The sequence below is a fragment of the Castor canadensis genome, chromosome 11 (genome assembly GCF_047511655.1).
Source record: "Castor canadensis chromosome 11, mCasCan1.hap1v2, whole genome shotgun sequence".
Classification (NCBI taxonomy): Eukaryota; Metazoa; Chordata; class Mammalia; order Rodentia; family Castoridae; genus Castor; species Castor canadensis.
This window is the reverse complement of record NC_133396.1, coordinates 101538435-101682613: the sequence shown is the minus strand read 5'-3', so window position 1 is coordinate 101682613 and position 144179 is coordinate 101538435. Positions and strand designations below refer to the sequence as shown.

General features: G+C 37.2%; 1 protein-coding gene and 1 long non-coding RNA gene across 2 annotated transcripts; both read right to left on the bottom strand.

Moving 5' to 3' along the window:
* Positions 1-26908: 26908 nt before the first annotated feature.
* Positions 26909-117429, bottom strand: LOC141413887 (uncharacterized). The gene is made up of 3 exons (XR_012438881.1): positions 117369-117429; positions 28827-29029; positions 26909-28088 (listed from the first exon to the last, which is right to left on the bottom strand). It is a non-coding gene; the product is annotated as an uncharacterized lncRNA (long non-coding RNA).
* On the bottom strand, positions 115348-116275 carry LOC109701031 (C-reactive protein). The gene is given in 4 exon segments (XM_074048959.1): positions 115348-115496; positions 115852-115992; positions 116211-116223; positions 116225-116275. Coding segments are annotated over 4 exon segments (321 nt in total). The 3' UTR covers positions 115348-115380.
* Positions 117430-144179: the final 26750 nt, after the last annotated feature.

Here is a 144179-nt window from a genome sequence, read left to right as displayed (position 1 = left end):
CTCTGAAACCATGAGCAAAATAAACCTTCCCTCCTTTAAGTTGCTGCTTTTCTCAGGTATTTGGTCACAGTAACACAATGGACTGACTAATAATCCTAATGTTAAGGGAAAGAAGTCAAACACAAAACAATGCAAGTTGATTCCATTTTATATTTAGTTCAAAGACAAGTGCAACCAATCTATGATATTACAAGTTAGGGTAGTGATAACTTTTAGAGAGAAGAAAAAGGATACTAGTGACAGGAAGCATGAGGGATGCTTTTGAAGTCCCTAGAATGTTCTACTGTATTTCCTCACCTAACTAGCAGTTACATTGATATGTTCACTTTAAGATAATGCATCTTAAGACAATACACTTCTGCTTTGTGTACATTGCTATATGTATATAATATTTTCATTTTAAAACCTTACTTAGAAAATTATAATGTATGTAAAATAATAGGTATAGTGATTTGAAAAATGTTAGGCACTTAGCAAATATTTGCTATAGTGAAAAAATGATAGAAGCTGGGCAATATTCTTCTGTATTATCTGGATCTTTAATTTTCTTAACAATATCCTTCAGCCAAGGCTAAAACTGAGAAAATGTGTAGTAGGAGAGATCATGCAAAAGCTATTAAGCAATCACTACATTGGGAATAGTGAGGAATTTACCAGCTCCTACCATATATTTTCCTATAGAGAGGGAATTCAATCCTTAAATAGTTCTCTAATTTTCAGTCGTTTAGGACACACATATCCTTACAAAGAGACTTTTTCCTTTTCTCCAGTTCATATCAATTAACAGTTATCACCCTATACATAATTAAGACCCATTTAATTATAGACGTTAAAAGGAGTCTTGTTCCCATGAGAATGCTGCTTTTACTTTTTGACAAAGAAGAGAATCTCCACATATTATCTATCTCTATTCTACTTGGCATTAAGTTTTGGTGCTCCTGATTTAGAAATATTAGGCTACAACTCACACCTGATTTAATTTTGGGGGTTGTCCAAGGTCATTCTGCAGGAGAAATTCTCAAGGAGAATTTCCTTCTGTTCTATAGTTCTTCCCTTTTGCCTCTTGAGCCATCAGTTATTGTCAGCCTTAGCTATGCCCATTTCATTACAGTTTCTTCTTGGACAGTGAGCAAGGGTTTGTCTCCCAGTTACACAATTCTTCCTTTTTTTACATGGGGCGATTTTACAATCCAGCCAGGCATGTCTGCTTCATTTTACTAAATGCATTCCTTACTCAAGGGCACAATTAGCCACATTTATAATTGGTCTGTCCCTTTCAGCCCTAAATGGAAGATTCCTGCCAGGCAGTAGACTCCATGTTCCCTGGGCAGTAGTTCTTCAGTTGGATACCAATGCCCCCATTCCATCACAGCAGAAAAATTCTCTCTTTTGTCAACTGCTGTATCTCTAGCTTTGCACCATAATAAGCAATCAATTCATATTTGGTTTTGAATTAACATCCTGTGATTGGGACAGCAGATATCCCATAATGTCTTAGGCATAATATCACTGCATTATTTTACTTCCCTGGAGACACATTGGACAATAATCTCAGATGATAGGTCCCATAAGGACAAGACAAAAAGAAAGATTGATACTAGCCCAGTGCCCTTGTTCATAAGGCCAGAGGTGAATAGCAAAATCAGTTTTAAAGTATATAAGAGCAAGTCACTGTGTCAACAACTCATAGGTCAAAAACAGCTGTGCCAGAGGCAAGAAGGGAAGAGATGAAGAGTTCTAAGCTGTAGCCCAGATTAAGTATTTGTCATATAGATAAATGAATGAATGAAAATGGGATTTTCATGGGTAGTAAGGAAATTCAAGTCCCAAAGGTGCCAGTTACAGTGGGCAATTGTAAATCTCTATTATGTGATGAAGACTGTTATACTCCATTGCACAATGTTACTATTATAGTACAAAATTCGCATAAAAGTAGTATTGTGCTATGAGGTATAGACACAGAACTCTTACCTTCTTTATATCCTGAAATCTGGAATCCTCTCCAACCATCCTTTTGAAGTTGCAAGCACAAAATCCTAGCTACACACAAACCTCACACCCATAGAGAGTACAGTGCTATCCTCTCCTGCAGCAGCAAACAAGTGTCCCTTTCCCACATGCTTGCCAACCCATTATATTTTCAAACATTTTTGATCTTTGTCAATCTGACTGACAAAAATTAACATCACACAGTCAAGTTTTAGTTTGCATTTTTCCAATTATAAAGGAAGTTGCACATCTTTTCATGAGTTTTATGAGCTGCTGGTATGTCCTTTTCTCTGAACTATTTATTCATGCCTTTTGCCACTATTCCTAGTGGGCTATTGGACCATTCCCTGGCAACCTATAAAAGCCACTTACATGGTACAGAACTCAGTTCTTTGTAAGATGACTTTTCAAGATCATTTATCTTTTGTCTTTGCCTCTGCCATAAAGGATGCTTAACATAGTTGAATATTTCAATATTTTCATAACTATTATATTTCATGATGTTCAGATAAGCCTCTTCCTAACCAGAATTATTCATAAAGACTCTTGATTTTTCTAATCATTCATAGCCCTTTTGCCCTCTGTATTTAACTCTACTCCATTTGGAAACCATTTTTGCCTAAGATGTTAAGTATGCATAAGGCAACACTTCTTTTTTTTCCAGATGGCTTCCCAGATGCTTGAGTACTCTTCTTTTTAACTACAGTTTTGAAACGATGTCTTTATTGGAGCCTAAGTTCCCATATGCGTTTGTGTCCAAATCTGGATGATCTATTCTGATACACTGACCTATCTATTTATGCTCTAATATCCTGTTTTAATCTGTATAGCTTTATGCTTAATGGTAAAAATTTTCCTGTCCATTCTTGATTTTTAATTTTTCTACATGAACTTTAGAATCAGTCTGTCTTAATGCAGACAAACAGTTCTTCTGGTGATTTAATAAAATGAAACTTCACTCATAGATTATCTTGCATTATCCTATCCAAGAACATAATATTCTTCTCCATTTATTCAAATCTCCCTTTGTGTTCCCATGGAGATTGTAGTTTTCATCAACTAGATCTTACATATTTCTTTACAACTACTGATAAAAATTTCACCTGTGTTGTTGTGACTTATAAATATTTAGATAATATTTATGATCATCGGATTCCTTCATATCATTATCCTCTAACTGGTTGTTACTTGTGTGTATGAAGGCTATTGCTTCCTTTATATTAATTTTATAAGTAGCAAGTAACCATCTTTTAAAGTTTTCTCACCAATTGGATAAATTTTCAGTTGATTCTTGGACTTTCCCAAAGACCAATCCAGATCTTCTGGGCTGTTGATCTCTGTTATAGACTGTATACCGTGTTCACTCTAAATTCATATTTCAAACCTATTCCCCAATAAGATAGTGCATTGGTCGCTGGTAAATGGATGGAATTGGAGAACATCATTCTGAGTGAGGTTAGCCTGGCCCAAAAGACCAAAAATCGTATGTTCTCCCTCATATGTGGACATTAGATCAAGGGCAAACACAACAATGGGATTAGACTATGAGCACATGATAAAAGCGAGAGCACACAAGGGAGGGGTGAGGATAGGTAAGACACCTAATAAATTAGCTAGCATTTGTTGCCCTTAACGCAGAGAAACTAGAGCAGATACCTTAAAAGCAACTGAGACCAATAGGAAAAGGGGAACAGGTACTAGAGAAAAGGTTAGATCAAAAAGAATTAACCTAGAAGGTAACACCCACGCACAGGAAATCAATGTGAGTCAATGCCCTGTATAGCTATCCTTATCTCAACCAGCAAAAACCCTTGTTCCTTCCTATTATTGCTTATACTCTCTCTACAACAAAATTAGAAATAAGGGCAAAATAGTTTCTGCTGGGTATTGAGGGGGTGGGGGGGAGAGGGAGGGGGTGGAGTGGGTGGTAAGGGAGGGGGTGGGGGCAAGGGGGAGAAATGAACCAAGCCTTGTATGCAGATATGAATAATAAAAGAAAAAGAAAAAAAAACATAGTGCAATGGTGAGTTTGGGGTGTCAACTTGACTGAGTTGAGGAATACCTAGAGAATTGGTAAAGCATATCCTCTGGGTGTGTCTGTTAGAAGATGGACATTTGAGTCAGTGGACTAAGTGGGAAGACCCACCCCAACATGAGCAGCTCTATCCAATAGGCTGGGGTCCAAACAGCGAAAGGAAGAGACTCATTCTTTTTCCCTCTCTTTTTTTATTCATTTATTCATATGTGCATACATTGTTTAGGCTATTTCTTCCCCCTGCCCCCCATTCCTTCCCTGCACCCCACCCCTCTTTGCTTCCAGGCAGAATCTGTTCTGCCCTTATCTCTAATTTTCTTGAAGAGAAAACATAAGCAATAATAAGAAAGACAAAAGTAGTTTTGCTAGGTGAAATAAGGACAGCTATACAGAGGGATTCTTAGCACTGCTTCCATATATAAATGTGATACATCCCAAGTTGATTCATCTTTAACTGATCTTTACACTAGTTCCTGACCCCCTTCTCATATTGACCTCCGTTGCTTTAAGGTTTCTGTATTAGTACCTCTGCAGTGGGGATATCAAGTACCTTCATGTTTTGGGTTTCTTACCTTTCCCTATACCACCCATGTATGCTCTCCCCTTATCATGTGACCCAAGTCCAACCACATTTCTGCATTTTCCCTAGATCTGAAGTCCGCATATGAGGGAGAACATACGATTTTTGGTCTTCTGAGCCTGGCTGACCTCACTCAGAATGATGTTCTCCAGTTCCATCCGTATTTCTGAGAATAATAAGATTTCATTCTTCTTCATGGCTGAGTAAAATTCCATTGTGTATAAATACCACATGTTTTTTAATCCATTCATCAGTAGTGGGGCATCTTGGCTGTTTTCATAATTTGGTTATTGTGTTTTCCCTCTCTTGATCTTGATCTTCCTTCCTGAGCAGGTGCATTTTCTACTACTGTTACCCACGGACATCAGCCTTGTTGTTTTTGGATCTTTGAACTCAGGCTTGCATCAGAGACACTGGGTTAGATGTGATTCTCCCCTTTGGCCTCAGATTAGGGCTACATCCTTGGTCTCTCTTTCCAAGGCTTCCTGCTTCTCAGACTGAGCTGCTGCTGACTTCCCTGGCTCTCCAGCTTGCAGAGAGCCATTGTGGAAATTTTCTGTGATTGTGTGACCTAATCTAATAAGTTCTTTTTTTAATTTTTTTGCATTGCTGTTGATTGAACCTAACATTACTCTACCACTTGAACCTTGTCCCCAATTCTGCTTTTAGTTTGTTTTTCAAGATTACTTTGCCTGAGCTGGTCTCAAATCACAATCCTCCTCCTCTGCCTCCCAAGTAGTTGGGATTTCAGGCATGTGCTACCACCATACACAGCTCATTTTTGAAGGGAAGGAGGATGTTTTTGTTATTGTTTTGATGTTACTTGGGTTTGAAATCAGGGCTTCATGATTTCTACCACTTGAGCCACACCTCTAGCCCCCAGCTTATTTCTGAGATAGGGTCTCACTAACTTTCACCTGGGCTGGCCTCAAGCTGTGATCCTTCGCTTCTCTACCTTCTGAGAAGCTGGGACTATACAGGCATGCACCTGACCTAATAAATCCCTTCTTATATAATATAAATATATGTTATACTGATTGTGTTTCTCTGGAGGATTCTGACTAATACAGGTAGTGCTAAGAGATGAGGTTTAAGGAGGTAATTAGATCATGAACATGGAGCTCCATGATATGATAGGTGTCCATCTAAAAGGCAGAAGAGAGCTAGTCCTTTTCATCTCTACCACCTGAGGATACAATGCCGAGAAAGCTATCTGTAAGCCAGGAAGAGAACTTTGCCCGGAGCCCAGCATGCTGGTATCCTGATCTTGGACTTCTAATCTTCAGAACTGTAAGAAATAAGTATTTGCTGTTTAAGCTATCCAATCTATGCCATTCTGTTATAACAACCCCAACTGAAAAAGACAATCTCTTAATATGATGAATTATATCAACAAACCTCCTCTCTTTGAACCTATTTCTTTCTTTCTTTTATTTAAGGTGTTCGTATCAATTTTTATAAGTGACATTAGTCTGTGTAGATTTTTCATGTTCAATCATTTTTAGACTTACCAAATGTATGCTTACTTCATAAAAGAATTTGGAAGTTCTCCTTTTATATTCCTTAGAATTGCAATATTCAATTTAGCAACCAACAGAAGCATGTGGCTATTTAAATTAAATTAAAATTCAATCTCTCAATAGAACAAGCTGCATTCAAGAGTTCAGTGACTACAGGCCTGATGACCACAATGGTCAGGGTAGTTACAACATTTCTGTCATCACAGAAATTTCTACTGCAATGTTATAGAAGAATTTAAAAGGAAACCAAATAATCTGGTATTTAATGACATGATGCTTTGAAAGACTAGCATCTAGAAAAATGTTTATATCGTTGATATAAATTGATATTCTGATTTTTCTACTCTTTCTGGAATCAGTTTTGAAATTTATATATCCCTAGAAAATTATCCATTTATTTAATGTTTTTAATTTATTTGAATAGAGCTGAAAATTCATGTATTATGATTCTTCTAATTTTCTTTCACTCTGTAGTCATTTCCTCAATCATTTTATTATGTTAGGGATTTGTGTTACCTTCTTATTTTCTTGACCTGATGAGATGATAGTAAACTATGGTCCCTAGTTACTCAAACATTAACCTAGGTGTTGCTGTGAAGGTATCCTGGAGATATGGTTCAAGTCTATACTCAATATTCTTTAAGTAAGGAAGATTTTCCTAGACAATCTAAGTGTGGTTCAATATCTCACAAACTATTAGGAGCAGAACAGAGCAGCTCAGAAGAGGAAACTGTGTTGTGTACTGCAGCTTTAGCTCATGTGGGGCCTGGCCCTCCTGGTGCCCTCCCCCATCAGTTTCAAACAGGACTGGACAGCTCCTTAATCACATAACCCATTGTGCTTATCTAGTGGAATGCTGACTGATATAGATTAGCTATTAATTTTTCTGTTATTAATTTTTCAAAGAGACAGCTTTTCATTTACTTATTAATAATTTCTCATTTCCATGTTTTCTAAATCATTAATTTTTGCTTTTATCCTTCTTAATTCCTTTATTCTGCTCTCCACAGGATAATTTTATTGGGTTTTTAAATAACTTCCTGAGATACATGATTAATGCATTTATTTTCGTTCTTTCTTACTTATTAATATATTTTGACGTTATTAATATTTTTCTAAGCATGACGTAGAAGTACTCTGCAAGTTATAGTGGAGTTCTAATATTGCTATTAAATTTCTAAATATTCTCCAATGTAGGTTTTTCTGAGTCATCCCAGAATATTTCAGTATGTACTTTTAACTTTTAGAGGTGCACTTTGCTGGCAATTTCTGATTCCTTTTGGATACATCTCTAGTTGATTTTTTCTGCTTTTAGAAGACATATACTTTGTAATTTGACATTTTAGTTGTTTCCTAATTTTTCTAAATATAGAATTTACATTTTGATTTTCATTCCCTCTTTGGTTTTTACCCCCTTCCTAAGAAAAAGAAGGAAAATATCTACATTATCTTTAAACTGAAAATCTCTTTAAGGATGTCAAATATCTATGGAGGACATGCTCAGCATCCATGCCACAAAGCATTAGGAATGAAAAGGCATTTTCAAGACACCAAAGTATCACAAGACAACAATTGCTTTATTTATGTTGATGTCTTTGCATGGAAGTTATCTGGTCATGTGGATGATACAAATACAGATTCAAAACTGCTGTAATGTGTGAGCCTGGGGATTCCATTTTTAGGAGTGCTTTCCTTTACCTAAAACCCAAGCTGTTGTAATTTTCACTATCTTAAAGTCAAAAACTAGGCAAGGATCTCTGGTCTTAAACAGTGCAATCAAGCAAGAAAAAAATGTAAAGGCAACTGAAGTACTTCATATAGAATATTGAGCAATAACGGTGAGTCCCTTATCCTAATAATACACAACTGTTTGCGCTTTAGCATTAATCATGGGGTTGTAACCTGCAGATCTGCTCTCCAACCAAGTTAGGATCTATATAAAAAGGCTCTTATCTCAGGACTTTGAGTAAAGATTAAAGCAGGAATCAGCCTAAAATAACTCCAGACCTCTTCAATAGGCAAAATATTTTCTATAGGACAACCAGTCACATACAGGAATAAAATACACTATTTCCCATCACAAATGCAAATATTTCCTTACTTATTCAGCAATGTGGGACCTCAACTGACTTCCTCTCCTTCCCACTTAGGCTATAAGGAGTCCTACCTACTACACTCCTGGCCATAGTGAGACCTCCCACCAGGGAAAGGAGGCTGTGTGGAGAAAGGAACTTCAATGGGAATTCAAGTCAGAAAATTCTACAAAGCCTACAAATGATGAGAAAAACTTCAAACCTAGAATACCATACCCAAATAATTATCAATCAGATGTAAAGAATTTTTATATGCAGAGCTTTAAAACATATAATGCTTATGTACGAGTTCTTTAAAAAAATTGATTCTATATTTTTTAGCAAAACAAAGTATTCAAGAAATAATATACTTCTTGGTTCCACAAGAACCAAGCACACAGCTGCATTCAGAAAAACAGCTAAGTAGCTACATAAAGTAGCTACAATAAGTATCTATATTTTTTTCCTCAGAGAGAGAGAGATGCAGAGAGACAGAGAAGCAGGAAGGGAAAAGAAGGAAAGAAAGAAGAATAAGAAATAAATACAGCAATGTAATAATAATAAATATACAATGTCAAAACTGAGGTAAACTAGAAACCCAAAGAGATGATTGTAGAAGTTACTTTGACTGTGAGAGTACTTCCAAATCCTAGGCGACTTGAATATTCATTTTAGTAGTCTCAAAGGGCAAGAAAATCATAACCAATACCTTATAACCTGCACAAGATAAGGAATCTAATATAAAACTATCTCCCACTGTAAGCTGAGACCCTAATGAGTTACATCCTTAGGTAAAGGGCAGTACTGATTTAAACACTGCTTGCACAATCCTGCTGCCTGTGATTACATCACTGCATGTTAAGGGAATTTCAAATCTTGAATGTGAACCAAGCTTATCCTAGATTGATTACCCCCTACCACTGAAGCCTCTGGCTAAAGTAAATGCAAACAGTCTCTGGAAGAAGAAATATTCATTCTGTATATCAAATTATCCCTACAAAATGTTTTATTTATAGTAAAAGCAGAGTCAAATAAATCAGGCACATAAGGAAATCGATGCCAGAAAAACAATAAATATCAAAAAGTTAACTCCAAAGCATTGTACAAAGACATCATCAGACACAGATCAAAAAATTACTCTGTCTTCTATGTGCAAAAGAAATTTTAAAAACTTGAAAATACCTGCAGAAAACAAGAAAAACTGAGATTGTGCACTTGGAAAGGAGCCAAATGAAATTCTGGAACTGAAGAATAAGAAGGATGTATTTAAGAACTATAAAAATGTGTCAGAAAAGCCATAAGCTAGAATACAGCACAGATGAATTAAAAGTACAGAAAACATAAGAGAAATAGACAGAAAACAGAATAAGTCTGGATAACCAATGTTTAATCAGATATCCAGAAGAAAAAAGGCAATATAGGACAAACAATACTTTGAAGGATAATTGCTGAGAATGTTCCAGAACCAAAGACATTAGTCCAGGTATTTAAGAAAACCACAATGCTTTAGTATGAAAATAAGAAGCCCACACCTAGATATACCATTATGTAACTACAGAAAAAAATGAAAAGAAAAAATGCTTTAAAACAGCCAAGTAACAGTCTTCATCAATACAACAACATGAAGAAAATGCAAATAAAAACCACACTAAGATTCCACCTCACCCCTACTAGAATAGCCATCATTAGAAACACCACTAACAACAGGTGTTGGTGAGGATGCGGGGAAAAAGGAACCCTCTTACACTGCTGGTGGGAATGTAAACTAGTACAACCACTCTGGAAAAAAACTTGGAGGCTACTTAAAAAGCTAAACATTGATCTACCATATCCAGTGGTATCCAGCAATACCACTCTTGGGGATATACCCAAAAGAATGTAAAACAGATTACTCCAGAGGCACCTGCACACACATGTTTATTGCGGCACTATTCACAACAGTCAAGTTATGGAAACAGCCAAGATGCCCCACTACTGACGAATGGATTAAAAAAATGTGGTGTTTATACACAATGGAATTTTATGCACCCATAAAGAAGAACGAAATGTTATTATTCGCAAGTAAATGGATGGAATTGGAGAACATCATTCTGAGTGAGATTAGACTGGCCTAAAAGACCAAAAATCGTATGTTCTCCCTCATATGCAGACACTAGATCAAGGGCAAACACAACAAGGGGACTGGACTTTGAGCACATGATAAAAGCGAGAGCACACAAGGGAAGTATGAGGATAGGTAAGACACCTAAAAAACCAGACAGCATTTGTTGCCCTCAACACAGAGAAACTAAAGCAGATACTTTAAAGCAACTGAGGCCAATAGGAGAAGGGGACCAGGAACTAGAGAAAAGGTTAGATCAAGAAGAATTAATCTAGAAGGTAACACACATGCACAGGAAATCAATGTGAGTCAACTCCCTGTATAGCTATCCTTATCTCAGCTAGCAAAAACCCTTGTTCCTTCTTATTATTGCTTATACTCTCTCTTCAACAAAATTAGAGATAAGGGCAAAATAGTTTCTGCTGGGTAGCAAGGGGGTGGGGAAGAGAGGGAGGGGAGGTAAGGGAGGGGGTGGGGGGCGGGGGGGAGAAATGACCCAAACATTGTATGCACATATGAATAAAAATAAATTTTAAAAAATACAACAACATGAGAGAAATGCTTTTAAATATTCCTTTGAAGAAATATCTTTAAAGAAGCAAAAGAATTAAGAGATGATTTCATAACAGTAACAAGGAAACTAGAAGACAGTGGAATTGTGTTTCAATGCAGTAGAGTGAAAAATAACTGTCAACCTAAAAGTCTGAACTTTCAAGAATGAAGGAATAAAATTATTACAAGGAAAATGTGAGATACCATTACACACTTATCAACTTAACAAAATTTAACACTCTGATAATGCCAAATGTTGGCAAAGATGTGGAACAATTTGAGTTCTCAGAAACATTTACTAGTAAGAATATAAATTAATATCACCACCTTGTAAAACAGTTGGGCATTTCTAGCAGATTTAAAGATACAAATTCACTATGATCCAGCAATTCAACTCTTGGGTATATGCCATCAAAAATATTATTGTGATATAATAATTTTTAAATATCTTGTCTTTATCCCTAGCACAGAGCTTCAAACATCTTTGAATTTCCTGAGTGATAAGAGTGTCTTCATTAAGCTAATGAGTTGACTCATAGTGGGCCCTGGATAACATGAGAATAGCTGATCATCAGAAAAGTCAAGTTCATTATTAGAGGGTCAGAATTTTCAGCCTCCTGACCTCCAAGTAGAGAATCGTGGAACTGAAGAGTGCATTCAAACATATGGTCAGTGGTTCAATGAATTATGCCTATGTAATAAAGCACCAATAAAATTCCTGCATACAGAGGCTCAGTGGATCTTTCTAGTGCTTTCAGACTGATGTGACGGAAGGAAGAGGCACCCAGATTCCAAAGAAAACCAGACACAAGTCTTGTTAATCAACACAGAAACTTTGATCATTTATGCCCTCTTTAGATTGACTGGGCTACCTATGCGAACAAAATAAGACACTCATATTCCACACTCCAAAAGAGGCTACTCTTTGAAACACTGGACAGCTAAGGTGCCCATCTGTCTTGGAACCACAAATGTTACCTTGAAAAGTCATATAAAGGACTATCCCTTAGGGCAAGAGGTAAGATGGTCATTGAAAGATAACAGCCTACCATCACCCAACATTCTAGCTTATTAATAAAGCTCTTTCTTCCTCTGTCACACTGCCTCTCAATTCATTGACTCCATCCTGATGCAGCAGAGCCAACCTTTATGAAGTTAGAATAGCAGTGAATTATGTATTAATTTGGCAAAAAGAATGCCACTAAAATAGAAGTTTAATGTGAAATAAATAATGTGGAACTTAAATAAGCTTAAAAATAGAAGTTGAAGGGGAATGTAAAGGAATGTTTAAAAAAGAACTTGATTAGATACAGAATGTTATGAAAATAAGTAAATTCTTAACATGTATAAAATGTAAATTTAGATTATTTAAAATAATACTTTAAAGAACAGTAACATGAAGTTTGACTTCTGTACTAGAGCATTAATTTTTAATCCCTAATCTTAAAACCATCTTCTACAGAACCTCTGTGATTCAGCTTAAAGTACAAATACCCAGGCAAAAATGCCCTGAGATCTCTTTTGGAAGGGCTGATTCTACCTATGCATGTCAGTGTTCCAGAACCTGTGTTAAAGAGGAAATGGCAGTGGAGAAAAAAAAGCAAGATAAAAAAAATCCTTGATGGGTCTAACAAAAAGGAGAAATGTTACAGCAGTGATAAAATAGCATAACAACATAAATGAAATCACAAGACAAAGCACAAATATACTCATAATAAATATCACTGGGTTACATTTCCCTAGAAAATGATTAAGTCTTTAAAACTGGGTAAATAAAAACATTGCAGTCCAGATATATGCTATTTATAAAAGACAACCTTAAAAACATATGACAAAAATAGTTGGAAAAAAAGGACAAATAGTAATGTTGGATAAGCACTACCAAAAGAAAGCAAGACTGGCATTATAGAAATAAGACAAAACAAAATTTAATGCAAAAGGCATCCAATAAAATAAAAGTGATGTTTTATTTTGATGATTATAATCCCCAAATATTTAGCAGTTATGAACCTTTATGTAACAAACAGCATAGTGTTGACATATATTGGGACTATGAAGAGAAATTGTCGAGTGCACAATGATAGGGAAGCCTCTAACATTCTTCATGCAGAAAAACTTACAGATCAAGTAGACAAAAAGGTAAAAACAAACAGGATTTGGCAACATGATAATTAAAACTGAGTTACTGGATTTATAGTATTTTGTACCACACAGAGAATACATATTTTCTGAAATCCCACTGAAATATTCATAAAATTGACTAACTGGCCCCAATAAAGCTCTCAATATTTTAAGGCAGTGCTATTCAAAGTGTGGTCCCCAGACCAGTACTAATCAACCAACTTATCAAACTGGAGGAGGAAAGAGCTCACACCAGAATGTAAATCAATTCTATCATGCAGCACACAGTTTAGTTCAGTTGATTTTTTTTTCTTTTTTCTTTTTTTCCTTTCTTTCAATCAAGATATTCATTTTGAAGAAGAAGCATGGATTAATATCTTGGGGCAAATATCTTATCTCAGTGCTAATGGGTAATAAAAACTTCATGGCCCAGCTACTTACAATGGTTTCATGACCAACCAAAATACCACAAAGCTAGCATTTAATTTTTTAAAAAGCACTGGAAAAAATGTTGTCACAGAGAAATCTTAAAACCTTTTTTAAAGTCTTGGGTTTAAAATATATTAAATGTAAGTCAAATTACAGGCTTCTAAGAAATTAATAAGTGCAATAAGACTACTATATTTCAAAACCCATCAGAGATACCCAAAGGGAGTCAGAAAATATTGTAACCTTTGATGTATTTCAAATATGATTAATGTAAATGAATTAAAAATTAATTTCAAAAAGTTAAGAATATTATAAAATATCAAATGAAGTAAGTTAAACAGTAGAGAAATGCATAAAGATAAATGAAATTAATAAAATACACAGTAAACTTTGATCAATAAAACTTAGAGTTTGTTCTCTGAAATGTAAACAAGCTAAGGAAAATATAATTAAAGGAAAAGTAAAAATGCAGCCCTTGTTGAGGCTAGGAAAAGGTCTGGGCAGCTAAGAAACCTCTAGACTGAGGTCCTTGAGGACTGAGCTACAGCTGTGATATTAGAGATTTTTGATGATGGAAAAATTCAGAACTGCAGGCTGAGGTATTTGCTTCTAATGACATTGGATAATTTAGAGTGAGAGAAAGACAAATGAGATACCCCAGGGTTTGGCTCAAATATGGAGTGAAAGAATGACTATTTTATGACTATTGTAAATGATTCTGACTGCCAGTATTCACTAAGCTGAGACCACTGAAAGTCACTTTGAGAAATTCATTTTGCAGAGTGACAAATTAAAATACCTGTTGAGTTCATAACCTCTCCAGATTTCTTATATGAAAATTGGAGCATTGATGAAAGGTAGGCTCTTGATCCATAGGATGTGGATGATTTGAAACACCAAGAATTGGAGAATGATGACTGTACACCCAACAAAACAATTCCTATTCCACACACGTTGCTCTTCCTGCTGCATCTTTGAAGTAATATAGTAAGCCCTATCACACACTTTGCCCTTCATTATTATTCTACAATGTTTACAATTAGTAAACAAAAAGGTGATATACAGAATCAGATTAAAGAAGAAAGTAGCCCCAACTGGAAGGAATTACAGACATGTGCTAACTTCTAACGGTTGCATTCATCACCAATAATGCATTTAAAGTACTAGATTAGGCAGACATATACTTCTGAAAACACAGTACTGAAAATGCGCTGCTTTAATTAATGGGTCCATTCTTGACCCAGACAGCAATGAAGTCCAAAAATCCAAGGCCAAACACAGCAGAAGACAGTCAAAGACTTTAGAAATACGAATATTAGATTATATCTATCATGAATCATACTCATTTCGTTATCCTTTTATTGTGATATATATAATATAAAATTGCAATTATAATAATAAAATAATATACTTATGTATAGTTATTATATATTGTACATATACAATATAAAATAAACTTTTCTGATACATTTATGAATGGATTAGCAAGGAAAGGGCTGAATATTGAAAAGGAAATCTGAGTTTTAGTTTTTTATGATGGGAAGCAATTGAACAGCTAAAATCAAAATGAAATGGGGGCTGGGCACTGGTGGCTCACACCTGCAATCCCAGCTATTCAGGAGGCAGAAATCAAGAGGATCAGGTTTGAAATCAGCCTGGGAAGATAGTTCACAAGACTGTAGCTTGTAAATATTCAACACAAAAAAGGCTGGCAGAGTGGCTCAAGTGGTAGAGCATTCGCCTAGCAAGTGTGAGGCCCCTGAGTTCAAACCCTATTAGTGCCAAAAAGGAAAAAAAAATGGATTGATGTATTAGCTCCCGTACAGTGGGCACATCAAACACTTTCATGTTTGGGTTTCCTGACTTTCTCTATTACTCCTCTATGTGTCTTCCCCTGCGTGTGACCCATGTCTAATAATATTACTGTATTTGTTTTAGATCTAAAGTCCACATATGAGGGAGAACATACAATATTTGGCTTTCTGAGCCTGACTAACTTCGCTTAAGATGTTCTCCAGTTCCATCCATTTACTTGCAAATGATAAGATTTCACTTTTCTTCACAGCTGAGTAAAATTCCATTGTGTATAAATACCACATTTTCTTAATTCATTCGTCAATAGTGGGGCATCTCAGCTGTTTCCATAACTAGGCTATTGTGAATTGCGATGCAATAATCATGAGTGTGCAGGTGCCTCTGAAGTAACCTTAGTCACATTGCTTTGGATATATCCCTAGGAGTGGGATTGCTGGATCATATGGCAGATCTGTGTTTAGTTTTTTTAAGAAGCCTCCATATTGTTTTCCAGAGTGGTTGCACTAGTTTGCATTCCCACCAGCAGTGTATGAGAGTTCATTTTCCCCACATCCTCACCAACATTTGTTGTTAGTAGTGTTTTTGGTGATAGCTATTCTAACAGAGGTGAGATGGAGTCTTAATGTGGTTTTGATTTGCATTTCCTTTATGGCCAGAGATGGTGAGCATTTTTTCATGTGTCTTTTGGCCATGTGAATTTCTTCTTTTGAAAAAGTTCTATTTAATTCAGTTGCCCATTTCTTTATTGGTTCATTGATTTGGGGAGAGTTTAGTTTTTTGAGCTCCCTGTATATTCTGGTTATCAATCTTTTGTCTGATGTATAGCTAGCAAATATTTTCTCCCACTCTGTGGGTGGTCTTTTCAACAGCAACCTTAAAATGACAGAGGTCAATATGGGAAGGTGACCAGGAAGTACTGAAGAGGTCTGGTAGAGATGAATCAATTCCGGTTGTAATACACATATGCACGGAAGCAATACTAGGAATCTCTCTGTATAGCTATGCTCATCTCAAACTAGCAAAATGCTATGTCCTTCATATTATTGCTTATGTCTTCTCTTCAATAAAATTGGAGAAAAGGGCAGAACAGGTTTTGCCTGGAAGTGAGGTGGTGGGGGACAGAAATGGCCCAAACAATGTATGCACATATGAATAAATGAATTTTAAAAAAAGAAACAAATGGAATAGGAAAGATCCTGGGTATAAATTGGACCAGATGGCAGCACAGGACCATTTGAAATAAACTGCTCCTAAGGTTTGTAGTTATGAGAGGGTCTTTGAGAGTGCTTACACATAGAATTCTCTCTTTTTCTTATTCCATGAAGTTCTCAGAAATAAGTCAATCAATAAGATCCTAACTGATTCATATAATCCATAAGAACAAAGAGGGAAAAAAGAACTGTAGTACAAGTGGAGAGAAAACTGCCTCTAGCCAGTACATTGGAGTATTGTGAGTACATTGAACATCTCCTGCTTAATTGCCAAGCTCTAAATCCCAAGGCTTTGGAGTGAGAGGAAATGTCCACAATAGGGCTCTGACCCATGAAGAAGGTCATCCGTGGTAGGAAGTGCCAGACAAAAGTCAGTGGATCCTACTCTGCCTGTTATAGTAGTCAATTAATAGCCAAGTTGCATTCTAGGTGAAATTAAACAGGTTAGTATCACTGTCAAAGATCTCAAAGATAAAAATCTCTTGATTTCAGCTGATTTCTACTCAATGAATTCTTGTATTTTTTTTTCTTTTGGCCGTGCTTGGGGTCAAATCCAGGGCCTTGTGCATGCTAGGCAAGCATTCTACCACGGAGTTACATCCTTAGCCCCTAATTTCTACTAAATGCATTCTTTTCTGTTTTAGTGCATGGAGAACACAGAAGCATTTTTTTCACTTATTCCCACCTGGGAGATAAAATTACTTTCACATTAATAATACCACTTTACAACTTTTAACATAAAGGGGCCACAAGCATTTCATCTCTCAGGACCTCATACCAGTCCAACTGCATTTATAATGCCCTGCTGTAAGATCCTGTAAATAAGAAGTAGCGAGTGCTTTCCATATTATTGTAAAGTTTGCATAGTGAATTGCCCCAAAATAGAGAAAGATCTGTGGTTTCAGAGTGGCCCATTCAGAAAGAGCCTAAGGTTTGAAAATATCTGTGTCAGACAGAAGTTCCCTTAGAAATTCTTCATTGCAGACAAGATTTTTAAAAGTCAGAGGGTCAGAAGGTTGTTGTGCTGTTATCAGTCCCCCTCTTTCTCTGGACAAACCACTCCTTGCTAAATGAATAAAGCAAAAGGCCATAGTGGTCAAGCTACCGGGCACACGTGGACTCAATACCATGGATGTTAGCTCATGAAGTAGAACATGGTCAGTCCAACCTGAACTCCCAGTTCTCCCGTGGAAAATGACATTGTCTCTGCCATGCATGAGGTAACAATTTGTCCTCCAGAATTTTCACATTCGGATTTGTATTTTTTTCCCTGCACACATCACGTGTCTGCTGGCACCACCTTGGTGTCCTTTGTAATGGCACCTCTGACAAAAGAACACATTCCACAATGAAAGTGAAGCAATAATCTGATGCCTATGGGAGGAACTGGTCAAACCATTCTCTAATTATTTTTGACTTAGGAAAGGCTTTTTCTGTATAAAAGAAATCAATATAGGAAGTGTTAATGTTTTTCATTTTATATAAAATTTGATAAATGATTATATGTTAAAATGTTAATCACCAGATTATTAAATACTGCACTTAAAATTCATTCTATTATAGCTTTAATAATTCATAATATAAAAAGATATTTTCACATTTAGCAAGCAACATGCTAATTAGTTTCCTTTAATATGTATCAGTATCTAAGTATTATAAAAATGATAATATATCACATTTGATTTGGTACCCAAATGTAGCTCTCTGCAAATAATACAATTGTTGGATATCCTTATAACAAGTATTCTCTCTTAACTCAGAGAATGGTTACTGTGCTACACAGGGTTTTAATAAGCTGAAAGCTACTTAAAGATTTGGTAAGATATGTTGAGGCGAAGTTGTTAAATTATTGTCATTAACTTATACTTCAATATCAGACTTGATATTGAATACAAGAAACAAGACTTGTTTCTTGTATTTATCAATAATCCATCAAGGGTATAAATTAAATAATATACAGCTATGAATAAAATTATTTAATTTTATAAAGCAGGCTTTCTGAGCACATTCAGCTGACTGATATTAGCCTCAGAATATGCTCATTGGATATACTTAATGAAGCCAATACTGTTTGTTTCCAAAATAAAAACTAGAGAATGTTACATAATTTATTAGATACATAACCAAATGCTATTGCTACCTTTAAACACACAAATATCTTTGGATATAGCTGTGAACCACACACTGGATAGGAAAGGCTAGTGTGCTCTGTCACTATAGTTTCTGTCCTGGGACCAACTCTGAGGGTCACTAAACTCTGACCAGGGTCCAAGTGAACACTCTCTCACAGCTGACACATTGTCACATGTCTGACCACCAAGGCACTGAGGTGGGACAGGCACTTCTACTACTTATTCATGCTTACATTGACTGATTCTAGTAAGGATTTGAAGCAGCTTAAAAACTAAACAGAACTATAGCTCAATAATAAGTAAATAAGGCAATCAGAAAATAGGAAAAATAAGAGTAAATGATAGTTATGGAAATTGTAATACCTAAGAGGGGAATCCTTACTCAAGAAAACACAACAAAGATTTTCCTGATTTGGTGCAAAGACAACCACTAGTCCACCATGCAGTCTTCATACCCCTAAGAGAAGAATCAAAGGAGGAAGTTTTAGTGTCTTGGCTTGTGTGACTAACACTCAGAAGGAAATAGAGTTCCCACTCCGAAATATAAACTGAACATTTTAGTGAGTTTTTGGAAGCTGAAGAAGACATTCTGACGATGTTGCTCACTCCTTTTCTTAACTCTCCTATTAAAATTGCAAGCCATGGGGGACTATATTAAACCCACAACACCACAGAACATATTAGGATCAAATCAGATTTGTTTTAAAAACTGCCATGGTACCAAGATTCCAGGAAAATTCTTTATTCTATTGTCCAATTTTAAGTGCTAAAAGAAGATAACTCAGATCTTTAATAGCAACACCAGTTGCTTAGAGAGATGAGAATAGAAGATCAACCCACTAAAGGACAAAAGTCACATTTAGATCATGTCTAAGTCAAGGAGAACACGAAATTGCAAAGTCAGAAGTCAAACTTTAAGAAAGTCTTGTATGCACATGTGAATAAATGAATAAAAAAAAAAAAAGAAAATCTTATGACCAAAAACATAAGCGAGGACTCTGGCTGACTTGATTTTCCTGGATTACAATATGGATAAAATTATCATCCCCTTCTCTTTATCAGCCTAAAGAAGTATTTTTTCCTTCTTTTTCCCCGTTTCCATTGACCATTGTATACAAAATGTAGTGAATTTTGTGGCATTTACATTGTAATTTAATCTGTTGATTGCAGAATTTGAGATGAGCTCAACAATTTGGAGAAACAACAGGCATCAGCCTAACATTCAGGAAAAGTGGCAAAATGACAGCAAGTGGATTATCTCCAACACACAACTCCAGTAACAACACATACCATAAAAATCTGTACCTGATCCATGTGAAGATGCTACAGTTTGGATATTGTTCCCAACTATCCATGTGTTATAAAGACTTGATCCCTGGGGTAGAGCTATGACCAGGACCTGTGGACCTCTGGGTGGTAGGCCTGGCGGGAGGTCCTTAGGTTATTAGAAACATCCCCTTGAAGGGGATTATGGCACCCTTGACACACCTGTCTTTTTCCTATGTCTCCTGGATCATGAAATGGGAAGTTTTGTTCTGTCACACATTGCAACCATGATATGCCACCCCACCAGAGGCGCAAAGCAAATGGAGCTACTCAATCATGCACTGAAAGTTCCAAAATAGTAGGCCAAAATAAAACTTTTAACTTTCTTTTTTTTCCAGCAGTACTAGGTTTGAACTCAGAGCTTTGTGCTTCCAAAGCAAGTTGCTCTACTGCTTGAGCCATACCTCAAGCCCTTTTTGCTCTAGTTATTTTGGAGGTAGGGTCTGGCTTCTTGCCCAGATCAGCCTGAACCACAATCATCCTATTTTAGACTTCCCCAGTTGATGAGATGACAGGTGCTCACCACCACACCCAGCTTCTTTCCATTGAGATGGGATTTCACAAACGTTTTTGCCTAGGATGGCCTGGAACCACAACCGTCCAGAGCTTAGCCTCTCAAGTAGCTAGGATTGCAGGCACTAGCCACCAGTATCTGGTTAAAATTTTTATCTTTATAAGTTAATTTCCTCAGGTATTTTGCTATAGTAACAGGAAGCTGACTAATACAATAATGTAGGGACAGATAATAGTACCCAACCTGAGACAACAAAATTCCCCCTCTCAGGAATCTGGAATTTAGGCTGGAAAGCACAGAGAATAGAACCATGTCAATTGTTAACACCAAGTGACATACACAGTCTCAACTGCCAAGGGTACAAGAACAGTCTTGTCACTATCCTTCTAATCAATCAACAGTACTTTTAATTCTCTAACATACTCCAGTATCTTTTCACTTAATTCCTTTATTTTTAATGTCATTTGTATTTTATATGAGCCTAAGTTAATGTGACTTATAGGTTTACTACAAACATAATTACTAACTTGTGAAAAGATAATAAAATTCCAATCCACTTTTCAACATAACTTGCTTATGAGATGTACATGTTAATTCTAAAATTCACCAGAAAATTAAGTGCATAAGAATAATCAATAAAATATGAAAAAGGAAAAATGATTAGAGTATAACCCTGCCAAACATCAAAATATAATACAAAGCCACAGTTTTTTAAATGTTATTGATATGATAATATACCAGTAGATGAAAGAAAGGGAAGTTCCAGAAGTAAATCCCTTTATATGTGACCATTTTAAATAAGCAAAAAATATTCAATAGGTAATATTAAGACATTTTTCTTTATTATTATAACTATTATCACACATTAATTGTACAATGTGTTTCATGGTGACATTTCCACGCATGCATATATTGTGCATTGATTGGGTCTACCATCCCTCTTTTTCTGCCCTTTCCTACCCTTCCCTCTGAACCAGTCCCTAATCATCCCTTTTCTGCTTTCAGGTCATATTTTCTCCTTTCTTTCTTTTTTTTAGTTCCTGCATATGAGAGAAAATGTGGTATTTCACTTAATACGTCCTCCAGCTTCATCCATTTTACTGCAAATTACATGATTTCATTCTTCCTTATGACTGACTAATACTTTACTTTTGTATATATTCCATATTTTCTTTATTTATTCATCTTTTGATGGACACCTAGCCTTCCACATTACGGGTAGTATGAATGGTAGTTCTCCAGCAATGGGCATGTGGGTATTTCTTTTACACACTGACTTCATTTTGCCCAGATACACACCCAGAAGTGGGATAGGTGGACCACATGGTAGTTCTGTGCTTAGTTTCTTGAGGAACCTTAATACTTTTTTCCATAATGACTATACTAATTTACATTGCCACCAATGTTGTACTAAGGGTCCTTTTTCTCCACACCCTTGCCATCCCTTGTTGTTTTTAAAACAAAATTTAATTGTAATGTGGTTGGTTGGTTGGTTAGTTGGGTTTTTTTTTTTGGCAGTGCTGGGATTTGAACTCAGGGCCTCATGTTTGCTAGGCAGGTGCTCTACCACTTGAGTCACTCTACCTCAATGTAGTTTTGATCTCCATTTCCCTGATGGCTAAGAATATTGAGCTTTTTTTTCATGTATTTATTACCCATTTGTACTTCTTTTCAAAACTGTCTTTTCAGATCATTTGATCCATATTTTAATTAAATTGCTTGCTGTTTATTATTAATTTTTTTAGTTCTTTATGTATTCTGGATATTAATCCTGTATCAGATGAACAATTGGAAGGAATTTTCTCCCATTCTTTACGCTGCTTTTTTCCCTGTGTTGATTGCTTCCCTTGCTCTGCAGAAACTTTGTTTTTCATTTATTCATAGGTGCACACAATGTTTGGGTCATTTCTCCCCCTACTCCCTGTCCCTTCCCTTTCCTCCACCTTCTCCCTCTCCCCCCCACCCCCTCGCTTCCAGGCAGAAACTGTTTTGCCCTTATCTCTAATTTTATTGAAGAGAGAGTATAAACAATAATAAGGGACAAAGGGTTTTTGCTAGTTGAGATAAGGATAGTTATACAGGGAGGTTCCTAGCATTGCTTTCATGTACATATGTGTTACATTCTAAGTTGATTCTTCTCAAACTGACCTTTTCTCTAGTTCCTGTGCAGAAACTTTTTAAATTGATACTGCTCAATTTGTCAAATTTTGCTTTTGTATTCTGAGCTATAGGAATCCTATCCGGGAAATCGTTCCCTATACCAATATCTTCAGGTGTTTCCCCTATGCTTTCCTCTGATGATCTCAAATTTTCAGGATTTAAATTTACATCATTGATCCACTTTGAATTGATTTTTGCACACAAGGTGAGAGATAGGAGTCTAGTTTCTATCTTCTGTGTGTGGATATCCAGTATCCCCAGCGCCATGTGTTGAAAAGGCTATACCTTTCAACACATACTTTTGGTACCTTTGTCAGGGATCAGATGGCTGAAGATGTATGGATTTCCCTCTGGGTCCTCTATTCTATTCTATTAGTCTATGTGTCTGCTTTTGTTACTATAGCTTGGGAGTATATTTTGAAACCAAGTATTGTGATACCTCTAGCATTGCCCTCTTTGCTCAAGATTACTTTGGCTATTTGGAGTATTTTGTGCTTCCATATCAAAGTATTTTAGGATTGCATTTTCTAGTTCCATGAAGAATATCATTGGTATTTTAATAGGCATTGCATTGAACCTATAGACTGCTTTGAGTTATGCCATTTTAACAATATTATTTCCTGATATCTTTTTCAATGGGTTCATTATTGGTGGATAGAAAAGCCACTGATTTTTGTACGTTGATTTTTTATTCTGCTGTTTTAATGAATTTTTCAGTTTTTATACACATAAGAAAAAAGTTGATAGATTCCTTTCATAACATACATAATGTAGCACTCAAAACAATTAAGTTTGGAAAAAGTATTTTTGAAAATAATAAAGATTCTTTTAAAGACTATATAATCTTTGAGTGAATGAGGTCTCCTTAAAAAGACATGAAAAGACTGGGCAGCAGTGACCTATAATCCTAGCTACTCAGGAGGCAGAGATCAGGAGGATCGAGGTTCACAGCCAGGCTGGAAAAATAGTTTGCAACATCCTATCTCAAAAATATCAAACACAAAAAATGACTAGCAATGTGGCTCAAGTGGTAAAGCCTATGCCTAGCAAGTGTGAGGCCCTGAACTCAAATCCTAGTACCGACCCCCCAAAAAAATAATTCTAAGAATTTGAAATTTCTATATAGTAAAAAAATTAATTTAAAAAGTTTCATAGATATATAAAGTTAAGTTCCAACTGATAGACTGGGGAAAAATTTGGTATACATCAGACATAACAGATAAAAGTTAATTTCTTTAACATACAAAGAGTTCCCCAGAAATCACTGAGAAATAGATAATATAGTAAGAAGATAATTAAAATATTTGAGTCTCCTTATACCAGAAATATAAATGACCAATATGTTCAGCCTTTTGGGAACCAAGCAGATTCAAAAGGAAGCAATAATTACACGTACTTATTTATCCTTCATATTAACAAAATCTTTAAAGTTTGAAAATATCAGATGGGAAATATTGGAAATAAGAGAAAAAGAGCCCATTTGGTGGGAATGGCAATTGTTACAGCGTTTATGGGTGACAATTAAACAATAACTTGTAAACTCTAGCGATTCCACTTCTAGGCATTTGTCATTAAGAAATATACACACCTGAAATCTGGGTGTAGTAGTTCACTCCTATAATCCCAACAGCTGGAAGGTAGAAGCAAGAGAACTGCAAGTTTGAGGCCAGTCTGGGCTACATAGTGAGTTCTGGCCCAGCCTGGGCCATATAGAAAGACCCTGTGTCAAAGAACAAAAAACAAATGCACAAAAAAACTGTAGGTGTATTCTAAGAGACATGCTTAGAGCATTTGTCCCTCTATACCCAAAGGTTCTACATTTGTGGATTCAAAGAACTGAAGATCAAAATTATTTTTAATTATGTCTATATTAAACATTTACAGACTTTTTTCTTGTCACTAATCCTAAACAACACCATATAACAACTGTTTGAATATCGATTGCATTTTATATGTATTGCAAGTAATCTAGGGATGTTTTAAAGTCTATGTGAGGAGGCATATAGGTTACATGCAATTACTACACCATTCTATGTAAGGGGTTTGAACATTCATAGGTTTTGGTATCTCTGGGGTGGTCCTGTAACCAATCCCCTATAGACACCAAGGAGTAATTGTACTATAAGCAACAGCTAAAAGATAGATGGGGGCAGACCTAATACATACATTGGATATAATTAAGGCATCTTAAATACCAAGAGTGACAAACTGGAAACAGTGGAATGAAAGCAAGATTATAAAGTGCTGCTCAAGATCCCACAATGTCCATTCCAACTAATGAACTCTGAAAAGTCTCTGTTGATAGCAAAATTCAGGTCTGAGAGAGAATCTCGAAGAAGAAAAATGCATGAAAGTGGCACTCTTGAAGAGCTCATGTGAGACAGGCTGGCTGGAGCTTGGCAGCACAATGTTGACTATGGGAGCAGTAATATGGGTATGATAGAATTTGTGGGAGAAAACAAACCTGAAAAAGGAAATAAATAGTCTTCAAGTTCAGATGGAAGATCCATTAGCCAGCAAAACTGCTGTGACCATGAAAACAGGATGGCTACTTTAGGCAGCAAATCAAGACTAGAGAATAAAAATCTGAAAGAATTGGCAAAAGGCCACTAGAATGCTGAAAGGAAAGGCAGATAATGAACTTGACCTCTGTTTCAGTCTGCTAGGACTTCCATAACAAAGTGTTACAGACTCAGTAACTTCAACAGAAATTTATTTCCTCCCAGTTCTGGAAGTTGGAAGTCTGAGATCAAGGTGTCAGCAGGGTTTCCTTCTGTGACTTCTCTCCTTAGCTTGACAATGACCACCTTCTTCTTGTGTCCTTAGCATGGACTTAACGTTTGCAAGTCCATATCCTAATCTTCTTTCCTTATAAGGATACCAGTTATATTGAATTAGGGTCCACTCATATGACCTCATTTTATTTTCATTACCTCATAAAAGGCCCTATCTCCAAATAAAGTCATACAATGAGGTACTGATGGTTAAGAATTCAAATAAATTTAGGCAGGGTAGGCACACAATTCAGCCTATAGTATTCTCCTTATGGTTCTAGATCTTCTGTTGGAATGTACCATCTGTCCCTTCTCACTATACTCTTCCTTGATACCTCTGAGTAATCTGACAGAACACCATTTAGATGAAATTTCCTTAAGGATATCTCTCCTAAACCCCATAACCTAAATTTTGTTCTTCTGTTTTACTTTCTCGTATTACTTATAGTTTGCAAAAATTGATCATTCTTCATATCAGGCATGATAGTTTATAATAATATGGCCATAGAACTGCAGTATTATTTTGTCATTGTTCAGTTCTTTGTGACTGTAAGGCTTTTTAGTCCATTATCACCACAGCCAGTAACACAGTCCTTGATATAATCACATAATATTAATAGCTAACATTTATTGAGAGTATACTGTGCCATTTTACTAAGCACTTTGTATCAATCCTTTTCTCCTCTAACTGCCTCTACAACATAGATTATATTATTATCCTTATCTTATTGATGTAAAAAATGAGAGATTAACAATTATGCTCAATGCAAGTGTAATGCTGTATGCACAATAGGTATTTTGAACTATGAGTAAATAAACTCAAATGCCCATAAATATAGGGAAAAGAGAATAAATTTCGATTTACTTCTATTATGGAATTTTATATAGTCTTTAAAAGGATAAGATATATTTATATGTAGTAACATAGAAAGAAATAATATAATATTAAGTAAGGAAGCAACTCACAGATAAATTGTATCATCCCACTTAGTATGTATGTGTGTGTGCATGTTTGCTATACTTTATTTTTTTGGCAGTACTGGGGTTTGAACTCAGAGCCTTGCACTTACTAGGCAAGCACCTTGCCACCTGAGCCACACCCTTGTCCATTTTACTTTTAGTTATTTTTCAGATAGGGTCTTACTTTTGCCCAGGGCTAGCCTCAGACCACAGTCCTTTTACCTGTGTCTCCTACATACTGGAATTACAGGCATGTGCCACCATGTCCCACTTGTTTTGTTGAGATTGGGGCCTTGCTAAATATTTGCTAAGGCTGGCTTTGAACCTCTATCCTACTGATCTCTGTCTCTGCAGTAGTTGGGACTACAAGCATACTCCACCATGTCTGGCCTGTATGTTACACACTTTTTAAATGCTGAGAAAAAACCTAGATAGAAGGAACTCCCCCCCAGGTGATTTTGGAGAATGCAAAAAGAAAATTGAGAGGAGATTTAAAAAGAATTTCAGATCTTTACTATAAATACTTACACATATATATTTTTTACAAGATGTCTATACATAAAATTTTAAACTATTAAAAAAGAAAAAAATGAGTTATTAAACAATATTGCTGAGTTTATAGTGTACATTTTTTAGAGATACTCCCAGAACTATTTTCAAAGTGGTAGATTTTATAGTCTTTCCCTATTACCTTACCGCTTTGCAGTAACAAAAAAGAGACAACCACACACATGTTCCAGAATTTTTTAATTCCCATTTTTTAAAAAGGCAGCTAAAAGCAGACAAAATTGACTATAAGAAGCAAACCAGAAGCCAAAATACATACAAAATGACATTGTTCCCCAGAGTAAGGAGTGCATCAAAGTGCACCATGATTGGAGTGAGCAGAAGGGCATTCAAGGACAATTTAGGGGTCATTAGTTGAAGTACCAATGGGAGCTGTCACTCCTTCCTTCCTGAAATGGCAGGAAGCAGCAAGTATGAGGCCTTAAGAGTAGTAAGGCAGGGCAAATATTCCAGGCATTTTGAAAAGATGACAAATCTTCACTCCTAGAAGACTCCATGAAGTACCAGCAGCACTTAATGGCACCCCTCTCTCCCTCTTTCACAGAGCAGCATGTGCAAACTCTTCATAATAATATAGCAAAATAAATACAGCTAGCAACATAAAAGGGCATCTCAATTACAAAATGAGCAATCAATCAATAATCTTCGAACATTTTCAAAAGCCAGTACATAAAGGATGAACAACAAATTCTATAAATATTAGCAGTTATACACAGGAGCAGGGATAATAGTAAGCACAGAATAGATTTAATGAAAGGCTGTGACATCCTGAAATGGTGCAAGATTATACTTCATTCATTTAAAAAAATCACAAAGATATTGGACATTTAAACATTGCTGAATGAAATGTAATCCTCCAAAATATGTAGCTGAATAATAAAATGAATACAACCACAAATTCAAATAATAAACTTTAACATCAACCCTTAGAATTTACCCAGGAAAAAAGTGGGAAAGTACAGGGGAAGGATAAAAGAGATTTTGCAGAAGTTCAACATCCATCCATTAGGCCATGTCAAACAACAGAAATAGCAGCATCAACTGAAGAGCCTAGATTCGAAGAGACCATGGTAGACAGCATTACCTGGAGGTGCTGCAAATGGGTTTGACAGGGTTGTTTCCGACAAGTGGGCCCAGTAGTGACACTGCCACCTGATCTCAGCAGATGGTGTAGCAGCAGACCCAACACCCAAATCACGATGATAAAATTCTCTTTTCTGGGACCTAGAACTTGGAGTGGAAAGCAGAAATTGAGATTTCTGAGTCACATGAATGACAAAGTTCCACAGACTCAGCTGCTAAGGATACAAGACTAGTCAGTCACTAACCTTCCTCATTTTAACCAACCAACAATTCTTTCAATAATCTCAGATACTCAGGTATCCTTTCACTTAATTCCTTTGTTAATGTCATTTTTATTTTAGATGGACTTAAGTTTGTAAGCCACATGGAATTTATGAATTACAAATACAATAATACTGGTGCAAAGACAAAATTCCAGTTAAATTTTCAATCATTTTTTATAAATTATAACAATTCTAAAATTAAGCTGGAAAACAAAATATACAAGATAAACTAATAAAATATGGGAAATGGAAAGTGGTGAATGGAGAACTGACTGGTCAAATAACAAAATGTACTATAATGCTACATCAATTTAAGTGTTATTGGTATTAGAATAAACTAACAAAAAAAGAAGTCAGGAAACAAATGCACTTATATATGCATTCAGTAATTTCTTAGTGTATGTTTATCTAGAAAAGTCTTTGACCTTTAAATTTAAAGGATGGTTTTACGAATATAAAACTTCAGGTTGACACCTTTATTTTTTTCTTTCACTTTTACTATGTCATCCCACTGCTGTCTGTCTTCCACTATTTTCATGAGAAGTCAACTGTTAATCATATTGTGATTTCTACAATGTGGTAAGCTATTTTTCTCATACTTCTTTTAGGATTTTCTTTTTACCTTTGGTCTTCAACAATGTAGCTATATTGTATCTACATGGATATCCTTGGATGCATCCTACTCGGAATTTGTTGAGTTTCTTAGGTCTGTGGATTAATATTCTTGTCAAAGATGGGATATTTTGGCTCTGGCTTCATGCTGACGTGAAGCTGCTCAGGTCATCTTGCTTTTGGGAAGTGGCTGTGTTCCACACGAGGAGCAACCTAGGAAAGAGGAAACAAGGATGCAACCCAAACCCACAAATCTGAAATTGTTTCTGTACCCTGCAGCCTTTTTAGTTTCCACAGCCAGTTACCACCACACCAGTGACCCTGGGCAGTCACAAAGCATGTAAAGCCTGACCCAACCCCTGCCACCATCATAGGTCAGAGAAAGTGAGCCAAGAATGCAGAACAGAGGGATCCAAGATGGTGACTAGAGTACAGAATCAGACAGCATGAGCTCTGTAAATCAAGTATCTTGCTGGAATACTGGAGCAGTATTTTACTTGGCAGAAAAAAAGCACCAAGAAGAATCAAAACTTTGACACCCTGAACCCCCAGCCTGTACAAAGTTTCTCCACGCCACATTACACTGAGAAAACAGGAGGGCTCCTGTGCTGCCAGATGCTGGCTCCAAACCTGCTTGGGAGATGCACAGCAGACCAGCTGATGAGCAAATAAGCAGCATGTGGTATTCCCACAGCCACCCCTGAGATAAACCAGCATAGCCCCCTGGGCAGAATGACCCCCCCCCACCCCACCAAAAAAAATTGAATAAACAAGAAATTGAAAAGGAACACACAGCAGAGGAGGTGGGGTGTTGTAGGCACACCAGAGAAGAGGGAAGGGGCAAGGAGCTGATCTCCACATGAACTTTAAGTAAACAAAGACTAGAAAGGCAGAAGGACTGATGGCAGGCAGGTGATAAACCGCTGCCTGAAACAGGGCAGACAGCAGCCCACAAAGCTCATCTCCTGAGCCAGTGAGTAACATCCAAAGTCAAACAATCAGCAAACCAGCATAACACACTGACAGCAGGGAGCCAAGTGATGGATTTCTGACCTTGCCCCAGAGAATGGGAATGAGGCAAAGAAATAAGGCCCCAATAAACCAAAACAGTGAAAATCCAACTCCAAAGCAGGATGGCTGGTGGGCCACAGAGCTGATCTTCGGAACCTGAGGAAAATCACACCTCATGGAGGGAGGAACTGACTAAGCAGCTGCCTCTGAAAGACAGGAAAAAAAACTGCCAAGTCTCCCCAACCACCTGGAGAGTCTAAGACAGAGCTTCTGCTTAAATACCAAAGCAGGACTGGATACAAAAGGAGTAACACCAGAACTACTAAGACTGAAATTCTATTGTCGCTGAACCTGGAATTTTTTTATGTGTTTGTTTGTTTTGTTCCCTGTTTCTTTTTTCTTTCTTTCTTTGTTTTGTTAGTTTTACTATTGTGAGTTAGCTAATACTAAATTACACACAAACCAAGGACAGAAAAAGCATATGTACACTAACCTAAAACCCAACACACCCACTAAACAAAATTAAACCAAGGGAAAGAAAACAGGTGACTGAAACCACCAATAGCCTATCAAGAACATAGTTACACAGTACCAAGTGGAGCAATGGGAAGACAAAAAAAAAGGATAGAAACCATTCTCCACCAAAAATAAATTATACACAATTAAGAGGGAAATGAAAAAAATGGATACCCAGTTCCAGACTCCAACAAAAAAAGATAAACTATGCCAAGGAACCCTAAAAAACCCACAAGAACACCCTGAAAAAAGAAATCCTGCAAGTAATCACTGAGAACTTCATGGAGATGTTACTAGACATGGTCAACCAAAATGTACAAGAGGCACTCCAGAAATTCCAAGACAACAAAATAAAAAATATGAAAAGACACAAAAACAAATAAATTAACTCATAGGATCCCTAAATAAACACCAAAGTGAAACAGAGAACACTATAAGTAGAGAGATAAATGAATTAAAGACGAAAATTGACAATATTAAAGAGGAAGTGACCCATGACAGAAAACCTCAGAAAAAAGAATGAAACAGAAATACAAAATACAATGGAAGGCTGCTCCAGCAGACTAAACCAAGCAGAAGACAGAATCTCAGAACTTGAAGATGAAATAGAAATTAAAGGAAAAACTGAAGAGCTATTAGTCAAACTCAAGAACTGTGAAAGGAATATGCAAGAACTCACTGACTCCATCAAAAGACCAAAATGAGAATCATGGGCATTGAAGAAGGAGAAGAGGTGCAAGCAAAAGGAATTCATAATATATTCAAAAAAATAATAACAGAAAATTTCCCAAATCTAGAGAAAACTATGTCCATTCAGGTACAAGAAGCCTCCAGGACACTAAACAAACTTGACCAAAATAGAACTACCCCACGACATATTATCATTAAGACAACAAGCACAGAGAATAGAGAAAGAATATTGAAGGCTATAATAGAGAAAAAACAAATAACATACAAAGGTAAATCCATCAAAATCACAGCAGATTTCTCAACAGAAACCTTAAAAGCAAGAAGAGCACAGAGTGAGGTATTCTGGGCACTGAATGAAAATAACTTCAACTCTACAATACACTACCCAAAAAACAATCATTCAAAATAGATGGAGCAATAAAAGTCTTCTATGATAAGCAGAAACTAAAATAATATGACTACCAAGACACCACTACAAAAGATTCTTCAAGGAATTCTGCACACAGAAAATGAAAGCAAACAAAACCATTAGAGGACAGGCATTACCAAACCACAGGAGCAGAAAAGACAAGGAATCAGAGAGTAACATTGATTCAGCTGCACACAATCAAACCCTTAAACAACAAAAACAACTAAATGACAGGAATCACCACATACCTATCAATACTCACACTGAATGTTAGCAGACTTAATCCTCCATCAAAAGATACCATTTGGGAAACTTTATTAAAAAGGAAGATTCAACAATCTATTGCTTACAGGAGACACATGTCACTGACAGAAACAAGCACTGGCTTAGGGTAAAAGCTGGAAGATCTACCAAGCCAATGGCTTCTGAAAACAAGCAGGAGTAGCAATACTTATCTCAGACAAGGTAGACTTCAAACTTACATTGATCAAACGAGATAAAGAAGGACACTCCATACTAATAAAAGAGGAAATACACCAAAAGGAAATAACAATTATCAACCTAAATGCACCCAAAGTCAGTGCACCCAATTTCATCAAACATACTCAAAGGACCTAAAAGCATATATAAACTCCAACACAGTGGTAGTGGGAGACCTTAATACCCCCTATCACCAAGAGATAGGTCATCCAAACAAAAAAATCAATGAAGAAATTCTAGAACCAAAGCACACCATAGATCAAATGGACCTAGCTGATGTCTAGAATATAGAATATTTCATACAACTTCTGCACAATATACATTCTTCTCAGCAGCCCATGAAACCTTCTCCAAAATTGATCATATCTTAGGACACAAAGCAAGCCTCAGCAAATATAAGAAAACAGAAATAATCCCATGCATTCTATCTGATCACAATGCACTAAAACTAGAACTCAACAACAAAAACAACAGTAGAAAACATGCAAACAATTGGAAGCTGAACAACACATTGCTCAATGATCAGTGGGTCATTGATGAAATAAAAGAGGAAATTAAAAGGTTCCTGGAAGTTAATAAAAATGAAAACATGACCTACCGGAAATATGGGACACAGCAAAGTAGTCCTAAGAGGAAAGTTTGTAGCCATGAGTGCATATATTAAAAGATCATAAAGATCTCAAATCAATGACCAAATCTACATCTCAAATTCCTAGAAAAACAAGAACAAGCAAATCCCAAAACAAGCAGAAGGAGAGAAATAAAAATAAGGGCTGAAATTAATGAAATAGAAACAAAAAAAATGCAAAGAATCAATGAAACAAAAATCTGGTTCTTTAAAAAAATAAATAAGATTGACAGACCCCTGGCTAACCTGACTAAAATGAGGAAAGAAAAAACCCAAATCAGTAAAATCAGAAATGCAAAAGGGGAGAAAACAACAAACACCACAGAAAACCAGGAAATCATAAGAGACTACTTTGAGAACCTATATTCAAATAAATTTGAAAATCTTAAAGAAATGGACAAATTTCTAGATACTTATGACCATCCAAAATTGAACCAAGAGGATATTAATTACCTAAACAGAACTATAACACAATATGAAATTGAAGTGGCAATAAAGAGTCTCCGAAAAAAGAAAAGTCCAGGACCTGATGGATTCTTTCCTGAATTCTATCAGACTTTTAAAGAACTAATAGAAACCCTCCTTAAACTGTTCTACAAAATAGAAAGGGAAGGAACACTGCCTAGCTCATTTTATGAAGCCAGTGTTACACTCATCCCAAAATCAGACAAGGACACTTCCAAAAAGGAGAACTATAGACCAATCTCCATGATGAACATCAATGCAAAAATCCTCAATAAAATAATGGCAAACTGAATCCAACAACATATCAGGAAGATCATTCACCACGACCAAGTCAGCTTCATCCCAGGGATGCAGGGGTGGTTCAACATATGCAAATCTACAAATGTAATACAGCACATTAATAGAAACAAAGACAAAAACCATTTGATCATCTCAATAAACGCAGAAAAAGCCTTTGATAAGATCCAACACCATTTCATGATGATAAAAGTTCTAAGAAAACTAGGAATAGAAGGAAAGTACCTCAACATTGTAAAGGCTATATATGACAAACCTATAGCCAACATCATACTTAATGCAGAAAAACTGAAACCATTTCCCCTAAAATCAGGAATGACACAAGGGTGCACGCTACCCTCACTCCTATTCAATATAGTCCTGGGATTCCTAGCCAGAGCAATTAGGCAAGAAGAAAAAATAAAAGGAACACAAGATAGGTAAAGAAACTGTCAAAATATCCCTATTTGCAGACAATATGATCCCATACATTAAAGACCCAAAAAACTCTACCCAAAAACTCCTAGACACCATAAACAGCTATAGCTAGGTGGCAGAATACAAAATCAACTTACAAAAACCATTAGCTTTTCTATACACCAATAATGAACAAACTGAGAAGACTATATGGAAACAATTCCATTTACAATAGCCTCAAAAAAATCAAATACCTAGGAGTAAACTTAACAAAAGATGTGAATGACTTCTACAAGGAGAACTACAAGCCCCTGAAGAAGGAGATCAAGGAAGACTACAGAAGGTGGAGAGATCTCCCATGCTCATGGATTGGGAGAATCAACATAGTAAAAATAGCTGTACTACCAAAAGCAATGTACATGTTTATTGCAATTCCCATCAAAATTCCAATGACATTCATCACAGAGATTGCAAAATCTACCCTAAAGTTCATTTGGAAACACAAGAGACTGCAAATAGCCAAGGCAATACTCAGCAAAAAGAGCAATGCTGGAGGTATCACAATACCCAACTTCAAACTACATTACAAAGCAATAGCAATAAAAACAGCATGGTTCTGGCACAAAAACAGATATGAAGACCAGTGGAACAAAAGAGAGGACCCGGATATGAATCCACACAGCTATACCCACCTTATTTTTGACAAAGGCACCAAAAACATACAATGGAGAAAAGACAGCCTCTTCAACAAATGTTGCTGGGAAAAGTGGTTATCTGTCTGCAAAAAACTGAAACTAGATCCATGTTTATCACCTTACACTAGGATCAACTCAAAATGGATCAAGGACCTTAATATCACACCCGCAATCTGTAATTAATACAGGAAAAAGCATGGAATATTCTGGAAGTAATAGGTATAAGCAAGGACTTCCTCAATAGAACCCCAGCAGCTCAACAGCTAAGAGAAAAGATGGACAAATGGGACCTCATAAAATTAAAAAGCTTCTGCACAACAAAAGAAATGATCTTTAAACTGAAAAGACCACTCACAGAGTGGGAGAAAATATTTGCCAGCTGTATATCAGACAAAGGACTGATAACCAGAATATACAGGGAACTAAAAAAACTAAACTTTCTCAAAATCAATGAACCAATAAAGAACTAAACAGAACTTTCTCAAAAGAAGAAATTCAAATGGCCAAAAAACACATGAAAAATGCTCACTATTTCTGGCCATAAAGGAAATGCAAATCAAAACCACACTAAGATTCCACCTCACCCTTGTTAGAATAGCCATCATCATAAACACCAACAACAACAGGTTCTGGCGAGGATGTAGGGATAAAGGAACCCTCTTACACTGTTGGTGGGAATGTAAACTAGTACAACCACTCTGGAAAAAAATATGAAGGCTTCTTAAAAATCTAAACATAGATCTGCCATATGATCCATCAATCCAACTCCTGGGGATATACCCAAAGGAATGCAACACAGATTACTCCAGAGGCACCTGCACATCCATGTTTATTGCAGCACTATTCACAATAGCCAAGTTATGGAAACAGCCAAGATGCCCCACTAGGGATGAATGGATTAAGAAAATGTGGTACTTATACACAGTGGCGTTTTACTCAGCCATGAAGAAGAATTAAATCTTATCATTCGCAAGTAAATGGATGGAATTGGAGAACATCATTCTGAGTGAGGTTAGCCAGGCTCAGAAGACCAAAAATCATATGTTTTCCCTCATATGCTGACTTTAGATCTAGGGCAAATATAGCAATGTTGTTGGACTTGGGTCACACACTAAGGGGAGTGCTCACACAGGAGATATGGGGATAGGCAGGAAACCCAAAACATGAAAATGTTTGATGACCCCACTGCAAAGGAGCTAATACAGAAAACTTAAAGCCACAGAGGTCAATATGGGAAGGTGACCAGGAAGTATTGAAGAGGTCAGTTGGAGATGAATCAATTCGGGTTGTAACACACTTGTGCATAGAAGCAATACTAGGAATCTCTCTGTATAGCTATCCTTATCTCAACTAGCAAAAACTGTTTGTCTTATTTTTGCTTATGTCTTCTCTTCAAAAAAATTGGAGAAAAGGGCAGAACAGGTTCTGCCTAGAAGCAAGGAGGGTAGCAGGGAGAGGGTGGAAGTGGAGGATGGGGGGAGAAATGGCCCAAACAATGTATGCACATATGAATAAATGAAAAAAAAAAATATATATATATATATATAAGATGGGATATTTTCAGCTTGTTTTGTTTTGCTTTGCTTTGTTTTGGTTTGAGGTGCTGGGGATTGAACTAGGCAAGCACTCTACTACTTGAGACACACCTCCAACACTTAGACTATAAAAAAAAGAAATTCTCCATTCCTTGAGTCATTTTTAATTTTAAAGATGCTTTCCTTTTTTTCTTTGATCATCTACATTGACTGTTTTTGACTTATTATTTGTCTATAAAATCCAACTTCTGAGTATACCCAGGGGTAGTTTATTGACTACCTTTTTTCCTAAATATGGGTCACATTTTTTGTCAAACACTTAATGTTTTAAGTAACATGCTGAAGTAATATTGGATTCTAAGTTTTTCACCCATGTGTTGCCATTGTTTGTTTGGTAACATGTCTGAAATAAATCTGTGAAGTCTTTCTACCCAGCAATGTATGACTGCTTCCATATTTGCATATATTTTCCTTGATCTTATTTGTAAGCCTGAATTCCCAGGAGTTATCCCTATATCTGAATAACTTATCATTTAGACAAGTATTGTTCAGGGGTTGTGTTCAAATACCTTGAGCCATTAAAGCTGGCTGATGATTCTATGTGTGGCCTGGAGAGCACATCTAAACATCAGGCTATTTTCATGTTTCACTGGTTTTCACTTTCCACCAGATTCTCATATCTCCTTGGCATGGGGAGGCAGGCGTCACTGGCCAGAGATGTTTGGGAGATCTGGGGCCCTCCAGTCTCAGCCGCATATGCACACAGCCCCCATTCAACCCAAGGTGTATGAAGACTTCATCAAACCTTCCATGACAGTCTCACTTTCTAGAATTCCTCTTTAAATTCTTGACTCGTCTGCTAGTCTGTTTGTTGATCCAAACAGGAATAGGCCTCAGACGACTGGAGACATTGGTCCTCCCTGTTTGCTTGCCACTGAGATCACCACCATAATGGGCAGTCTCGTAATCAAATGAGTCTCTTCTGTGTGTCAAAGCTTCTGGTTTCATGGCCTGTCTGATGCTGTATTAGCAGACTTTGCAGGGAGGAGGGAAAAATCCCCAGGCAAGAATATCACAGCTCAGTATTTTGTCATGAATAAGTTTCCAAGTTTGGTCTGGGGCAAGACTGAAGTGGTAGAGTGCTTGTCTAGCAAGTGTGAAGCCCGGAGTTAAAACATCAGTATCACCAAAGGGAAAGAAAAGAAAGTTTCTAAGTTTGAGGGGATGTTTTTCTGAATTTTCAGAGAGCTGAAAAAAATTGTTCTTGACAATTTTGTCCCACTTTCTCATTGCTTTATAAGGAGAAGATATTTTAACTTCCAAACTCTATCACATTGGAGATTAAATTAGCTATAATTTATTTCAAACAAAATATTTTATCATGAAACATTTGCCAAATAATAATCTAGCCCTCAAGATTAAAATATTTTATTCCCACAAGGAATTTTTTAAATTAGTTAATTTGCTTGTGTTAAAAAACACATGTATTTTTAAACATGTTAGTATATAAGGATAAGCATTAGAGTACTTAAGTTCTGTGTTCTTTAAAGATAATTTTTAAAATAAGTAAAATTTTGTCAATTCAAAAAGTAGGTATGAGGGAAGAGAAGAAATTATAAAGAATTCTAAACAGAAAACCTAGAAATGGGCCCAAACTTAACAGTAATCACATTGCATGTGATCAGGTAAATCAAATCTACTAAAACTCAGCAGTGTTCTAATTGTGTTATTGAATAAAACCATATACCATTTATAAAAAACATTGAAAAAGAATGGCACAAAAAAATCAAGAAAGAAAAAATGCCAGAAAAATAATGAAGCAAAAGTAAACAAACATAACAATATTAAACTTAGACAAAATGAAGCTCCAAACGCATGAAAAGAAGCAAGCGTGCTTTGTGTCAACAATAGAGATAAGGTTAATAAGTGAATGCTCACGTTTGTGTTGATACTGGCAATATGACAGAAAATGACAAACATCCATAACAAAGCTGTTTGTAACAAGCGACATGGGATAAAGTTAAACAGAAAAGAAAGTCACAGCAAGAAATTCACAAATGCAATGCTTTCAGATAATCTTTAAAAAGAATAGAGAAAGATACAGAAGAGTTAGAAAAAATACTTGACAATAGTAATTATCTGTACACAGATACATGTTGGACTATGTACTAGCCACAAAGTAAATTTCAGCATAGTCCAGAAAGCTGGAGGAATGCGTGTCACATTCACTAACTATAATATAATTGCATTAGGAAATAAAAACTAAAAAATAACACTCCTCTCAGACCTCCTGAAAAAAACTCTAGTGACTTTCAAGTACACAATATTTATAACTTTTACTAGTATAAAAATTTTATTAACTATAGTCATCATTCTTGAACTTATTTTTATGGTCTAACTAAAATTTTGCAACCTCTGAGATAAAAATTTAGTTATAAAAGAATATTTTAAATGTTCCCATCCCCCAAAAATGAGGTAATGCATATGTTAATTAGCTAGAGTTAGCCATTTCAAAATGCATACATATTCCAAAACATCATATTATATACCATAAATGTATGTAATTTTTATGTAGTGATTAAAAATAAATTTAAAGACCAGGCACAGTGCATCATGCCCATAATCCCAGCTGCTCAGAAGAAGAGATCAAGAGGATCGTGATTCAAAGTCTTCCTGGGCAGAAAGTTAGCTAGGCCCCCGTCTCAACAAAAAAGCTGGGTATGATGGTGCAAACCTGTCAGTCCAACCATGTGGCAGGCATAAGGAAGAGAATTACATCCCAGACCAACCTGGGCAAAAACCATGAAATGCTATCTGAAAAATAAAGCAAAAAGAACTGGGGTCTTGGCTCAAGTGGTAAGGTACCTACTTATCAAGTGTGAGGCTCTGAGTTCAAAGCCCAATAACATACACACACACACACACACACACACACACACACACACACACAACTTGCAAGACAAGATACAGATAAGAAGGAAATACCTGTAAACTATAATTGATAATGAATTAGTACCTAATGTTTATTTTTATTTTATCTTATTGGTGTATATTAAGTTGCCCATAGTAAGGGGTTTCATCATGACATTTCTAAAATTTAATGCATATTTATAACAATCAGGAATAAAAGACAAACAAGCCAAAAGTGAAAAAAATGGAGAAAAGCTTAATATTTCTGTACAGAGTCATGTTCAAAGTCAGTTGCAGAATTGTGAGAAATTGGAACCAACAAAAATGTTGGAAAAGGAAAAAATGGTTCAGGAGGCAAATTTCTAAACAAGCTATCATTTATGCTACAGAATACTTACACTATGTTGCAATTTTTAATGAGACAGTGATGTTCACATTCACAGGAGATCACCAATATATATTACTGAGTCAAAAGAAAGTTTTTAACAAATACTTACACTATAACACTCATTTAACAAGGGGTGTAAGGGGAGAGAGATTCTGGTAGGATAGATACAAAACTACTAAAATAATCTACCTGTAGGGTGATAGGTGGTATTAGCAGGGATGATTAAGAATTTTTGTGCTTGTTTGATTTTTTTCTTCATCTATAGACTGAATTATTTACAACAGATGTATTCACATATCATTTTGTGCAGCCTTATTAATTAAATGCTTTGGGTTGAGCATAGTGACTGAAGCCTGTAATTCCAACATTCAGGATACTAAGACAGGAGGATCAGAGTTTGAGGCCAGCTGGAGTTACATATTGAGACTCTGTCTCAAAAAAAAAAAAAAAATAAGACTAGCATCCTCGTATAGCCCACCCCCAAAGCAAGCAACATAGTTAAGAGCCAACAGAGGTGCCTCTTTTGTCCTTGCTCTGCACCTCATCCTTTTAAGAATCTATACTTGTGGTCTAAAACTCTGCAGTAACCCCAAAGAAAAACTTCAGAGGACAACTGCTTTGTGTTCTCTAGCTTAGCAAATCGAGAAGATCAGAAAGTGAGGACAGCCAGAAGACTGTAATCCCTTCAAAGAGTTTCAGAAAGCCACTGAATTTTGGAAAAGATCACCCATTTGTTCCAGGACAAAACTCACTTGAAGGTCCTTTTAATTTTCTGATGTCTTTTGAGTTCTCCCATTGAACTTGGAAAAGATAATGAAATAATCAAATATAAAATGTTTCAGTTGAGCAGGTTGTGTTCTGTTAAGTGATATAAATTGCATGTGCCATTTAACATATCTTTATCTCTGCAGATTGTATTCTAATAGGTAAATTTATCTTTCCTGTATGAAACTATCTTGCTGATTCTGTGTATTACTATTCAACTCCTTACACACCAAAAGAGGAGAGTAGAAAGATGGCTATAAAAGATGTCCTTGCTTAACATTTCATGCAGCTGGACTGTGCCCCGTTGGACTGTTACTGACTCACATCTGATATTATTTGAGACAAAATAACCCAAATGATGTGAAAGGTACCTTTGTCTGTCTACTGTGCTCTGCTGCTTCTGGAAACCTAAGGATAAGACCCCACCTCCTAGGACGGGGCTGGATTTCAGCTTCCAAAGGGAAATAAGCAGTCATGCTGTGATCCTTGTAAATAGACAGGCTTTCACAAACAACAAAACTTGGGGCTTCACCTAAGAGTAGGAAAGTGTTCCATATCTGTACTTCTGCAAACTAAGGTTCAACATTTCAAAGAAGGTTTGGGTTCAAAGAGACTCTCACTGAGTCAGGGTAGAGGAGAGATCCTTTAATGTGAGCTCAGAGGCCAGACACTGTACAGATCCAAGCAAAGACCAGTGCAATAGGGTACTCATATCCAACAGTATGTGTTTTAGAGCATGTGGGAACACACTGCATTTATCTTGGTCTACTTACCTTCCCTGTGCATTCATTCATTAATTTTCTTAGTCTCAAAGTTTAAGTTAAAGATAGGCATTTACTTTCAAAAGAATTTTAGAGTAATGACCTTAGTTTGTTTATTGTTTTTGTTTTTATTTGCTTCAGAATCCCCTAAAAGAATCTAGGAATTTTATGTACCATCTTATATATTTATAATTTGGCAATTAAATTATTCACTGCAAGTTTAAATAATTAGCCAAGCACAGTAGTGCACACCTATAATCCCAATACCCAGAATGCTGACGGAGGAATAACACAAGTTGGAGGCCACCTTAGGTTAGATGGTGAGAACCTGTCTTAAAACAACAACAAAAAAAATCCATACGTTTAAATAATTGCAAAATATTTAACTTTTGGCATATTATACATATTAGTATTTTAAGATAAAAATATTACATCATTTGTTAAATATATTCCAAAGAACATTGAGATTCCAATATTTCTTTCATTTAAAAATATATTAAAAAGCTCTTTTAATAGTCAAATTTTTAAATAATTCCTTGTCCTTCTTGAAATCTTATTTCCATTCTTCTTCCCCCATAATTTTATCATAATGTAAACTTTATGTTTGAAAGTATGTTATTTATTACCCTATTATTATTGCCTTTAAAAAGATAAACAAATGAAAATACATTTTTATTTAATTTCCAGTAGCTATAAGGATCTAAATGCTAAAGAATTTCTTCTGGATTAAGCTATCATTTCAATATTTATTTGTATGTGGTTTTGTTAATTTTAAACATAAAAAGTATGTTTGGGCAGGAAATGCATTTCTTAATAAGATAGATGAGGCTTTTCTTAAATTAATTTATATGTGCATGAATGAATATTCTTCAGTACAAGAGTGAGGCAGGACTTATAATTAATTTTCTTCCTTTTCTCTATGTAAACATTGAGACAACCATTCTTATGAATAAGTGGATGCAAAAGCAGGGACCTTTGTTACAGTAATATCCTCCATTTCCTTTTAATTATTTTCAAATTGTATACAAAACAAAAACAGCGGTGGATCAACAAAAAAATTAATTTAAATCGTGTCTATCTGTTTACAACCTCACAAAGTTTTCCTTCAGCTTTAGTGAAAGCAAAAATTTGAAACCACCTGAGTTGCAAAATGATTACTAATCATTACAGTTCTTTTTTTTCTTAACACCAGCACCAGCACCATAAGTTGCCCCCTTGGTGGATGCCAAATGCTTTTTCCTGTTACCCCTTGGAATGCCTCCAAACACCCCCATGGAAATGAACACCTCTGTTTGAGAACAGGTGAAATAAGTGAATTTAGCACTTCATTTGTTCTGCTAGCCCTAGAAATGGTACCTGGATTCTGTAATTACTATCTCCCTGATACTTTGGTATTATCTTCTTGCCTTAATTCTGTTCTTTACAACTTTGTACTTAGTTAAAAATTCTTTCCAGGAAACTCTGCTGAAATCTTTGGCTTGACTTCTAATTGGATCTTGACAGTACAATGGCCAAAGGTGTTGCCCCCTTGGTGAACCCCAAGGACCACAGGCAACCCCAGAGGTTTTTGGAGAGAGTGTTGACTGATACATTCCCCAAGAGGCTGGAAAAAAACAGCAATTTTCATTTCTAGGAATTTTTGTATACAAACAAAAATGTCTCTTTTTCAAAAACAGAGAACAGGAAGGTAAAACATGTCCTATCTGGGGGTTGGCACCAGTGGAAGGGGGAATACAAGAAAAATGTGAAATGGATGGAATTGGAGAACATCATTCTGAGTGAGGTTAGCCTGGCCCAAAAGACAAAAAATTGTATGTTCTCCCTCATATGCAGACATTAGATCAAGGGCAAACACAACAAGGGGATTGGACTTTGAGCACATGATAAAAGCGAGAGCACACAAGGGAGGGGTGAGGATAGGTAAGACACCTAAAAAATTAGCTAGCATTTGTTGCCCTTAACGCAGAGAAACTAAAGCAGATACCTTAGAAGCAACTGAGGCCAATAGGAAAAGGGGAACAGGAACTAGAGAAAAGGTTAGATTAAAAAGAATTAACCTAGAAGGTAACACCCACGCACAGGAAATCAATGTGAGTCAACTCCCTGTATAGCTATCCTTATCTCAACCAGCAAAAACCCTTGTTCCTTCCTATTATTGCTTATACTCTCTCTACAACAAAATTAGAAATAAGGGCAAAATAGTTTCTGCTGGGTATTGAGGGGGGTGGAGAGGGAGGGGGCGGAGTGGGTGGTAAGGGAGGGGGTGGGGGCAGGGGGGAGAAATGACCCAAGCATTGTATGCACATATGAATAATAAAACAATAAAAATTTAAAAAATAAATAAATAAAAGGATGCTCAAAAAAAAGAAAAATGTGTAGGAGAGTGAATGTTGTGGAAATATTATGTACTCATGTATAAAATTGGAAAAATGAGACATGCTGAAACTATTCCAGGAGTGGGGGGGGTAGAAGGATAAAGGAGAATGATAGAGGGAGTAAATTCAATTATGATGCATTATAAGAACTTTGGTAAATGCCACAATGTACCTCCAAAACAACAATAATAAAAAATATATAAATAATTAAACAGAAATTAGCTATAGCTTTTTTTAGAAAAGATAAAGACTGGAGGAGAAATTAAAAGTTTACCAATAAGGGAATACCTTAAGTAATTGCACTGTATTCACTAGTGAAATACTGAGCAGAAATTTAAAATAATGTTTAAAAATTTTGTAAGGTACCAATATGGAATGATCTTCAAGATATTGGTATGTGTAAAAAGAAATATGTGAAATGATGAATTTGTATGCTTTTGCTTACATTTTTAAGTTAAAAAGAATATATGTTTGCATAGAGGATTTCTAGAATGATAGACAAGAAACTGGATGCTTAAGGAACAAGGATGTGAGAGAGACTTAAATTTTACTGTAAATTTTTACTCTTTTGGACCTCTTGAGTTTTTCAGTATGTATATACATTACCTGTACAAACTTTAACTCAAAGAGTTTTTAAAAAAAACTAGTATGGAAAATATGGAGGGTTTTCCAGTTCAAAATTGCAAATTGTGCAAAAATGTTTATCTGTTCTCTCTCCCAAGGCCACATTAAAAAGATGCTAAAAGAATAAAAATGATATAAACCCACAACAATGAAGAGTACAGACGAGAAGCTATTAGCAAGTGAAATATTTCTAAACATTTCTGCAAAAGGGAAACGTAAATGAAAGATTCTGAAGCCTGCTGAGGGAAATTACAGTCAGGAATATATAGGAATGGGGGTTGGGGACAGGCAGAGCTGCAGCCTAAGAGGGAGAAAATCTGCCCAAGAAAGCCTAGAAAGACTCTAGCCTGCCTCCAACACCTAAAACCACAAACAGGAGACACTAGAGCCTGAAAAATGTTAACAACATCAATTCCACATTCCCTCCCCTAATCCTTTGACCAAACCTGTTAGAAAACAAGTGTTTTACTTCCATGCCAAAAATAAGTACATAAGCAAAGAGCACTTTTCTAAGGACAGTTTACTAAAATAGAGAGATCAAAGAGGGATATTGGTGGTATGAGGTTTCCAAAGGATTAGGGAGCCCTTTAGATGATATAATTTTGGATGCCTCATCACATACTCATCCAAAAACATGCACACACAAACACATATACATTTGATTATTTCCATAATATTACTTTTAAATATGATGCACAAAGTCCATTATGTACAAGTATTTGAGGAAAGAATATAGCTTGGAGGTAAAAGACCGAGATAAGGAAGGAGAAAAATAACTCTGGAGGCAGTATGGATTGTTCAGAGCAGAAGGGGATTTAGAAATAAAACTCTAAAGTAAGCTTGGTAGTGTACACCTGTAATCCCAGCAATCAGGAGGCTCAGAAAGGAAAATCACGAGTTTGAGGCCAGCCTTAGCTACACAGCAAGACCCATCTTAAAAAAATTAATTATCTAAACATTGTGCTAATTCTCACATATTATAATCTCATATAAGGAAAGGGGGATATTATGTCAAAGAAGTAATCAGAGAAAAAAAGATAAGGCATTTAAGAATAAAAATATGTAATTGCCAAATTAAACATTATAAATTAATATAAAATTCAGAAAATCTCTCTGAAAATAGAAGTCAATGACAAAGAGACAGAAAATAAGGTCATAAAATGATCAAATCAGAAGTTCCAATATTAACCAATATAAATTCTAGGGAGAGAAAACAGAGGTTGGTTGATCATGAAAAAAATAAGAAATTCCCAAAAATCTGTCACACTCAGATTATCCATCAGGTGTCCAAACCAACAAATGGAGAAAAAAAAATACCCACATCTGATCTCAAATTCTTGAAATTTCAGAACACCAACAGTAAAGAGAAAATCTTTTTTAAAATTTAAGAAGAAAAAGCATTTTACCAAATTATGAGAAACAGGTTGATATCAGACTTGAGAAATCAACGTAAATTTTTTAAAAGAAAATCTTTCACAATAATAAAGGAATATTACTTTAAATTTAGAATTTGATGTCCATTTTTATCTTAATCCAGTGTGAGAACAGAAAAAAGACATTTTTAGGAATGTAAGGATCCTCATACCCTTCTTTGGAAAATTACAAGACGTGTTCCAGCAACGCTAAGAGGTAAGCCAAAACAGGGAAAGATCAAAGAAACTGGAACTCCAATGTAGGAGAGTTATGAAAGGAAGACTCAAAATGACATCTGTTAAGCCAACCTAAATAATAATCAGCTCAGATTAGAGAGGATAGTTGGCTCCAAAAGTAAGGGCGCAAGGGAGAAGAGGTGAAAGTGAAAGAATGCCTTTGATTTGGTAGTATCTTCACTACTACAGACAGGCAATGCAAGAAAAAAAAGGAGATTAGAAACTCAGAGGAACAACAACAAAGAACTAGAAAGGAAAATTATACCACATCATTTGGCTGTGCTGTGAACAACATTCACAAAATCATGACCAGTTAAACACTCCGGGGTTTCAGCTTTTAGAATCCATCTGAAGACAAAACTTATAACTTTTATTACATTAAGAATAGATCACTGCTGAGCACCAGTTACACCTATAATACTACCTACTTGGGAGGTCAAGATTGGAAGGACTGTGGTTCAAGGCCAGCCCCATCAAAACGCTAGTGAGACCCCCCCTCCTCAACCAATAGCTAGGCATCGTAGCACATGCTTGTCATTCTAAACTACGGGAGGCTAATTTACAGTTCCAGTTCAGTCTGAGCAAAAACATTTGTGAGACCCCCAATTAAAGAGAAAAAAAAAAGTGGGCATGGTGCATGCCTATCATTCCAGTGACAATGGCTTGAAGTTCAAAATTGGAGGATCTTGGCCTGACCAAAAAGCAAGACCTGATCTCCAAATTAACCAGAGCAAAATGGGTTTGAAGGTGTGACTGCCTGCCTAGCAAGCACAAGATCCTGAGTTCAAACCCCAGTACCACCAAGAAAAAAGACAAAAAAGGATAGGTCATAAACTCTATTAAATTTGGTGATCTGGCTGGCAGACTGGCTCAAGTGGTAGAGCCCTGCCTAGCAAACGTGCAGTCCTGAGTTAAAACCCCTTACTTCAAAAAAAAAAAAGGTGATCTGAAAATATAAAACATGAAGAAAGAAGTGAAAGGGGAAGAAAGAAGAATAATATTAACTTTCACCCTTTAAAATATAAAGTGAGAAGACAATTTCTATGGTGTCTCTACTGTTTAGAATTAAAGGTTACAAAATAACCAGTAAACTATAAAATGGCGATATATCTTCATTTCGGGAAGTGGTAAAGATGGGCTCACTCCTTTTCTGTCATAATAGGAAATCTGCAGATAATGTGTAAAATGTACAAAATAAGAAATTGCAAGGTAGGAGTTTTTTTAAGTGGAGACAACTTGCACAAAAATATTACATAAGTTTAAAAGTTCAAAGTGATTGCCTTCATGGAATAGGACTAGAGGCAGAATGGTGAAGCAAGGTCTGTCACTTTTAGTTTCTCTGCATTAAGGGCAACAAATGCTAGCTAATTTTTTAGGTGTCTTACATATCCTCATACCTCCCTTGTGTGCTCTCGTTTTTATCATGTGCTCAAAGTCCAATCCCCTTGTTGTGTTTGCCCTTGATCTAATGTCCACATATGAGGGAGAGCATACGATTTTTGGTCTTTTGGGCCAGGCTAACCTCACTCAGAATGATGTTCTCCAATTCCATACATTTACTGGCGAATGATAACATTTCATTCTTCTTCATGGCTGCATAGAATTCCATTGTGTATAGATACCACATTTTCTTAATCCATTCGTCAGTGGTGGGGCATCTTGGCTGTTTCCATAACTTGGCTATTGTGAATAGCGCCGCAATAAACATGGGTGTGCAGGTGCCTCTGGAGTAACCTGTGTCACAGTCTTTTGGGTATATCCCCAAGAGTGGTATTGCTGGATCAAATGGTAGATCAATGTTTAGCTTTTTAAGTAGCCTCCAAATTTTTTTCCAGTGTGGTTGTACTAGTTTACATTCCCACCAACAGTGTAAGAGGGTTCCTTTTTCCCCGCATCCTCACCAACACCTGTTGTTCGTGGTGTTGCTAATGATGGCTATTTTAACAGGGGTGAGATAGAATCTTAGTGTGGTTTTAACTTGCATTTCCTTTATTGCTAGAGATGGTGAGCATTTTTTCATGTGTTTTTTGGCCATTTGAATTTCTTCTTTTGAGAAAGTTCTGTTTAGTTCACATGCCCATTTCTTTATTGGTTCATTAGTTTTGGGAGAATTTAGTTTTTTAAGTTCCCTATATATTCTGGTTATCAGTCCTTTGTCTGATGTGTAGCTGGCAAATATTTTCTCCCACTCTGTGGGTGTTCTCTTCTTAAAAGCAACTGAGGCCAATAGGAAAGGGGGCCAGGAACTACAGAAAAGGTTAGATTAAAAAGAATTAACCTAGAAGGTAACACACACGCACAGGAAATTAATGTGAGTGAACTCCCTGTATAGCTATCCTTATCTCAACCAGCAAAAACACTTGTTCCTTCCTATTATTGCTTATATTCTCTCTTCAACAAAATTAGAGATAAAGGCAAAATAGTTTCTGCTGGGTATTGAGAGGGTAGGGGGGAGAGGAAGGGGGTGGAGTGGGTAGTAAGGGAGGTGGTGGGGGCATGAGGGAGAAATGACCCAAGCCTTGTATGCACATATGAATAATAAAACAATAAAAAAAAAAGAGTCTGTCACTTTTCTTTAAAACATTCCTGTAGTGTTTCATCTTTTTGGTTTTGTTTTGCTTTACTTTGTTTTGTGTGAGGTATTTTTTTTTTCTGGTCTGTTTGTAGTGTTAGGGGTCAAACACCCAGGACCTTGTGCATGCTAGGCAAACACTCTAACACTAAGCTACACCCCCTGCCCTCATCTTTTATTATAAGCATCTGTTAAGTTGAAGAAAATGTAAACAAATTATAAGCTTTTAAAGTGTTAGCTTTACATATTTGTGAGACCTCAGACATTAAGATTTCGATAGATATGGAAAATGGGAAGAGAACCAATAAATATCTTAGGATATAAAATCAACAAAGAAAAACCATTAGCATTTCTATACACTAATAATGAACAAACTGAGAAAGAATATATGAAAACAATTCCATTTACAATAGCCTCAAAAAAAATCAAATACCTAGGTGTAAACCTAACAAACGATGTGAAAGACCTCTACAAGGAAAACTATAAACTTCTGAAGAAAGAGACTGAGGAAGACTATAGAAAGTGGAGAGATCTCCCATGCTCATGGATTGGTAGAATCAACATAGTAAAATTGTCTATACTCCCAAAAGTAATCTATATGTTTAATGCAATTCCCATCAAAATTCCAATGACATTCATTAAAGAGATTGAAAAATATAGTTTTTTTTTAAAAAGGAATAAGGTTCTCATCCTTTAGTAGCCCCTGATTTCCGACATGTTTCTCATAATCACATAGAGTGCATACTTATCTAGTGATGAAGAAAAATCAGGGGAAACTTGTACTTGTTTATGTAAAATATGCTTAAAATACCCTCATAGTCACTGAAACATTCAAGAGGTGTCCCAATAGTCCAGAATATTGCCTGTTTTCTCTGTCCTAGTCATCAAGTACAGAGGTAGACATCTCAGGCACTTGGTGGATCCTCTTCAGTGTTATTTGTACCAAGTAGGATAAATATTCCCACTCCTTGTGGCCATTGCAAACATGCCATCAAATGTCTGCTATTCAGCAGCCAACCCATACTTTATAAGATACCAATAACTCACTCATACTTTTCTTCAATGTAGAATTTTATTCTAAACACTCTGCAACAGGTAAAATTCTATTTAATTTTTAATTTTTACCAAAATCTTAACATCCCTGTGAAGATCTCCTTGGCAGTTCTTGCTTTCCTCCCTTCCTATTTTCTAAGAAATATAAATGACTCCTACTATTCTTTTCTATGGAGGGGGCTGGCAATGGAACTGAGGACTGTGTGAGTGCTAAAGCAGCCACTCTACTACTGAGCTAGACCCCCAGCCCTTGGTTTGTTGAGACAGGGTCTCACTATGTAGCCAAGGGTGGCCTCAAACACATCAGCCTCCTGCCTCCATCTCCTGTCCTACCATTCTTTATTCACACATGTATAGCACAACACTTACATCATGGGAGCATAATAATGTCTTTATAGGGTCCTTCTTCTCCTAGACTGAGAGCTACTTAAGGCCAGTAGCTATTTTAATTGTGTCTTCACCTATGGGGTTTGGCTAAGTAAAAGACTTTGAGTTAATATGCATCAGATTGGTGGGGAAATAGATGTAATAATAAAGGATTTCTGAAAATTTGCAAAAGTATTCTAGTTTTCATGGCTCTTATTCTTCCTATCCTTTATTTGTCTATAACTTACACAGTCCTTTTTGTACTGTGTTTGCAGGACTACAGAATTGCGTCTCTAGACACATTTACAATGGGGATTCCCACAATAGTAATCTCTTGTAGGCAGCTGCTTATCTCCTCTGTACTACAAATGTCAGGGAAAAACTCCCATTGTCAGTATACTCTCACATCTTGTATGGATACCTCTAGGAACTGCTTCTTTCTTTTGTTCTCTTTTGAGTGCCCCAATGCCTTTCACGGTAGATGGAGCAGAAATGGCACTAAGCATCATCCACAATGGTATTCACCCCATCATTTTGTCTTTCTTGTTCCTTATTGCCCTTCTCTGATCCTTCTCTAACTCTTTTGTTGCTTCCTACAGTTTGGCCTTAGTTCACCTCCTACAGGTGATGCTCCCACAGGTCACCTTACCCTGCTGACACCATGTATGTTTCAAAATCCTGGGAAGAGGGGCTGATCCAACTGGTTTTCCATCTCTTCCAAGGCCCCCTTCTGTTGCTTCAACCTTGGCCCCTCCACTGAGTTCCCATTAGCTTGACCATCCCATTCTCTCAGGACAGCCATATGGTCTTGCCACTACACATTCCTCACCTCTGAATGAGGACTATGCTCAATTCTCTGTGAGACAACCACGTGCTTCTTATTGATAAACCTCTTCGGCCCAGATTCTAATACCAAACATTCTCCCAACACTGTATTTTTTTTGTTAAGCATAAAGCCTCTATTCTCTCAGAAACTTGAAATAAAACTTGCCCTGGGCACAATTTTCAACTTAGAACACATCAAATGCCTCCAGGACACAGTCCCAAGAAGAACACTGCTGGACTCTTACTGCTCACACACAGAAAGAAGAATAAAAGACACTCTGGGAGTTCTGTGATTTTTTAAAACTAAATAGCAAGTATGAGTTAACTCACCTCTATTTGAGAGAAAGAGAGACAGAAAGACACCTGGTAGATCAAGAAAATTGGGTCAGCAAGCATGGTGGAAGATAATTTTTAAATCTCCTTAGATTTTGTGCTTCTTTTATTCCAGTAAAAACCTTTCTTTGTTCTTCTATAAGGGAGGATACTCTCTCTTATATTCTACACTTATTTTATATTTTCTCAGGGAAAGAATCTAGATTTATGCTATCTAACAGAGCAGCCACTAGACAACTGTAGTTGTCTAGTGAAATTCCTCAGTGTCACAAATGTGGCTAACATTTCAAGGGCTCAGCAGTCACCAAGACTAGTGGTTACCATATAAGACAGAGCAGATACAGAACATTTGCATCTTCACAGGAAGTCCTACTAGACAGGATGACTGGTCCAGAGGAATTCCCACACTAGTCAAGGATGATTGAAGTTTCTTTGTAATAGTAGTACAAAAAGGTAACATTGCCACAGAGGATTTATAAAACTCAGAGCCAAAATGTCTTGCCCTTTTAAATATGGCTGAAACTCTTGGTACTGTAGAGAAAAACGCAAACTTTCCACACATAAAAGATAGGAGCTGTGACTGAGGTGTAGATGTGCATGGACACTGACATGATGAAACAGGATGAGGATCACTGAAATGCTATGGACAAGTGAAGAGGAAGAAGTCTATTACGTATCTTTTCAACAGAAGGAAGACTTCAAAGGCAGAACTGAAAGGCGTCATGGCCTGATCATGTTAGGTGTGTAATCAGAACATGTTCTAAATTCCATGTGCCAGCTTTTTTGAGATAATCCCTGGACTCTGCTATGAAAGGGTAGAGATCAGGGGTGAGACTGGAGGAACAAGAGTGGGAACTCAGCTCAAGGAAAGAATGGAGTAACTATCTTCCCTGTGTGCCCTGGCATAGAGTTAATCCATCCACTGGGTTAGCATCACAGGCTAACCATGAAAGTTATTAAAAATTCTTCTTCCTTAAGGTCTTAACTATGTCTCCTGTAGAATGAATGGACTGAATATCTGTCTATGTCCTACTATTTGAAATCTGTGAATAGTCTACCTTAGGTGGCAAAGGGGATTTTGTAAGTATATTTAAGGATCTTGAAATGGAGAGATTATGATAAGTCATATAGATGGGCTAGATGTAATGACAAGGGTCCTTATGAAAGAGAGGTAGGAGATCAGAGACAACAGAAAATGCTATGCTGCTGGTTCTGAAGGTAGAAGATGAAGCCACAGGAATGTGGGTATTCATTTGGCCAGGTGCCTGTGGCTCAGCCTATAATCCTAGCTACCTGGGAAGCTGGGGAAGATCATAGTTCAAGGCCCAACAGGGCAAATAGTTCAGGAGACCCCATCTCCAAAATAACTAGAGCAAAATGTACTGGAGATGTGGCTCAAGCATTAGAGCACCTGCTTTGTAAGCATAAAGCCCTGAATTCAAACCCCAGACCACAAAAAAAAAAAAGAATATGAGCATCATCTAACTACTAGAAAAGGCAAAGAAACAGATTCTCCACTAGAACTTCCAGAAGGAATGGAGCCCTGTAGCCCTAACCATTTTAGCCTCTGACCTCCAGTACTACAAGATAATAGATTTGTGATGGTGCTGTTCTCAGCCACTAAATTTGCAGTCATTTATTATAGCAAGAATATTAATGTAATCCAATGTTATGTTGAATCATGTCTAAAATACTTTTCAGTTTAAAATTAAATGCCACAATTTCAACTTCTGAAGAAAAATAAAAGCACAGCAGATGGCTTACTTTTCACTTAAGAAGAAATGTGTATTCTTTGGTGTTGGTGAAGACAGAGCAAAGAGGGAAACTCAGAACTCACAGTGCAACACTTAAGTGTAAAAGGCAAAAGAGGCTTCCAAACCATTTCAAAATAAAAATATCATTTCTCACACTTAAAATTTTTCAGTGGTTCCTGTAATAGCATTTGTCTCTGCCTACATGAAACCAACTCAAGGTGGCTTAAGCAAATGCTGGTATATTCTCCTCCACTCCCTTCTGAGTGGAGGGAGTTCAGCACTGGTATAGTGGCTCCAATAGGCCATCAGGAAATAGGACTGTCATCTCTCTGCTCTGCCTTTCTCACTGATGACCTCCAGACATTGGTGCCATCAGGTAAAAGAATAAGGAAACAAAGCAGAAGCAGCTGCAGACTTCTCCTCAATATCAGATGGTCAGAACTAGTGCCAGGGCCACTCCTGATTCTAACAGAGTAGTTTAATTTTTCAGTCATTACAAAAAGGTGGCAGGGAAAATGAGATTGAAATGAGAATTAAGTGGGCCAATGCTCTTAACCCTAAGTACCTTAAGATGTGTTACAAGCTCCTTGGCCCTGTTTAATTTTCTACCTTCATTTCTCCCTAGACCCCACCTTGAACCTCAGTATCATAGCCTGTTTCTTTTTCAATTCTTAAAACAAACCGGGCTGGGCACTAGTGGCTCATGCTCACAATCCTAATTACTTGGAAGGCTGAGATCAGAAGGATCAAGTTTTGAGGCCAGCCCCGGAAAATAGTTCACGAGACCCCATCTTCAAAATAACCAAAGCAAAATGGACTGGAGATATGGCTCAAGCAGTACAGTACCTGCTTTGCTAGAGTAAAACCCTGGGTTCAATCCCCAGTCCCATCAGAAAAAAAAAAGTCAGAATCTCTCTTACTCCAAATGTTTGCACATGTTATTAATTCTGGCTTGCATCTTCAATCGACCGGCTAACTCCTATTCTTTTTTGTTCTCAACTTACACGAAATATTCTCTAGGAATGATTTATACATCTTCCAACTCTGTATTAGGTGATCCTCCCAAACTTATCAACTGTTTTGTGACTGGCTCTTGTATGTGCATATTGTCTGCTGTGGCAAAGTCCTTGAGGACAATGACCAGATCCTGCTGTGGTCTAGAGTCTGTCAAATAGCTAGGGATAATCACTGCTTGTTGAATAAATAAAGCAGGGATACTCACCAACTTACAAATATCTCACAAGCAAGTAGTAAATTGTTTTTGCCATTTCTGAATACATTGTAATATATCCTATTCCAAGCAAGTAGCATTGAGCTTCCTTATCTCAAGTTTGCAACTAAAGCTAAAATAATCCTCTATTTGTTATCTCCTCCAAAACCATTACCTCTTGCAGAGATTATGCTGGAAGCTGAGAGACAAAGACATTCTGAGGCATCCAGGAACAATGAAGAAAACACCACAAGCTGGGAGGGGAGAAGAGGCTGGCATACAGTGGATATTAGGGATCCTTGCTCCATTCTCTGCCAACCCTCTGAAGAGACAGCAGAGTCTCTGAGAAGATGACTGCAAGGTGTACCTCCCAACCTGTGGCTTATTGGGCAGAAGCAGCAGAGTTACAGACTTCAAGAGCCCAGGTGGGCTTGGACAATGGTCATCTCAGCAGTACCTGGTGAACCTCCCTTGATATTTGAGTACCAAAGACTCCTCAACACCTTTATATGACTTTAAGGCAACAAATATGAAACCCCAATGATGACTAAATTAGAATTCTCAGTAACTATACAAGACAAAAGCCCAGAGACTTATTTAATTTGATTTAAAGCAAATAGAGATGTGACATTTCTTGCTCACCTGAGTTTATTGAATAAGATTTATATTCACTACATAAATGGATGGCTTAGTGATTTATGCTACATCCATGTGATGGATGAAATAATAAGCAGTCATTCAAACTAACAGTGGCATATCCAGGGAGAAATAAGCCTCACAATGACAAAGTTCCATAAATGGTGCTTATTTTCTGCTTTTATTCTCTCTGGACACCCTTATTTTAACCTGAAAATCTGGATCCATTCAGTCAAGGTCTCTCAATACAAAAAAAAAAAAAAGAATACCTTGAAGATTTTTATAAAAATCTTCAGAAAAATAGCAAATGGATCCATTGTAAGTGACTACACTCAACTTCTATAATGAGAACAATGTGTTTATTGTACCTATGCTATCATAATTACTTGGCATTTAGGTTAGACTAAGTGTAATGATTTGCATCTTCTGTTCCAGCTCCCTGAAGACATAGAGAATTCTTTTTTTTTCTTTTTTTTTTCTTTTATTATTCATATGTGCATACAAGCTTTGGTTCATTTCTCCCCCCTACCCCCACCCCCTCCCTTACCACCCACTCCACCCCCTCCCTCTCCACCCCCAATACCCAGCAGAAACTATTTTGCCCTTATTTCTAATTTTGTTGTAGAGAGAGTATAAGCAATAATAGGAAGGAACAAGGGTTTTTGCTGGTTGAGATAAGGATAGCTATACAGGGCATTGACTCACATTGATTTCCTGTGCATCAGTGTTACCTTCTAGGTTAATTCTTTTTGATCTAACCTTTTCTCTAGTACCTGTTCCCCTTTTCCTATTGGCCTCAGTTGCTTTTAAGGTATCTGCTTTAGTTTCTCTGCGTTGAGGGCAACAAATGCTAGCTAATTTTTTAGGTGTCTTACCTATCCTCACCCCTCCCTTGCGTGCTCTCGCTTTTATCATGTGCTCATAGTCCAATCCCCTTGTTGTGTTTGCCCTTGATCTAATGTCCACATATGAGGGAGAGCATATGATTTTTGGTCTTTTGGGCCAGGCTAACCTCACTCAGAATGATGTTCTCCAATTCCATCCATTTACTGGCGAATGATAACATTTCATTCTTCTTCATGGCTGCATAGAATTCCATTGTGTATAGATATCACATTTTCTTAATCCATTCGTCAGTGGTGGGGCATCTTGGCTGTTTCCATAACTTGGCTATTGTGAATAGTGCCACAATAAACATGAGTGTGCAGGTGCCTCTGGAGTAACAGTCTTTTGGGTATATCCCCAAGAGTGGTATTGCTGGATCAAATGGTAGATCAATGTTTAGCTTTTTAAGTAGCCTCCAAATTTTTTTCCAGAGTGGTTGTACTAGTCTACATTCCCACCAACAGTGTAAGAGGGTTCCTTTTTCCCCGCATCCTCGCCAACACCTGTTGTTCGTGGTGTTGCTGATGATGGCTATTCTAACAGGGGTGAGGTGGAATCTTAGCGTGGTTTTAATTTGCATTTCCTTTATTGCTAGAGATGGTGAGCATTTTTTCATGTGTTTTTTGGCCATTTGAATTTCTTCTTTTGAGAAAGTTCTGTTTAGTTCACTTGCCCATTTCTTTATTGGTTCATTAGTTTTGGGAGAATTTAGTTTTTTAAGTTCCCTGTATATTCTGGTTATCAGTCCTTTGTCTGATGTATAGTTGGCAAATATTTTCTCCCACTCTGTGGGTATTCTCTTCAGTTTAGAAACCATTTCTTTTGATGAACAGAAGCTTTTTAGCTTTATGAGGTCCCATTTATCTATGCTATCTCTTAGTTGCTGTGCTGCTGGGGTTTCATTGAGAAAGTTCTTAGACCTACTAACTCCAGAGTACTTCCTACTCTTTCCTGTATCAACTTAAGAGTTTGGGGTCTGATATTAAGATCCTTGATCCATTTTGAGTTAATGTTGGTATAGGGAGATATACATGATCTAGTTTCAGTTTTTTGCAGACTGCTAACCAGTTTTCCCAGCAGTTTTTGTTGAAGAGGCTGCTATTTCTCCATCATATATTTTTAGCTCCTTTGTCAAAGATAAGTTGCTTATAGTTGTGTGGCTTCATATCTGGGTCCTCTATTCTGTTCCACTGGTCTTCATGTCTGTTTTTGTGCCAGTACCATGCTGTTTTTATTGTTATTGCTTTGTAATATAGTTTGAAGTCAGGTATTGTGATACCTCCTGCATTGTTCTTTTGACTGAGTATTGCCTTGACTATTCATGGCCTCTTGTGTTTCCATATAAATTTCACAGTAGATTTTTCAATCTCTTTAATGAATGTCATTGGAATTTTGGTGGGAATTGCATTAAACATGTAGATTACTTTTGGGAGTATCGACATTTTTACTATGTTGATTCTACCAATCCATGAGCATGGGAGATCTCTCCACTTTCTATAGTCTTCCTCAATCTCTTTCTTCAGAAGTATATAGTTTTCCTTGTAGAGGTCTTTCACATCTTTTGTTAGGTTTACACCTAGGTATTTGATTTTTTTGAAGCTATTGTAAATGGAATTGTTTTCATACATTCTTTTTCTGTTTGCTCATTGTTAGTGTATAGAAATGCTAATGATTTTTCTATGTTGATTTTATATCCTGCTACCTTGCTATAGCTATTGATGATGTCTAGAAGCTTCTGAGTAGAGATTTTTGGGTCTTTAAGGTATAGGATCATGTCATCTGCAAATAGGGATATTTTGACAGTTTCTTTACCTATTTGTATTCCTTTTATTCTTTCTTCTTGCCTAATTGCTCTGGCTAGGAATTCCAGTACTATGTTGAATAGGAGTGGAGATAGTGGGCATCCTTGTCTGGTTCCTGATTTTAGAGGGAATGGTTTCGGTTTTTCTCCGTTAAGTATAATGCTGGCTGTAGGTTTGTCATATATAGCTTTTATAATGTTGAGGTACTTTCCTTCTATTCCTAGTTTTCTTAGAGCTTTTATCATGAAATGATGTTGGATCTTATCAAAGGCTTTTTCTGCATCTATTGAGATGATCAAGTGGTTTTTGTCTTTGCTTCTGTTAATGTGGTTTATTACGTTTATTGATTTTCGTATGTTGAACCACCCCTGCATCCCTGGGATGAAGCCTACTTGGTCGTGGTGAATAATCTTTTTGATGTGTTGCTGAATTTAGTTTGCCATTATTTTGTTGAGGATTTTTGCATCAATGTTCATTAAGGAGATTGGCCTATAGTTCTCCTTTTTAGAGGTGTCTTTGCCTGGTTTTGGGATAAGTGTAATACTGGCTTCATAAAATGTGTTTGGCAGTTTTCCTTCCCTTTCTATTTTGTGGAACAGTTTAAGGAGGGTTGGTATCAGTTCTTCTTTAAAGGTCTGGTAGAATTCAGCAGAGAATCCATCAGGTCCTGGACTTTTCTTTTTGGGGAGACTCTTGATTGCTGCTTCAATTTCATTTTGTGTTATAGGTCTATTCAGGTGATTAATGTCCTCCTGGTTCAGTTTTGGATGATCATATATATCTAGAAATCTTTTTGATTTTCAAATTTATTTGAATATAGGTTCTCAAATTAGTCTCTGATGATTTCCTGGACTTCCATGGTGTTTGCTGTTATCTCCCCTTTTGCATTCCTAATTCTACTAATTTGGGTTTTTTCTCTCCTCATTTTAGTCAGGTTTGCCAGGGGGTCTATCGATCTTGTTTATTTTTTCAAAGAACCAACTTTTTGTTTCATTAATTCTTTGTATGGTTTTTTTGGTTTCTATTTCGTTGATTTCAGCTCTTATTTTTATTATTTCTCTCCTTCTATTTGTTTTGGGATTTGCTTGTTTTTGTTTTTCTAGGAGTTTGAGATGTATCATTAGGTCATTGATTTGGGATCTTTCAATCTTTTTAATATATGCACTCTTGGCTATAAACATTTCCTCAAGACTGACTTAGCTGTGTCCCATAGGTTCCGGTAGGTTGTGTTTTCATTTTCATTGACTTCCAGGAACTTTTTAATTTCCTCTTTTATTTCATCGATGATCCATTCTTCATTAAGTAATGAGTTATTTAGTTTCCAGCTGTTTGCATGTGTTTTGTCTTTACTTTTGTTGTTGAGTTCTACTTTTACTGCATTGTGATCAGATAGTATGCACGGTACTATTTCTATTTTCTTATATTTGCTGAGGCTTGCTTTGTGCCCTAGGATATGATCTATTTTGGAGAAGGTTCCATGGGCTGCTGAGAAGAATGTATATTGTGTAGAGGTTGGATGAAATGTTCTGTAGACATCTACTAGGTCCACTTGATCTATTGCATATTTTAGATCTTGGATTTCTTTATTGATTTTTTTGTTTGGATGACCTATCTATTGATGATAATGGGGTGTTAAAGTCTCCCACAACCACTGTGTTGGCGTTTATATATGCTTTTAGGTCTTTCAGGGTATGTTTGATGAAATTGGGTGCGTTGACTTTGGGTCCATACAGATTAATGATTATTACTTCCTTTTGGTCTATTTCCCCTTTTATTAGTATGGAATGACCTTCTTTATCTCGTTTGATCAATGTAGGTTTGAAGTCTACTTTGTCAGAGATAAGTATTGCTACTCCTGCTTGTTTTCAGGGGCCATTGGCTTGGTAAATCTTCTTCCAGTCTTTCATCCTAAGCATATGCTTATTTCTGTCAGTGAGATGAGTCTCCTGTAAGCAACAAATTGTTGGATCTTCTTTTTTAATCCATTTTGTCAAACGGTGTCTTTTGATGGGTGAATTAAGTCCATTAACATTAAGCGTTAGTACTGATAGGTATGTGGTGATTCCTGCCATTTAGTTGTCTTAGTTGTTTGAAGGTTTGATTGTGTGTACCTAAGTTGATGTTACTCTCTACTGTCTTGCTTTTTCTTTTCCTGTGGTTTGGTGCTGCCTGCCTTTTCATGGTTAAGTTGGGTGTCACTTTCTGTGTGCAGAATCCCTTGCAGAATCTTTTGTAATGGTGGCTTTGTGGTCACATATTGTTTTAGTTTCTGCTTATCATGGAAGACTTTTATTGCTCCATCTATTTTGAATGATAGTTTTGCTGGGTAGAGTATCCTGGGGTTGAAGTTATTTTCATTCAGTGCCCGGAAGATCTCACCCCACGCTCTTCTTGCTTTTAATGTTTCTGTTGAGAAGTCTGCTGTGATTTTGATGGGTTTACCTTTGTATGTTACTTGTTTTTTCTCTCTTACAGCCTTCATATTCTTTCCTTCGTTTCTGAACTTGTTGTTTTAATGATGACATGTCGTGGAGTAGTTCTATTTTGATCTGGTCTGTTTGGTGTCCTGGAGGCCTCTTGCATCTGTATAGGAATATCTTTCTCTAGATTTGGGAAATTTTCCATTATTATTTTGTTGAATATATTACGCATTCCCTTCACTTGCACCTCTTCTCATTCTTCGATGCCCATGATTCTCAAGTTTGGTCTTTTGATGGAATCAATGAGTTCTTGCATTTTCTTTTCACAGGTCTTGAATTGTTTAATTAATAGTTCTTTGGTTTTTCCTTTAATTACCATTTCATCTTCAAGTTCTGAGATTCTGTCTTCTGTTTGTTCTATTCTGCTAGATTGGCCTTCCGTTTTGTTTTGCAGTTGTTTTGTTCTTTTTTCTGAGGTTTTCCATATCCTGGCAGTTTTCCTCTTTAATGTTGTCTATTTTTGTCCTGAGTTCATTTATCTGTTTATTCATTGTGTTCTCTCTTTCACTTTGGTGTTTATACAGTGCTTCTATGGTTTCCTTTATTTCTTCTTTTGCTTTTTCAAATTCTCTATTTTTGTTGTCTTGGAATTTCTTGAGTGTCTCCTGTACATTTTGGTTGACCCTATCCAGTATCATCTCTATAAAATTCTCATTGAGTACTTGTAGTATGTCTTCTTTAAATTATCCTTGTGGGCTTCATTGGGTCCTTTGGTATAGTTTATCTTCATTTTGTTGGAGTCTGGATCTGAGTTTCTGTTCTCTTCATTCCCCTCTGGTTCCTGTACTAATTTTTTGCTGTGGGGAAAGTGGTTTCCCTGTTTTTTCTGTCTTCCCGTCATTGTCTTTGCTGTTGTTACTGTCCCTGTACTGTGTGCAATTAAGTATTTTCTAGCTTGTAATAATAACAGTGGTAATATTTAGAATGGAAGGGTGAGCTGAGATGGAAAGCAAGAAGTTAAAGAAAAGGGGAAAACAAATATACAGACAAGAGGGAGAAAGCAGAACAAGGTATCAGACAAGAAAGTTTCAAAGGTATAAACAGGGAGTGTTAGTGTACTAATCAACAGTAAGCTGAACAGACATTAGAGAGACAGAGAGAGGATTGAAAATCAAAGATAAAAAAATAAAAACTAAGTAAATGAAAGAAATATCTATATATAAAAATGAATTAAAATAAAATGGAAAATAAAAAATTTAAAAAAAAAAAACTTCCAAGTTTATATGCAATGAAGTTTCAGTCTTAATAATATGGGTGTCCATCTCAATCTCCAGTCCTGGAGTTGGTACCTCAGATGTTGTTCTGTAGTTGTCTCATCAAAGGGGATGCATAAAGTAGAACAAAACTACACACACACACACACACACACACACACCAAAAAAAAAAAAAAAAAGCCCCACCAAGTGTCCCAAGTTCAAATGCAGTACAGTTTCAGTAAGTTTTTCGGCTTGCAGGTGTAATTAGGTTGTTCTCTCATCAAAGGTAGGGAGAAAAAGAAAAAAAAGAGTCTGGAGACAGTTCTGAGAGTGGTATCTGCAATTGTGGCTTGCCTGCCTGCTGCTCTCAGTCTGCTGTAGCTGGCGGTGTTATTTATGCACTCACCTGGTCCCACAGGCTTTGTTTGCTCAGAGTTCTCCTGTGCGGGAGCCTCTACTACAGGCTTTCCCCTTTCCAAGCACTGGGAAAGGTGACAATGCCCCCGCATTGTCAGGCCTGCATGTTTATTTACATTTCACGTGGGAAGTGGGTCTTCCCTCCTCTCCTGTGGAGTTTTCCTCCCTCCGCCACTCTCACAGGCTTCCCTGCTCCTGGTTGCTGGGTACGTGTCCCGCTCCCGCCAGAGGCTCTCCTGCCCGCCTGGCTTGTTTATTTACAGTTTATTTACAGTCCTGGGAAGGGTTCCCTTCCCCCAATCTTCAGCACTCAGGGCGCCCCACCCTCTTTCCAGTGTGTCTTAATTGTTCTTATTGCTTATTACTCAGTTTCTCTTTTTTTCCCCGGGTGGAGGTCAGTCTGTCCAGGGGGCTATGCTGCTCTGGCCCAGGCTTGTCTGTGGGGGTACAGCGGTACTACGAAGCTCACCTGGTCCACATCTTCCCAAGCCATCTGGGCGCCGGCCACTGGCAGCCCCGGGGGCCCTCCTCGTTTCTCCGTTTAATGTGAAGTGGAGATTCTCTGTGCCAGCTGGAGGTGTGGAGGGGTCAAAGTTATGCCTTTTCTCAGTGATTATGCCTGCAAAGTGTGTTCAGCATCTCTCCAAGATTTCACTATAGGAGGCTCGCTTTCTGCTTCCTCCCTCTAGCCGCCATCTTGGAATCCTCTGAGAATTCTTAATCCCTAAGATAAATGGGCTAGTGTGTCTGTACTGGTGACATTTAGATGCTATTTCCTGAGTACCCCTGATATTACAAAATCCCACACAATTTGATCTATTTCACTTTGATGACTTGATTATCAAGCCTCATTATGTGCTTATGCACCTGTTCAAAATAAAGTTTTGGAGCACTTAGTCTCTGTCTTAGTTCTTTTTTTTTTTTTTTGAACTATAACATAGTATCACAGACTAAGTAATTTGTAAAGAACAAACCTTTATTTCTTACAAGTCTAGAGGCTATGAAATCAAAGGTCAAGGGGCTTGCATCTGACAAGGTCGCTCTCACTGCATACACTATAGTGGAAGTAGGAAGGACAAGAGAGCATGAAAGCAATGGGATGAACTCACCTCTTGATCAGGAACTCACTCCCATAACAGTTAACCCACTCCCATGATGACAGCATTAAACCATTCATGAAGGCAGTGCTCTCATGACCTAATTGTGTCTTAAAGGGCCCATCTCTCAACACTGTTGCATTGGGGATTAAGTTTTCAGCATATGAACTTAGAGGAACACATTTGAATCAGAGTAGTCTTGATTTTTCTACAACATCTGACTTTTCCCAGGCTTTACCAACCCGGAAAAGAGAATTGAATCACATTAACTGAAATCCTTCATGGCTCCTCCCCTAGCCCTGTAGTTACATGAGCTATTTCTGTGAGTCCCTAGACATGTGAGTTCTGTCCATTCTTGAAATTATATGTTCATCTACTTTTCTAAAGCTCATGGAATCTTTCAAGTGGTGTCTTACCCTGTCACTGCTATGACTGCCCTCTGTAGGAAGCCTGGGGTTCATTCCAAGGATATTAACACTGGAACTTCCAAAGCTGCCCTCATCAGGTGTCAAGGATGGATGCTTTTCCTCAGCTTTAAGGCAGTGAAGAAGATTTGCTCTTTCCCCATAATATAGGCGAAACTGATCCCTGCTCAATGCAGCACCAAATTTGCATTGCTTTTCCCTTCTTGATGACTGACTTCTTCAGAAATACAGTTTATTTGGTTTTTATGTAACCCCAAATCTCCAAATGTCTCAGAAACATATCCACAGGAACTAACCTGAAGAAAAGGCAATCTGAGATAACATACTAAGTTGTCCCTCCCATCTTCAGTTTTTCCCAAATGTCCCAAACAAATGTCTTGCTTTTTATGAGCAAATTAACTCCTCCTTTCTACTTCTATTTTATCAGACATGGGCTAATTCTGTTTTATGGCTTCTACTGCATACACAATGGCCCTAATTTTATAGTAGACTACTTGTTTTTACCTCCTAAGTCTCAACCATCTATCCCTGCCTAACTCTAAACTACAGACACAAAAGCAAAATATCTTCTCTGACACAGCATACTCCAAGGTTTACATACAACTTTAGGTAAGACTGGCAGAATGCATGTTGCTTTCTTTGTTCACTCATCCTATAGAAAATTCTGAAGCTGTCTGTACATCAAAGGAAATAATTACCAGAATGGGAGAAATTAGAGAATGGGAGAAAATCTTTTCCAGCTATCCACCAGACAAAGGATTAATATCCAAAATATATAAAGAGCTCAAAAATTTAACACCAAAAGAACTAATAATCCAACTAATAAATAGGCAAATGAATTGAACTGACAGTTCTCAAAAGAAGCACAAATGGTTGGAAGGAATGTCCAATGTCCTTAGCCATAAAGGAAATGCAAATCAAAATGACACTGAGATTCCATCTCACCCTAGTCAAGAAAATAAACAATCTCCCCTCCTCAACTTCAAAGGCCAAATAAATCACTCTATTAGTGAATAATAGTTCACTACTAACTAGCCTGTTACAATACATGTCTAATTGGAATATAATTGCTTGTATATGTCTTCCCCACCTGTGAGCTACAAGCTCTGAGGCTGTACCATCTTCATTGATTCGTGAGTTCATTTTTATGCAATAGACATCTTCGTTGTACTATGTGCCAGATTCTGCTCTAAACCCAGTTTATCAGCTATCTCAAGAGACACTAAATTACTAGGTTTTACCTGATCAAAGGGTAATAAAAAGAGTTAAGAAAGAAGTAACTGCCCAGATCTCTCCTTATAAAGGAGCCTTTTATTCTTTAGTTGCTTCTCCTAGTACTTCTTCTATGATACATCAAGTAGTTCTGCCCATCGACAATGTTTCTTAGGTTTCCAGACCGCTTTCAGTGAAGGACTACCGTAACAAATCTCAGTATGTGAAAAGGCAACTGGATTGGCGGCTCCAGCTCTGGTTCCCTGAGATTTACATTCCCAAGAGGTTATTTCTATTGTGACCTCTTGATGGTCTCAGGGATTCCTCTCTTACCCTTTCAAGGTGGATGTAAACCCTACCCTCAATTCTCCATAATTCCCAATTCTATAATATGTAGTAAAAAAAATACTGAAAACAAGAAAAAACAGCCCAAAGACAAAATTAGATCGGAAACCTGGTTATGACTGTTCTTGAAGCCTTTCTGGTTTATCCTCCTCAGACTACCTCAGCCTACTTAACCCATGTGATAATTTTCTTACCCTGAACCTTCTGTGCCTTGTTTTCCCTCTTCCAGGAACTTTTGCTACTGTTTCCCATAAGGCTCATTTCCTATTGTGTACCTTGCCACTTGACTACCAACTTGCCTTGTTTGATTATCAGCTTGATTTGTTTTTACAGCTTTGACTTTGGAATACCCGACCCATACCTGTTTGTACACACACACATCTGATAAAATTGAGTAGTATATTCCTCAGGAGACCAAGTTTTGCATCATAAGGCAACTTGTCACAAATATGAAATGCCTAACCAGTTTTGTATTTTATCTTAAAATGAGAGCATATTTTGCATTCTGATTCCTAATATATTGATGTTTCATTTTCAATTTAGGTTTAAAATAACTCAAAATCATTTTAAATAACCCAACCATGTCCTACCTACCTTACTCCTGCTCAGGCAAGAGGCTGAGGTGGATGTGTGGAACATGTCACTTTCAAGATCTGCACTGAATTGAACTGAACTGACACTTGATAAATCAGATTCAGCAGCCAGGCAATTACTCTTGTCTGTCTTGTTATGGTAATATTTCAAGAGTCTAGGCTCACTCATGTAGCTACAAATAGAATCAGCTGTGGGTGGTAGTATTGTCTTCTGAGGGAGAGAAGCTGCTTATTTTGTTTATTTGATTGCTTTATGTTTTATTTTCGTGCCAGTGTAAGCACCTAAGTGAGAAGACTATATGCCAAAGAGTGACAGCGTGTTCAACTTGTACTTGGTGGAAATTTCAAACAGCATATTTTCTTACTAAGGAATCAAGTAGCTTCTATCATTTGTTAGGCTAAAATGCTTCTGATCCACTAGTCAGCTTATTTTACTGTTTTGGGAAAATACTTACAAAAGGAATTTGTTTTCAGCAAAGAAAGATGGTAATGATGTTAGTCTTCACTTTAACACCAAAGTTATAATTTTCATCATATTCACATGAAAAAAGAATTTCAAATGACTCATAGTCTCTAAATCAACTTTCTTTAATCAATTCCCAAACATCATCTTCATTTCAGTTTGTTTGTTATATGCCATGGAAACTATAACAGCTTTGCCTTACTGTTATTTATTGAGAATCTTCAGGCTCTTATAAGTTGCTAAGTAAGTCAAATTTGTGGCCTTTCTCTCAGTTATTAAGATAAAAATTTAATCAATTCACCTATGTAGATGTTTGTGCTTTCTGAAGACATCTTTTTTCTTCTACAGTTAAATCATAAATCAATCTTTAATTTATAAACTCTGTCTAATACCTCCAACTAATTCAGAATGAATACATATGGCTGATAGGTAAAAAAGTAATTTTCAAAACCACTTCACTGCTTGAAATAAATTTCTCTTGGAAAATGACTTTATTAAAACTAAAAACTTTTAAAAATATTAATTTAAGTATTTGGGGAGAAAATTTTTACCTTTTAGAAATTTCCCAATTATAAAAAAAATTATGCCAAAAAGCTATAGCCAAACCTAAATTAAATAAGTTACCTTAGTTAAATAATTTCAAAAACATAATTATAAAAATTGCTTGAAACTTTTAAGGGCATTTTTTTGTAGCACTGGGGATTTGAACTCAGGGCCTCACACTTGCTAGGCAGGCACTCTACCACTTGAGCCACTCCACCAGCCCTATGTTTGAAAAAAATTATGTTTTGAGAGATGGGTACATGAGAATATTCTTCCAAAGATTTTGGATGAAGCTAAATGTACAGATTTCCTCATTCACATTTTAACATAATAAAACCTATATTTAGATAGGCTTTTCAGAACACTCTAAACCTTTTCATTTGAATGCACTGTTTACTGCCAATTATTAATGACAAGTAGTAGTCCTGTCATCTCTCTAGTTCAGGAGAGACAACATCACATCTGCCGCCCTGTTCACTAACAACTGCTTTTCTGCATTTCTCTGATGTTGCTACTTGTTTTCAGTAATTTCAAGCTCACACTGCAGCCTGTTTTCACTAAAACAAATCCACATTCTCACTTGTAAATACAGTTTTTAAATGTTCGTGATTTTTTAAAGAAAATGAATGAGGACAGTAAAGTAGGAAAATTCAGAAATGTAATTTTTTATTACTGAAACTCTACAAAATAAACATTGCTATAGATAAATAATTGAATGAATGTAATTGTGGAAAGAATTTGAAGTAAATCATGGAAATTGTGTGTGAGAGAGGGAAAGAAATAAAAACAACTGTCCAGGAAAGTAGCTACATATGCCTGGATCTGTGAAATTCTTCCCCTCTGCTCCCTCACACACACACACACACACACACACACAACACAGGGAGGGTGAAAAACTGGAATCAATGCTTGATTCAGGGTGTCACTGGGCCATCCAAGCTTCCAGCCACCCATTTCCAGCCACATAACAGAACCAAGCATGAAAAGATGAAGAAAGAAACAGAGACGTAAAGGTGGGAGCAACCTGGCAGCATCCCAACCATGTTCTAGTCACCCTCCCTCCTCTTGGCCATCTAGTTCCATGAAACAGTATTGTCCATGATTTGTCTTAGGATCCTGCCTAGCAAAACAAACAAAACATAACAAAAGAGATCTGCCTAACACTCTTTGTCACTATTTACTTCAGAAAACATTCATGGAACATGTACTGTACTTAAGGGACTGGGCTTTGCATTTGGAAAGAAATAGCCTCACTGATTAATCAAACTAGCACTTATAACCTAGAAAGTAATCCTGCAGTGTGACAGTTAAGCTGGTTTTCAAGATGGGTAGTTTTCCAGTTGTGTAAAAGGACATGCATTCAAGAATAAAAATCATTCTGTGCAAAGGGAGTCGTGAAGGTGCATGACATGTTTGGGAAGATCAAGTAGCTCTGTATTTTGAGGCATATGGTAGAAAAGAGAACTGGAAAGAATGAAGAAATATGAACAGAAACTCATAAGAAGGCTTTGAAGAGCATGCTAAGGTAGTTGGACTGATTGATCTAGGCTGGGGATCTCCAGAAAGGAGTGAGCATAACTTGGAGAGAGGTAAGATGTATTCTGTCTGTTGCATTGAGACAGAATCAGCTACAGAATGCTTTGAGCCCAGTACACAATGAAAATCCAAGGTCACTTGTGCCAATTATTTAAGAGTTCAAGATTTCAACAGCAGGGCATTAAACAAAGAAAAGTGCCCTTCTATGTATGACCACACTTGTAGCACACCCACAAGGTCAGCCCTGCATTCAGGCAGGAAGAAAATACTGCAACTATCTTGTATTGATTTTTATTTTATCTGTCCCTAATTTTTGTTTCTGTGAATATCTTATACATAATATATTTGGTACATATATACAATTGACAAATAAATATATAAATATTGATTGGAGTATGCCTAAAATTTATAGTGAATGGTAACAGCAGTCTCACATTTCCTTTAATATGTGGAATCTAAAAAAAAAAAACAGCAACATGAAAGTAGAAGGGGGACTATTAAGAAATAATAGCCAGGTGCTGATGGCTCACACCTATAATCCTAGCTACTCAGGAGACAGAGATCAGGAGGATTGTGATTCAAAGCTATCCCAGGCAAATAGTTCTCAGGAACTTATCTTGAAAAAACCCCTTCTCATAAGTAGGGCTGGTGGAGTAGTTGAAGGTGAAAGCCCTGAGTTCAAGCCCCAGAACCAAAGAAAGAAGAAATAAGAAAGGACCAGTGGGACAGGGGAGAAAGAAATAAATGTAACCTACAATTTATAACCTACAAGGAGTATAGATATGATCAAAGTACTTTATATACATACATGAAAAAGTCATAATGAAACCCACTGTTTTGTAAAATTACTATACACTAATAAAAAATAAAATAATAAAGAATACTTTATTAGGATCCTAATAGAAGAACCCTTCTATTTTCTTGAGATTGGACCCAAATTCCCTACAGATTGGCTACATTGCGCTGGAGTATGAGAGGATTAGAGGGTCAATAAAAGAAAGAAAAGAGAGAAAGAAGGGGCAGAGAAAGAGAGAGAGAGACTAAAATGCAGAGAGAATATGAGATTTTGGCTCTCCTATACTCATGCATAAGAGAAGAAGGCAAAAATAATCACATTTTTAATTCAAAAAATCAGAAACCATCAGAATCTTAAAATTTGTCCAATCAACCAGGATCTGTCTTTGGAGTGATAGGGAAAGAAAATAAGAAGCAAAAATCTTGCCAAGTGCTGTTGTCTCACATCTGTAATCCTAGCTACTTGGGAGGCTGAGATTGGGAAGATCACAATTTGATACCAGGCTCCATCTCATTCAAAGTACTCTGTACTTACTTTTCAGTTTTGCTGTGAACCTAAAGTTGCCCTTAAAAAATTAAGTTTACTAATTTTTTTAAATAGCAACGTATATTTATTGTAGAAAATGACAATGAATTTTAACTATTTGCAATTCCTTCCTCTCCAAGAAAATCATCTTAAATAGTTTAATTGGATTTCCTTTAGTATTTTTCTAAACTCACACATATGTATATATTTGTTTGCTTTTCCTCTTTTAAAAAAGTGGAAATGTAAGCACCACTATCTATTCTTTTCATTAAAATGCATCATGGATGTATATACATGTCAAAATATCAAAGTCAAAACAAAGTAAACCTTTTGCATAGTCCCCACAGTGGATCCTGTGACTGCTCCCCTCAACCCCATCCTTCTGTCTCTGTTGGAGTGATGCTAAGCTCAACACACTTCCCAGGCTCCCTTGCAGTTCTGATTCTGGATGCAAATCAAGTTCTGGCAATTCAGTGAATGTACGTGAAATCTGGAAGATGAAACTGAGGCACAGAAACTCTTTTCCTCCCATTTATCAGGTGGTTTTCCTGGCTAACAAAATCCTAGAGACAGGAAATATCTTTGCAGCGATGTTCCAGTGCCCATTCTCCAGACCCTAGGTGTTGAGAAAAAGCTACTACTGTCTCCTCATTTTGACTGCTGTGGTATAATAGGTACAGGATTATGTTCTTGAACTTTGAGGTCCTGTGCAAGACCTTAAACAAAACCCTGGTAGGTCACTTCTTGAATGTTCTGGTAGGTCACTTCTCAAGTGTTCAAGTAGTTGTTTCATTCCCAGAGCCTACTTTTTCAGTTCATCCACAAATTTTACTCTTTAAAATATTTCAAGTAATTTCTCATTACTACATGAAACATTGACTAATGCAATCCAGTAACTTCACAAAGCTTACAACACAGTAATAATAGCTCCCATCTCTGCTTATTTATTCCAACGCAGAATCTTTCCCAATTGATCTTGACCATATACAGATCTACATCTTCATATCTATGAGTTTTTTATCTGCTACCTATCTACCCATACACATAAAAATGCTCTTGAGTCACAAAATAGAATCATGCTACACATACTGACCTATGACTTGCTTTTGTTCCTGAGTGAGTTTCCTAAATGGTACTGTAGATCTATCTCATTATTTTTTAATAACTGCATAATATTTGATAATAGGTTATAGCATAAACTAGTCAACAATATTCAAGAATTCCCCTATTGATGAACACATGTTTTCTTCAAATGTTTGTGATTAAAATACTATATGTTTTTACATATCTTCTTATAGACTTTGATCTTATTGCTATAGAATAGACTTCTATAAACATAATTACTGATCAAAGAACATGAACATATCAAAATTTTAATAGATACTATCAAGCAAAATTCCAGTAAGTCTCTACAAATGTACACTCCCAGAACAAATATATGAAACTGCTTATTTTATTTTCCTATAAACTAATGGTAACTGGATATTAACAGCACTTTTAACAAACCTAATTATACAAAAAGTAGTATGCCACCAGCTGTTTTTAAGTGGCATTTCTTGGATTGTAAGTAAGAGTGAGCATCATTTTGGAGGTTTGATGGCCATCTACAATTTATCTGCTGTGACTGTCCTATCACAGGTGCCTTTTACCATTTCTTCAATTTATTTGTACATTAAAGATATTAGCCCTTTGATCCACATAAGCGCACACCAGCGAGAAAGAGAGAAGAGAGGTAAATATTCTCCCAGTTTGTCACTTGGTGTTTGTTGTTTATGCTAATGCGTTCTATAGCGAGATATCTATATAACCATGGGTTTCCTATGTTGCTTATTAGAAAAATCTCTGTGACGGAGGCTTTACATATAATTTCCTAAATTTTTAATGCTTTTGGTGTTTTGTTGTTTTATATATCAAGATTTAAAGGGCAAATTTTTAGCTTGACATGTGATATAAAATTAAGATTTAACTTGATTTCAAATCAACAGACAACAGCTTCAACACAAATTATTGTCTGAACCATCCTTTCCTGCACTGAAATGAATACCCTACTCCATATGTACCTGGATCTATCTCTGAATCTTTATTTGTATTTTACTGGTCTATTATAAATTTCTATTCAAGTGCCACATCCATTTGATTCATATATATTAAGTTCTAGTATCCATTAAAAACAAATTCCCCTTACTATTTTTTAATTTTAAAAAATTTCTTGACATTTATCACATATTTATTCTTAAAGGCCAATTTCAGAGGTTTTGTAACTAAAATAAGCAGGGAAATTTATTTAAATTATATTAAATTTATTTATTAATTTAGGAAAGATTGACACCCTTGGAATATTTGAGATTTTATAATATGAAGTCTCCCCTCCAAGAAGATGACATGTCCCTCCAATTTATTTCTGTTGTGGCCTTCAATAACACACCCTTTTTTCTTTCATATGGATCTTTTGACTCCTCTATTAAGGTTTTTCCTTAAGAGATTGACAGTTCTGTAGAATATGACAAATTAATATGAGTGCAGAGATTCCCTCCTGAGAACCAAGTTCTAGAGAAACTACCACATTAAGAAGGAAATTGCTGTACCCCAAAAGAAAAAAATGGGAAAAATACTTGAAAGAATAGGAAATGGATGAGCTGCAATGTGACAAGAAAGGAAATGGCTGGGAAAGAGAAAGCACAAGTCCAAGACTGAGGAAGACACAGGGAAACAATAGTCTAACTGGGTCCTTTATTAACTTCCCCACATTGACCTGGGAGGATTATTACCACCCATCACAGTGACTTGGTGAGGAAACAGCATCACCAGACCAGCACCAAACGAGCCTGACACATCAGTGTGACTCCAGCTGGGATGAATGCTATAACATGAAGCACACACAGTCTGGCCAGCCACTGATCATTCTTTTCCCCTTATCTCACCCTATGGAAAGAGTCAATCACAAGAGAGGAAGGCGTTCTCTGAAACTAGAAATGCTTGAGGCAGAAGTATTAGGTGGGCAAGGAGTACTAAAAGATAGGATTATCTGGTGGGGAAAATGAAGTCCACAGGAAATGCTACACTGCAATCTCCCCACCCTGGGATACATACCATTTTCACTGACAAACTCACCCAGAGGAGAACAGACCATAGCAGGGAATCTTGTCTCTCCATTAAGACACATGTAACCTGTCAAGGTGGTTGGTGGTTCCAAAGGAAAACGTGCTTGGACAGAAAAGAATTGATAGAGCTGCCTGATGTTGTCATCCTCAGAAATGCCTACTGCAAAACTGAACATTTTGCCACTAGGAAATGCAAGGATTATTTTTTAAAAAGTAGGTCAAGCATCATACTTAATCACAAATTATTATTTTTTAAATTCCCCCCTTGAGATTTAGAACAAGAAATGGATGAGCACAATTATCATTTTTATTGAAGGGAAGGTGCTGCATAATAGAATGAGACAAAAAATAATTTATCAGTCCATACTGATATAAATGAGGAGAAAAAGCTCTTCCTTTATAGTACAATGTCATTAATAAAGTAGTTCTAGAATGATAGACTTTAAAAATCACCAGTTGATAAATTATTACAGCAATAATTAATCTAGCCAAGAAACATTGATGGATGCTAAAACCAGTATGTGAAATTTGATGGGGAATCATACATTTACATAGTCTTAAAGTGTCTCTTTACAACATATTTACTAATTTCAAAGTGAAAAGTATAACTTTCAATGGAAAAAAGCAAATGAAACAACTATAATCAAATAGTCAAAAAATGGAACAAATTAAAATCATGTCCCTCTTCATAGAATGCAATGAAAAGTATACACCTTTTTTTTATTTTAATTTTTTTTTCTTTTATTCACATATGCATACAATGTTTGGGTCATTTCTCCCTCCTTCCCCCCACCCCCTCCCTTTTCCCTCCCCCATCCCCTAAGTATACACCTTCAATTCTGTAATATTGTTGCCCAAAATTCATAACTTGAAGCTAATAAGAAGAGGACATGAGGTAAACCTGAACTGAGGAATATTATGGCCTATAACCTTCAACTGCTATAAGAATCTTGAGAGTTAAAGATACACTGGAAAGAATGAGTAAATGCTCCCAATATCAAAGGAGAATAAAGAAACAACATTAAGTTGCATCAGATGATACTGGAGTAGAACTGTTTTCCATAAAGGATATGATTGGGACAATCAGTGAAAATTGAATGGGAGTTTTAAATTACATAATAGTGATGTATCGGTGTTAATTTCCTGATTTTGATGGCCATTGGTATTTGTAAGGAGAAGGTACTTCTTTCTATGAACTACACACTAAAGTAAATACTTTTGGGGCACCATGTCAACAACTTACTTTTAAGAGGTTCATAAAAATCTTTTATAGAAAGTTTTAAAACAGTCATAACTAATCTATGGAGTTAGAAATCAAAATGATGGTTACCTTTGGCTGGGGAAATTGCATCAGGGATGGGGTTGGAGGATTACTGGAATTGCTAAATCTAGGTGAAGGTTTCACAGGTATTTTCACCTTGGGAAGATCATTGTGCTGTATAGACCTATGATTTGTGCATTTTTCTATAAGCATGTTACACTCAATTTAAAAACAGGTCAGCACATGTCTTAACACACACACACACACACACAGGAAAAAATCTCCCTCCTATCAAGATATTCATTGTAGGCCTGGGCATATTGGCTCATGCCTAGATTCCCAGCTACAAAGGAGGCATAAGTAGGAGCATCACAATCCAAGGCCAGCCCTGTGCAAACATGAGACTCTACCTAAAAAATAAACTAAAAGCAAAAAGGGATAGGGGTGTGACTCAAGTGGTAGAATGCCTGCCTAGCAAGCATGAGTTCAAATGCCAGTATCACCAAAAGAAAAAAAAGTTCATTGTGCTGCAATATTTTCCACATCCTTGAGGAACATTCACACGTACACATACACACACACGTGTGTGTGAATATATATATTGCTTCTCGTGGTGTTTGTGTGTGTGGGTGTGTGTATATATATATACGTAGCTTCTCATTATAGAGACTAGTATTTGAAAGATCTGTAATGGTCTATAATTATCAGACCTCTCCTGGAACTACCAAATCCCTTTTACCATCTATCTGGTGTATTCTTAATAATCTTTTAATTTCCATTTCCCTACCTGACTTATTCCCAGAATGGTAATACTGAATCAAATCTGGTTTCTCTTTCTGGATATTTCCTTCTTTCCCTAAAGAGCAAGTGGCCACACATTTATAAAGAGCTATTGTGTAAGCAGAATTATGTTCTAATGTTCTGCTCTTTAAGTATTTCTTTATCCTCAGCAGGATCCAAAACATTTCTTAGTTGCTCCCGACTCTCTGAGATTAATTAATTCATTAAATATTTATTGAGGACATACTATGAACCCCTACCTAGAAACTGGAACTGCAATAGCGAAAAATATCTATGCTCTCGTGGAATTTACAGTTTAGTGGAAAAAGAAAACCATAAAGGAATAGCAATAAAAATTTCAAATGATGATATTTGCTTAGAAAACAATAACAGGTGATGAATACGACTAGGGAAGGTCCTTTCTAAAGACAGGAGTCTGATCTGAAGAGAGTGATATGGAGCCAGCTAGCCATGTGAGGACATGAAGAATGAGCACTTCCAGTACAGGGAAGAACAAATGCCAAGGTCCGAAGTGGAAATAAATCAAGCATATTTAAAGTTACTCTAATATAAGTTCCACTGACCATGATGGTGCTAATATTTCTATGTTTTACTGTTTATTCCCAGCACTGAAAGCTAGCACCTGTCCCATCACTGGAATTCAATATACATTTGTGGAAGAAATAATCAGATGAAATAGCAGAGGGGCTCGACCTTGCAGAGTGAAAGAGAGGTATGAGGCAGTGACAGAGGGAGCAGAGGGTAGAAAACACAGGACACAGTAAAAGGTTGGAATTTATACCAAGGGCAATGGGAAACTTTTGCAGCATTCTCATCAGGAGAGTACTTGGCCTTATTTATATTGGGCAAGGTCATCTTCCTTGGTTAATGGAAAAAGGGAAGCCTGGCTTCCCAGCAGGGGAGTCAATCAGCTAGGAACACAAGCTTCATGGTTAGGGGCTCCAAAGTGTCTTCTCAGGGGTTTGGCAATGACCACTGTGTCCCCAACTTGGCTTCTCCCATCTGCCACCTTTCCGCACACTGTCAAGGCCCCAAGTAACTGGGGCTACTCAGTGACACAGAAATCCTTCTTTCCACCTGCTTTTTCTCAGAAGCATGAGTGGATGGTGCTTCATCTAGTGTCCCACTTTCCTTCTCTTTGTGGTTCCTGCGTTCTCTTGAGGGACCACCACTGCTGAGCTCTGAAACTACAGCTGCTTGCCCACTGTAACCTGTTCCTCTCTTCTCCTGTAGGGCCAGTCAGTAGGGACAGCACAGGACAGAACACAACACTTTCCTTCCCTTTTCCATTTCCCTACCTTCAAACGCCTACCTTCTGAATGGGTTTTATCTTCAATGATGCTCCCCACAAAGTCTGAGTGACTGTTTTCTGACCACATGCCCAACCCTGAAGCTTCCTCGCCCACTCACTGGAGTCTTCCATCTGCCTCTGAGAAACCTGTTCCCTGTAGCCACAGTGCTCCATGTACATGTACAGCCTTTAGAATTTCCCCCTTCTTCTTAAGTTTGTGAAAATTTTTATGATTTTTTCCTCCATCAAATATTGACATATTTCCTACATGGTCAGGTGTCCCTTTTTTTAATACCTATTCAAGATGAATTTTTTATACCTATTCAAGATGAATTCCTTCACACTATTGAGTATTTCCCAGAGCCTGGGCCTCTGAAATCTAGAACCTTGATCTAGCTACCCACAATGTTACTAGTGTTGCATTAAACTCAGTTTGACCTGAGGTTGCCTCTGCACTTGGGTCCGATGTAACAAACTTCAACCTAACTGAGTTCATAAATTCACTGAAAGCTTAACTTAGTGTATTTTTGTAACAAATAGCTGGGTCTCAGCCAATCACAGCAGCCAAGCTTCAGTCCATCACAGGTGGCCAGCTGTTCTTCAAACCAAGTTGAAATAAGGCAAACATGGAATTGTAATCAATTGAGCTCTGAACCTCACTTACATTTTCTGTCCATAACTACTGTCTGGCCACATTGCAGGCTGGAGTTTTCGAACTTGTTCTGGTTCTGAGGACTGCTGGATTTGCAAATTATTCTATGTCAGTTAAACACTGTTAAATTTAATTTGTCTAAAGTTTTTCTCTTAACAATTGTAAATCAGCGATAACATACATTGAGTGCTAGGTTGTATTAGTGAAGTAGGTCCTAAATTATTCTCATTTAAAAGATGAGGAAACCTTGGTCTGAGGGCATGTCTTGAGTGGTAGAGCACTTGCCTAGCAAGATCAAGGACCTGAGTTCAAACACCAGTACCACCATAATAATAATAATAATACAAAAGATGAAGAAACCTGAAGAATGCAGTGTTTATATAACTTGTCTAAGGTCATATAGCCAGTAAGAGACAGAACCAGGGAAGGAGCTCAAGTAGCTTGGTTTCTTTTTCTTCTTTGTTTTTAAAGGAATGCTTTAAGAAACTACAAGTGAAGAATTTATTTCATAATGACCTTTGTTACATCTAGTAGAAATTCAAACATACTATGCAAACTTTACATTCCACAAACTTAACATTTTTTATCTTAGTTCACTTAATAAAGGCCCCAATCAGTTGGGGAGAAAAAAAAACTACAAATGGGCTGGACATGGTGGTCAAGCCTGTAATCCTAGCTCCTTGAGAGGTGCAGATTGGGAGGATTGTGGTTTAAGGCCAGCCTGGGCAAAAAAAAAAAATTAAAAAGAAAAGGAAAAAGGTTCACTAGACTCCATCACAACAAATGGCTGGGCATGGTGGTACACTCCTGCTTTCACAGCTACACAGGGAAGCACAAACAAGAGGATCACCATCCAGGCCAGCCCAGGCATAAAGCAACGAACACAGAAAGGGTTAGTGGAGTGGTTCAAGTGTTAGTGCACCTGTCTAACAAGCATGAGGCCCTCAATTCAACCTCTAGTATGAAGAAAGGAGGAGGAAGAAGAGGAGGTGGAAGAGGAGGAGGAGGTGCAGGAGGAGGAGGAGGAGGAAGGGAAGGGGGAAAGGGGAAAGGGGAAAGGAGAATGGAAGGGGAAGGGGAGGAGGACAAAGAGAAGAGGAGGAAGGGAAGAAGGGGAGGAGGAAGAGAAAGGAAGGAAGGAAGGAAGGAAGGAAGGAAAAATGAGCTGTGAAAATGTACAGCATAGACCTTCAGCTGTCCTTCTTTGACCTGAACATAAGAAAAACATCTTGAAATAAGTGAGATCATATTCTCATTTGTGAGAAGACACCAACAAGCAAAAACCAGAAATTCCAAGCATCAGGCAGGGTCAGTTTTCTTGGAGGTTATTCTGCCTCAGCTCCTGCAGAAGTTCACAACTTTCAGAATTGGAAATACAGGATAAACCTGCTCTGGCTCCAAAAGCAAACTTTCCCAGTGATAGTTGTGCTACCTGTGGGAGTTGCTGCACTTACAAATCTAAAATCCTGTCCCACCAAGTCCCATTCTGGCTGCTTTGGGCAAACCTCTCAACAAAGGAGCTTCCTTCTCTCTTCATGGTACTGTAACCAGGCAAATTTTCTCTCAAACCCCAAGAGATAATCCCTTTTGCTAACTGCTGCTCTGTTTCAGACAAGATACCTATCTAATCACCCACACAGACATCTGGGACTCCAATTGCTGTTGTAAAACTCTTACTTTTACTTATTTTTATTAGCATATGTTAAATGTTCAACATTTTTTGATCAAATTTCTTTCCTTACTTTTAAAAAAGACCCTCATCCTTTGTTTGAATGGGAAGCTGACCTGTGAGCTATTCCTCCTGGCTTTTCCTTATTCTCTGGCCAATGAAAAAACTTTCTTTCACTGCATAATCAGCTCTTGGTTTTGTTATTAGGTCCATGATTCCAAGAGGAAAAAAGAACACAATTTGGATCAGAAATGGGTAGCAGTACTGTAGCAGGGAGGAGGATCAAAAGAAAACAGACTAGGCCTGAGTCCTGAGAAAGTAGCAGGGAAGTAGGGATGGCATAGCAGAGAGATAACACTTGCAAAATCTGAACATGAGGAAGGTCACATAGCACCAGGAAGGGGAAAGTCACATAGAACTAGAGTAAAGTAGCCAATAAAATTAAATATAACCATACATGGATTAGACCTTGCTTTTTGCTTCTGTAACCTGCTTGCAAGGGTATATAAGGTGAGACCCCTTTGTTCTCAGGGCTTAGCCTTTGGACATGAGTCTGCTGAGTCTGTGCTGGCACAATAAAACATTGCTTCCTGCTATTTGGCTCAGAGTCTCTTATCTCAGCTAGCAAACTCCCACAACATTTCTTGGGGGCTCATTATCCAAGATTATGGAGATGGTTAGTTATCACCTCCCTTGTCACTGGGGTGCAGCCCCCCCAGATCACCAGGAAGAGATCCCACCAGGCACCAATGGACAGCTTGATCCAGAGGGGGATTCATCCTCCCGGCCAGTTGGGGTGAGGACCTCAGATGCACAACAGAACCAAATGAGGCACAGGAACCAGCGAGGGTAGGGGAGCACCACTCATCAGACTGGTAAGAACCTGGGTTCAAATTCAGGCCTGCCCCAGGAGGCAGAAGGAGAGCTTGATCACCTCCCAATGGAACATCCTAGTAACCACCATTTTGGGGGTGAAACCATGTCTTTAAGGTTCAGGGAGCAGTATGGAAGTATGGTGCTGTATGAGAGTATATGAAAATGCGAGCTGAGACGCAGCCCAGCTGCGAAGTGAGTGAGGAGTTCCCTCTCGCTCTGTGTCTGTCTGGCAGTCTGGTAATGGGAGGAGATGGGTGGAAATCAGAGTAAAAACACTCCCTTGGAGTGTATGACTAATAACTTTAAAAAGGGATTTAATGGAAACTATGGAGTTAACTCCTAATAAAATAAAGTAGATTGTGAAGTAGATTGGCCTGCTTTTGGTGTAGGATGGCCCCCAGAAGGGTCACTAGATAAAACTGTGATTAATGAACTTTACAGAGTAATTGTGAAAAAAAAAAAAACCTAACACCCAAGAGAATGAGAAAAGCCACTAGGCTAAAACTGGTCTTCAAAAACCAGACTTTGTTGTTTATTCAAGTTCAGGTAGCAATTTATTGGGCAGACTGAGGAGAAATCAGAGTCTTTTAGTCTTGATGGGTAGCTTTGGTGTCCCAGTTTGTATATCTTCACCCAAAATGGGCATCCTGAAGGAGGACTGAGGCTCAGCACTAACTGAGCTCTTACAAAAATTAACACATAAAGAATGGACTTGCATTGATGCATAAGATCTGGTCTGACTTGAGAGAAAAGGAATGTTGCAGAGGGGTTGTGAATGTAGAGAGAAAGGGAAATGGAGAAACGGAAACAAAATTGGGATGAGGTCTTCATGGATGAAGTGAAGGGGGGAGAAAGCAAGAGAGGAGAGAGAGGGGAGAGAAGAGAGGAAAAAATAAAATGTCATGAAATGTTTGGAGACAGAAAAGAATAAAAGGTTTAATACACTCCTTCAGTTGAGTTTTATGTCTTAAAAATAAAAAGTAAATAGAAAACAATTTAAGATTATTAAAATATGCCAGAAATACTGAACTTGCCGGCACCTTTATTTCTAGGGATCATAAACAGGGAGAATCTACCTAAAAGGGTAAAAAGAAAAGGAGCAACTTTGACTGTTGCTGGTTAAAAAAAAAAAAAAAAAACTGTTCCAAAAGGTTGGTGCAGTAAGCTTGGTCTATTATTGAGACAGTCATGAGATGTTTATGTTTCCCTTGCTAATGGCTGGTCAGATTATGCATCCATCTAATGGTGTGCTCACAGTGTATGTGTATGTAAGCATCTTCAAAATGGTTCTTAAACTACTGCTATAAGGTTAAGATGATACTCAAAGTAACAAAAAAAAACAGAGTATTTATTTTAAAGATCTCTGTTATAAACTGCTTAGGCTTTTTACACATAAATATGTAAACATCTTGAGAACAGTTCTTACTATAGAGTCAATGTAAAAAATTATTACTCTGTTCTACTGCTACTTTTAAGAAAACAGGTTTTCAAGCTTATTTCAATCAGGTCTCACTAAGATGCAGGTATTCAGGGGTTAACACTGGCTCAGACCAGAGCGGGGGAAAAAAAGAAAAGGGGGGCCACACCCTGAAGCAAAAGTCTTGGAATTTGGGTAAAGAAATGACCTTCACATGTTCCATTCTGCCATAAATACAATCTGGAATTAAATTCTCCGTTATAATACATGGGTCTATTAACAAATGGACTTTCTATAAATTGCTTTTATATAAAAATAATTTCAGGGTTGATTCTTTCTTGTTTTTTCATACAAATGTAAGGCTCTAAGTTAAAAGATTTTATGAGTTATTTTCAACAAGTAACAAAAATATATAAAAGATACTAAGGATATAGTTTTTAAAAAATAAAAGGATAAAAAAATACTTTGGGAATTAAAAAAAGGGATAAAGACAAGCTCCCCCCAGGGGATACAAAATAAGTTGTCATAAAGATATAGAGTAAGTTGTCATAGAAGATGGAGCTTATAGATACTTATGTAAGTGATTAAGTTGATTAAAATCTAAAAGTTACATTAAAGGTTTTGTAAAGTCAAAATTTTAAAGTACTCAGTTAAACTAAAACTTAATTCTCTAAGCTCATAACAACAGGGCCATCTTTAAAATATTGTATTGTTCTTGATAACATTTACCAAAAAAATTGTCTTAAAATGGTTTTTGTTTTGTCAAGGTAACTGTCAGGCAAGTTTTGGTGCAACAGGTTAATACACAAATTTGGCAAGACAACAAGAGTTTATTAAAACACAGGAAAACACAAGGCAGCTGAGCACAGGGAATACTGCTGCACTGATGTGAGAGTTAAAACAAATTTACTTATGCAAAGCCAAAGTGCACCAGATAGGATAAAAAAAAGAAACTCATAAAGGAACACTACGCTGGAAGTCAAGACCTCCAGTTTTTATTGGACTCAACAGAGTGAAGGTATTACTCCTACTCCTTCCACATGTTGGATGGAGGGATATTTTGACCTGGGATGTCCAGATTGGGCCTGTTATTTTAGGGGTGGTCCATTGACTACAGGTTGGTGGGATCCTGCTATATGTCATGAGCCATAAGTAAATGTCAACAATCTGGGATGTGATCCCTTATCAACATCTGAGCCATGATTCTTGGCCGCTATGTTTCCTAACTCCATACTTAGTCCCCATAAATATTTACCTGTGTTCTCTGGTGATTTTTGTCTGGGTTTTAACTACTAAGGTAACTGAGTCATGTCCATTTAGGAGTTGGTTTATGTTGGGGTTAACAATAAGGACAGCCATGTTAGGACTACACACCCTCCCCCCTTGCAGATGGCCTACCTTTATCTCCCTGGATAGATGCCAAGGACAGTTGGTCAGACAGTGACCTAACTACAACTTATCTTTCTTGGTTGCCCAGCAACAATATCCCTTAGTGACCTTCCTGGTACTTTTCCACTAGCCCCTGCATCTAGCCCAAGCCTGTGTATGACAATGGGCTCTAGCTCTCTTGCTGGGGTCCCCCTCCACAGGGCTCCTGCCTAAACAGTAAACCCTTCAGTGGTGTTTGAGCCATCTCTCTGCCTCTTCCATGCCTCTTATTTTCTAACAGTTTATATAAAACTTTCTAGATGACCTCATGGTTAAACAACTGTTGTCTTGGGTGATTCTAGTACAGTTGGTACCATATATGTATCTGTGACTGGGCTATTTGGGTTTACTAAAACTGTTTTTTCCCCCTACAACTGATAAAAATCTAAGGTTTTACTTCAAGAACAACTTCATTAATATGTATATGTAACCTCTATAGAGCTGTGATGCTGTTTCTGATTCCTATATTTTAAATACATTTATGTTTTTCAAGTATATCAAGCCTTCTAAAATACAAAATTTAGTTAAACATGGTAACAAAAAGTTAGTGGTACTGATATACTGTTCTGTTAGTTGCTAAATTGTCCATCAGAATTTTAACCATGACTGTTAAGTTTTTGTCATTAGAGTTCTGATCCTTCTGGGACATTTACAATCAAGTCCATAAAAAAATTATTCTAATAACTACTTATGTGTCAACCAGGTTAGCTTTTTAGACATCTGCTTTTGTTAGATTTTGTTTTGTATCATCCTTGTCTAGAAGCCCACTGCCTAAGAGCCACTCTTTCTAAGTCTCTTTGGTGCTTAAATTTGGCCAAAAGGGTCTAACTGGCACTGACTCCCATCTGATCTGCTCATTTTTCCCTCCCGACATAGGACCAAGACCAACCAAACAAACAAAATCCAGGAAAAAGCAAATCCTGGATTTGATTTGGTCAAATGATGACCAATCAAGAAAGATCTTCAGTCTAAGGCCATATCACCCTGAACATGCCCAGTCTCATATGGTCTCAAAAGCTAAGCAGGGTCGGGCCTTGTTAGTACTTGGATGGAATATAGATCTTCAGAAGAGACTGCTCAGAGACAAGCAATTTGGAGACAAAGTGGAGAATGCCATCAAAGTTCCAATGGTGTCACTGGTGCCAGACCTCTCAAAAATAACCAAGGCCAAGAGGATTTAAGAAATGGTTCTTATGCATGTGTGGCTATCTATCATTAAAGCCCTTCCAGACACAAACTCATATTTTTAGACAGGGTCTTCTACTTAAATAGAGACAAAATAACTATTTTCACTGGCTCTAAACATATCCTTTGATACTTGATGATGGTTTTAAGGGTTTTTTTAATGAGTTTTCTTGGACATATATACTAACAGTATATTGTTGCCAAGGTAATTCTACTCAGTTAAAAAAAATACTGTCTGGATGAAAAAAAAAATTAAAATGTCCAATTATTAAAACCTCATTGGAGGGACCCTTTTGTTGTTATCTTGTCTAGTCCCACCATAGTTAAAGTAGCAGTGATTGCTCCTTGAATCCACCACAGTCGACTCAAGCCAGGTTCTCTCGAATGGGAATACGTCCCTGATCTGGCTTCACCATGCAGGATGACCCTCCAGAACCTGAGCAACCTCCATCGACAGAACTCCGCTTCCCAGGAAACAACAGGGGACCAAGAACAATGGAACAACAGCCTGGAAGCTGACTAGTCTACGCCAGGCAGAAGCTTGAGGAGTCAACTCTCCAACAGGACAAACAGGCTATGTTTTTCACACCAGTTATTTCACTGTAATGCATTGTCACCCCTTGTCTGTATCTGTTGCTGTAGTTCTCACCCTAGTCTTCACCATAGGCTTGGCAGAAACCACCCCCGCTGATTGATCTTACTGTGAAAGGCTTTTATTTGCTCTCTTCAATCTCTTTTGAGCAGTATGCATAATTACTAATTATTACTACTGATCTGGTTTAACAGAGGGCTAAATAAACAGCCCTCCTTCACAAGGGGAAAGCTGCCCCTAACTGTACCCATAGCACCTGTAACCCTGTAAATTTCACTGTACTTATGCCATCTGATTAAACACAGGGAAAAATAATTAGTATAAAAATAGATAAAAAGGGTCTTGACACTGAGAGTGTGATACACCTCAAATTAGTAACTGTTACTCATGAGAGTTCCTCATACCAAGTTTTTTACTCCTTTTATGAGGAGATGAAAAGTGAATTTTCCATATCTGCCAAAGCTAAAAACTTGTTCCTCTCACTGGATGAGTCTATATCACTAAATGTCACTAAATGTCACTAAGTCACTAAATGTCACTTCATGCTATGTTTGTGGAGGAGGACCAACACCGGAGACCATTGGGCTTGGGAAAAAAATGGCTAATGGCCTTACATGTAGTGATGTTATAAAAATACAAACCCCTAAATAAAGATGATGCTCTTTGACCCTAGGTGGGTCTGAGCATCAAAGGGGGGAATAATGTAGAAGGGAGGAGGATCAAAAGAAAGCAGACTAGGCCTGAGTCCTGAGAAAGTAGCAGGGAGCAGAGAGATAATACTTGAGAAATCTGAGCATGAGGAAGGTCACATAGCACCAGGGAAGGGAAAGTCACATAGCACTAGAGTAAAGTAGCCAATAAAATTAAATATAACCATATATGGATTAGACCTTGCTTTTTGCTTCTGTAACCTGCTTGCAAGGGTATATAAGGTGAGACCCCTTTGTTCTCGGGGCTCAACCTTTGGACGTGAGTCTACTGAGTCTGTGCTGGCACAATAAAATGTTGCTTTCTGCTATTTACCTCAAGAGTCCCATATCTCAGCCAGCAAACTCCCACAACGTACTATTAGAACTTTGAGGGGACAATTGCAACACTTCCCCTGTTTGGAATGAACTGAGAAACAGAAATAAGTAAGAATCAACATCAGTTTATGACTGACGAACCAGAATTTAAAGAACCCAACTTGGAACTAAAGTAAACATGGCCTTCCTAAAACGTTTCCTTTCCACATCTAACAGAAATGCAGTAAGAATCTCTATCTGCTTTGTACCTGGTGGAGAATGAAGGATCCCAGAACCTGAAGAGGGCTGTCATGTTTATATGAACTTGGACCCATGGCTGTGTATCAATGGATAGCACACTTGGGGTATGGCACCATTCCCAAAAGAAGAAGCCAGTCTGTGAGAGAGGGAAGCTTTCCTAGACATTTGCCTCTCTGAAAGAATCTAAGGCCTAGTCTTGCTGCCATTATTGACTCTGTCCTCCCTAGCACTCTGAGCAATCCTCTTTAAAAAAGACATGAAGGCACAAATATCTGAAAAAGTACACCTAGGAGAGTTAAGGAATTGACAGAAATTGGTGGATATGGAAGGTGTAGTAAATGGGAGTCAAGTCCTGGAGCTGAATGACTAGCAACTCTTAGTATAATCTGAGTCCATCAGCCAGCTAGTTAAGGTTCATAGAAAAACTAATTGTGGTTCAATTAGGCAAGAAGTGGATTCAAAGAGAATGTACCCTTCACACTATATTTAGGCAAATTAAACAAACAGTAGAACTAAAAAGGGATAAAACATAAAAGCCTTTAAATCAAAAAATTGAAAAGATTTATTTTCAAAAAGATTAATCACAGGAAAATTTAGACAACTAAAGACAGCAACTGCATTCATTCTTGAGCAAACGGAGAAAAAACAGATTGGATGAAAGTTGAAAAAAGTACACTATATCTAAAAAAAATCTAGGGAAACTCAAAAAGCATTGAAGGATTTTATATGGCATTAGAAATATTAAGGATCCCAACATGTATCATGAAAAAATAGTGATATGGCAGACAGATTTGGAAAAAAATATCAAGAAATAGGATAAAGGAACTAAGTTGGTTTTAAAATAGGAGTTACAGGAGATGGAGCAAGATGGTTGATATTCCTAAACCCCAGAGATAACTAACTACCCTGAAGAAGGAAGATCAGGAGACCCCAAAAGACACCCACAGGGTCCCATAACCAGCAAGAAGCAAAGCCCTCTCTGAATCCACAAATAGAGAAGCAACTAACCTTGGAAAGAATGACTTGCAGCTCAACACTGTCAATCCCCCACCCCTGAAGTCTCCACAAGATTCCACTCCTGTGCACTTGGTGGTATATCCTGCTCTCCAGCACATGTAGGAACTCAGAGCTCCATGCTCCCCCCACTACATGACCTGCTTCCCCACACCCTTAAATGCCATGGAAATCTGTGCTCCTGCATAAGCAGGCCTCAGGGCTCCTGATGTTCCACAGGTAACAGAAGGTACAAGTCAGCTGGCTTGGTTCCCCTTCGCTACAGCACTACTCTATTGGGTTCCTGAAAGCCTGAGCTTGGCAAGAAGGCCCCAGAATTCCCACTGCCCTAAATCTTATTTTTCCTATGACTGCAGCAGCTGCTGTGGCTCCTGGAAGCCCACACCCCTGCACAAGTAGATCCCAGGGCCTCTGTTGCCTTGCAGGCACTAGAAGATTCAAGCCCACCAGCTTTACTGCTCCACAGGCTCAGAGGCAGGAGCCCGCTGCTACACACACAAGTGAACCCCAGATGCCACACTTTACTGTTCTGAGGTGCCAGGAGGCTTCCCTCCCCACAGAGCATGGAGGCCCAGCACTCACCACTAAGCCCTCCCACAGGAGTGTCCCCACTATCCCATCAAAGAGTGGGAACCCATCTCCTCCACTGAGTGGTAATCTGCCTCTCTGTGGGTGCCAGGAGACCTGCTTCCCTAAGGCACAAAAAGCCCCAGTGCTTCCCACTGTGCCTGACCAGAGGAAAGCCCCTGCTTCTCCATTAAAGAGCAAGAACATCAGATTCCCCACTGAGGAGAGTATAGCTGTAACCTGCTACTCAGTGGGTGATACCAGAAGGCCTTCATCCTCAAGGTGATCAGCGGCTCAGCATTTCCCAACATGCCTGCCAGCAGGAGAGTCTGTCTAAGAACTTCAATCCCAGATCCTCCACTGAGTGGTATTTCACTACTCTGCAGCTGCCAGGAGATCTGCCTCCCAAGATGCACAGAGGTTCAGCACTTACCACTGTGCCAGACAGCAGGAGAGACCTTACCCCTCCATCAAAGAACAAGAACACTAGATTCCCCACTGAGGGGAGGAAAGCTGTAACCTGCTACTCAGTGGGTGGCACTAGAAGGCCTGCCTCCCAAGGTACTCAGAGGCCCAGCACACCCCATCATGCCTGCCTACAGGAAAGTCCAATCTCCCCTGGCTAAGAGCTGGAATCCCAGCTCTTCCACTGAGTTGCAATCTGCTACTCTACAGCTGCTGGGAGGCCTGCCTCCCAAGGTGCACAGAAGCCCAGCACTTCCCACTGTGCCTAACAGCAGGAGAGTCCCCACTCCCCTTTCAAAGAACAGGAACACCAGATTCCCCACTGAGAGGAGGAAAGCTTTAACATGCTGCTCAGTGGGCACCTGCCTCCCAAGGTGTACAGAGGCCCAGTACTCCTCACCATGCCTGACAGCAGGAGAGTCCCCTTTCCCCCTTCAAAAAGCAGGAATGCCAGATTCTCCACTGAGGAGAGGAAAGCTGTAAACTACTACTCAGTGGGCAGTACAAAAAGGCTTGCATCCCCAAGATGCACAGGGGCCCAGCACTTCCCACTGTGACCACAGGAGAGTCCCCACTCCCCCAACAAAGAGTGGGAATCCCAGCTCCCTCACTGAGGGGAAAGAAAGAGGTAATCTGCACCACAACAAGAACCCTGCAAGGGGTAACATTTCCAGAATATCCCACTCTAAGCAAAACTGCTGGAACTCCAGGAGAAAAAACCCAAAACCCCAACCACAAGGGCACAGGGGATTAAAATCCTAACCAAAAACAACTTCAGATGCATAACTCTCAATGCTAAATGAAATAGCAAGAAAACTGCTCTCCCTCAAAAACCAACTTCACCTCTAAGGATCTAAGCACCAGCATAGTGGAAGAGATATCAAATAATGAATTCCAAAAAACAATAGTAAAAATGATTAATGAGCTCAAAGAAGAAATGCAAAAGCTAGTATCTGATCTTAAAGAAAATGTAAATAAACAATTAAATGAGCTTAAAGAGAATACAAACAGATAAATGAAATTAAGAAGACTATACAGGAAATGAAAGAGGAAATCAATAAAGATATTGATTTCCAGAAAAATAATCAATCTGAAATGAACTACTCAATATCCCAAATAAAAATCTCAATCAAAAACTTGGTGAACAGAGTGGAGCAAGTTGAAAATAGAGTATCAGGAACAGAAGACAAAGTAGAAGAATTAGACCAAACAGTAAAAGATAATGAAAAAAATGTTAAGTAAGAAAATACAAATGGAACATGCAAGACATCTGGGACACCATGAAAAGACCAAACCTACAAGTCATGGATATAGAAGAAGGAGTGAAACTAAAAACTAAAGGCATTGGCAACCTACTCAATAGAATAATAGCAGAAACTTCCCTAACCTGGAGAAAGAGAGAGTTACCTTGGTGAAGGAAGCTTACTGAACACCAAACTGACAGGACCAAAAAAGAAACACCCCAGACACATCATAATCAAAACATTCAGCACACAGAACAAAGAAAGAATATTGAAAGCTGCAAAAGAGAAAAGGCAAGTCACATATAAAGGCAAACCCATTAGAATAACAGCAGATTTCTCAACTTGAATTCAAACACAAGAAGATCATAGAAAGATATAATTCAGGCCCTGAAAGAAAGCAACTGTCAACCTAGACAAGTCTATCTAGAAAAACTATCCTGCCTAATTGAATAAGAAATTAAAACCTTCCACAAGTAAAAACTAAGAGAATTTGTGACCACCAAGCCAGCAGTAGTACAGAAGAACTTAAAAGACTTTTACATATAGAAAAAGAAATTAGAGTGAGACATGAAAACTCAGAAAGAATAAACCCTTTTGTGCAAGCACATCAGTAAACAAGGAATAGGTAAAACTAAACAACAGGGGAATGCAAATTAATGGAAACAACAGGCACCTCTCAATATTAACACTGAATGTAAATGGCCTCAATGCCCCAATCAAAAAGACATAGAATAACAAACTGGGTTAAAAAAAAAAAAAGACCCAAACATATGTTGCTTACAAGAGATTCATCTCACTGAACAAAATAAACACTGACTTAGAGTCAAAGGGTGGAAAAAGGTTTTCCAAGCAAATGGACCCCATAAACAGGCAGGAGTATCTATAGTCATATCTGAGAAAGTAGACTTCAGACTAAAATCAGTCAGAAGAGACAATGAAGGTCACTTTATACTAATTAAAGGAAAAATTCATAAAGAGGAACTATCAAGAGGATTCCAAATGGCGGCTAGAGGTAAGAAGCAGAAAGCAAGCCTCCTATAGTGAAATCTTGGAGAGACGCTGGAGACACACTTTGCAGTCATAATCACTGAGAAAAAGCATAACTTTGACCCCTCCACACCAACAGCCGGCGCAGAGAATTTCCACTTCACGTTAAACGGAGAAACGAGGAGGGCCCCCAGGGCCGCCAGTGGCCAGCACCCAGATGGCTTGGGAAGACACGGACCAGGTGAGCTTCATGGTACCGCAGTACCCCCACAGACAAGCCTGGGCCAGAGCAGCATAGCCCCCTGGACAGACTGACCTCCACCTGGGGAAAAAAAAAGAGAAACTGAGTAATAAGCAATAAGAACAATTAAGACACACTGGAAAGAGGGTGGGGCGCCCTGAGTGCTGAATATCGGGGGAAGGGAATCCTTCCAGGGACTGTAAATAAACAAGCCAGGCAGGCCAGAGAGCCTCTGGCGAGAGCAGGGCGCACACCCAGCAACCAGGAGCGGGGAAGCTTGTGAGAGTGGCGGAGGGAGAAAAACTCCACAGGAGAGGAGGGAAGACCCACTTCCCATGTGAACTGTAAATAAACATGGCGGCTGGCAGGAACAGCAGCACCGCCCAGTAAGCAGGAGCAGGAAAGCTTGTGAAAGTGGCAGTGGGAGGAAAACTGCACAGGAGAGCGGGGAAGACCCACCCCCCACAAGAACTGTAAATAAACACGCAGGCCTGACAACGCGGGGGCAGTGTCACCTTTCCCAGTGCTTGGAAAGGGGAAAGCCTGTAGCAGAGGCTCCCACACAGGAGAACTCTGAACAAACAAAGCCTGTGGGACCAGGTGACTGCTTAGTTCACCCCAGAGATCTGCATAAATAACACCGCCAGCTACAGCAGACTGAGAGCAGCAGACAGGCAAGCCACAGTTGCAGATACCACTCTCAGAACTGTCTCCAGACTCTTTTTTTTTCTTTTTTTCCCTACCTTTGATGAGAGAACAACCGAATTACACCTGCAAGCCGAAAAACTTACTGAAACTGTATTGCATTTGAACTTGGGACACTTGGTGGGGCTTTTTTTTTTTTTTTTTTTTTGGTGTGTGTGTGTGTGAGTGTGTAGTTTTGTTCTACTTTATGCATCCCCTTTGATGAGACAACTACAGAACAACATCTGAGGCACCAACTCCAGGACTGGAGATTGAGACGGACACCCAAATTATTAAGAATGAAACTGCATTGCATATAAATTTGGAAGTTGGAAGTTTTTGGTTTTTTTTTTTTAATTTTCTATTTTCCATTTTATTTTAATTCATTTTTATATATAGATATTTCTTTCATTTACTTAGTTTTTATTTTTTTTATCTTTGATTTTCAATCCTCTCTCTGTCTCTCTAATGTCTGTTCAGCTTACTGTCAATTAGTACACTAACACTCCCTGTTTATACCTTTGAAACTCTCTTGTCTGATACCTTGTTCTGCTTTATCCCTCTTGTCTGTACATTTGTTTTCCCCTTTTCTTTAACTTCTTGCTTTCCATCTCAGCTCACCCTTCCATTCTAAATATTACCACTGTTATTATTACAAGCTAGAAAATACTTAATTGCACACAGTACAGGGACAGTAACAACAGCAAAGACAATGACGGGAAGACAGAAAAAACAGGGAAACCAGTTTCCCCACAGCAAAAAATTAGTACAGGAACCAGAGGGGAATGAAGAGAACAGAAACTCAGAACCAGACTCCAACAAAATGAAGATAAACTATGCCAAAGGACCCAATGAAGCCCACAAGGATAATTTAAAGAAGACATACTACAAGTACTCAATGAGAATTTTATAGAGATGATACTGGATAGGGTCAACCAAAATGTACAGGAGACACTCAAGAAATTCCAAGACAACAAAAATAGAGAATTTGAAAAAGCAAAAGAAGAAATAAAGGAAACCATAGAAGCACTGTATAAACACCAAAGTGAAAGAGAGAACACAATGAATAAATGGATAAATGAACTCAGGACAAAAATAGACAACATTAAAGAGGAAAACTGCCAGGATATGGAAAACCTCAGAAAAAAGAACAAAACAACTGCAAAACAAAATGGAAGGCCAATCCAGCAGAATAGAACAAACAGAAGACAGAATCTCAGAACTTGAAGATGAAATGGTAATTAAAGGAAAACTCAAAGAACTATTAATAAAACAACTCAAGACCTGTGAAAAGAAAATGTAAGAACTCACTGACTCCATCAAAAGACCAAACTTGAGAATCATGGGCATAGAAGAAGGAGAAGAGGTGCAAGTGAAGGGAATGTGTAATATATTCAACAAAATAATAACGGAAAATTTCCCAAATCTAGAAAAAGATATTCCCATACAGATGCAAGAGGCCTGCAGGACACCAAACAGACCAGATCAAAATAGAACTACTCCATGACATACCATCATTAAAACAACAAGTTCAGAAACTAAGGAAAGAATATGAAGGCTGTAAGAGAGAAAAAACAAGTAACATACAAAGGTAAACCCATCAAAATCACAGCAGACTTCTCAACAGAAACATTAAAAGCAAGAAGAGCGTGGGGTGAGATCTTCCGGGCACTGAATGAAAATAACTTCAAACCCAGGATATTCTACCCAGCAAAGCTATCATTCAAAATAGATGGAGCAATAAAAGTCTTCCATGATAAGCAGAAACTAAAACAATATGTGACCACAAAGCCACCATTACAAAAGATTCTGCAAGGGATTCTGCACACAGAAAGTGACACCCAACTTAACCATGAAAAGGCAGGCAGCACCAAACCACAGGAAAAGAAAAAGCAAGACAGTAGAGAGTAACATCAACTTAGGTACACACAATCAAACCTTCAAACAACTAAGACAACTAAATGGCAGGAATTACCACATACTTATCAGTACTAATGCTTAATGTTAATGGACTTAATTCACCCATCAAAAGACACCGTTTGACAAAATGGATTAAAAAAGAAGATCCAAAAATTTGTTGCTTACAGGAGACTCATCTCACTGACAGAAATAAGCATATGCTTAGGATGAAAGACTGGAAGAAGATTTACCAAGCCAATGGCCCCTGAAAACAAGCAGGAGTAGCAATACTTATCTCTGACAAAGTAGACTTCAAACCTACATTGATCAAACGAGATAAAGAAGGTCATTCCATACTAATAAAAGGGGAAATAGACCAAAAGGAAATAATAATCATCAATCTGTATGGACCCAATGTCAACACACCCAATTTCATCAAACATACCCTGAAAGACCTAAAAGCATATATAAACGCCAACACAGTGGTTGTGGGAGACTTTAACACCCCATTATCATCAATAGATAGGTCATCCAAACAAAAAATCAAAACAGAAATCCAAGATCTAAAATATGCAATAGATCAAATGGACCTAGTAGATGTCTACAGAACATTTCATCCAACCTCTACACAATATACATTCTTCTCAGCAGCCCATGAAACCTTCTCCAAAATAGATCATATCCTAGGGCACAAAGCAAGCCTCAACAAATATAAGAAAATAGAAATAATACCGTGCATACTATCTGATCACAATGCAGTAAAAGTAGAACTCAACAACAAAACTAAAGACAAAACACATGCAAACAGCTGGAAACTAAATAACTCATTACTTAATGAAGAATGGATCATCGATGAAATAAAAGAGGAAATTAAAAAGTTCCTGGAAGTCAATGAAAATGAAAACACAACCTACCGGAACCTATGGGACACAGCTAAGTCAGTCTTGAGGAAATGTTTATAGCCAAGAGTGCATATATTAAAAAGATTGAAAGATCCCAAATCAATGACCTAATGATACATCTCAAACTCCTAGAAAAACAAGAACAAGCAAATCCCAAAACAAATAGAAGGAGAGAAATAATAAAAATAAGAGCTGAAATCAACGAAATAGAAACCAAAAAAACCATACAAAGAATTAATGAAACAAAAAGTTGGTTCTTTGAAAAAATAAACAAGATCGATAGGCCCCTGGCAAACCTGACTAAAATGAGGAGAGAAAAAACCCAAATTAGTAGAATTAGGAATGCAAAAGGGGAGATAATGACAAACACCATGGAAGTCCAGGAAATCATCAGAGACTAATTTGAGAACCTGTATTCAAATAAATTTGAAAATCTAAAAGAAATAGACAGATTTCAAGATACATATGATCATCCAAAACTGAACCAGGAGGACATTAATCACCTGAATAGACCTATAACACAAAATGAAATTGAAGCAGCAATCAAGAGTCTCCCCAAAAAGAAAAGTCCAGGACCTGATGGATTCTCTGCTGAATTCTATCAGACCTTTAAAGAAGAACTGATACCAACCCTCCTTAAACTGTTCCACAAAATAGAAAGGGAAGGAAAACTGCCAAACACATTTTAGGAAGACAGTATTACACTTATCCCAAAACCAGGCAAAGACACCTCCAAAAAGGAGAACTATAGGCCAATCTCCTTAATGAACATTGATGCAAAAATCCTCAACAAAATAATGGCAAACCAAATTCAGCAACACATCAAAAAGATTATTCACCACGACCAAGTAGGCTTCATCCCAGGGATGCAGGGGTGGTTCAACATACGAAAATCAATAAACGTAATAAACCACATTAACAGAAGCAAAGACAAAAACCACTTGATCATCTCAATAGATGCAGAAAAAGCCTTTGATAACATCCAACATCATTTCATGATAAAAGCTCTAAGAAAACTAGGAATAGAAGGAAAGTACCTCAACATTATAAAAGCTATATATGACAAACCTACAGCCAGCATTATACTTAACGGAGAAAAACTGAAACCATTCCCTCTAAAATCAGGAACCAGACAAGGATGCCCACTATCTCCACTCCTATTCATCATAGTACTGGAATTCCTAGCCAGAGCAATTAGGCAAGAAGAAGGAATAAAAGGAATACAAATAGGTAAAGAAACTGTCAAAATATCCCTATTTGCAGACGACATGATCCTATACCTTAAAGACCCAGAAAACTCTACTCAGAAACTTCTAGACATCATCAATAGCTACAGCAAGGTAGCAGGATATAAAATCAATGTAGAAAAATCATTAGCATTTCTATACACTAACAATGAGCAAACGGAAAAAGAATGTATGAAAACAATTCCATTTACAATAGCCTCAAAAAAACTCAAATACCTAGGTGTAAACCTAACAAAAGATGTGAAAGACCTCTACAAGGAAAACTATACACTTCTGAAGAAAGAGATTGAGGAAGACTATAGAAAGTGGAGAGATCTCCCATACTCATGGATTGGTAGAATCAACATAGTAAAAATGTCGATACTCCCAAAAGTAATCTACATGTTTAATGCAATTCCCATCAAAATTCCAATGACATTCATTAAAGAGATTGAAAAATCTACTGTGAAATTTATATGGAAACACAAGAGGCCACGAATAGTCAAGGCAATACTCAGTCAAAAGAACAATGCAGGAGGTATCACAATACCTGACTTCAAACTATATTACAAAGCAATAACAATAAAAACAGCATGGTACTGGCACAAAAACAGACATGAAGACCAGTGGAACAGAATAGAGGACCCAGATATGAAGCCACACAACTATAAGCAACTTATCTTTGACAAAGGAGCTAAAAATATATGATGGAGAAATAGCAGCCTCTTCAACAAAAACTGCTGGGAAAACTGGTTAGCAGTCTGCAAAAAACTGAAACTAGATCCATGTATATCACCCTATACCAACATTAACTCAAAATGGATCAAGGATCTTAATATCAGACCCCAAACTCTTAAGTTGATACAGGAAAGAGTAGGAAATACTCTGGAGTTAGTAGGTCTAGGTAAGAACTTTCTCAATGAAACCCCAGCAGCACAGCAACTAAGAGATAGCATAGATAAATGGGACCTCATAAAGCTAAAAAGCTTCTGTTCATCAAGAGAAATGGTCTCTAAACTGAAGAGAACACCCACAGAGTGGGAGAAAATATTTTCCAACTATACATCAAAGGACTGATAACCAGAATAGATAGGGAACTTAAAAAACTAAATTCTCCCAAAACTAATGAACCAATAAAGAAATGGACAAGTGAACTAAACAGAACTTTCTCAAAAGAAGAAATTCAAATGGCCAAAAAACACATGAAAAAATGCTCACCATCTCTAGCAATAAAGGAAATGCAAATTAAAACCACGCTAAGATTCCACCTCACCCCTATTAGAATAGCCATCATCAGCAACACCACCAACAGGTGTTGGCGAGGATGCGGGGAAAAAGGAACCCTCTTACACTGTTGGTGGGAATGTAGACTAGTACAACCACTCTGGAAAAAAATTTGGAGGCTACTTAAAAAGCTAGACATCGATCTACCATTTGATCCAGCAATACCACTCTTGGGGATATACCCAAAATACTGTGACACAGGTTACTCCAGAGGCACCTGCACACCCATGTTTATTGCGGCAGTATTCACAATAGCCAAGTTATGGAAACAGCCAAGATGCCCCACCACTGACGAATGGATTAAGAAAATGTAGTATCTATACACAATGGAATTCTATGCAGCCATGAAGAAGAATGAAATGTTATCATTCCCTGATAAATGGATGGAATTGGAGAACATCATTCTGAGTGAGATTAGCCTGGCCCAAAAGACCAAAAATCATATGTTCTCCCTCATATGTGCACATTAGATCAAGGGCAAACAGAACAAGGGGATTGGACTATGAGCACATGATAAAAGTGAGAGCACACAAGGAAGGGGTGAGGATAGGTAAGACACCTAAAAACTAGCTAGCATTTGTTCCCCTTAACGCAGAGAAACTAAAGCAGATACCTTAAAAGCAACTGAGACCAATAAGAAAAGGGGAACAGGTACTAGAGAAAAGGTTAGATCAAGAAGAATTAACCTAGAAGGTAACACCCACGCACAGGAAATCAATGTGAGTCAGTGCCCTGTATAGCTATCCTTATCTCAACCAGCAAAAACCCTTGTTCCTTCCTGTTATTGCTTATACTCTCTCTACAACAAAATTAGAAATAAGGGCAAAATAGTTTCTTCTGGGTATTGAGGGGGGGGAAGAGGGAGGGGTGGAGTGTGTGGTAAGGGAGGGGGTGGGGGCAGGGAGGAGAAATGAACCAAGCCTTGTATGCACATATGAATAATAAAAGAAAAAGGGAAAAAAAAAAGAGGAAATATCAATTCTTAACATATATGCACCAAACACAGGGGCACTCATATACATTAAAAAAAAAAAACTCTAATGGACCTATGAGCACAGATAGACCATAATACAGGAATAATGGAGACCTGAATACCCCACTATCACCAATAGATAGGTCATCCAGGCAAAAGACCAACAAAGAAACTTCAGAGCTTCTAAACACATTAGGCCAAATAGACATGGTAGATATCTACAGAGTATTTCACCCAACAACCACACAATACACACTTTTTCTGAAGCTCATGGAACTTTCTCCAAAAGGATAATATTTTACGACACAAAGCAAGTCTCAATAAATTCAATAAAACTGAAAGAACTCTCTGCATCCTATCAGATCACAATGGAATAAAACTAGACCTCAACAACAAAAGAAACCACGGAAAATATTCAAACACATGAAGACTTAAGAACACACTGCTGAAAAGCCAGTGGGTGACTGAAAAAATAAGGGAAGAACTCAAAGTTCCTAGAATCCAATGAAAATGAAAATACAACCTACCAGAATCTGTGGGACACAGCAAAGGCCGTGCCAAGGGGAAAGTTCATAGCTATAAATGCCTACTTCTGTCTCTGTTAAAAAAAAAAAAGAGCGAGAGAGAGAGAGAGAGACCTCTCAAATAAACAACCTAATGATGCACTTTAAGCTCCAAGAAAAACAAGAACAAACCAAACCCAAAACCAGCAGACAGAGAGAAATAATAAAAATCAGGGCCAAGATCAATGAGATCAAAAACAAAAAAAAAAACTATACAAAGAATCAATGAAAGAAAAAGTTGGTTCTTTGAAAAAATTAACAAGATGGACAAATCCTTAGCCAACATGACAAAAACTGAGAAGGAAAAAGACCCAAATTAATAAAATTGGAGATGAACAAGGGGACATAACCACAAATACTAATAAAATCCAGAGATCATCGGAGAGTACTTTGAAAACTTATATTCAAGTAAACTGGAAAATCAAGATGAAATGGATAAATTCCTGGACGCATATAACCAACCAAAATTGAACCAAGAAGGTATTAAACACTTAAATACTGGCAAACAGAATTTAACAACATGTCAACAAGCTCATACATCAAGACCAACACAAGGATTAATATCAATGACACATAAAGAGCTACAACTGGTTTCATTCCAGGGATGTAAAGATGGTTCAACATATCTAAATCCATAAAAGTAAAACAACATATAAACAGAAGCAAGGATAAAAACCACATGATCCTCTCAATACATGCAGAAAAAGCTTTTGACAAAATGCAACTCCCTTTTGTGATAAACGTTCTGAAGAAACTAGGAATTGAAGGAATGTTTCTCAATAAAGGCTATACACGACAAACCTAGAGCCAACATCATACTAAATGAAGAATAAATGAAACTATTGCCCCTAAAGTCAGGAACAAGACAGGGCTGTCTGCTTTCTCAATTCCTATTCAGTATAGTTTTGGAATTCCTAGCCAGAGCAATAAGACAAGAGCAAGGAAAAAATAGGGATTCAAAGGGAAGGAAGAAGTCAAACTATCTCTGTTTGCAAATGACATGATTCTGTTCCTAAGAGACCCCAAAAACTCTACCAAAAAACTATTAGAAATCATACACTTTTTTGGCAAAGTAGCAGACTACAAAATTAACACACAGAAATCAGTAGCTTTTCTATATACTAACAATGCACAGACTGAGAAAGAAATCAGGGGAACAATCCCATTTACAATAGCCTTGACAACAATAAAGTACCTTGGAATAAATTTTTAAAAAGAAACAAAAGATGTTTTTAATGAAAACTATAGACTAGTGAAAAGAGAAATCAATGAAGACAACAGAAGATGGAAAGACCTTCCATGCTTATGGATTGATAGCATCAACATTGTAAAAATGGCCATTCTACCAAAGGCAACCTACATGTTCAATGCAATCCCTATCAAAATTCTAATGACATTCTGCACAGAAATAGAAAAGTTAATCTTGAAATACATATGAAAACACAAAAGAAACACGATAGCCAAAGCAATTCTGAGCAAAAAGTCCAATGATGGAGGCATCACAATATCCAACTTCAAACTATACTACAGAGCCATAACAATAAAAGCAGTATGGTGTTGGCACAAAAAAATAGACAGGAAGACCAATGGATCATAATAGAAGGTCCAGACATAAATCCACACATCTACAGGCAACTGATCTTTGACAAAGGAGCCCAAAACACACAATGGAGAAAAGACAGCCTCTTCAACAAATGCTGCTGGAAAAACTGGATATCCACATGTATAAGACTGAAACTAGATCCCTGTCTTTTATCCTGAATCAAAATGAACTCAAAGTGGATCAAAGATCTTAAGTCATGAAACTTTGAAATACTCCAGGAAGCAGTAGGAAATACACTGGAACAGATAGCTTCCTAGACAGAACTCAAAAGACTCAGCATCTAAGAACAATGAGACTGCATCAAACTAAAGAGCTTCTGCACAGCAAAGGAAGCAATCACCAGACTCAAAGAGACAGCCCACAGAATGGGAGAAAATCTTTGCCAGCTACTTACCCAATAAGGGACTAATGTCCAGAATCTACAGGGAAGTCAGAAAACTCAACCCCAAAGAATCAACACTCCAATGAAGAAATGGGCACATGAATTAAACAGGGAATTCTCAAAGGAAGAGGTACAGATGGCCTTTTATAAAACAGATGCAAATCAAAACAACACTTAGATTTCATCTCACTCCAGTTAGAATGGCCATAATCAAAGGCAGTAACAACAAGAAATTCTGGTGAGGTTGCAGTGAAACGGGAAACCTTATACACTGTTTCTGGGAATGCAAATTCATACACCCACTACAGAAATCAGTAGGGAAAGTCCTCAAAAAGCTAAAGACAGAACTTTCATATCATCCAATGATACTGCTCCTGGCATCTACCCAAAGAAACATAAGACAGGATACAGTAGAGATGCCTGTGCGCTGATGTTCATCACAACACTGTTCACAATAGCCAAGCTTTGGAAACAACCCAGGTGTCCTACAACTGATGAATGGGATCAAGAAAATGTGGTATATATACGCAATTGAGTATTATTCAGCCATAAGGAATAATGACATGGGGTTTGAAGGTAAATGGATGCAATTGAAGGACATCATGTTAAGTGAAGTAAGCCAGGATCAGAAACACAAAGGCCATGTGTTTTCTCTCATACATGGAAATAGATCCAAAGAAACATATACACAGAAACAAGCATGATTATATACAAACTCAGATGTAGAACATATTTTCACAGTGGAACTACTCTATGGAATTCAGGGAAAGAGGGAAAGAAAAAGAGAATGATAGAGCATCAGTAATATCACATAACATAAGATGTGAAGATAGAGGATATAAGGATGTGTACTGAAAGCTGTTGAAACATGGGGGGTGGTAGGTAAAGGGGTAAGGGAGGGTAATAGAAAGGGTTGAATGGGCCAAAGTAAAATATACTCGCAGTGGGCATACATTGAAACACCCCTTTGAATACCAACATAAATATTAAGAACAAAAAATAGGACTCTAAAATAGGTACAGTGTGGAGGGGGTACTAGTGGGAGCAGGGAGACTGAACTAAGGAAATTAAGGTGACGGTATATGGTAGATGGACTTCATATACCTATATGAAATAGAACTAAAAAACCTCTTGCAATTGCTTTAAGTGGGACGGGGAGAGGACTGACAGGAGAGACAATGAGGGCAATGTAACAAATGTACAGTGTAAGTCTAATCAGAATTGTCACTATGAATCCCCCCTGTATAATGAATATATCCTAATAAAAAATTTATTTAAGAAGGAAATAAGATAAAGGACAAAGATAAAAGTGATCTGAATGATAATAAGTGAGAATGGAAAACAATGAAAATTTCACACAGTGAAAACTAAAGTGAATCCCAAAGAAAAAACTAAAACAAAATAAACAGAAACAACATCAATACATTTCTTAGATTTTTGAATCTTCAAATTGAAAGGATTAGAGAAAGTAAAGATGATTTTAATTTATAATGATCACATCATAATGGTGGGACAGAATGCTGGAAAAATTATATTCCCCTATTTTATTGTTAACAATAAAATGTGCCAGGTATATGTATAAAAACAAATAAAAATTGGAGCAACACTATAGTTAGATGTATGCAGTCTTTTAGAAAAAGAAAATGTTGGTTCATTTTGCTCTTGAACACACACATAAATGTAAGTCTAATAGCTTTCAGGTTTGTGAACAATGGGATAACATGGAGAAATGTAAAAACACATATGCTTGAGTCTCACCTCCAGTAAATCATATTTAACTGTTCTGGTGTGTGATCTGATGATTTTAAGGGGCAGTCATGAGTGAGATCCTCTGCTCTATACCCCTCTGTGCTGATGGAAACACAGTAGAGAAGGATGAGGGGAAATACAGGACCCTAAGAGGTAACAGTTGTGTGTGTGGACCAAAATGACATCAGAGCCACAGACAAGGAAAATGTAGGATGCACCTTTCAGGTCCCATAGCAGGGCCTCAAAACCACAGCTGGAGTTTGGTGAACACTTCACCATGCACTTTATATATCAGTAACCCCTAGTTCAGGACATAAGGACCTCACACATCTGGTAACAGCACAAAGTCCCACATGTGCACATTTTCAATGTATCTTACAAAAGCCCATACTAAATGAATCCTGCTCTGCCCCTGCTGGCCTCTGTCCCCATAGTGTCCCTTCTCCAACTCCATCTCACCATGGGGTTCCTATCAACATAGAGTCTGCTTCTCTTGAGGTGAGCCCGCTTCCACCTCAAGAGAAGCAATAGTGCAGGATAATTTGTAGGAAGTTCCACCCACAGATAACCTTCATCCCCCAGTCTTTTCCTTGAGGAGGTATATCTCCTTATCCAGGAATTTAAAAAGGCATGTAGAGGTACAAAGTGAAGGTTTTGAGTTGCTCCTTTAGCTCCATCATCAAAGTCACAAAGAAATCCTCTAACTCTGGAGAACACAAAGACTTTTTGTTCACATCCATAGGACAGAAAATAGAGAGGGAAAAGGCCATTAGTTAAGCTTATTAGGCCACAAAGATGTATTCTCTCACCATGTCTAGAGATTGTAGATTTAAAACCACAAATTGACCTCTTCTCTAGAGATCACAACTCCTCAACCAGGCTGATCCTTTTCCCTAATGGGGCTTGATGAAGTCATAACTCCAAGACAAGTTCCCTGCTCCCATCCACAGCAGGGCCAGCCTGCCTGGGGAAAAGCTCTAGGGAGGCTGATGAAAACCAAACACACAGGAAACTCCATGCTCCAAGCCTGGGCAACTCCATGCTCCATCCCTGCTTGTGCTGTTGGTGTGTGCAGAATTTGAATTATCCCCCTGGAACAAATACCAGTTGCTAATATTCTGGTTTGGACATCTCAGATCCCTCTGTCTTAGGTTTGCTCCACCTTCACCTTACATGTGCCATAGTCAGGGTGTCTCAGCTGGTAAATGATTTTCCAAAACTGCCACCTTGGAGCCATGAATCAAAGCTCTAACAGCAAAGAGAGCAAGATAAATCACAAAATGAGAGATCGATATGGGTTATTTATTAGAGACACTCCACAGTGCTGGATGGTGCTCCAGTGCTCCAACAGCTCTGTGTGGCATGGCCTAGTAAATTAAGACAGTCACATCCTGGGAAATGATTTAAAATATGGTGGGGAGAACTTTGTTCACAAGACAATCATTTAACATTGCTTAGTGTACTGAAAAATTAGAAAAGGTGGTATGTTCAAAATTGTATACATCTATATCCACTAAACAGAATGGCTAGTCATCTAAAATATTAGTTCTGAACTGTATGCTACAACATGTAAAAACACTTATGATTAGAAAAGAGAAAAAATAAAAGATTTGTATATACTATACTTAAAAAGAAGTAACCACTTTAGGGGAAAAATGGTATAATATCCTCAAATAACTGTGCTTTCATTATAGTAGTAGAATTATGTATAATTGCCCCAACATTTTCAAACTGTGGCTGCATTTATTCTAAAACAAAGTGTGTGTGTGTGCATGCATGCACGCACGTGTATGTGTAATTAAGCAGTGAAGAGGATTCCAAGACGGCGACTAGAGGGAGGAAGCAGAAAGATACTTCCCAAAGTAAAATCTTGGAGAGACGGTGGAGATATGCCTGGCAGGAAAAACCACCAAGAGGAGGCAAAACTCCAACTCCTCCACACCCCCAGCCCACACAGAGCATCCCCACTCCATGATAAACAGAGAAACCAGGAGGGCTCCCGCACCACCAGACGCCAGCTCGCAGACTGCTTGGGAAGACGCAAACCACCAGAAATCACCATTGTTATTATTACAAGCTAGACAACACAGAATTACACACAGTACAGGGACAGTAATAATAGCAAGGGCAAGGATGGGAAGACAGAAAAAAGAGGGAAACCACTTTCCCCCAATAATAAATCAGTATAGGAACCAGAGGGAAATGAAGAAAACAGGTACTCAGATCCAGATTCCAACAAAATGAAGATAAGCTATGCCAAAGAACCCAATGAAGCCCACAAGAACAACCTGAAAGAAGAAATCCTGCAAGTAATCAATGAGAATTTTATAGAGATGATACTGGATATGGTCAACCAAAATGTAAAGGAGACACTCAAGAAATTCCAAGACAACAAAAATAGAGAATTTCATAAATCACAAGAAGAAATAAAAGAAACTAGAGAATCATTGTATAAACACCAAAGTGAAACAAAGAACATGATTAATAAAAGATAAATGAACTCAGAATGAAAATAGACAATATCAAAGAGGAAGAAACTCAGGATATAGAAAACCTCAGAAAAAAGAATGAAACAGAAATGCAAAACAAAATGGAAGGCCAATCCAGCAGAACAGAACAAGCAGAAGACAGAATCTCAGAACTTGAAGACAAAATGGTAATTAAAGGAAAAACTGAAGAACTATTAGTTAAACAACTCAAGACATGTGAAAAGAAAATGGAAGAACTCACTGACTCCATCAAAAGACCAAACCTGAGAATCATGGGCATTGAAGAAGGAGAAGAGGTGCAAGCAAAAGGAATGCTTAATATATTCAACACAATAATAACAGGAAATTTCCCAAATCTAGAGAAATCTATGCCCATACAGGTGCAGGAAGCATCCAGAACACCAAACAGACCTGACCAAAAAAGAACTACCCCATAACATATTATCATTAAAATAACAAGTACAGAGACTAGAGGAAGGATATTGAAGGCTATAAGAGAGAAAAAACAAATAACATACAAAGGTAAAAACATAAAAAATCACAGCAGATTTCTCAACAGAAACATTAAAAGCAAGAAGAGCTTGGGGTGAGGTCCTTCAAGCACTGAATGAAAATAACTTCAACTCTAGGATACTCTACCCAGCAAAATTATCATTCAAAATAGATGGAACAATAAAAGTCTTCCATGATAAGAAGAAACTAAAACAATATATGACTACAAAGCCCCACTACAAAAGATTCTTCAAGGGATTCTGCACACAGAAAATGAAACCAACATAACCATGAAAGGGCAGGCAGTACCAAACCACAGGAAAAGAAAAAGCAAGAAAGTAGACAGTAACATCGATTTAGCTACGCACAATCAAACCATCAAACAACTAAGACAACTAAATGACAGGAATCACCACATACCTATCAGTGCTAACACTTAATGTTAATCGACTTAATTCCCCCATCAAAAGGCACCATTTGACGAACTGGATTAAAAAGGAAGATCCAACAATTTGTTGCTTACAGGAGACCCATCTAATCAATAGAAATAAGTATAGGCTTAGGATGAAAGGCTGGGAGAAGATTTACCAAACCAATGGCCCCTAAAATCAGGCAGGAGGAGCAATACTTGTCTCTGACAAAGTAGATTTCAAACCTACATTGATCAAATGAGATAAAGAAGGACATTGCATACTAATAAAAAGAGAAATAGACCAAAAGGAAATAATAATTATCAACCTATATGCACCCAATGTCAATGCACCCAATTTCATCAAACATAACTTGAAGGACCTAAAAGAATATAATAACTCCAACACAGTGGTCATGGCAGACTTTAACACCCCACTATCACCAACAGATAGGTCATCCAAACAAAAAAATCAATAAATAAATACAAGATCTAAAACATGCCATAGATCAAATGAACATTTCATCCAACTTCTACACAATACACATTCTTCTCAGCAGCTCATGGAACCTTCTCCAAAATAGATCGTACCCTAGGGCACAAAGCAAGCCTCAGCAAATATAAGAAAATAGAAATTATACCATGCATTCTACCTGATCACAATGCAATAAAAGTAGAACTCAACAACAAAAATAAAGACAAAAAACTTGCAAACAGCTGGAAACTGAATAACTCATTGCTTAATGAACAATGGGTCATTGATGAAATAAAAGAGGAAATTAAAAGGTTCCTAGAACTCAATGAAAATGACAACACAACTTACCAGAACCTATGGGACACAGCAAAGCCAGTCCTGAGAGGAAAGTTTATAGCCATGAGTGCATACATTAAAAGACTGAAAGATCTCAAATCAATGACTTAATGATACATCTCAAACTCTTAGAAAAACAAGAACAAGCAAATCTCAAAACAAATAGAAGGAGAGAGATAATAAAAATAAGAGCTGAAATCAACGAAATAGAAACCAAAAAAACCATACAAAGAATTAATGAAACAAAAAGTTGGTTCTTTGAAAAAATAAACAAGATTGATAGACCCCTGGCAAACCTGACTAAAATGAGGAGAGAATAAACCCAAATTAGTAAAATCAGGAATGCAAATGGGGAGATAACAACAAACACCATGGAAGTCCAGGAAATCATCAGAGACTAATTCGAGAACCTATATTCAAATAAATTTGAAAATCTTGAAGAAATGGACAGATTTCTAGATACTTATGATCATCCAAAACTGAACCAAGAGGACATTAATCATCTGAATAGATCTATAACACAAAATGAAATCGAAGCAGCAATCAAGAGTCTCCCCCAAAAAAAAAGTCCAGGACCGGATGGATTCTCTGCTGAATTCTATCAGACCTTTAAAGAAGAACTGATACCAACCCTCCTTAAACTGTTCCATGAAATAGAAAGGGAAGGAAAACTGCCTAACACATTTTATGAAGCCAATATTACACTTATCCCAAAACCAGGCAAAGAAACCTCCAGAAAGAAAAACTATAGGCCAATCTCCTTAATGAACATTGATGCAAATATCCTCAAAAAAATAATGGCAAACCAAATTCAACAACACATCAAAAAGACCATTAACCACGACCAAGTAGGCTTCATCCCAAGAATGCAAGGGTGGTTCAACATATGAAAATCAATAAATGTAATAAACCACATTAACAGAGGCAAAGACAAAAACCACTTGATCATCTCAACAGATGCAGAAAAAGCCTTTGATAAGATCCAACACCATTTCATGATAAAAGCTCTAAGAAAACTGGGAATAGAAGGAAAGTACCTCAACATTATAAAAGCTATATATGACAAACCTACAGCCAGCATTATACTTAATGGAGAAAAACTGAAACCATTCCCTCTAAAATCAGGAACCAGACAAGGATGCCCACTATCTCCACTCCTATTCAACATAGTACTGGAATTCTTAGCCAGAGCAATTAGGCAAGAAGAAGGAATAAGAGGAATACAAATAGGTAAAGAAACAGTCAAAATATCCCTATTTGCAGATGATATGATCCTACACCTTAAAGATCCAAAAAACTCTACTCAAAAGCTCCTAGACACTATCAACAGCTATAGCAACGTAGCAGGATATAAAATCAACATAGAAAAATCATTAGCATTTCTATACACTAATAATGAACAAACTGAGAAAGAATATATGAAAACAATTCCATTTACAATAGCCTCAAAAAAAATCAAATACCTAGGTGTAAACTTAACAAAGGATGTGAATGACCGCTACAAGGAAAACTATAAACTTCTGAAGAAAGAGATTGAGGAAGACTATAGAAAGTGGAGAGATCTCCCATGCTCATGGATTGGGAGAATCAACATAGTAAAAATGTCTATACTCCCAAAAGTAATCTATGTGTTTAATGCAATTCCCATCAAAATTCCAATGACATTCATTAAAAAGATAGAAAAATGTACCATTAAATTTATATGGAAATACAAGAGGCCACGCATAGGCAAGGCAATACTCAGTCAAAAGAACAACGCTGGAGGTATCACGAAACCTAACTTCAAACTATATTACAAAGTAATAACAATAAAAACAGCATGGTACTGGCACAAAAACAGACATGAAGACCAGTGGAACAGAATAGAGGACCTGGATATGAAGCCACACAACTATAACCAACTTATCTTTGACAAAGATGCTAAAAATATACGATAGAGAAAAGACAGCCTCTTCAAGAAAAACTGCTGGGAAAATGGTTAGCAGTTATGCAAAAAACTGAAACTAGATCCATGTATGTCACCCTATACCAATTTTAACTCAAAATGGATCAAGGATCTTAATATCAGACCCCAAACTCTAAAGTTGGTACAGGAAAGAGTAGGAAATACTCTGGATTTAATAAGTATAGGTAAGAACTTCCTCAATGGAACCCCAGCAGCACAGCAACTAAGAGATAGCATAGATAAATGGGACTTCATAAAACTAAAAAGCTTCTGTCAACAAAAGAAATGGTCTCTAAACTGAAGAGAACACCCACAGAGTGGGAAAAAATATTTGCCAGCTACACATCAGACAAAGGACTGATAACCAGAATATATAGGGAACTCAAAACACTAAATTCTCCCAAAATTAATGAACCAATAAAGAAATGGGCAAGTGAACCAAACAGAACTTTCTCAAAAGAAGAAATTCAAATGGCCAAAAAACACATGAAAAAATGCTCACCACCTCTAGCAATAAAGGAAATGCAAATTAAAACCACACTAAGATTCCACCTCACCCCTGTTAGAATAGCCATCATTAGCAACACCACTAACAACAGGTATTGACAAGTATGCAGGGGAAAAAGGAACCCTCTTACACTGCTGGTGGGAAAAAAATTTGGAGGCTTCTTAAAAAGCTAAACATTGGTCTACCATTTGATCCAGCAATACCACTCTTGGGGATGGGTTTATACCCAAAAGAATGTGACTCAGGTTACTCCAGAGGCACCTGCACACCCATGTTTATTGCAGCACTATTCACAATAGCCAAGTTATGGAAACAGCCAAGATGCCCCACCACTGACAAATGGATTAAGAAAATGTGGTATTTATACACAATGGAATTTTATGCAGCCATGAAGAACGAAATGTTATCATTCGCTGGTAAATGGATGGAATTGGAGAACATCATTCTGAGTGAGGTTAGCCTGACCCAAAAGACCAAAAATCGTATGTTCTCTTCATATGCGGACATTAGATCAAGGGCAAACACAACAAGGGGATTGAACTTTGATCACAAGATAAAAGTGAGAGCACACAAGGGAGATACGAGGATAGGTAAGACATCTAAAAAATTAGCTAGCATTTGTTGCCCTCAACGCAAAGAAACTAAAACAGATACCTTAAAAGCAACTGAGGCCAATAGGAAAAGGGGACCAGGAACTAGAGAAAAGGTTAGATCAAAAAGAATTAACCTAGAAGGTCACACACACGCACAGGAAATTAATGTGAGTCAACTCCCTGTATAGCTATCCTTATCTCAACTAGCAAAAACCCTTGTTCCTTCCTATTATTGCTTATACTCTCTCTTTAACAAAATTAGAGATAAGGGCAAAATAGTTTTTGCCAGGTATCGAGGGGGTGGAGGGAGAGGGAGGGGGCGGAGTGGGTGGTAAGGGAGGGGGTGGGGGCAGGGAGGAGAAATGACCCAAACATTGTATACACATATAAATAAAAGAAAAAAAAATTTTTTAAAGAAATTGTCTTTAATATGCATATGAGCATTCTTATTGATAAGATTTAATTGATTTAATATCGATTGACATGGAAAAAAAAGAAGAAGCTGTGAAAGAGGAGGTAAAGAGCAGTAATCCTTGAACTCCAAAAGCTACTGTTTCATTTTATGAATAGGACATCAGTCTAACTGGCTGTTTGGCTTTTTGCCCAGAGTGACTAAAACAGTATAATACCAATTAGGCAATATCCTTAAAAGGTGTATATGTATATTTAGGTACAAATTAGTTTGCAGTATACAAGTTCCTATGTAATTCATCATAATTTGAGCATATTCATTGTGGTCACATCATGAATGTTCCCACTGATACTCAATGAGAAATTCATGATAGGGTTTATTTCTCCATTGACTTGAAGAGTTAACTCAGATGTGGGTAGCATATTCTAAGCACACAGAGAAAGGGGACTATTCCAAATGGTAGCAAAGGGCTGGCAAGGTGACTCAAGTGGTAAAGCACATGCCTAGCAAGCACAAGACCCTGAGTTCAAACCCTATTACCACCAAAAAAAAAATACATTTCTAGAATGATTTATTTTTAATGATGTATAATTAAATTTTATTTTAAATTATCCTTTCCCAGTCTTCTTGCATCTAATTATAAAAAGATATTGCTGGCTTAATGTCACTGCTCCAAAAGTTTTGTCCTCTGTGTTGGAGGTGTGACTCAAGTTGTAGAACAGCTGCCTAGAGTTCAAACCTCAGTACTGCCAAAAAAATGCTTTGTCCTCTTTCTCTAAGCATTTTCCCAATAAAAAATATATGCACAATTTAAACAAAAAAATAATTTACTAAGTGAAAATATAAGGACAAAGAAGGAAGATGATGTTTTCCCAAAACCCAAATTGTCTTCTTGTTGACATCTGGGCTCCCTAAATGAATCAAAAGAATACAGTCACCAATATGATGAGTGGACACTAGAAATTTTATTGATTTCATAGAGCCCAGTACATTATAAAAACTATTCCAAAATGGGTTTTCTGAACAAGTCTTAAAGTTGAAAGAAAATAAGATAGAAGGGGAGAGAGATAGGAAGGGCAACATCTGGGGTTGGAGAGAGACACAGACAGAGAGAAGAGAGAGAGAGAGAGAGACAGAGAGAGAGAGAGAGAGAGAGAGAGAGAGAGACCAATTCATGATCCACTCTTGGTTTCAGCAATCTGCCAAAACCACACTGTAACTGGTCATATCACATCCCAATACAACTTTACCCTTCCCTCAGCTAGGTTGCATGGGAGTCCCCTCCTCTCTTCCTCTTAGAGCTTATGATGCTCTGTAAAAATGTTTAAAGGATCTCAGCTTTCTAGACATCTTGACATTGTAATTTCTCCCTGATTTAAAACCTCAGTAGAACAGATCACACCCCAAATTGAGGAAAAAGAAAAACACTGTAAGACAGGAGAATATTTGTTATCTCAGTGCCATTTTATTAAATAAACATGCTAAATACCAGGCTGTCATTTTATTTAATCCTAGAGCAGCTACAATTCTAAACTCCAGTGCTGAAATAGAGTTTGTTACATGTACCCAGTTAAAACCAAAACCACTCCAGTGTATGGAAAAGAGGATGCAAGAGGCACACAAGTCAGAAACAACCACATGAATACCAAGGACAACAGCTGTGACCCTGCAATCTTTTCAAAGCTACCAATCAGCCTAGAATAGTGGTACCCACTGTTAAGACTTGGCTGCACACTGCAATCACCTATTATTGAGGTTCCTCAAAAAAAACTAAAAATAGAACTATTGTACAATCCACCCATGCCACTCTTTGGAATATAGTCAAAGCAATGTAAGTCAACATACAATAGAGATACCTGTATACCCTTGTTTATTGCAGCACTATTTCAAAATAGCCAAGCTACCAGGTACCAGTGGCTCATGCCTGTAATCCCAGCAGAGATTGAGAGGATCGAGGTTCGAGGCTAGCCCAGGAAAATAGTTCATGAGCCAACATCTCCAAAATAACCAGAGCAAAATGGACTAGATGTGTGGCTTTCAAATGGTAGAGCACCTGCTTTGCAAGCAACAAGCCCTGAGTTCAAACCCCATATCACCACAAAAAAAAAATGGCCAAGCTGTGTAATCAGCCTAGATGTCCAACAACTGATGATTGGATGAAGAAAATGTAGTACATATACAAAGCAGAGTATTATTCGGCCATAAAGAAGGGTGGAATTAGACAATCTCAGAAAAACAAATACCACGTTTTGCTCGTATGTGGAATTGAGACCTAAATAACAATGATGATGATGATGGTGGTGGTGTTAGCAGTGGTGGTGATGTTAAAGTGACCTGATTATAAAAGTGAGACTGCTTCAGGGGAACCAAAAGAAGGGGGAGGGGAAAAGGAGAGAGTGAGAGTGGTAAATATATGATCAAAGTACATGATATTGATAGATTGGTAGATAGATAGATAAAGATTTCATATATGTATATATATGAAAATAGCTTAATTAAACCCACTAAAAACTGCTAAATAAGGAGGATGAGGAGGGGGGCTAATAAAGAGTAATAGAGGGAGTTAATTTGAACTAGGTACATCATATGCATGTATAGAAATAGCACAATGAAACACCTTTGTACAATGATTTACTTTAACAAAAAATAAAAATAAATAAAGTTAGGTGCATTCCAAAATACATACATATACACACACTCCACACACACACCCTCCACAGAATCTGATGTAATGATCTGGTTAGAGCCTAGGCCACTGGTTTTTGAAAACTCTCCAGGTGACTCTAACATCTAAAATTGAGAATTACTGGCCTAAAGGAGTCCTCACATGATTCCATTACTTTGGCAAATGCTTCCTAGGACATGAAGCTCTGTCTAAGGCATGCATACCTATGGAAAAGGTCGGGGTACCAGGTCAAAGAACTTTAGCCCAGGCATAGTCACCCTAACGTTCTTTTAATGCTGAGGTTGGATAGGATTTCTGTGTGTAAAGCCATTTTCCTAAACACATAAGATCAAAATTTAAAGTAGGAAGGATTGTCAGTGCACCAGCATATCCTGCAGTGGCTTTCTTAGAAAAAAAATATACCTCCCCATACTCTCCCTCCTCTACTATGGGTGTAAGTACATGGGATATACTTTTTAATAATAAGTTTTGCAACAAGTGGTCATAGAATAGAGTGGTTAGAAGCACAGGACTCTGTCTCAGTTCAAATTCTAGCTTTGAGCAAGTTAATTAACCTCCCCAGATCTATTTCCTCATATGAAAACTGACAACTATAAAATGATACATACTTCACACAGTTGTTAAATAAGTAAGCATACATAATGGACTTGGAATAGTGCCTGGAAAACTGGGGGCATGGCCCAAGTAGTAGAGCACCTGCCTAGAACAGTTCCTGGAATGTGTAAAGAGTAGGGTATTTTTAAAGATTATACATGATCCTCCCTGGGTGATTAGACAATTATCCTTGGAATGGTGAAGAAGGTCCGTTAGCTGTGTGTTTGAAAGGATGTGAAGTAGAGGAGATCACTGAATGAGTCCTCAGAGAATGTACCAGAGGTAGGCTAATGGGATGCCCTGAGTCTAGTTGCATTAGATCCTTCTTTTTAAATGACCACTTCCCTTCAAGCTTATTGGGAGCCAAGCATGTCCCCCAGATAAGTCATCTTAGCTGACAGAAAAACTCTTAACTGATAGGTCTAAAAGCACATTGTGCATGAGATGCTGCATCTTTCTGAGCAGGAAATCTGACCTAGTAGTTCAGAGTCAATGAATCTTCAGTTGTGATCCATACCCCAGCAACCACAATGAGTTGCTGCAACAAGCCATGCGGGGAATTTGATCTAGGAGTCTGAATTTTCTGAGGAAAATAAAAACTAGTAAGACTGCTTAACTCGCTTTCTGGAACATGAAAAATGAAAAGATATACAGATGGGATAGAGAAAGTAAACTGAAGGGAAGCCATCCAGGCAAGTGACGCCAGCCCATCTGAAATGAGAGATGAGTTATCTTAGGATGAAGCCATTCAGAAATCAAAGTGTGCTGCTCTTCTTTCCCTGGGGTTCTAGGGATCAGGAATCTCTGTTTTGGACACTAGCTTTGGGTATTGTTTTGTTGTTTTTTTTAATGTTCTGGAGTCACTTCCTTTCCTTGCCAATCTTTGCTTTCCTGGAATACCTCAAATTTGAGGATAATGAGAAAAAAAACTGGGGGGCAAGTAGAGGAGAGAAATTCACAGATTTAACAAAGTTGACTTACTTTGTCAGATGGGACTCTAAATCCACTCCCATCACACCCCAGACCACTTCCTTTTTTTTTTTTTTTTATGGTCCTGGGGTTTAAACTCAGGGCCTTGTACTAGTGCTCTACCATTTGAGCCACTCCCTCAGTCCTTTGGCTTTTAGTTTTTTAGATAGGGTCTCACACTTTTCCCCAGACCAGCCTTGGACTATAATCCTTCTATATCCTCCTACTGAGTAGCTGGATTACAGATGCGTACCACCACTTCTGGCCCAGTCCCCGCTTCTTTGGTGGCCTATAGTCTCTTTTCTAGGCCCTGGATAGACCAAGTCTCAACACAGAGATGGATTCTCATCCACTCATCTGGCCCTAAACACAGCCCAAAATTAGCCATGCCTTCTTTGTGATCACCTCTTCCTGGAGAGAATGCAAGGCTTCTTACTGTCCAATGATCCAGTATTTCTACCTGACACAGGGAGAGTTCAAATTTTTGATTTGCACAGAAACCTTAAGCATGTTGCATTCCATGCCAAGGTGCTCACATTTGGGCAAGCCATGGTTCTAACCCTTGTACCAACGTGGCTATTTTCAGTCACAAAAGGAAAGTGACCAATCAGGTAGCAGCCTCCAGAGGCTCTGATTACGCTTTAAGTAAATGCACAACAGTCTCTCTTCAGGCACTAGGCTGCTGCCCCTGTTTTGCCTCATTTTCATGGTAGGTTTTCTATAATGTTTGTGTTTCTGTCTTTTTTACTTCTTCCCTAATGCTTGATTCTATTTCTGGGCAAACTGGATGCATGAGTCTTGGGAAAACCAGTGCTTTATCTACATCAGCTATAAATGACCTCAGTGGAGGGCTGATATTACTTTCCATTTGCCACAAAAAAAATAGACTGACATAGTACCAACATGCCCAAACCGTAGTCTTTCTTTTTTTTTTTTTTTTTTGGCAGATGTCATCTAACATTTAATTGGATAACATCTAACAACTCTATAGAGTATGACAATTCACCAGTTACCTGGGGCTACATTTTCTAGCAAGATTACATTGAACTATCCACCAGTAAGCTAAATTGCTTAAATTTAAACACTGTAGGAATGCTTTATTAAGATTTTCTAATGTTCACCGAATGCAAATACCAGCTGTTAAAATTTTCCTGGCTAAAATTATTAGGACCAGAGGCTGTCCACCATATTATGTGTAGCAAGGTACCCATAATTGAATTCTGAAGAAAATATTAGCTCATCCCCACCCCTGAGGAATTGGGATGGCCTTCTCTAATTAAGACATATCTCCTGAATGTATTCTTTAACTAGAAAAGGGCATCAACCTCTCTCTGCTTAGCTGAGTGTCAGGCTTTATGGATCTGCCCTAATTAGACAATGGAGAATATCTGCACCCACATTTTTGCCCAATAATGTATCTCCTTAACTTCTGTGCTTCTAAATGGTTATCAAAAGTCAATTAGAGGCAGTTATAGTGGTATATGCCTATAATCCCAGTACTCAGGAGGTAGATGGAATCAAGAGGAGGTGAATTTGAGGCCAGTCTGGGCTACATATAGAAACTCTCTCAAAAAAGAATAAAGTCAATTAGAGGAAATCAATCTTCATCATTACTTCAAAGACTTTTTGTTTATTCTCCTAATATAATATTCTTAGACAAATTCTAAGAAGGTGTACTTTTAATGTATATAATATTTAGGTATATAATACAAAATAATAGCAAGTAACTGTTAAAAGAGCTTCAACTCGCATGATCTTATTTGGCTCTTACAACAACCCTTTGAGCTGATTACTATTACTTCACCCACTTAATAGGTAAGAAAACTGAGACAGAGATTATGCTACGTAAAACTAGGATTCGACCTAAGCAGTCTGATCCCAGATTCTGTCTATCATATCCTTTCCTTAAAATAATGATTTGATGTACAGAATGCCCCTGGATATGGCCCTATGAAGTAACTTTAGTTGTTTATCTAGTTCTAAAAGACCATAGTAAAGAATACCCTGTTGGAACCAGCAGCCATCATCTTTGAGGGGTCTGTTTCTATGAAGGTGCCAAACACAGTGTATGCATTCCAGCACTGAACTTGAGATCAGATTCATGGATCTAAATGATCTTTCAACTTTATTCCTGAAACTAGAATAGTGACAGAGTGAGAGTATCAAATCTAAGAGCTGGGAATGTAGCCCAATGGTAGAGCACTTACTTAATATGTACAAGGCCCTGGGTTTGAGTCCCAGCATGTCAAAAAAATAGTTAAAGTATCAAAATTCCCACAAGAGACCCCCATGAATGACCAGCTATCTTAAAAAACAAGACTGGGCTTGTCAGAGAGAAGTTCCACAGGATAGATTGATTATAGAGCATCGTGTAGCAGAGGATAGAGTATCATGGTTATATTTCTTCAAGACAGTAACAGTCAGTCTAAACTCAGAGGGCCTTGGTTTCAGAAGGTCATTAGAGCAAATAATCACAACCTCTAATGCAGCTATCAGAAAACAGCTCGGATTCACTCAGGTAAACAGGAGCTTTATTGGCTCCTGGACCCGGGAAGTTCAGAGGTACATGTTGTTTAAGACAAAGCCACTTCAGAGAATTAATCCATCACTCTGTCAACCTCTAGGTTCTTCTGGTCCCAGCACGGTTTCTCTCCTCACCATCTCTCTCCATGCCAGCAAACAAGATGACTGCTGGTGGTTCCAGGCTCACATCATCTTAGCTTGAAATTGTAGCAGAAAGATGTTCCCTCACAAATTTCTTAACACAATGCTTTGAATGACTGAACTTTGTCCTGCTAGGAACATGTAACCAGCCAAAAACAAACAAAGGACAGCTTGGGTCACATGCCTATTCTTATGACCAGGTATGGTTGGGAATGTGAGGGTGGAGTAGGAACTCACAGCCCCACAAAAGAAGTAGAGAAAAAAATTTCCCATGGGGTAAAAATATAAAATTAAGAAAGCACTGAAAGCAAATAAAAACATTTTTATATAAGTCCTTTGGCAGTAACAACTAAAGTAACTATCCTTACATGCCTTGTTTTACCCAGAAAAAAAAGACAAGCTTTTTTCACTAGCAAAAATCTCGATTGCTTTTCCATAGTACTTTAAGAAAATGGGGAAAATGTACAGTATTTCTGGGTTTCACGCTTCTGAAATGGCCCATTATACAGTGATGAGCACACTGAAGTCTGAATCTAGAAGACCTTCACTGAGACAGAAGACCCTGTGAATGTAAGTCCCTCCTACTCTCCTGGAGTAGGGGGAGTCCTGGGTAGGGAATTACGTAGAAGACCAGCACACATTTCCCACCCTAAAGATACACTGTGCCTTGTGACTTTTTGAAAACTTTACTTCTTTCTGGATTTCAGTTTTTTCATCTATGTGAGTGTAAAGAATTATTTCTAAAATCCTTTTGATTAAAAAAATTAGTATATAAACAAAAACATCTGCAATTATGACTCTTATGAATAAAGCTTTCAAATGTAGTTCACAAGTCCTCAAGCCAAACATTTAAATTCCATTCACTGGTGCTGAGGAAGGCAGAGCAGGGAATGAAGGGCTATAGTCACAGAGCAGACTTACAGCATGTATAGAGGTAAAAAGATCCAAAGCCAGAGACATGAGGCTCATGGGGTACAGCCTTAGGAGGCACTTTCAGGAACTAAGACAGCAGGTCAGGGCCACAGCTGGGGCTTGGTAAATACATCACCATGTGCTTCATATATCAATGACCGCCACTTCAGGACATTAGGACTAAAGGTCTCACCAACGTAAATTGTGTTGCTCTCCTCTGGCGATAGCACAAAGTCCCACATGTTCACATTTCCAATGTTACCCACTAAAGACTGGTTTGCATCAAAGCCTCCACCGAATGAATCCTGCTCGTGTCCCAGAATGATGCTTGCCTCTGTCTCCATAGAGTATCATTTCTTCAGACTTCCTCACCAGGGGCTTCCCGTTCAGCCAGAACTCTACAATCCCTGTGACGGACTCCCAGCTAGCACAGATATGTACTGGAGCCGTAGTGATTTCAGGAACCTTAAATAATACTTCAGGCCCACCCACTCCAAAAATGTATCCTCTACCCTTGGACCAAAATATGAGGATCTCATTCGGTTGTTTCTTCATGGCGTAAGAGAAAATACTGTACCCATGGGTCATGCTCAGTTCAGTGTAGATCTGGAGGCACACAGTGAAAGCTTTAAGTGGCTTCTTTAACTGTGCTTCCAGGGACACATAGGAATTATCTGATTCTTTGGGAAAAATGAAGGCGTTCTCAGACATGTCTGTGAGACAGAAAACCAAGTAGAAATGAGAACTTTATCAGATCACAAAGATCGTCCTTCACCTAGAGTTTGGGATCAAGAAACAAACTGATCCCTTCCCTGGTTACACAATACACATCTATGTTCAAAGAATGTTCATCTGAATTTAGTTTGTACAATGTTTGGCTGCACCCCTATTCTTCAGATAGAATCTCTGACATAGCCTAGGTAGCCTTTACCTGTCTGGCCAAAAAGCATTGGGGAAATTGATCAAGACCAGGAAACACCACAGCACCTTCTCCATGGTCATTCTCAGATGATGCTACTAAGATCAGGATTTGTGCCTGGGAGAAAATGTCTGAAAGCTCAAGAACTATAACCCTGAATTCCTTGCCTCAATCCTACTCCATCATACCTGGATTTTTATCCACAGCAGAAATGATTTACATTTCTATAGTGCATTTACAAATGTACCACTTTGTAAGTGATTTTCTAATATTGACTCTTGGGGCAAATGTCAGGCTCTGAGAGGAAAGGAAGTAAACTCATTCTGGAACAGAGAAATCAATGTGGGTTATTTATTACAAATAAATTCCTGTGACCACTGCCAATTCTGATTGACAGAAAAAAAGTGAAGAAGCTTCCCAGTGTTCTACTTTTGACTATTTATGCTGAGAAAATAATAGGAAATCTTAGCTTAATGGATGAGTGGTCACCTGTATGCACATCATAGCTACATCTGCAACACCTGCTTCAGCCCAATTCATGGAGTTTGATGAAGAAAATTAATAGCTTATAGAGGCAGACATCATCACTAACCCCTTTTAGAAGCTGCTTGTTTACAGAATGAGACATAAACAAAACAAATATGCCACTCCCTGAGCCAAGAACAAGGGTGTTATTGGCCAGTGCAGTGTACTTATTCAGAGATCTTGGGTCTAGTGAAATGTGTATGTACCTGATCACAAACATACCATTGTTCAGAGTTTCTTCAAACAGATTATTTTCTGAATGTGCAAAGTTTCAGAGAGGGTTCAGGATTATCTGTTTCTTTGGTTCATAAACTTCAAGTCATTCCTCCACACTGCCTGACAAAATCTACCACCTTTCTGCCTCCCTCCTATTACAAGGGATGAACCATTCTTGTTATGTCTAAGGTCAACTTTGCATTTCTGTGATGGATCCCAAGACCTTTCCTCTTGATCACTCAAGGAATTTTGCTCCTACAAGTATTGACTCTATCTTATGCATCATTAATTTATTCATCTTTACTCATTCTGTCAAACAACAATATGCAATATATTTAATATTTTAGAGAAAGAAGGAGAGAAAAGGAAGGAAGGAAGGGAGAAAGAAGGAGGGAGGGAGGGAGGAAAAGAATAGCTATGTATACTTACAACCTCCATTTTCCATCCCTTGTTCTCCCCTTGATCCATGAAAATCAAGCTTTGGCTTCCACCATATCTATGAAACCAAGATAAACAAACACCTCTCTCTTATTAACGTTAATAATGGATTTTCTGTTCATACCTTGCCCAACATCTTACAACATTCAACATAGTTCATAACTTTCCATTGAATACTTAATTTAAAAAGTGGATAGGCTGGTGGAGTGACTCAAGTGGTAGAGTGCCTTCTTAGCAAGCATGAGACCCTGAGTTCAAACTCCAATACCAAAAATAAATTAATTGATTAATCAATCAATTAATTAAATAAAAATAAAATCATTTTAAGGGCTTATGCCTAAAAGAAGTGGTCCTCTGTCCCATCACTCTCCATTCTTGACTCCTACACAGAGCTGAAAGATAGGCAGAGCATTGATAACACTGTTTTAGTCTCTTAATTCAGTTTCACTTGATACCAGCTTCTCACCTGACAAAGACCTTCTGAAATCTATTAGCTATAAACCCCCTCTTAACTTACTTTACATGTTTCAGTTGGTTTTATGATACTGATATTTCAATGAATTTTGACAAATAGAAATACCTCTCTAAAGATGCCCTGAATTCAAGAAATTGTGTGTCCAAACTGATCATTACCTGAAATACATTGGCAACATTGAATAGGAATCCTCCCAGAGATGGACAGATCTTTACAGAAGGGACAAAATCTAAACTGAGCCACAAAAATTGAAGTGGGAGATTCAAGACTAAAAAAAATATTAAGAACAATGGCTACTTCAACTTTTTTCGTGGGACTGGGGTTTGAATTCAGAGCTTTTTGCTTACAAAGCAGGTGCTCTACCATGTAAGTTCATATCTCCAGTCTATTTTGCTCTGGTTTTGAAGATACGGTCTCATAAACTATTTGCCCAGGTTGGCCTTGAACCATGATCCCCTCACACTCAGCTTCCCAAGTAGCTAGGATTGAAGGTGTGAGCCACAGCACCCAGCTCATCACCAACTTTTATTTTCTATTGTTTCCTACAAAAATTCCAAAACACTTGTTTGAACTTCTATAACCATGATAACCATTTTAGTGAATCAATGTCTTTTCATTCCAAAATTGTACAGATTTGCAAGTCAAACTCTAAGATATCCTTGCAATACAAATTGCACCAATTCATTTTCTATTCATTTTGTAGGCTAAATTCATTAGTGTAGTTTCTAGTTGACACTTCCTACTTCCTAAACACTGTTAGAATTGCTGTTCTGCTTTACCAGCAAAATCATTAACATTTGTACACATAGTGTAGTGCTATCACTGTGGCCATCACTCACAAAAACTTTTTAATAAAATAATCTATAGAAACATTGGACCTGAACTCTCTCCACTCTTATTTAACATAGTCTTGGAATTCCTAGCTAGAGCAGTAAGAAAGGAATAAGAAATAAAAGAAATTCAAATAGGGAAAGAAGAAGTTAAACTATTCTTATTTGCAGATGACATAATCGTATACCTAAAAGACCAGGAAAACTCCTCCAAAAACTCTTCAGCATCATAAATACCTTCAACAAAGTAGAAGGATACAAAAATCAATTTACAAAACTCAGTAGCCCAACAATGAATAGAGTAAGAAAGAATACAGAAAATCAATTCCATTTACAATAGCCTCAAAAAAATAAATTTCCTAGAAAAAAAAACTTAACAAAGGAAGTGAAAGACCTCTACAATGAAAACTATAAACTACTGAAGAAAGAAATCAAAGAAGACTACATAAGATGACAAGATCTCCAATGCTAATGGATTGGCAGAATCAATATGTGAAAATGATTATATTACCAAAAAAATCTATGTGTTCAATGCAATTCCCATCAAAATTCCAATGACATTCATCAAAGAGAATGAAAAATCAACCCTAAAATTCATTTGGCACAAAAGATCTTGACTAGCCACGGCAATACTGAGCAAAAGAGCAGCTCTGGAAGTATCACAACACCCTACTTCAAACTATACTATAGAGCCACAGCAATAAAAACAGAATGGGACTGACACAAAAACATGAAAGCCAATGGAACAGAATAGAAGACCCAATATGAATCCATGCAGCTATGCTCACGTAATTTCTGGCAAAGGTGCCAAAAATATGCAATGGACAAAAGACAGCCTCTCAACAAATATTATGGAAAAAGTGTAAATCTGCATGCAGAAAACTGAAACTATATCCAGGTCTTTCACCTATACAAATATCAACTCAAAGGGAATTAAGGACTTTAATATAAAACCTGAAGCATTGAAGCTAGTGCAGGAAAGAGCAGGGAATATACTGGAACTAATAGCCATGGCCAATGACTTTCTAAGTAAAAATCAAATGCCTCAGCAACTAAGAGAAAGGATTGACAATGGGACTGCATAAAACTAAAAAACTTCTACACAACAAAAGACATAGTCACCAGATTCAAAAGCAGCCCACAGAATGGGAGAAAATCTTTGCCACCTATATATCTGATAAGGGATTAATAACCAGAATACACAGAGAGCTCAAAAAACTAAACTCCCAAAAAAATCAATGACCCAATGAAGAAATGGGCAAATGAACTAAACACAGATTTTTTCAAAGGAAGAAGTCCAAATGGCTAAAAAAACACATGAAAAAATTCTCACCATCCCTGACCATAAAGGAAATGCAAATCAAAATCACATTAAGATTCCACCTCACTCCTGTTAGAATGGCTACCATCAAGAACACAAGCAACAACAAATGTTGCTGATGTGGGGGAAAAGGAATCCTCATACACTGCTGGGAATTTAAATTAGCACAACCACAATGGAAAACAATATGGAGGCTTCTCAAAAAACTAAAAATAGAACTGCCATATAATCCAGCAATACCACTTCTAGGGATACACCTGAAGAAATTCAAGTCAGGTTACAATAAAGACACTTGTACACCAACATTTATTGCAGCATTATTTACAATAGCTAAGCTATGGAAACAGCCAAGATGTTCCACAACTGATGAATGGATTAAGAAAATGTGGTATTAATATGTAATGGAATTTTATTCAGCCATAAAGAAGAATGAAATTTTGATGTTTGAAGGTAAATGGATGGAACTAGAGAACAGCATTGTAAATGAAGTTAACCAGATTCAGAAAGCCAAAGGCTGCATCTTCTCCATCGTATGTGGAATATAGGCCCAATACAAGTATAAGCAATATAATGGAAAACAGGTTTACACTGAGGGGAGGTCACCAATTTGAGAGGGAGGATAAAAGAATGAAATTAAGAAAGTAAATATGCTTGATGTACTTTCTATAAAAGAATGAATATAGAATTTTTAAACCTGTGGAAATCACCATAAGAAGGGGACTAAGGTAGAAAGGAGAAAAATAGAAGGGATGAACCAATTCAGGTTATAATATATAAGTACATGGAAATGCCACAATGGAATAGCTAACTAAACAAACAAAAATGCCTTTTTTCAAAAATGGAGAACAGGAATATAAAACAGGTCTTTTCCGGGGGTTGATATGTGGGGATGTGGGGAGGATATAAGGAAAAGGTATACGAGGTAAATATAATGGAAATACTATGTACTCATATGAAAATGGAAAACTAAGACATGTTGAAACTATTCCAGGAATGTGGGGAAGGGAGGAGGGGGATAAAGAGGAAAGATGGAGGGGATGAATTCAACTATGAGATATTGTAAGAACTTTTGTAAATGTCACAATGTACCCCCAGTGCAAAATGATATGAAAATAAAAAAAGAAATATTGGGCCTGAGATCTTTTACACTGAGCAAATAAGAAACGTTGAATGTTTGGAGATTTTGCTTTGTTTCTGTTCTCATTTTTTGTTTTGGGGTTTTGTTGTGTGTGTGTGTTTTTGGTTTTGAGATAGAGTCTTGCTATGTAGCTCAGGCTAGCATGGATCACATGATCCTCCCGCCTCAGCCTCCTGAACGCTGGAATTACAGAAATAAACCACACAACTACACAAGGTTTTTAAAACATGTAAAAAAAAATCAGATCTGTGTTTTAAATTTTTTATTGGCATAAATATAAGGGATGTATTGGAGTGAGAAAGATTATAAATTGAGACAACTTAGTGGATCTCAGTTCATTAATTAGATCAAGACAAACGTTAAGAGCATTTACTTAGAATCAGGCATTAAGTCAGTTAGCTAGACAAGTTACGCTAAAAATAACAGGACAAAACACAGGCAAAAGCAGTACAAATGCAGCGGAGAGGATAAATTTGAAAGGCATATCAGTAGAAAAACTGACAGAAGTGAAAATTTGGTCAATTAGGGAGCTATAAAGAGCAGTGTTTGAATATATCTAGCCAGAACTCTTCACAGCAAACACTATGTGAATAAGATGGTTCAAGGATTACCATATGGCTCAGTTTCACTTATTTGTTGGTCAAACATTACAGCTCTAATCTAGGTTAAGCATCCAAGATCAAGAAAAAATATGCACATAGATTGATGCAAATATAGCATCATCATCTCTGTTAGGAAAAATGACAGAAAACTCAGACCCTTATATTCATGAGCAATAGGATTACCTTCTTTAAAGCCCACCAACTGCCAAACCTGTCACAGGGTTGATGCTCGGTAGTGTTGTAGAGTAAAACGATGAAAGAATAACTGAACAAATAAAGAAAGGAATGGCAGAACAAAAGCAGAAAGGACAAACAAAATCAATAGTGGACTAAGCACAAATGCCAATATCTTCCTCCTACCTCAATCCCTACAAATGACAGAAAACATATTTCTAAAAAGTAAATCAATGTAGTGCCAGAGAAAAATAGAAAATATTCCATCAACAGAAAGATGCATAGGAATCTCTAAAATCCAGAAAGCAGAAAAAAATACAAGAAAACACAACCCAAATTACATGCAGGAGAAGGACTCCCATAAAAATGTGAGGCGTTTCTGGTGTGCTCCAAAGTAAAGGATAACTGAAACAAGTTGTAGAACACAAAGTACTATGATCGATTTAGAATCTCTGTGACCATCCCTTGCCCTCTTAACCAAGCATTAAGCAGGAGAGGTCTTTGATCTCAGCACAGAATAATGAGAATCCTTTGGCCTGACAGGCTGGACTGCTCCAGGAGGCTGTAGACACCAAGAAGGAGTCCCTATGTTCCCACACACTGAAGTTAATTATTGGTGAACCCCGCCAGTACTGTCTGCCCATTTCTCATAATTCCTGGAAATAGGCTGCTAAAAACAGTAAGAGCATCCACAGGTAAGCTAAAAGAATTAATGACATGAAAAAGGGCATCCTCCTAAACAAATATACCTAGGAAGCAGAATTTAAGAGCAAATAAAGAAGATTTTTGTTGAGAAGTATAATTAAGATATTCAAGGTATTATAAAGCATAAACACAAATAAATAAAGACAAAAATCTTGGGAATCAAAATTATGAAACTCAAAACAAGGATTTCATAGAAAAAAATTTAGATTTGGAAATAATGAAAGAAACAGCAGAAAAACTTCCCAGAGCAGATGGCAAAAGTGGTCAAATCAAAAGGGCCTGAAGTACCATGTAAGATATATGTAAAAAAAAAATTCATGTCTGCTCCATAACAAGGAGTTTGATAACCAGGATAAGAAATAAAGTCAGGGAAATCCTGTATTGAATGTATATGTGTCCTAGAAAAGAATAAGAATCAATAATGCATCACATAGAAATGGTAAATATTTGACAGTTTCCATTTTTGTTTGGGGGGGAATTTTGTTTTGTTTTGATTTTATTTTTATGGTGCTGGGAATTGAACCCAGGTCCTCAGAAATGCTAGGCAAATACTCTACCACTGAGTCACCCCTAGTCACGAAATTATAAATATTTGTGTTGATGAATGTGTTAATTAGCTTGATTTACTCGTTCTATAATGTGGTACCCAAAGACCACATTGTATCCCACAAGCATATGCAATTATTCTTTGTCAATTAAAAACAAAAAGAATCAATGTATGCTATAAAGTTGTCAAGAAAAAGAGAATTTTAAAAGAGAAGTGATAAAGCTATCTGACTTATTTTAAGAACCCAAACAGAAATAATACAAGAAGAGAAAATGAGGAGCCAACCTCAACTACAAATCTCATCTACAAAAATCTGACATAAAGTATAAGTAAATCAAACTACATACAAAAAAATTAAAACGTCACAACTAAGTATAGTCAGTTAGCAAACAAAAGCAAATGGCCAAGCAACACTCACCCAGTTGATTAGAGCAATATTTGCTAAGGACTTTCACTGTAAGAGCTGTGTGAAACCCCATAAACCATCACATTCCAGAACAGTGATCAGGGATCTGGCAGGATTGAATACCAGACTCTGAAAGCAGAATCTCTGCTCTTGAGCTATGAGCCTGCAAGGCTGGAGAGGGCTATTATACAATAGCAATATGACCTGACAACTCAGCGTTCACGGTAGAGGTTGGCATCAGGCATTTCCTGGTATAGTGGGAAACTGAGGTCCAAACCTCAGAGTTGCAGCTAAATGACTGAGCAGGCTTGAGAAGAATGCAGCACATAAGGATTCATGGCAAGAGTTATGCCAGCCATCCCCTAACATGACTGACAGGTAGGTGTCCAAAAGCCTTGCAACTAGACAAGGATTGATAGCCTGAGTGGTTCCCATGGGGATTTACAGTAGGTCAGCACCTTGTCCGGGTAGCAAACTCCAAAGGATTATCTTGGACAAGTCAAAATAATCAATTCTTACCTGTCAAAAGTTTTTCTCAGAAATACATGGATGGTTCAAAATTAAAAAAACCTATGAATGTAATTTATACCATCTCGATAAACTAAATAGCGACATTAACAGATCATTCCAAGGGGAGAGGTAAAAGAGATAAGAAAATGTAATAGAGGAGGTAAACGTGATCAAAGTACCTGGAATACATGTATGGAAATGTCATGATGAAACTCCTTGCTTTATATAATTTTTAAAAAATAAAAAATTATCATTCCAACAGATAATTTTTAAAGGATCTATTTTTTTAATGTTTTAAATGTTAAAAATTCATCATTTATACTTCCTTACTAAATTAAAAGTAGAAATAGTTTCTACTAAAAACCTTCAGCAAATGCCATTCTTAAAGATGAAATTTTAGAAACCTTCCTTTAGAGTCAGAGACATAACAAGATGTCTGCCATCAACCTTCTATATTCTGCAATTCAGTGCAATAGAACAAGAAAAAAGGTGATCTGATGATCAGATTAAATAATTTATGCATATTATTGTTTCTAATTTTTACAATCCTAGAAAATCTACACATAAACTATTAAAATCAATAGGTTAACACTTATGTTGATATAAACTAAACACATTTAAATGCATTTAAAATGTTCCTTTCCCAAAGAAGTGATTAATCAGGAAATATGGCATATAAAAGATCCCACTCATAATATAAATAAAACCCATAGAAAATTTAGAAGTAAGTCTAACAGAAATGGGCAACATTTTTATTTAAAGACTGTAAAGTATTAAAGAACATAAAATGAATAAATGGAGTGCTAAACACATTCACTGAGTGATGATGAAGATGTTAATGCTCTCCAGATTAATGTATGTGTTCTATTAATATGTTCATACCCTATAATCCAGCAATTCTACCTCTAGAAATATAACCTATAAAACCTCTCTCTGAGACATATACAAAGAAATTCTTTGCAGCATTGCTTATTGTTAGGGGAGAAATGGAATCCAAATGTCCATCCATTGGAAATTGCTTTTTCGTATGAAGGAACTGTTTACCTCAGTTAAAAAGCATGAAAAAGATATTTATGCATCCTGCTCTCAACAAATCAAGTGTCTGAATGCAAATTAGGCAATGCCTCATTACAATATGTAAATAAAATATATACATAAATTAAAGAACAGTGTCAATATACATAGAGGTTATACTAACTCTTGTGCTGCCTTCTTTGAAACAGCAAAGAACTGTGCTTTCACAATTGAAGAAAATCCTCAGTAATATGTGAAGAGCTTAGTGAAGAGGCTAAATTTCTGCCTAAGTGCTGTTAGTACACATAGTAGATGGGTTAGTGGCTTTGAAAATTGCTATGCACTCCTCAGTGTTAAGCTACATTGTGATGCTGCAAGTAATGTGAAGAATGCTGCCAGGATATTTCTCTCTGTGTTAAGAAAAATGTATTGATGACTAAAGCTACACTCATGATCAGATTTAAATTTTGATGAGCCCAGCCTCTATTGAAAGTGATAGCCCTCAAAAAAAAACCAAAATACATCTCAAAGGAGATCATGGTGTCCCTGGACTGAAGGCTACAAATGCAGGTCTAATTGTGAGGCTGGTGAAAGTGTCTATATTAATAATTTCTGGATTGTGACTGTTCATGTTACTCCTCTGATATGTTGGTGCACAGGTTTTGAATGATCTGCCTCTAATTATCTATGGGTCTAATTATCCCACAAGCCCTGCTATTTTTAGTGCATAATTATGTGAACATGAGGCTTTTCAGGAATGTATATATCACATCATAGCAAAAAAATGTATTTCAAAACAGATAGATTTCAAAAACAATACTGAATTTTAAAAAACAAGCTATGAAAAGCTACTTAAATTGTATCTCATACTCAGCTTTTAAAATTCAAAATAATCTTATATAGTACATATAAATATCTATATATCTATTGTGTTTATAGGTATTAAAAACAATGAATAATTCATTCCAAACACCCACAACTTCTGTCTACTAAGGACAAATATCAGACAAACCCAAATCGAGACTTTCTACAAAATACTGAACCAATACTCCTCAAAATTGTCAAGGTCATAAAAAATAAGGAAAGACTGAGAAGCTGTCACAGACCACAGGAGACTAAAGAGACATGATTTCTAAATATAATGCAGTATCCTAGATTGAATCCTTAAGCAGGAAAAGAGCCTCAGAATAAGAACTGAGAAATCTGAAAAAAGACTGGAGTTTAGTTAATAGTAATGTACCAATGTTGTTGCTTAGCTCTGACAAGTGTACCATAGCAACGTAAGAAATTAGGTGAAGAACTTACGGAACTCTGTGTATTCTGTTTTCAAGGCATCTATACATCTAAAATTATTCCAAAATAAAAATTGTATTAAGGAAACATCTTCTACTCAAACAAGCTATATAAGAAATACATAATTTCATTACCATGCTTGCACCTGGGACAAGAGATAAAATTTTCTTTAAATTACTTGAGTGTTGTTAAAAAATATATCTGACACAAATTTCTAATTCTTTGTAGGATCATTTTTCAAAATAAAAATATATAACTTTTAAAAAGCAAGAATATTTTTAAAGTCACCATTAGAGGAATATAAGTACATACAACTTCCAAGCAACTCAAGGGAGGAAAGATGAATATTGAGATTTGAAAAAGCTTATCATTATACTACTCTTCTTGGCATCTGAATTTGGAGCCAATAGAGAAGTCAAGGAAATGGAGGGAGGTCAAAATATTGGTTTTAAAACTGAAAGAGGGCCTAGGGATGTGGCTCAAGTGGTAGAGATTCTGAGTTCAAACTCCAGTATCACACACAAAATAATTAAAACCCAAAAGATATTAGGTTGGTGAAAATGATCCCTAGATATAGACAGATTTAATCACCCAGCCTCAGGTCATACGCTAGACCAGACAGACTTCCTGTCATGAGTGCAGAGTATTTATTGCCAAGGTCACCATGTGGACAAAAGCAAATCCAAATATATGCTATCAGCAGACAAGACAGAGCCCAAACAAGCACACAAAAGAGAAAGAGGGAGGGAGGAAGGAGATAGAAGGGAGGGGAGGGGGAAGAGAGAAAGGGACTGACTTACACAAGTTCAGTTTGCTATCTCAAAGTCATCATAGGATATATGCCTCTTTCCCGTGGTCCACTGGTAAACCAACCTCCCAGTACAAAAACCCTGATGTGGTGTTTCCATGCTGTAATTACTCCATTGATTTCAAGCTACTGATGTTATGTCATTGAAGACAGAGTAGAAAAGAGGTGTGCAGGGCACGACTGACGTCCCCCACCCCAGAGAGAGGAATGAGTGTAAGAGAAGTGTGGCCAGGAATCGTTCTCTAAGGCTGCTTCCATCAACAAGTGGGATGTAAATACTTCATCAAAAACAAATGCCTCTACTTTCTGCTCTTTTTATCTATCAGTCTCATCCAATAAGCCTGTGATTAACCAAAGATATATCTTCCAAGTTCCTTTATAAATTCTCCATGACAGCTGTACACGATGTAGATCTTGTCCCAGAAGCTGTTAGACAGGTAAGAACAATATATTAATTTAATTAACTGTAAGGCCATGCTACAATCTAGTCTAAAATTCTCTCCTTACTATATTCTCAATCCAAATAAATTATTTTAGCCATATTCTCTGATAAAGCTCCACCAAAGGTTCTGCATTGAAATTAAATGACAATATTAAGCTACTTCAGTAATTAATGTTGACAACATATAGATGCCTCAAATCTAATGACAAAAGCTCTTCATTATTAAATTTCTAAGGAGAGATTAAAGTCCACAAATTAAATTCTCTTGTAAGTAAAGTTCAAATGAATTAAAAGTCTAAAGTCAAATTGCCTCACCCTTGTGGGTTAAAAATTCAAAGAAGTTAGAATCCAAATCCATTCTCCTCAATTTCTAACTTTGCTTGTCTCAATCAGGGTCACACTGCAGAGCCTGGGTATAGTCAGATCCTCTCAGTGTCTGCAACCTGGGCTTTTTCACTAAGTGGGGTGTAGCTCCTTCAAGCCTAATGACGCTAAATAAGCCCTTCCTTTAAAGAGTTCGAAGACTTTAATAGAACACAATATTATCACAGCACTGACTCCACACCCACAAAAATGCAGAAAACAAGCTAATATCACAGCTACTAAATCAAATGTTGCATACAAAATTATTTCCCCCACATCCAGGATTCGATATTGCCAAAGGCAATAATAGGAACTCCATAATGTCTGGAAAGGATTAAAACAGCTGAAGAAAATCTTGGGTTTTTTTCTTCTCAAGATGTCGGTGAATTGACATCAGTTGTCCTGAGCCTATAAATTTGAGAGAAATCTCTTGGGAGATTAAGTTAATCTCTCAAAGCATTAAGTCCATGGATTTACCCTTTCTAAGAGAATCTAACTCAGCACCCTCTGAGAGAAGCACAAGGAATACTGTTACCTGCTGAACGGTTTAGAATCTGTGGCATTGGCACTGCTTGTCACCATGTCTGGGTCTTACTTGATGTGTCTTTCTTCTTTCTGCATAATCAAAAGCTTTTGATTCCCATTCATCCCTTTGGGGATTTGTTTCTGATACTCCTGAGGTGTCTCAATGAGTGACACAGTCTCAGCAGTACATTTGTGAATGAATAATTGGTTCTGGGCCCAAAGAATGAATCTATAACTTTCTGCTGAGGAATTGATCTACTGGGTAAAGTCAGATCCCTTCAGCATCTACAACCTGGGCATATTCACTAACTTGGTTGTAGCTCCTACAAGCCCACCGAAGTTGAATAAGCCCTTCCTTTAAAGAGTTCAAAAGTTCAATGTGGCATGGAAGCAAAACCTGCTTGGGAAAGGTGTTCTCCCAGCCCTCACAATTATTTCATTTTGATAACCGCCCTATGCATATTTCTGACCTAAAGCTTCTATGGACCTTTCTGAAGCATAGCCCTCGTGAACAACCAAATATATGCTGGAGAAACCACTTGATCAACTTCCAAATGTTTCAAGTAGTTGTCTTTGAGTGGTATTTCTTTCTACCACATCACTGTCTTACACAGTTAACAAAACCAGAACCTACTTTGGAGGGGATGACTCAATTTAAGTAAAAAATAAATAAATAAAATGTGCTTGCTATCCAAATATAGCATCAATATCAGGTCCCTAGTACCTCTGCTAAGCCACTGTATATAGAAATTATAGAATGTATTCAACTATGATAAATCATAACAACTTCTGTAAATGTCACAATGTACCCCAGTGCAACAATTTTTAAAAAGAAAGGGAAAAACAAAGAAATTCTAGTACCACCACCATTGGTCACTAGCACAACTCAATTCAGCTACAGCATTTGTTTCTGCAACATGAATTATTTCAGTTAGTAAGCAGGGTATGATAGAGTCATACAGAAGTTACATCCCCATTTTTCTCTGACACTTGGTATTTTCTACCACCAAGTCCAGCAACTATCACAAAGTATACTAATAAAGCAGATTACAGCAAATTAAAGGAATGTAATACCAAATATTCTTTCTCTCAGCCCCTCCAGACATGTGCTCCATCTTAGAAGTAACTACTTTGCTATCCCTCCTATCTTTATTTTTTCCCAAGTGCTAGGGATCAAACCCAGGGCCTCTCCATGCTAAACAAGTGCTCTACCACTGAGCTACATCCCCAGCCCTTTTCCCTCTTCATCCTGATGCCCTAGTCTTTTGTTTACATCATTCAATCTTTCTTTATACATATTTCTGTCCAGGCAAGATTTACCTTTTTTAATGTAAAGTCTTATATTTGGTGTATTGTAATCTAATTTATTCATAGTTTTATTTTGACAGCTAGTGTTTTTGAAATTGCTTCATTAACACCATTGCTTAAATTTTGAACGATATGCCCCAATCCATATTTTCTCCGTAATACCTTTCATTTTTAACATGGTTGTGAAGAATAGGTGGTTACATCCGGCCAACTGGTACTATAGCAGAAATGTTGGCTTTGAGAAATATTCACAGAGAGATTTCAAATCCAATGAGATCATTTATATAGGATTTTCTATCTTTAAGATTGAGCCAGAAACTTTAGCCAGATTCTGACATAGAAACTATAATACAAAAAAAGAAAACTCCTGAAAATCTACAATGAACAGCAGCTGTTCACCTAACACCTCCTAATTTAAGACTCTGAATGACAGAATATTTTGAAAGAAGAAACATTGTGTAGGGGTCTTCAGAATATATCTTTTTAGGAGTTACTAAAAGGATATTACTTATAAGGAACTAGTACCAGGAATCAAGGCAATCTGTCTCCTCATCTTTAAACCCTTCTCAAACTGAAGGATCTCTCAGTTTTAATTCAAAATCATAAATAGAGGACTAATGTACCTAAGTCCAGTTTAGGTTAAGATATCATCATCTATCAAATCAATCATAGTCAGAGATTTAAGAGCACATACTAGAAACCTAGCTGCCAGAAATTATCTTGGGATATAGAGTTAGGGTTTTGTTATCAGAAGAAAGGGCTGGTGAGACTTGTAAAACACATCCACTAAAGTAGAGATCAGAAGCCCTACCAAACAATGGAGTTAGGAGTCTTCTCAGGAATACTTACTAATAAATAGACACACAAGTACCATTGCTTTGCAACCGTGGTACACAATGCTCTCTTCTACAACTGAGAACAGCACCCCTTACACTCCTCTTGCAGACTTGGTCAGCCATCAACTCCACTCCACTTATTTGCTGTCCCTCTTCCAAGTAAATTCATAGACTTTTTCACTTTAGGTTTTGTGTTTGCTTTTGTTTTCTACAATAAACTTTAATAAAAATAGATGTAAGGAAGCAAATGTAACTAACATGACGAGTTGCATGAAATCTGAGAAAGTCCTCAAAGAAAGAATTGTCTAGATTCTTTCCTGAGTCCTTTGCAGGCATTATACTTTAGTGGTTTTATTACATGGTTCCATACTCACCAATGAGGTCATTTCATCATCTCTGGCTCAGTAGTCATCTTAACTGCTCACAAGGCAAAGGTCTTAAGCCACATACATGTAGAACAGTTAGTCTAACTTCCAGGAGATTTCCAGGAGTCTGTTCAACCTGAAGTATGCGGCAACTCCATTGGTAATTTCTACGGAGGTCATTGGTTCAGTTAACACCATGTTCCCTTCAAGCTTGTCTTCCTAATCTATTATACCTGGTAAACTAAAAAGTACATTTCCAAGATCTTTTGCTAGTAATGTTCCACATGTAATAAAGGTTTAGCCAAGAAGAAACACTCACACAATGTTTAGATGCACAAAAAAATTTCCAAGATAATAGATTTCTAGATCCTTAGAGTCCATATGATTCTCACCGAGCTAAACTATCTAAGCACACATCTGTTCTCTGTTTCATGATAACCCTTTCCCCATTCTACAAAACAAAAAGCATACTCTTACAGTAGCTTTCAGACTGATTAACTTTTAGGGTATACAGCTTTCTGTTCAAATGTATAAAATTTAACCACAATGTCTACTGAAGTTAATAGAGTTATTTTTTATACTAATGCATGACTTTTTTTTAGACAAGGTTTCACTATGTAGCCCAGACTGGCCTCAAACTCTTGATCCTCCTGCTTCAGTCTCCCAAATGCTGGGAATGCAGGCACATGCCACAATGCCCAGCTCTTAATACATGATTCTGATTTACTTATCCCTGAAAGCCAGGCTCTAGTATTTGGTACATGTGTTCAGACATTTTCAGAAGAAATAGTAGACCTTTTATGGTACTTCTTGTTTCATAAGCTTTAGCTTCACATTATATCAGATTATTAAAATTAAGTAAGAAGAAAAAGCATAATTTATGTTATCTGGTTTTTATAATTTGTTATAAAAATCAATAATCATATTCATCTACATCATTTAAATTTGGACCTTGTTGATTTTAATAATCTATATCATAGGATTCTTCTAATAATTTATTTCTTAGATTTTATAATAGCCTTTGGAAGCACAAATCTCAGTTGTAAGATATATTCTTTGAAAATATAAAATTAATTATTCATCAACAAAATTCTATGTATACTTAATTACAACAAAAAAATGTGGTGCAAATCTTTCCAATATGTGAATAATTTAACACTATTAAATGTAAGTAGTAAAATTTTATCTTTTGAAATAAAACATTTCAAATTGTTTTGGCGAGTTGAATTATGTCCTTCAAAAATATATGTATCGAAGTCCAAATTGTCAGGTTCTCAGAATGTGAGCTTATTTGAAAATAGGGTTGTTGCAGATGTAATTAGTTGAGATGAGGCCACACCCAAGTAGGGTGGACTGCAATTAAATATAACCAATGTCCTTTTAAGAAGACAGCCATCTGAAGTCACAGAGACACCTGTGGGAGAATACCTGTGACAACAAAGGCAGAGACTGTAGTTGTGTCACTGCAAACCACAAATGCCAAAGACTTCCAGCAAATGACCAAGAACTAGAATGAGGCAAGGGAGGATTCCCCTACAGATTTCAGCATGACTCTGTTGACACCTTGATTTTGGATTTCTAACTCTCAGAATTGACAATAAATGTCTGTTTTCCTAAGCCTTAGTTTGTATTACTTTTTTTGCAGACCCAGAAAACTAATACAGATGTACTGCATACAAATTTGGTTTCCATTTCAAATTACACCAATGCTTTCTAGCAAAAGGAGTCATCACTGTGTATCATTCAAAGTTCCTATAAATTTCCAGTCTGTGGCTAAGATTCCAACAAGGAAGAATTGGAGGTTGTTGATGATTCCTTTGGACACAATAAAGCACTAGTTTGGGGGGGTTATAAAAGACTCAAGTTCTGATAAAAAATATATATATAATGGAAATTTTTCAGCCAAAGTTCCAAGGACTAACAAAGAAGAATTGAAAGCAAAAAAGAAAAAAAACCACCAATACTAAACATAGTGACTCTTGCATAGAACATGTTTTTCTTTCCAATAACAACCATTCTATTCTGCTAGTGTTCTTCAACAAAAAATATTGTTAAACAACAGTATGAGAAGACCCTCTAATGTAATGTGCAGTAATTTATTTACAGAACATTCCAACTCTAAAATAAAATCAATTAATTCTTTGTGAGGAAAGCTAAGGGTACTTGTAAAATTATTAGTAAACTTAACATTTAAATTCAATTAACAGGACTGGCTTAGAACACCTCATAAGAGTTGGCATTACTAGATTCAAATTTTTCCTAGTAGAAAATTTTACACAAATATGGAAAAGGTTTTGCCTGGTGCACTGTTGGTAGGTTAAAAAGATTTTTACATGGATTTGTCTGTCATTGTAATTAAATACATTTCCTATTCATACATTATTGCAATTTATCCAATGAATAAAATAACTAAATAAATAATAGTAGTCATAGTAATAATGATAAAGAAAACAGTTCAATAGTGCTTTATGTATGTCAGGTCTAAATGCATTCTCATATTAATCCAATCTTTATCATTTGGAGAAGGAGCAGCATCATTGCCATATTACAGAAGAGGAAACTGAAGCAGTGGGAAATTGTCCACCAGACTGTGATAAAGATTATAAATAAGGTATGCCTTTCAGATAGAAAATCCACAGATGTGTCTAATCATTCCCAGTTAATACATTATGATTACATTGGTAGAGAAGAAATGCATGCAAAGAATACCTTGATTATGTTATTTTTTTAATTTGGAGACTTATACGCATTGATTTGGCTTACACCAGAATAAGACACAGGTCTCTACAATCAAAATCAATGCTCAGGCCACCTTGATGAGTGTGCAATCTGTACAGTCACACACAGGACGCTGCTCTTAAATACATAATTTTCAAAACAAGATGCTTGACGTTTTCATTTTTCACTGGATCTCACAAATAACGCAATCAGTCCTGATTATTACAATGACTATGCATAAATGAAGTTTTATTTCTCTTAACCATGCTTTAAAATTTACTTTAGCTTAGGAACATGAATTTATTGGTAAATTTTGGTTGCAAAAAAGTAGAATTCTGACTTATAGGGAGTATTGGATGTTGCCTTTTAAATTGTAAATATTATAAAATCAAGAGTGTTAAACTTGCATCTTTTTAAATTGATATGTGAGGAAGTGGGATGGTCTGATCCCCAGCTACTTACTGCATTCAGAAATGAGGTGGTTGTCATGGGGATGCATAATAGCATGTTTATTTGGTTTGAATATGAAGTCAGACTTTTTCTAAGACAAAAAGAAGTTGATTTGGCTGATTGGTTTGACAATGAAAAGTGGCTTTGCTCATTAGATAAGATAAACATATGTCTTAGTTTGCCCAGAGCAGCTATGGTTTATGCCTACTGTCCTGGCATAATTAGCTGCCCATCTTCATTATTTATATGGTGGATAATTTCCATAGATTGAGTTAAATGTCTAGATCTAGGATTTTTACCTCACCCTTAAAGGATGCCCTTAAAGGCATCCTATCAAAATATTATAATAAGGTATGTTAAAATTAATATATCAATGTTCCTAAACCTTTCAAAGTGTACAGGATTAAACAGGCACCTTTAAAAGGCAATAGATAAAATTAAGGGTCATTTGATAAATCTTAATAAAATATTTTAGCATAATTCAGAGAAATTAAAATTGGGAAATAAATTCTTTTGCAAGTCAGATGGTTTTTCAATTTCTTTGTTTTCACCAAATATAAAGGAGAACCTAGCTATCTTATGGAGTATATTTTTCTAATGGAGAATTTGTGATTTGAGGCATATAACTTTAAAGGAATTCAAAGAATTAAACAAATGTGCCTGTATAAAACTTGCTCTCATCCTGTCTACTAATTTAGGTGAGCAAGGTTTCTCATTTTTAAAAGAAAGTGAATGGTAATGAAACCAATGCTAAATCTAACTCATCACTGCTCCAAGTAATATTCACTTCACTTACAGACATGTAAACTAACTGCAAGAAAGAGTAAAACTTGTCAGTGAAAGTTCGATGGGGAAAAGAATATTTACATAGACTTAAAATGTCTTCCCACAAAATACTTGTTAATCACAAAGGAAAAATGTATAAAGTTATAGTGGAGAAACCTGAGCAGATATATCAGCTAAGTGATCAAAGTTAGCATCACCAATAATGGGACAAATTACAATTTTGTATCCATGACTCAATGCATAATCTGATTTGAAACATATGGCAATATCCAGCAAATCCCAGTAAGGGGACATCCCACAAAGCAAATGACCTATAATCTGTGAAATGCCAGTGTCACAAAAGTCAAGGAAGGTTGAAGAACTCTTTCAGACTATAGGATCTAAAGAAACATGACAGCCAAATGCAATATATGTCCTGGGTTGAGTACTTTTGCTCAGTAAAGTTCTGAGGATGGGATGGTGGTAATAGACCAGCACTAATTTCTTGATTTTGATGTAAGCATAGAGCATGCACTTATTTTTTAAAATTATACATTAAAGTATTTGGGAACTGTCTTAATCCATTCTTACTGTTGGAACAGAAAACTATAAACTGGGTAATTTATAAATAATTCAAATTTATTTCTCACACTTCTGGACGTTGGAAAGTCTAAGACCAAAGCGTCAGCAGGTTTGATAAGGGTCCAGTCTTTGTTCCCAAGATGACATCCTGAACACTCACATGGTGAAGGACAGAAAGAGCAAAAGGACCTAGCCAATCCCCTTGAGCCTTTTTATAGTTAAGGATATTAATCCTTCTCATGAGGTGGAGTCCTTATGATTTAATTACCTCTTAACAGCTCCCCCTCTTAATATGAATGCATTGAGTCTTAGATTCCAACATATGAATATGGGGGAGAAACAGTCAAATCATAGCAAAGTTAACAGAGCATTATTTTGGAAAATTATTCTCAAATGGATCAGAAAACAAAAAGTTCTCAGTGCTATCCTTGGGAAGAGAAAAGAATCACCTTCAATGGCTCCCATGTCATGCAGAAAATAGACAAAGTCCTCATAGTGAGTGGCCTACCAGTCCCTCCATGGTCTTCTCCCTTCTTCCTCTTGCACCTCATCTCCTAAGATTTTTCTCCCTTACCCCTCTACAACTTCTCTAGTTTCTTTAAACCCTTCAGGATTTTTTTTTCTTTGGTACTGGGAACTGAATTCAGAGACTCACACTTAGCTTTACCACTTAAGCTACACCACAGCTTTTGTTTTAGTTTGTTTCGCAGACAGGGTCTATGCTAACTTTATTCTGGTTTGCCTCTAACCATATCCTCCTACCTCTGCTTCCCAAGTAGCTGGAACCACAGGCATGTACCTCCATGCCCAGCCCTCATCTTGAGGCCTTTGCACTAACTATTCCTAAAATGTTCTTCCCCTGGAAATCTACCTGGCCAGCTGCCTCACCTTCCAATCTTATTTCAAGTGTTCTCATTTCAATGGAGCTTACCAGGACCACTGCTATGATCTAAATGTCCACTCCGAAACTCACATTGGTATTGAATTGCCATTATGACAATATTGAGAGGTAAAACTTTTCAGAGGTGAACAGATAATGAGGGTTCCACCCTCATGAACAGATTAATGCTGTTGTCTGGGGATTGTGTTAGTTATCATGGAAGTGGTCTCTTGCCAAATCCTGTGTGTTCTCTTGTTCTCTCTCTCTCTTTCTCTTATTCTCTTGCCATTATGATGCAGTCCTTTGATCTTGGACTTCCCAGCTTCCAAAACCATGAACCAATAAGCTTTAAAAATTATCCAGTCTGTGTTACTCTGTTACAACAGAAAATGGACTAAAATAACCACTTTTTTAAAAAAGAAAAAATCATCTTCCCACACTCTTTATTCCTAAAATCTGCTCTAGTTGTTTTGCTTTTATTTTTTCCAGAGCATTTATCCTCTTCTACATACTACATAAAATAATTGCATCTTATGTTTGTTATTCATTGTCTGCATCTCCCACCAGAATATAAACTCCATGGGAAAGAGGAATTTTTATTTTCTTCACTGATTTATCCCAAGTTTCTAGAACAGTGTGTGGGCACATAAATATTCATGGAAGAAATTAAAGATTTCCAATGCTGGTTGTGGATAGGAAGCATTTCAAGTTAATTTTTTTTTATTTCTCAAAATAAAATATTGGGTTTAAAAAGAGGGCATGAAGAACAAGACTTCCATTTCTGGCAATATAAAATTAAAAAATCAAAAATACAAAAGACTTATAAATTCTGGGTTAGATGTGAAAACACTTTTAAAATGCATAGTTGAATTACAAAAAAAAAAAAAAGACAAAGGAAAGTCCTATGAGACAAGATAAAGGAAGTGGGAAAGCTACAGTTAAAGGCAGTAGGGCATGTGTCTACCTTTCTAGACCAAGACTTCACTGCAGGCACAGGAGACAAGACCTTGTGCACACAGCTGTATGGAGTGGGAAGTAAGACCCTGCCATGCACACACACACACACGAAGGCAAGACCATCACAGGGCTACATCCTCACTGAAATAATTATGGAAACAGAAAAGTATGTCAGACATTGTCTTAAATTTAGCCTTGGTTAACAAAATTAGACCAAAGCCCCAAACTAGAAGCCACAATTAACAATTGTCAATGAAAAACCTTTTAAAAGGGAAGAAGCAGATTGTTGACCCAAGTGGTGTTAGAAATAAAACAATAACTTCCAAACACAGAGAGTAAATCTTTATATACTTCCTATCATAAAATTTGATCCTCTCTAATTACTTGGGTAGATTCTATTCCTTAAAATCAATGACTGCAGAAACTAAGAAACAGTCTACAGAAAATCTTTGCCAGCTATACATCTAACAAGGGATTAATAACCAGAATACACAGAGAACTCAAAAATCTAAACTTTTAAAGAATCAACAACTCGCTAAATAAATGGGCAAATGAACTGAACAGACAATTCTCAAAAGAAGAAGTACAAATGACCAATAAACATATAAAGAAATGCTCAACATCTATGGCCATAAAGGAAATGCTAATCAAAATGGCATTGAGATTCCACCTCACCCCAGACAAAATGGTTATCATGAATAACACAAACAACAAATGCTGGTGAGGATGTGAGAGAAAAGGAACACTTCTACAGTGTTGGTGGGAATGCAAATTAGTGCAACTGCTATGGGAATCAATATGGAAGTCTCTCAAAAAACTAAAAATAGAACTACCATACCAGATCCAATGATACACTCCTGGGCACATATCTGAAGGAATGTGCTCCAGTATACAACAGTGTTTGTTGCAGCACTATTCATAATAGCTAAGCTTTGGAAACAGCCCAGATGCCCCACAACTGATGAATGGATTAAGAAAATGTGGCATATATACACAATGGAGTTTTATTCAGTCATAAAGAAGAATGAAATTATGTTGTTTGCAGGTAAACAGATAGAACTGGAGAACATCACATTAAGCAAAGTGAGCCAGAATCAGAAAGTCACAGGCCATATGTTTTCCCTCATATGTAGAAGCTAGACCTACAAGTTATGTGTATATATAAATACAAATGTGATCATATACACACACATATATATACATACATAAATATACTGAGAGAGAGAATAACGTTGTATTAGTGGGTCTATCTGAGAGAACTACTAGAGGAGGTGCAAGAGGGAAAGAAAATGTTAGAGAATAAAAAATATTTAAACAACCTATGTATGTATGAATATAATATAATGCAGTACGCCCTAAGTTATTGAATATTGGGGGAGCATGTGATAGAAAAAAGAGTAAGTAGTGAGGGGTTAACTTGATGAAAGCACAATATATACAGGCCTGAAGTACCAAGGTAAACTCCCTTGCACTAGCAATATACACTTTTTAAAAAATAGGTATTTTTCAGAGGTAGATACCAGTGGGAGGGGGTGGGAATAAAGAAAAAGGTGAATGAGGGTGAATATGGTGGATGTATTTGTATTCATACATGAAGGTAGAAGAATAAAACCTGTTGAAATTGTTCTAAGAAGGGGGAAGGGTAATTAGGGGGTAATTCTAACTAAGATATATTGTAAGCACATAGGTAAATATCACAATGTATCCCCCTGTACAACTATTATATGCTAATAAAATAAAAGCCCTCAGGTAGATAAAGTATATTAAAGGGCCACAAAAGCCAACTGAAAAAGCTCCCACTGGCCAAAGCTGAGTAAGAAAATACATAAAACAGGGCTGAATTATAATCCAAAGTAAAAGTATCCATGGTCCATACTGATATAAACAAATGACCAAGTAAATAAATGAAGAGGCAAGTATCTTGTGCAGAAGAAGTCCAAATAATTTATAGATGTACTCTATTCTCAAGGAGGAGAAATTCACAAGGAGGGGGAATGTGACTTCCCACAACAAAGTGTGGACTGCATATAGTGAACGACTTCCTTGCAAGGAATACAGAAGTATGGAAAGTAGGGAAGGGAGAGCAACTTTAGAGTAGAGAAAAACTTGACAAATGCTACCTACACCAGCGATCAAGGTCAGCATCAACAGTCACAATCATGCGGACAATTTGTACCCTTGATAGAATATGACAAAAATGCACTTTAGCTCTGTAATCTTCCTATCAAAACCCATACCCCAATCTAATCATGAGAAAAGCATCAGACAAACCTCACCAGTACTCCAAACTCCATCAGTACCTGATGGCGTCAAAGTCATTAAAAGCAAGGAAGGTCTGAGAAACTGCACCAGCCAAGGAAACCTGACAACTAAATATAATGTGGTACTTTGACTGTGATTCTGGAACGGAAAAAAAAAAAGACATTGTGTAAAAACTAAGAAAATCTGAGTAAACTAAGACTTTAATTATGTAACAATTCATTATCAGTTCATTAATTGTAATAAATTTACAATTCTATAGTAAAGTGTTCATAATAGGGAAAATTGTCAGGAGGAGGAATGGAGGGAAGATATGAAAACCCTCTGTACTATCTTCTCAATATTTCTATAAGTCTAAAATATAAAGGCTACTATAAGAATAGTGATAATTACAATAAATAGAGCTTCAAATATCTATCATTATTTACTTTTATTTAACTGGAACAAATTTCTACCTTCAAATCCAAAAATTATTGACTGGAATTCCCGTAGTCCCCTCTGCTTATCCATGGGGGATAGATTCCAAAATTCCTAGTGGATGCATAAAACCACAGATAGTATCAAATCCTATGCTTTTTCTTATGCATACATATCTATAGTAAAGTCTAGAACTTTCGCCTTTTTACTTAGAGAAAGCAATTTATGACTTTTCTTTGGCATATCTCCAGATTACCAACATCACTACTCTTGCACTTTGGGACAATTATTACATAAAATAATGGGTTTTTTCCAAGCACTGTGATGCCCTTACAGTCTATCTGATAACCCACAGGGCTACTAAGTGACTAATAGGCTAGCAGCACATACAGCGTGGAAACACTGTGTAAAGGGGTGGTGCAGGTCCCAGGCGCAGAGGAGGATGGTGTGAGATTTCATCCAGCTTCTCAGAATGGCACACAATTCAAAAGTTATGAGTTGTTTATTTCTTGAACTTTCCATTTAATATTTTCAAACCACAGTTGACTATAGGACCATGAGAAAACACAGGTAAGGGGAGACTATTGTTCAGCATACAAGAAACATGTTAAAAGATGTCATGGGGATCCAATCAGTAAAACGACCTTGTTTCCTCAGTAAAATTGCAATGAAAAAAGTAACAGATGGGGAACAAATTAAAACAGACTGAAGAAACATAGAAACCAATCAAGTGTGAAGACCTTATCTGGATCCCGAATGATGCATACAGATTTCCCTGTTTCACTTTGCTAACTGTATGACTTGTCCTTCCTGGGTTCAACTGGCAAATACACGGTCTCCACCCAAGCCTGTATTTCAAGGTCTACTTTTGAAGACATGCAAACAAGGTCTTCCATCACTAAGTCACTGATTACATAAACTATAGTAGAGCTAATATAATAGCCTACTATATAATAATTTAAAAGAGTGAATTGGATCTATATTTTTAATATAGAAAGCTCAAGAAACCTTCTAAAATAGTATTCTTATTCTACAAATTAATTAGAATAATATGCAAATATGTGCTAGTTTATGAATAATAATTTTCTGGATATTTATATAAGGAAATTAATAAAGTAGTGGAGTTGTGAGTAGTGGAGTTTCTCATATGTGCCAAAGATATTATTGTGCTAGAAAACTGGCTATCTAGGGAGAAAAAAAACACCGAGCTGTAGCATTTGTTGGTTTTCATGGCACAAATACTCCACACAACCACATCTAACTTTAAGTCACCCATGGCTTAGCAGGCTCATAATAACTCCCGAATAACTATCTTTTTTATGTATCAAGTGCGGGTCATCTCCAGTATACTACTAGGTGAAAACGTGTATTAAGTTCCTAATTTTATATACTTGTTGAATTCATTTAAATTATATTTTTCAATAAGTTTTATTTAAAAAGAAAACTGTTGAACACATTCTTCATTTCTAGTTCTTGATTACACATAGCCTTGGAAATAAGCCCAGGCCACATTCCCCAGCCACAAAGGAAATCAGTCAGCAGAGATCAAGATGAAGGATATGTGCTTTCTGTTTTCTTCCTTTCTGGGCTCTCATAAGAGCCTGTATGTGTGAACAAAAATTAGAAGAAAGTCAGCTTGCAATGGAGTCACCTATCAATACTTGTGCTCTTTAGATTATGAAGACAGAACACACTAGAAGGTGGGATCATGAACAAGAAAAGAAATGAAGAGTATTGGGAAATGTAGACAGGGACATTATAATTTATATGGCCATTTTTGTGACCCTGATTGTTTTTTGAAAACTATCTCAGAGCTGTTTTCTTTTTAGAATGACTACTACCACCAGATAATAAAATCAGGTAATTCTTGAATCAGCCCCAACATTCCTATAGTTATTCATCAAAAGCCTGTCTTCCTCTTGATTACAAAAATATTCAGCAGAAAAGAGCATTTAATTAGAAATCAAGAAACTCACATTGTCATCCTTGCACAGATAGTGTTTTACTGAAAAAGTCTGAACAGATCCCTTAACCTGTCTGGGCCTCATTGTTCACATCTATAAAATAAGAACTTTCAAGTATAAGGTTTCTGATAATTTCTTCAGTTTAAAAAAATAAACCTATGTCTGGTTATCAGATCCTCTCGATGAATCTCATTCCTTTCAAGAACCCCAGTATCACCAAAAAAAAAAAAATTGAAACTAGATTCATTTTGGGGCATGGCACAAATGGTAGAGTGCCTGTCTAGAAAGCTAAAAAAGAAAAACAAAAACTTCAGATCCCCTGAAATGTCCTTGGGTCAAGTAGAAAGACAGAGAGACAGACACAGAGAGAAGAACCAGTGTCCAGTGCCTCTGTGTGGTTGGCAAAGGCATGGCACCTGGGCCTGAGACAATGGAAGGAACAGTCTTCAGTAGGAAGCAGGGCCCAAGGGCCACAGCTGGGGCTTGGAACATATTATATCAGTGCTCATCAGTCCAGGACATCAGGACTGAAGGCCCCACCCATGGACAATGCCAATCCCTCTATGACAACACAGTACCTCTCCTGTTTGCATCTCCATTGTCCCCTTCACAGAATTAGTTTTTCATAAAGTCCCTACCGAAGGAATCCTGATCCTGTTCCCAAATCATCTCTGCCTTTCTCTCCTCAAAATATGTTTTCTTCAAGATTTCCTCACTAGGGCCTTTTCATTCATCAGAAATTAACTGTCTCTGACCCTGGCTCTAAGCCATATAGGTATAAATGAGGAGCAGGATCCTCATGATTCCTGTCAGGGAAAGAGAGAGAGGAAATGCCTAAAGGTGATGACATTATTACTGTGGTCCCTGGTGGCAAAAGAGAGCAAACTCCAGCTTACAGTGAGATCCAAGAAGACTCAGACATGGGAAAAGGCCAACAGAAGCTTCCTCGGCTATAGTTTAAAACCTCATAAGTATCAGTTGACTCTTTACAAAGCTTGAAATCTTTCCCCTGAGGTTTGAGGGAGAAATGAAACAGTGAAAGAAAGTAATTTTCTCCAAGAGCAGAGGCCTCACTGTCACTAGAATTGTTAGAGAGCATAGATTCTTAGCAATAATCACAAAGATCTTCATGTCACTTTTCAGAGCATAAAACACATCTTAGTACATAACCTAATCTGGTTTTCACAACAAGCTGAGAGTTAAAGGTGTCAAAGGAAAATACATGAGGCGGGGAGGGGGATCAGGCACTCCAGGTGCAGGCCTGAACTCACCAGCTTGGGACTTAAGTAATTATCTTAGGGTATGGTTTACCTTCATTTGACAGATAAAGAAACTGAGGCACAGGTGAGCTAAATAATGCATTTCTATCAACAGAAGACAACATGGGACAGACTAAAAAGAATAAAGACTTGAAGCAACAGCTTCTTTATTATAGGATGTAATGCTAACATAAAAAAGGATAAAAATAATATTCAAAGGCCATAATAGGCTGGGGTGGGCAGAAAATAAAACAACAGAGGTTAAGAAGATATGGAACCCATCACTGAAAAACTAACATGGCTCATTTATCAGAGAAATGATTAACTGTATAAATGCCAAGTCAAATGGGATCTATAAGGAACAAAATAAGAGAGCCTATTACACACATGACCCTGTTGAATCCCAAATCTAAAAGATGGCCTTGAGTTGTCAAGAGTCTCACAAAAAGGGTCATTTAGAAATGTCCTATGGCTCTTCTGGGTCCCTAATCTAGTTAAGAAGGGCAGAAACACCAAAGAACTCGCTGTTTAAATTAATACTATTTCATTATGCTAGATCCACTGCTCAACGATTTTAAATCATACTTCCTAGCTGTGACAAGAAAAGGTGATTTTGGTGCCTAAGTAACCACTTCCTATCTAGAGAGTTTAATCACACTCTCCTCAAGCTTGCTCTTTGCTGCCTGAAGGGTCTTCAGTAAGGAAATCATTTACCTTAACATGTGCCCCCACTGCTGTGGGACCCCTTCCCCTGTTCTACCATGCTAAATTCCGGGAAAGAGGCTCTTCTCAAAAGGATAAAAGGAGAAACTGGAATCAAAAGCAAGATTTTCACTTTGTTTGTGTCCCCAAAAATTCTTCACAACTGGTGAAAAGGTAAGATGGAGGC